Genomic DNA, 144,179 nt, shown 5'->3' with positions numbered 1-144,179 from the left:
GCGCCATCTATTGAAAATTATTAGAACTATTTTTAATCTATTTTCTATGAATTCCTAGATCATTTTTAATTCCACCCCCACCAAACTCCCTTATTCACAATGCACCCCCACCAAACTCCCTTATTCACAATGGGAGCCTAAGGGCTACCCAATGACATAATCCCCTACCGAAGGTCAATGGTTAGTTTTAGGGAAAATCGGGGACATACAAACAAACACTCTCTTTTTATATATATAGATTAACATGTAAAGAATTGCAAATTAGTCATAACAGTGTCTTTTAACGCCAAAATTTTTCACTGGAAGCATCGATTTTATTGTCCCTACCATGTACAACACAACGAATAGTAGTTTAGCCACTGACACCCTGTACACATACGGTATATTACCCATACGATATTCTTTACTTGAAGAGAAAGCATTGATTCAATATACACCTATAAATACACCTATCATAACCTATAGATAGATATATTCGTGTTAAATGAACGGGACCATTGTATGTACGTAACGTATAACGTGTAGTATTTAATATAACGCTCTCATAACCTTTATCATCAAGCCTTCTACATGAAAATACGATTTTAATTTATATATACATCAACGATTTATATGTATTCAATTTAATATTTCATAATAATAAATAATCGTCTTTCGTCATAACAACACAATTTTATTATTTACACATTCAGGGACATGTTGTTATTCTGGATGAATTGACCCTTCACGTCTTTGATTGTGAGGCTGAAAGATTTAATTAGGAGCATCGTTATTAAAATTTCAATGAGATAATTTTTATTTAAATTCGATACGAGATAGTTCATTTTGCAATTGGAGATGGTTAAAAATGGTTATAATAACGAATGTACGTGCGTCTATTATGGATCATTTTTTGTAAATGAAATACAAATCAACAGCTTAAGTAAAAAAATCAATTAAAACAAGTGAAAACAAACAGTTGATTGAGTTAATTGTTGAAATACCATGTATAGACAGTTTTGATGACGAAATCGTTTGTTTTTTGACGTCACGTAAACAAAGAAAGATTTCCACTCTTAAATAGCCACACACACATAACTGATATTCCCATATTAATACATACTACAAAATTTTCACCTTAATAGCGCCCTCGTGTGTAAATGGTTATGTTTACAAGAAAATGTTTCAAACAAAAGTTGTTTATTTTTTTATAAGGAACATTTTATACATTTAAACATTTGTTCTATCTCTAACGGTTTACAAGATGGGTTCTACGGACCCAAGACCCAATTGACCTATGTTGCTCATTTACGAACTCGACCTCACTTTTTACGTCTTAAGCTCACTATAAAAATTTCAGCTTGATATCTCTTTTCGTTTTTGAGTAATCGTGATGACAGACGGGCAGACGACACACGACAGACGACAGACAGACAGACATACGGAAATGGATTAATTAGGTGATTCTATGAACACCTAAACCAAAATTTTGTTCGTAGCATCAATATTTTTAAGCGTTACAAACTTGGGACTAAACTTAATATACTATGCATATTTCATATACATGGTATAAAAAATCAAAAGGATTCATTACAATTCTCGAAATTGTTAAAATTCTAAATCTAGACCAGCTCAAATCCTCCTAATAATGGGTCCTGATTGTTAAGTCGCTATGTAAACTGATGGACTTGTTTTTTTTCTTTTCTGTTTTATGTAACGCAGTCTGGTTTTTTGATTTTTTTAAGTTAACTTTCCTTGGCAACCCGTGTGGTGAGCTGTTATAAGAACTTTTCCCAGGAAAAATAACTACAGGGGAACCTGGTTAAGTTAGACATCAAGGGTCCTGAAATTTTATCTCACTTATAGAGGTATTCCATTTACCCAGTGTCTCAGATATGCAGATATATAAATAAATATCTGTCTGATTTACAGAGGGTTCCATTAATAGAGGTCAGAATATAAGTTATTTCAGTTATAGAGGTGCGATTATTAAATTTAATAACGAATTATCAATATCATTGCCGCTACAAAAAATGTAAATACCGAGCTTTCGCGTGAAATCTTGTGCCTTTTCTTTAATCATCGGTCCACTTGCCGTAACGGTTCACTTAAAACTCACTCGATGTCTCTGTTATAGAGATAACTTTGACGATAAAATCGAAATAACGAATCCCAGATATCGAGGTTTGCTTCCACAGGGGTAATTCAGTGCCAAAGTGTTGGGACCTAAGTATAGTTTCAGTTATGGAGGTTTCTCATTTAATCAGGTCCCACTTAATCAAGTTTGACTGTATTTCTTTTTAATGAAAACCAACAAAGGATACAAAAAACGGCTTTACCGTCTTAGCAATTCGTGAAATTAATAAACTTATTCGAACGTTTACAATTATCAGGTTTTGAAAGTGGTCATCTTAGGCACTTTAAATATAGTTTTGGTAAAGATTTGATTATGAATTTTGAAGATGCAACCAAAGAAAATTGATTTTATTTGAAAATTATCAAAATGAATAAATAATTTATAAAAATTTCTGAACGGAGATAAAACCGTTCGAAGTATTTTGTGTTAACCACAGAATGTTAAAAAAATTATAACATTTCGACGAAAATCAGAAGAATCTGCCTATTTCAATAAATGTTGCAATTTTTATTTTCCAAAAATGTGTAAGCCGAAATTGTTTTGAGAAAATTCTATAAAAATAACAAATGTTTCATATTTTTAAACAATTACAAAACTCAATACAATGGCATGCAGATATGAAACGGTGAGGTAAAGGGGATGAGCGATCTAGGCAAGAGGAGTTGAGGGATAAGGGGAAATATGTTATATTAAAGGTAACGATATAAAATATACAAACATTATTATGTATTATATGAAACTAATTCAATGCACTCTTGTTAGCCTTTGAAATGCACTGATCTGAAAATATATATAAATATTATTGATGCAAAAGCCTCCCTTTAAAATAAAATTCTCAACGCAAGGGCTGCGTAAACTAAGCGAATTCTCTCTTTAGGTTTTTGGAAAAAAAAATTATCAACCTATTTTTTTTTTAATACTTTAAAGTACTTTTGCCATCACATGACTAGTCAAGTTAGAAACTAATTTATATTCATTGAATTTAAATCTAAGTTATAAATAAAATTATGAATAAAAATAATATTTGTATCACGTAAATGTTTTTTAATGATTTAAAAATATCGTACGAGATAAAATTTATACGTTAATTTGACTACTTTGTGACGTTTAAACGTCAAAAACCACATTTTTTTTATGTTTTATTTTTGGAAAGCGCCGTAAAGTAAAGTTTTTTTTTTTTGCATAAACCGAATCTGAACCAAAAAGCATTATTGTGAGTTCTTCCATAAGGTACTGTGTTCAAAATCACAAGTTAAAAATGAAATAACTCACAATTTTGCCTTAACTAGAGGCCCTTAAACAGTGTTTATTGTGATCAAGGAGCTTTGAACTATCATTTGCCGCAAAAAAATTAACATACACCGTACTTGCTCAAACAGCAGAACTACTTTTAAAAGAATTAGTCCATTAAGGTACCTGAGATAAATAAAGACCAGAGGGTAATAAGGTTCATATTTTGAATTTTCGGGGTAAAACAATGTCTTCACAGTTCACTCTTTACACACACATGCGCTTATCTTGTCAGTGACAAACGAGGTCATGGAGGTTATAAAAGAGGAGAACGATCGCTACGTGTTAAAGGATTAGCCTGGCTGTCTCTGAAAATTTGTAGAATTTATAGTTCATTTTTGAGCCACCAGCGGCGCTGTCGTCGGTAAGTAGTATCTGCGAAGTTAGCTGTTTATGAGTACAAGTAGATGAAGTTAGTTGCATAATGTTCAAATTGAATGATATTATTTACACGTATATTAAACGTTGATGGATCATTTGAAATTAGCGCACAACAGCCCGCTTTTAATGAGACAACTTAGCGATCCCAGTGCCTCATTTATTTTGTCCATATTTTGGGGACAATATTTTCTATTGCGATCGTTCTCCTTCTTTACAACCTCCATGAACGAGGTTTTGTTGAATCAATAGGTTAGCTAAGAAATGGTAAGTTTGTTTCTTTTATTCATTTAAAAAAAAGGTTTGTGCTTTATTTAATGTCAATTTTTATATTTATATAATTAAACATTTGTGATTCATATTGGCTGTTAAAAAAGGTAAGTTTTTGTCATTAAATTTACCAAATTCAAAGATTTTTGTTTTTGTGTCAGAATTATTCGGGCAAAATTTTTTATAACAAAGCAAAGTTTAAATATTCTATAATGTTTACGATAAAAAAAAATTAAGGGTAATTTTCCTCCGTTTCTTTTAAGCCTAAGACAAGGATAAATTAAGATAGCTTAAGGCAAAAGTCAAAATAGTAGAAAGCAGTTTTCCAGTGAAACTTTGCAGCGTATAATTCCAGAATTACGTAACGTGGAAAGAAAAGCAAACATAGTTAAGAAAAAAAGTGGCTCAGAACCAGAAGAAATTAAAATAATTGGGTTTTAAGACGAATATGGCAAAAACATATTTTTTTAATTATTACCAAATTTTTTGCATCTAAATAGTCTTTTAAATCAATTTTGAGCATTACAATCTCTTCATTATCCTATGTGCCCAAGGCCTGCAAAAAGATAAATATGACACTAACTACTAAAGCAATAGCTCTATTTTCTTAAAAAGGAAATTCACTAATACTATACTATTATGATCCCAATATGTTCCCCTATCACCCCACTTAACATTCATGTGATCATCATCATATAAACGCAATGAATATATCAAAATGAGTGTGTACTCATTCATAGGTATATTACGAACATATTTTACAATTTTTTTTAAATAAACTTCATATATATTGTTGAAAATAAATAAATTGTCATTTACGTCATATAACAACATGCATGCCATTGATGTAACAGGTCGAAAATGTAACAGATCAACAAAGAACTACCATTAATTTCACTGCTTTTATATCTTTATGCTTTGACGAAACGTCATAAAGGAAGAATTAATTGCGAATTACAATAATCACAAACTTAAAATTATTTGACGTCTATGTTCTCATTAAGCATTTCTTTAAAAAAAAAATTGACACGTACACATAAAGATTCGCCACCCCTGTTGTAGACGTTTTGTTGTAATTTAAACAAAAAAGCAACCCTAATAGCTCAGATGGTAAAAGCGTAAGCGTTTGCGGTATACCTAGGGTAGCGAGTTCAATTCCCGCCGTTGTGCATTTCCATGAAGGAGGTGCACTCAGCATCTCAAAATAATTGAGAATCCGATAAATAGAATTATCAGCGGAGGGTGGTGAAACACATGTATGGTATCACAATGAGCCCTATAGCCTAAGTTCTTCGTGGAAAGCTAATATAACCTAACCTAACCTAACTGAACCTAGTCTTACCTAGATAAAAAGTGCAAAATATCGTAAAAAATCTTCTATAAAACTTGTTTTGACTTGAATCGTACTCAAAAATATTTTAATTAAATCTAAGGGACGGCAAATTTTATTTGATCGCACCCTATCTTGTGCAAAATTCTTGGAAAAGGATAAAAGTTGGTTATTTCATGAGAGGTATAAGTTATTAAAATCTTATCTTTAAATAGCGTATCCCGTTCGAAATAACTTTCATTGAAAATATTTATCGAATACTCTTATCCAGATTTTTTTCGGATTTCAAAGTCATTTTGCCCCAAATAGGGCAAACCACGAATTTTTGGCCTAGAGAGTGGCAAATTAAAAATTTTTAACAACAATATTTCATAAATACAACAGTATTTTGGCAAATAATTAGTCAACTAAGTCAAAGGCAAGTTCAGGTTGAGGGAGGCCTAACCTACCCTCTCCGGTGCACCCAGTTGAGGCACTCAAATCACTAACTTGCAGTATAACACATGTTTCCAAAGAGATATTAGATTAATCAGGTGAAAACAAACAATTGACCGAGTTAATTGTTGAAATACCGTGTATAAACAGTATTGATTACGAAAGAATGTTTCAAACAAAAAATTTTTTATAAGGAACATTTTTTACGTTTAAACTTTTGTTCTATCCATAACAGTTTACAAGATGGGCTCTACGGACCCGAGACCCAATTGACCTATGTTGCTTATTTACAATCTCAACCTCACTTTTTACGTCCTGTGTCCACAGACAGACAAACAGACGGACAACCGGAAATGGACTCTATAGGTGATTTTATAACACCTATACCAAAATTTTGCTCGTAGCATCAATATTTTTAAGTGTTACAAACTTAGGACTAAACTTAGTATACGATAATAAATTTCCTATATATTTAGCATAAAAATGACGTAGCAGCTATTTATTATCGATCGAACTATAAAAAATAAAATATCTTTATATTTTTTAATAACAGGTTATCATCCAAGATTCCAAAAAAAAAAAATAAAACCATGTTTACTTTCAAATCAATGTTGACATGTTTATAAAACTTCTACAAATAAGGAAGTTTACGGAATTGATTATTTTCAATAAATAAAAAACATTATTTTTTCATTCTTATATTTGTGTTCAATCGACCAAATTGACTGACACAACAATCAATTTACTAATCAAAACAGATCATCGCTAAGCCTAACATATTTAATATGAAATTGACTGAAAATAGGTTGTTGTTTACTTTTTGGAATAGAATGAACATCTGTATTTGTAATTACGAAAAAAAAAATCCGAAATGTTTAAGAGAATAATTACAGTTTGAGAGTATTTTTTAATTGCGCACTTGAAACGGGTAATCAGCTGCCAAAGGAAATAAGTGAACAATTTAAATCTGAAATGAAATGATTTTTTTTTTTACTGTAAAAACCTCTTTCAATAATAATTGATGACCTGGATGGATGGAATGAGAGCATAAGTTGATGCAAGGTGCATTTTGAGAAAAACGCTAAGAAAGATTTAAAAAAATATTTAGTTTGATTGAATTTTTGTTTCTCAAAGATATCATCAGCATATAACTAATTCATCACCATCCATAGGCGTCGCGAAGGGGGGGGGGGCAGGAAGGGTCAGCTGCTCCCTCTAGAGATTTCCAAAAATTTCAAAGTCTATTCATTTAATTAAAAAAGGATTTTAAAAGTTTCAAAATTTCATTTCAATCTTTCATTGCCATTGATCAAATCGCATTTCAGGTAAATTAATGATAAAATATCAGATTATCAATATCATTGCTGTTACAAAAATTATGAATATAAAGCCTTTGAGCGAAATCTTGTGCCTTTTCTTTAATCATCCGTTCACTTACCGGAACGTTTTTCTTACGAAGTTGCTTGAACCATGTTAGCAATCACTGTTCAAGTTCAGGATATTCTGATAAACACAGGGCCGGATTAATCCTCAACGGGGCCCTAGGCAACCATCAACTTGGGGGCCCTTTTTTCACGTCCGTTCCCTTCTTTTTTCGATTAAAAAATACAAACTTAATCTGACTCAATGCAAAGTATACCTAATATCTCGAATCGCTCTTGTCGCGTTGTAGCTCTTTCAGCAGCTTTGATTTTTTTTTTAATTGCGAAAAGGATCGTTCGGCAGAACAATTTGTGATCATTAATGTTAAAAAAATCCGAAGAGCTATTTCTGTGTTAGGAAATACATCGGCTAATTGATCTTCCATTAGAATCTTATACAAATGACTATAAGTTTTGTCAAAGTAGTCGGAAATGTCCTTTTTAGGAACTTTGTCTAGTTCGTCGGTCGTCGCCTTTTGAATGCGGCCAATTGAGTTTTATTTATTTGAGTAAAATTTATTTTCAGTTCTGATTATATTTCCTTTCACTCTCTAGAATTTTATGTTTGTAAGAAAATTTTAGAAGGCTTTTTCATTTTTTGGGGGCCCCCTAAAATAGGGGGCCCCAGGCAACTGCCTATTCTGCCTACTTGTTAATCCGGCCCTGGATAAACATATACGTTTTAGTTCTTCTTATGATGAGTTTTCCTTATTTTACTATCATATTCGTATGATAGTAAAGCAAAACTAAAACTCAAAACTAAAACTGAAGGTCATTGAGGCTGAAAATTAGTTAAGTGCGTAATTTGCGGGTAGAATAAGACTAAGTAATAATAATGGGGTTTAACCTCCGTTTCTCTGACATATACGCCTATAACAGAGGCCACCCACATCATTATTTGTTAATCTTTATTTATTTACAAACATATTACCAGTTACATTTTTGATGTGGGTGGAGTCGGTTACTTCGTTCTTATTCAAGCGACGACAATGTGACCAATTCTGCACCCCCATTAATTATAAATTGTTCACACTTTCGCTGCCTGGATTCGAACCCGCAACCTAAGTCTAAATGAACAAACAGTCAAAGGCAAACGCCTTAGACCGCTCGGACATTTAGGCTCTATAAGAATAAGTAAGTAAACAAACAAAACGATTGCCAAATCAACACTGTCTATACATGGTATATCAACAACTAACTCAGTCAATTGTTTGTTTTCACTTATTGGAAAAAAAAATGGATTCCTGTCAAATTACTGTAGCATGAATTAAAGCATTCGCAATATTTTCTCTTGACCAAATCAAACAAAAACTAGATTATTTATTCGTGTATTGATAAATAAATAAAAATTTTGCGGTATATTCTTGTGGTCAAAAAATAAAAATAAAATAATTCATACAACAGAGGAATTTTTTCGGTAGGTCAATAACAATTTTTATATTATTATTTAACATACAAAAGTTGTAACATGTTCAACTACATGGTATTATTACACAATATTAAATTTGAAAATAATAGAATTATGAAGTACGGTTCAATGCATTACATGATTTTGGATTTGTATGATTTTTTTTTTTTTTTTTTTTTTAAATTTTTCATACACACACAAAACTTCTGTAATCAGATTTACGCTTATTAGTTCATTAATACTTAGGTATTATGCCAAGCAAAAATGTATTGAAATATTATTTTATTAGAAATGCATTGATTTGGAAATAAGTGTCTTAAAAATACCGGACATAGGGTCTTATAATTTTTTTTTTAACATTTCTTCTCTTGTACAATTTCCATATTTTTTTTTTTTTTTTGCAGCTGTATTTATATTATTTAGTGTTTCGTGAAATTTTTGCAAAAATGTTATCCAAAAAAATATTTTTTGTGACCTAATTAATCAGAACCGTCAGGGCTGTCTTTAGATATTCAACGCCCACGGGGTATCTTCTCTTGTACAATTTCTCTTCTCTTGTGCAATTTCCATTTTTTTTTCTTGCAGCTATATTTATATTTTTTAGTGTTTCGTGAAATTTTTGCCAAAATTTGATTTTAAAAAAAAATTTTTTGTGACCTAATTAATCAGAACCGTCAGGGCTGTCTTTAGATATCCAACGCCCATGAAATAGCAACAATAATGTACCTTTTTTCTACCAAAGTAGTTATCCTGCAAAGATAAATACAACCGGGGGCCGATTTGGTGACTCTTTCACTAAAAATAATCCTTTTAAGGGCCGTTTTTAACCTTTTGGAGGCTATGAGAACATAAAGATCACGGGTCCAACTTCATATAAAAAAATTATGCTTTTTATTTAAAATTGTCTTAGTACATTTTTAAAGAAAATTGAAGATATTATGACTTGTGGGGGGTGCTATCCGAACAACCTTAAATAACATAATGAACAAAAACATTTAACACTTTTCCAACCCACCATCTGTTTTCCCTCATACTTGATAAAATAATGATTAATACATTAAAAGTAAGTAAAGAGGTAAAACACAGGAAAAATAAAATCAGATATAGATATTGGGTAATAGAAAAACGTGTTTAAAGACTTATTTTCACTGAGTGAAAATTCATCCAGATCAAAAGATTACTTTCGTATTTGTCGTGTGATGTTATCAGTGCCCATTATGTTATATTACACTATATGGGCTACCAGTTGTTACTAGTAGCGGACTGATGAAATAGAGAAACGTACTATCTGATATCTGTACGAAAATCTTGCCATCTAGGCGCTACTGTGATGTGTATTATGAAACAACGAAACAAGGAAACTCTCACTTCAAGCCCTCTTTTTGCATTTTGTGCAAATTACATACATATACATATAGATATAGTATATACCATATTACAAAAAAGCAACTTTTTTTTAATGTGCCTGTGATAATATGCTCTTAGAAAAAAGAGCTGATATGTATTTCAATAGAAATTTGATTGTTAAAATACTCACATTACCGTCGTAAAGTTCTTTAAGGTAGACCCGACAAAATCCGTAAATCCGTAGATTAAAAGTTAACAACAACAATAAGTAATAATAATAAATAAGTGGATAAACAAATTAAAAACAAGTGAAAACAAACAATTAACTGAGTTAATTGTTGAAATACCATGCATAGTCAGTGTTGGTTTCTTTATCACATTACACATACAAACATGTGACACAAACATAACTGATAATCAAGCCATAGTACATATATAAATGACTTTATAGGTTTCTGCATTACCGACCGACATTTAGTGTATAGTTTGTACACATATTATAAAATTTCCGCCTAATTGACGCCCTCACGGGTAGACAGTGATGTTTACGAAAAAATGTTTCAAACAAAAGTTGTTTAATTTTTGATAAGGAACATTTTTTACATTTAAACTTTTGTTCTATCTCTAACGGTTTACAAGATGGGTCCTACGGACCCAAGACCCAATTGACCTATGATGCTCATTTACGAACTTGACCTCACTTTTTACGCCCTGAGTACGCTGTAAAAATTTCATCTCGATATCTTTTTTCGTTTTTGAGTTATCGTGTCCACAGACGGACGGACGGACAACCGGAAATGGACTAATTAGGTGATTTTATGAACACCTATGACAAAATTTTTTTCCTAGCATCATTATTTTTAAGCGTTACAAACTTGGGACTAAACTTAATATACATATTATGTATATTTCATATACATGGTATAAAAATTCATTGAGTTGAAAAAATTGCATTCGTGTCTAGAACTCGAATAGCCTAATTGGTAAGGCGCTTGACATGAATCCAAGAAGGCAGGGTTCGAGTCCTGGTTCGAGTGTATTTTTTTCAATTCTCTTTAATTAAATTCGTCATTGTTTAAGACATGCTCCTGAACATAAAAGTGCAGGAGGGTAACCCGGTAGGATATTGTTAAATATAATTTTTTATCAACAAATAAGTAATTTTGACCAAATCGCTTTGAAAATTGGGGTCAAATTGAGGTTGGGAAAATTATATCGTATAATTGGGGTCAAAATTAACAAATTTTCTCTAAGCCTTCCAGTTTTCGAGTAACAAATTCTATGACTAATTTTGACATTTAGGGGCTGGAAGACGATATAACAGTTATAACAGTTATTTTGTTAGTTACTAACAAAATTTGGTTTAGTTTTTATACACTGTACATATGTAATACATATCATGCTATACTAAGTTTAGTCCCAAGTTTGTAACGCTTAAAAATATTGATACTATGAACAAAATTTTGATATAGGTGTTCATAAAATCACTTTACTAATCCTTTTTCGGTTGCCTGTCTGTCCGTCTGTCAATACAACAACTCAAATATGAAAAGATATATTAAGCTTAAACTTTTATAGCGTGCGTTCAAGACATAAAAAGTGAGGTTGAGTTCGTAAGTCAGCAACTTGGGTCAAGGTTTTAGGTTCGTAGCCCCCCCCCCCTTGTACACCGTTAGAGATAGAATAAAAGTTTAAAAAAATAAACAACTTTTGTCAGAAATATTTTTTCGTAGACATCATTGTTTACCTGTGAGAGTGCAAATTAGGACAAAACGATGATGTTCATTTTCTCCAAAACTATAAAAGATTGGGAGTTGAAAATTTACAGGTAGCTTTAACTAGTGGTCTTGTGAAAGATTCTTAAAATACCAAATACCGCACCTGACATTCACCTTTTTCTATACAGGGTATTTCAACAATTAACTCAGTAAATTGTTTCTTTTCTTACTATTTAATTCTTGTATGATATTCTTGAACTTTTTTTTATTTGCCAATATCTAATAATAAAGTTTCTGCAAAAAAAATTATCCAATTAACGTCGATTTTTTGCCTATAAAAAAACGGAAAAGACCCCTTAAAGGAATGCAGAATTTTGTATTTTTTAGGTACAGATTATATACTCTTGAAACAATTTTAAATTGAAAACATCATACTTTCAGTATACCGTAGACGGAGGTTAAAAAGACTAGTAAAACAACAAATAACAAAAATGCGCATGCTTAAAGTATACAATTTTCATTTAGTGAAAATATTTTTTTAAATATATAGACAACCTCTGATACAGCAACAATTCCATTAAGCTAACACCACCTTTTATTTTATTTGCAAGCTATACTATGTAATTTTACAAATAGGAGCTTTGATGGTGATTGTAACTTTATGGAGGTGTATGTTATCAAAACGGTAAATTAAACGATACATTTAGCATTCCGTAAATTTTAAACGGGAACCAAAATTATTTACAGAATTATGAGATAGGTAACTTTTAAGGTACAGTGGAACTTAGATAAGTGGGACCAGGATAAGTGAAAAACCTCCATAACTGAAACTCATGCTGAGGTCCATTGACATTTTTATGACAACACATTGACATTGAATTACTTCTGTTAGTGGGACGAAAAAACCTCTATATATGGGATTCGTTCTTTAAATTTTATTACCTCTATAACTTAGACTGCAAGTGAATTTTATTTGCATTAACCTCTATAATTGAGAACTGAGATAACATCGTTTCTTATTCTACCCGCAAATTCCGCAAGTAACTAATTTTTAGCCTCAAATTTTAGTTTTGATTTACTATCATACGAATGTTTATGAGGAAAACTTGAACAGCTAACATGGGTCAAGCATCTTCGTAAAAAAAAAAAAAAAAAAAAAAAAAAAAAAAACCTTCCGGTAAGTGGACCGATGACTAAAGAAAAGGCATAATCGAATAGACCATGATGTAAATATCGTATGCATAATTGTAAGTAAACAACAACAATAAGTAATAAAAAGGCACAAGGTTTCGCTTCGAAAGATTTAAAGAAAGAAACGGTACAATTTCCAAAGCAATTTGTGGAGAAAGTACCGCTGTTGAGTTAACAAATGGATTGAAGACATGCCAGTTCTTTTGTGCAATTATTCTGTTGATGATATTTTTAACGCAGACGAAGCGGGTTATATTTTTTGAATGTCTACCTGATAAAACTTTCACCTTTAAAGGTGAGTCTTGTCGTGGCGGAAAACTTAATAAAGAGCACGTTAGAATAGTTCTGGATGCTAACATGTCAGAAACTGAAAATTTGCCTATATTATTATTCGGAAAATCTAAAACTCCAAGATGTTTGAAAGATGTTAAAACTTTGCCTGTGAATTTCCAAAATAATTAAAAAGCATGGATGTCATCTTTTGATTCCTAATAAAGATTAAAAATAATTATTTTATACGTTATTTTACTTAATAATCGCACCTCTATGGAACTCTCTTGATATGAGAAACATATTTCTTTATACCTGGATATGTAAGACACTTCGTGAGTGTATACATGAACACAGCCGATCAGTCTCATCACTTGAAGTTGTACACATCCGATACAGCGCGCATCACACACAGTACATTTCTTCTTTGTTTTATACATAAGAACGTCTATAAAAACTCTTCTTACTTCATATATTTTAAATGGCTAACGAAATGGTTGCCAAACTGTATAATAGTATTCAGAGAACTATATTCAGAGAACTAGATAACGCATTCTCACTTAAATATTAGTGATCAAAAAGTTCTAAAAAACGGTCTTTTCGAACCATTACGGAGTTAGTTAATGGTTTTATTTTTAATGAAAAACAATGATTCAAAAAAAAAAAAAATTCTATACAAAAAAAATTTATTTTTTTTTCGTTTTAAATTTATGCAAAATATCCAGTACACTTTTGTGTGGGTGTCTAGAATTCAGAGGGAGTAGGAATCAGCCACAAGTCTCTTCCGTTTATGTATGATAATACACAATGTTACATCTCAAAGCTACTAACAATAGAGTTGCACTCGTGTATGATATATACAATACAACTCTGGAGTTTTCAATGGAGGGCAGGGGCGTTACAGGAATTTATTTATTTTTTAATTCGGGAATCAAAATTTTACAACAGTAAAATAAATAATTGCAATAGAGTATTGCAGATATTGCGATAATATTGTACTAAAAAATAAAAAATAATTATTATTACGACGACACTTTTACGTTACTACTTTTAAAAGCTTGAGACGCTTAATTTAAATTATCAAGGATGCGCACGGATACGCTTCAAGATATTACTCATAGAAATAATTATTATCCACTTTCTAGTACCTGCTATAAAACCATAGTCTCAAGTTTGTAACGCTTAGAAATATTGATGATACGAACAAAACTTTGGTGTAGATGTTCATAAAATGCCCTGATTAATCCATTTCCATTTGTCCGTCTGTCTGTAAACACGATAACTCAAAAACAAAAAGAGATATGAAGTTGAAATTTTTATAGCGTGCTTAGGACGTAAAATTGAAGTCAAGTTCGTAAATGAGCAACATAGGTCAATTAGGTCTTGGGTCCGTAGGACCCATCTTGTAAACCGTTAGAGATAGAACAAAAGTTTAAATTTAAAAAATATTCCTTATAAAATAATAATAAAATAATCAATTTTTGTTTGAAACATTTTTTCGTAAATATCACTGTTTACCTGTGAGGGCGCAAATTAGGCGTAAATTGTATAGTATGTAATTATGGGAATATCAGTTATTATGTGTGACATCAATGTATAGTGTAATGTGATGGAGTCATCGACACTGTCTTTGCATGGCATTTCAACAATTAATTCAGTCAATTGTTTGTTTTATATTAAATTTCGAAACATTCTCACACTTACATCTCGGATGGCGTCAATGACATTTAATTTCAGATCATCTATAATTTGGGTATCATTAGCAATTCCTTCTAAAATGTCCAAGTCAACAGACGTTCAATCACAAGATCTAGGTAATTAATTAACGCTTGCTTTACGGAAAATGATTCAATTAGAAAACTTTATAAATTCCGTTGATTTTCTCGTATAAAAAAATAAACTTAGGGAGCCGTCACTGAATTATGGTATATTCGAAAAATATGTTTTTCATTTTTTACTTTTTTTATGTTGGTATATACATTTTCGTACCAACATTTTAACAAATTAATATGTGTATGAAATACATACATGTATGTTAAAAACAGTGACATCGAAACACATAGAATATATCTATTTTAACATAGATCATACAAAGGTAAAATTATTTCTATAAGAATACAACTAGGTTCAATAAAATATGAATCATCGTTATTAAACCACTTAATGTTTTCATATTAGTCTCCAGTTTAAGATTTTCCACATCGGTAGCAAAAAAACCATCATTTTAGTAAAAAGGATGTTCTATAATTTTTCTATAATTGAGAAGAGCTGAGAAAAAAAGAAAATAATGTTCTTCACCAAATTTGGATCTGAGGACTAATTTACGAGATAATAAATAAACTTACTCTTATAAATTAATAAAAAATATATTCATTAAAATAAAATTCATAAAAGAAAACACTACTTAAACAGAGGATGTGTTTTAGCATAATGTGAAGGAGTGACCTAAATACAAAATTAGTACAAAAAAAAAAACTCTAAAACAAGATCTTATATATCGTATCAACTTACAACTGCAACACAATATACATAGTGTGGTTTGCCTATGAGTTCACGGTCCGTTTCGTTCAACTACATGCTTATGGTATGTGATATGTAGACGATAGGTTGCGTACAAAACTTAATTTACAAAGAAAGGGAATGTAATAAAACTTGGTTTTGATGGGTTAGTTTTTATAATAATACAAGTAGTAAAATAGAATTCTTTTTGTAACAATTTTGGATTTAGGTCACTCCTTCACACTATGATAAAACACATCCTCTGTTTAAATAGTGTTTTCTTGGATTAATTTAATTTTGATGAAAATATTTTTTATTAATTTATAAGAGTAGGTTAATTGTCTTGTAAATAAGGCCTCAGATCCAAATTTGGTAAGCCATATTTTCTTCTTTTTTCTCTCATCTCATTCAGGAAGCGAAAGTTCTGCAGTCAAGTATAGAACACTCTGTATGTAGAAAGAAGAAGGTAGTTTTGGTTGTGTTTTTCCCATTTTCAGGAAGTTTCGACGTATATCTTAATATTTTACAAAGTATTCTGTTAATTTGACTTTATTACACGTAAATAATTCTATGATTATGATAGTTTTAGGAGTGTTTTTCCTTTTTCGGAGAGTTCTCATTTTTTGCGTACCTACTTCTAGAGATTTCAACCAAATTCACTTTTCTGCCCGCACAGTGAGAAGTCTTCAAGTGAAGTGAAAAAAAAATTTACTCATCATCCCATTTATAAATCACAAACGATTTAAAATTTCATTATATTTCAACTTCAAACGATATTTTAACTTCATAAACTACCTTAAACTACCAAAATTAACACGTATAAATCAAAATATCTCAAAATTTAACTTTTATTTGTAAAAAATAGCGCAATTCAATAAATATGAAATAAACTATAATTATTCAATATACATGAAATAATTATGAAATATTGATTGCATTGAAAGAGATCATAGTTCTAGAACGCATACAAACTCTCATACTTATATATTTGAATAACAACAAATATTCAACAGAAATAGTTTTGAAACCTCTACAAAAGCTTCGAACTCTTGAATTGAAATTGTGATGGGTGTTCTGTTATTCACAAGGTGTACGATAATAAATCTATACCGTGTATTCGAAAAGTAGTGGAACAAACAATATGCAAAATTAACAGTTCTGTATATTAGCCCAGTCAACAAGTTCAAATTGGTGAAATATAGAAACTGTCGTAAAAATACGTGTAATAGCTCGTTGTATCCGGAATGATGTTTAGAAAAATATGCTAGAAAAATTCTAAATTCTAAATTAGATAAAATTATATTGAAATATTGCGTGAGTAAAATGCTCATAGCGCTAGTGCTAGCGTGAGCGAAAATTATCAAAATAACCCGTCTATCAGCCGGTTTGCCTTAAGTCCAATGTTAAATATGCTTACTTTTGAAGTCAATTATTTATTTAAATAATCTGATAACCCCTCCTATCCCCTGTCAAATTTTCAGAATTCATTTAAACGTTTTTAGATTACTCATAAAAAAAAAAATTGAAACCCTGCTCGTACTTCTTCAAAAGCAGCGAAACAATTTTTTTTTTATTTGCAACGGAATTTCTAAATTAACATAATCAATACAAAATTTAAACAATAAGCAATTACAAATTTATTGGATATAAAATCAATAAGCTACCTAATTAATATTCAAAAATATTAACTAATTGAGTGGATAATTATTTTAAATATGTATATTAATTTGGCAAACTGTCAAGCCTGAACTAAATATGAAACGTAAAGGGTTTTACTTTATCAAAAAAAACAAACAATTGACTGAGTTAATTGTTGAAATACCATGTAAAGACAGTTTCGATGACGTAATCGTGTGTTTTTTGACGTCACGTAAATACCTGGCCGAGGTGGCAATCCTAATAAGTATATAAGATATAAAAATGCATTACTTTCGAATCTCTGTATATCGTCAAAACGTACAAGTGTACTGGACTATAAACATTTTCTATATAAATTTTCATACATAATAACATTTCAATTACTTATTTATTAAAATTACATTTTGTATCTAGATATTATATTATTTGTATTATTATATCTGTATCCAGACACTAGAGATACAACATGTAAACATAAACATGCATAGACCATCAATTACTTTATTGTAGAACATACCACATGAAATACTTGAAATCGAACTAGTGAGTAGTGTACAGGTATTTTCATTACATATATAGTTGAAGTACTATCAATAAAGTACTCCCCACACCAACACCAACCACCCACTTTTGAACGCCCCCCATAAAAAAATACCACACTATGAATGTTTTCATTAAAATTATTATTTAGGTATCATAAAACTGATAATTTTAATACTTCAAAATACAATTATTAAATATTAAAAGAAGTTTGAGTTGTGGAAAATGTAAACAAAAATTTAATCGGTCAAAAATAATTTACAAAATTTCGAATAAATATTTTTTGAAACAGAAAGGAGGATGGTTCATATTTTTTAAGAAATCCCTATATTTAGTTTGTTCCTAGCTGCTTACATCTGTGGTGACATCTTTTAATGTCAAATAAATATAATGAAAATAAAAAGGATATTGGTTTGAGTCTAGGCTAAACAAACGCTTGAAGCAAAAAGTATTATTTTTTATATTATTTGGGTAGATACTTGACCAAAATCCATTTTAAATGTAGAATAAAAAACAATTTTTAAATTTTCCATAAAAATGATTTATATGCGTCATTTGTTTCGATATCACAGTCTCGTCATAACTTCTTTTACACTTCATGAATTGTTTTTTACTTAAAAAAAAAAAAATTATTCTAAATGTGAAGTTTTCAAAAAATCAATAAAAATTAAGAAACATGTCCGGTTTTTACCTAACTGAAATAGTTTCAGCAATTTTGCTTGCTATTTCAAAAGCGGATCACATTCGGTTTTTGTCTTTTTTCTTTTTTAAAAAAAAAAAAAAAAAAAAGTTTAAATAATTATATTTTGCAATAGATTTTAGGATATGAATGTCTCGCCTGTGAAAATTATAATTGATCTTATCTTATTATTAACCATATTTAAAATTACTAAATAAAATAAAATAAACTAACCCTAGTATTTGGGCTTTGGTATTTTGTTTTTTAACTTTCTCAGGAGATATCGCAATAATTTTGCTACCTACTTGAACAGGCTGTAGGAAACATGTTTTCAATTACTTTCAATTGATTGAAAAAACAAAAGACTGCCTGATACGCAGTACAAAGTACGCAACGATCGAGAGGACTATACCTCCCCCAGATAGGCGCAATTTTCCTGCTTCCCTCTTCGCTCTAGTTTTACGTCCTCAATATATATGTTCTTGATTGTTTTTAGTATAAATATAGTTAAAACTCACTGCTTACAAGAGAGGGCAGCATAATATAGATGAAAATTTACGCGGTAATATTTGAAAAAAAAGATTATCGGTAAATTATGTTGAGTTTACTGCATTATCGTGCCTCGAGAGAATCCATTGGAATGGTGGTATCTGTGTACGTTGGTTTTCTATAAATTTCAAATACAAAATAATCATCTAATCTGGTTAATTTCAAATCCAAAAAGTTTAAGGACTTGTTTTTTTTCATTCTCCAAAGTGAATTTTAATTTGGGATCAAATGATTTTACATGGTCCAGAATATTCATTTGTTGATCCAATCCGACGCGTATCTAAATTTTCAGAATTTCTATGAACACACATAGGGAAACACGATGGCACATGAACGCCCTTAAGACTTTCATAATCTTAATGAGTATTTCAAAGAAATTTAGGGATAGATAACAGAAAAAATAAAAAAGGATAAGAATAATAAATAGGGAAAAGGTGAAAGTTTTTGAAATAAAACGTTTAGAATAAAAATTAAATACATTGAGTGTTTACTTTTTTTTAATATTTCAGAACACTTTATAAATTTTTCATAAACCTTTGTATACATAACACTAAATCTCACTAATTTTCACAAAATGGTACAGTATTTGTTTTAACTACATCGTATTAGAAACATTTTACTGTTCAATAAGCGAACCATACATTTTTTAAGTACTAAGTCTTATAATAAAAAAATAATAATAATAATAATAAACATGAGCATATTTCAATATGAAGTATCCCGAAATTCTAAGGAACTTTCTGCTTAAAATTTCATCCACTAGGTATATCACTCTGCGATTGTTTTGGGACACTTTGTATAGAGTGTGCCATTTTTTATGTCGACATGTAAACTTTGAATAAATTTGAAATTTGTCAATCGATTAAGTTGATTAGACATGTTTTTGAAAAGTCAATTCAGTACAATTTCAACCATGAACCATGTTTCACACGGAAACAATGCGCCGAAATAGTGACGCTGTACATTGATCGAAATACATCGTGGAAAATATGGTGGCCAATTGTCACCGTCTACACTATTCGTCGTTTGGTGTCAAATTTTGTTGAACACGGGACAGAAAGAGATAGTTAACATGCCGTTCATCAACGATCAAGGTGATCCAATGTAAAGCGACGCCATGCCACACTCTAAATCAAACAAGTTTCTGCAACGAAAATTCCCTGGACGTCTGATTTCAATAAAAGGCGATATTGACTGGCAACCCAAATCTACAGATTTGACCCATTCGTCCTTCTTTTTGTGGGGTTATTTGAAAAGCAAAATATACGCCAGAAAGTCTCAGACCGTTGACGAGTTCAAGACAAACATTCATGCCGAAATCATCGCTGTACCACCCAAGATACCAATCCAAATAAATTGGAAATGTATTCAAAAACCAACCCAAATAAATTGCAAAGGTCCAAATTGAATAAAAATACCTCATATACAGAAATCGGTTGTTGTTTTTTTCGGATTTATTTATATTATATTTATATACCGACATAAAAGATGGCACACCCGTTATAAACAACCTCTAACGTAAATCTCAAAAAATATTTTTACGGTTTTTCCACTTCAGAAATTTACCTACATTTATTTATATATATATATCAATTTGATCCACCAATCCACCAGAATGCCACCAATTGACAAAAGCCACTTGGTGGCATTCTGGTGGAAATGCTTTGGAATACATTAAAAAAGATGTTTAAAATAATTATTAACTAACTAACTTAATTGAGAAGATCCAATAATAAATAAAAATTAATTTAATTCATGGGGTTTATTCTGATGAAAATGCTTTGGAACACATTAAAAAAATATGTTTAATTATTAATTAATTAATTTAATTGAGAATACCCGATAATAAATATGAATTAATTGAATTAATGGAGTGTCCCGAAACAAAAGAGGATATTCATCTCATTTTTTTTAAATAGATTTTTAACTTCTATTCTATTCTCTTAATGCGATTGTTTTGTAACATCCTATATAGACGATTTTAGCACAGCTTTATGGTTAAAAAAAAAAATTATACATACAGGTTTACACGATTCCTCATTTAAAAAAAGAATAGCTAAAATTGATATTTACGTTATCTATAGAGATTTATCCATGGGTGTACTCAGCTTTTATCCTAAACAGGGATTTTTTATCTAGGCAAGGGCAATTAATGGCAAATCAGAATTCATCCATTCAACAACATTTTGGCATAAACACATGCTTAATCACATAAATAAATGATAAATCCAAGTCCAGAAGAGGACGCCTCCTCTGAACGCTCATGATTTTAACTGATTCTAACTAGAATCAAGATAAAGTGGAAAGTGGCTAGATTTGACCTTACAGTGAGATGAGAGAAATTGTTACAATTTCTGAAGGACTTAAAAATATATTTAAAAAAACAATAATTTGGTTTCTTCAAATGTGAAAAGATAAATTTAAAAAATTCTAAGAGATTAGATAGACCGCTCAAACCAAGGGGGTTTAACCTATTCCCAGTCAAGGAACCCACTACTGGATAAATCCTTTAAATTTTCTTCTGATCATTTTCCTCAAAATTGAAACTATGCTTAAAATCATTTATTTAGGATAAATAATAAATGCAGGACCGCATACAGCGACCTATGGCTGAGACAATATTGTCTTGGAAAAAATATATAAAATAAAAACACTCGAAATACAATTAATTATTAAGGGTTGTACTAAAATAAATGTAATTATTAATATAAAATGAAAAACGTACGTCATTTTCCTTAAAATAAAAAAATTCTTCATTTTCCTTAAAATCAAGCTTTTTTGCGTATTTCTACTGACGTCATGAAACTTTTCCGTAACGTTAAATAACGGTGAAAGGTAAATCAAAAGTTTGAAATTAGAAGAAAGTGAGTGAAATTTCGAATTTTCACTCTCTTAAAGAAAAGAGCTAGGGTTTTTTTTATCAAAATGTATGTGTGAAAAAACTAGGTAGGCGCAGTTTTAAAAAATATTAATTTATAAGTTAAATCTTTCTTCCGATTGGACCCAACGCTTATTCATAGTGTCATATTTTTTTAGGGCACTCTGTAATTATGTGTGAAACTTGAAAGACTTTTCAGACGTCAAAAATTTTTGGCGAAAATAACGTAGATTTTCTTTAGGCAGTTTTTTTTTGACTAACAAGAATATTTTAAATAAAAAAATGAAAAATACTGAACACGTTAATCATCAGATTTTGGGCTAGAATTTTTCGATGATGATGTCGAACGTTTTTTCGTATTCTTTTGTCGATATGATTCTGGTAACGTTGTTTCACGATTATTACGTTGTTGTTTCGACGAATAACTATCACTTTGTTGCTGTTGGTTCGGTGTGGGTGAAGAGGACGAATGTGGCGTATATTGTAAGGAACGTTGATTCTTTTGTTTTTTCATACTTTTTGCAATCACACGTTTTTGATGATCCAATTGTGGGAACAAATCTTGTGATTTTTCTAACGCTTGCCGGGCAGCATTCATTTCCGCTTGTTGGATACTGTGACCTGTCGCTTTGGCTAATCGTTGTCCACGAAAGTATACGGCTACAGTATAAACACGTGTATTCGTGGGACCTTTGCACTCGATTACCCTGTTTTAAAATAACAATAATTAATCGCAAAAATCCACCTTTATCGACAATTTTTAGGCTTTGGATACCTCTGCAGCCACTCTAAATTGAGGTAGAGTAATATTTGTATGTACCTTATCTGCTTCCCCTTCCTTTTTTACGTCGAATTTTTTTGCATTTACAAAGGCTTTACGCTAAACAACCCCTCTAAATTCAGTTGAGAGGGTTGAAAAACTGTAAATTGAAATGGTTGAAAAGAAGTGACTTTTAGGGCCTCTTTTTTATCCTGAATACTATATTTTTCATGGTTTTAAGGTTTTTTGCACCTCTACAGTCCTTCCAAATTGAGGTAGGAAGAATAAAAATTTATATGTAGGTTAAATGTGTCAAGTAAGTGGCACTTTTTGGAGGCGTTAGCTTACTAATCATCCTTCCCTTTTTCTAGGCCTTCCGTACTTCCATAGCCCCTCTAAATTGAGATGAGACAATTAAACAAATGTTTTGAATTGGGATAGTATCAAAGGAGTGCCTTTTAGGGCCTCCTTTTTATCCTGAATACCATTTTTTTTTTTTTTTTTGGTTGTTTTAAGTCTTTACGTTCCTCTACTGTCCATCGAAATTGAGGTAAAAGGATACAAATTTATAAGTAAGTTAAATTACGTTTCAAGGAAGTACCTTTTGGAGGTGTTAGCTTCCCAGCTCTTTCAAATTGAATTAGAGAATTGAAAAATTGTTTGTAAATTGAGTTCATTTTAACGAAGTGCCTTACATTTTTGTCTTTGAAATTGTCTTTCACCTTTAAAGTGTAAAACACAGATGTTTGTGGGAAAACCCATGAACCGATTTCGAATTACTTTTAAACTTTAGAACACAGATAAATTGACAGATAAATGAATTTTTGGAAATAGGTGTTTTTCGATGAATTTATATATTTAAAAATTAACTTACTTATAAATTGGAATATCAGGTTCTCCGCCTTCCATGGTACGCAATGTTAAACAACACTGTTGAAGTTTCGATTTTGGATCGTTCCAATCTTGATTCATAATAAAATTTTGTAAGCGTGGAAATAGAGTCACATTACAAAAGGTCGTACAATAATCCAGATCCTATTCGAACATTTTTTGTTTTAATTTAAAAAAATTTGTGATTCTAACAAAAAATACTGTACCTTATCAACATATAAAGCACCAAGGACCGCTTCCAAAAGATCAGCCCGATCTTTGGTCTTGAGTTCAGCTTTGGGATTATTATACATGGCATAACTGGATAAATTTAAATCGTCGCTAACTACTGCTTGAGTACGATTATTGACTAAGGAACTACGTAGAAGCTAGAAAGAAAATTTTATTTGGATGTTATCATGGAAATACGAATATAATGCCGGGTTTACACAGTGTCTTAGAGCCTCCATGCAAGAAGAACATAAGCTTCTGTTGGGTGAGGTGATGTGAGAAAGTGATTTGACAATGCTGTCCTACTCTTCTTTGACAGCAACTCGCATGATACGTTTACATAATATTATAAGCTGTGTTACAGCTACCGTCAAAGCTGACTGGCACGCTAGCTCGCATAGTGTAAACCCAGCATAAGAAGACGGAATAAGGGCGAATCAAATTTTCAAATGAGCTTTTAAAAGTAAAAGCTAATTGCGAAATGCATAAAAGCTAATTCCGAACTAACCGTAAAACGAGCTAGCCTGAGTGGAAACCGCTCTTTTGACAAACGTCAATAACCTTTTAAGAAGTATTCGCTTTAATCTAAATGTATGAGATTATGAATTATGTTTTTCTTCTCACAAACTTGAATTTTGAACTATTTTTTCCCAACATCCTGTAGTATCCTAACAGTAATATTTTTATATCCGATTTTTTTAGATACTTACAGATAAATGCCCTTCATGATGTTCTGGAAAATGTTTATACAGATATTCCGACGAAATTAATTGTAAAACCGTATCACCTAAAAACTCCAAACGTTGATTGGAACCTAGCGTTAAATTTGTAAAACCAATACTTCGATCGGTAAATGCACGAGCCAATAATCGAATATGTGTAAATTCCACCCCAATTGATTTCTCAAATTTTTGTAAATTTTGCAAAACTTTTACATTAGCAATATGTCGTCGATCACCATTCTTTTCCTGTTCTTGTAACGGATGTGGAGGCAATTCTTGCCATGTTTTTAATAGTTCATTTGAATCTTGAAACAGCGTTTCTCCAAATACTTTATCAGGTACATTTATACCACCATCCAAAAATAAGGCACCCATTAAAGCTTCAAAACAATTCGCCATTGCATGACGTAATTCTAGGTCGTGACATAGATCTGACCCATGTGCGTATAGCATGTACTGATCTAGTTGCAAAGTTCTGGCAAGAACTGCCAAATGTTGATTTTGTACTAAGGCCGCACGATATGTAGCTAAACCACCTTCCTCGAGTTCAGGGAACATAAAAAACAAATGAATTGACGTTAAAAATTCGACAACAGCATCGCCAAGAAATTCTAAACGCTCATTATGTGAAATATTCGATTCCGTTTCATCCTTTTTCCCAAAGCGCGACATAATATTAATCAACGTATTGATACCACGTTTTCGAGTATTCATGTAATGTATTCGTCGGTCCCCGTACTCTGGTTGACGAATACCACAATTTGTTAAGGAATTACGTGCATGGTCTGGATTTGTGCCGAAATTCTCACGATATGATGGATGCGTTAAAGCGAGTTGAAGTAGAAAACGATTCTTAAATTTGTATCCAATATTACTTTCGAGAACGTCTAACGAATGATGAAATCGTAAATGGCATACCAGAACTGGAATTAACATAGCATGCTGGAAAATAAAATTTAATGTTATTCAAACTTTGTTGTTGTTCCATAAGGTAGAAAAAAACCACTCAAGTGTAAGTTGTGTTGCGCAATTAGTGTTCCGTACCACTACAGAGTATCTAATTTTGGCGGATAATAAAATTCTCACTTATTCGCTTAGAAAATGCACTAACAGTAAATGTAAAACGTTATATGTTGGCTTTTTGGATAATAGCGGATTTGTTGGAGTAGTGTCAGGTCTCGATGGGGCCAAATATAAAAAAAGCTAGCCAAAAGTTGAAGTATTGTAAACGACCTCAAATGCATTACGGGGCAAAATTCAGAGCAGCTGATTACGAATCCATTAGTTAAGAATTAGAAGAATGTGGGACTCAATATGGTGGACATATCCTCACCAATTAATCTTAAGCTTCAGTAATAATAATACAGCAGATGGGTCCCTAACACCTACACCTACAAGAAGTTATCCTCTATGCCCTTCTTGAGAACAATCTGTCACCTTAAAAAGAGACGTATCCGGGTAAGAGTTATTACAGAAAACCCATAGCTTTTCCGCCGGGATTTCTCTCAGGATTTATGGATCCAAGGTTTCGGACCCAAAAATTCTAAATCTAACGCCCTGTAGGTTTCTGCAGATGCAAATAACATAGACATTTCATCGTCCTCCATACAGGTTCTACAAGTGGGATCATCAGAGATCGCTAGGTTACAAAGGTGATAGTTCAATTGACAGTGTTGTATCAAGAGTCACAGCGCCCTTCTCAACTGTGTTCAAGTAAGTTTCAGTAAACACAATTTGGATTGTCAATTTTCAAGATTGTAAGGCCTTTAAAATTACTAATTATTTTTTTATCATAACATTTTTAACAAATATAAAAATGAGTACATTCCCTTTTCAAAAGCTTGTATTGAAAATTCACCACCCATCCTTGGCATGTCATGCCTAAATTTACAATACTACAATTTTGATACGGAACACTAGTAAACAGAAAGTTAGCCACTGGCGCCGGCTTCATGAAGGTTGAATTTGTTCTAGATCCTTAAATATTGAAAACTTCGTCGCGTCGTTTTAATAAATTTAAACAAAAAATTAATCACTGCCGCCGATTTGATGAAGATTATAAATCCCCCAAAAATTGAAGATCTGAAATTCTTGAATAAACTCGTTCATCCGGCGCCAATGAAAACACAAGAAAGAAAACGAAAAAAGCGAAAATTTTTTGTCTTTGTTGAAACTCATCGATGTGAATCAACTAACACATAAGACCTGAATTCGTCCAATAACTCAATGAATAGAGCCATTTTGGATGTCAAGCTCATGAAGATATCGGATTCGAATCCAGATAAATGTGTTAATTTTCATTTTAACGGTTTTCTTTACCTGAACAATGTCGCACATAATACCCGTTCGATGAAAACCTTGGGCACTCACTGCAACCGTAACGTCACGTTTTAATTTACTTGCAGTACGCATATCCTGTAATCTGGCTTCTTTCGCACTTAATTTTCGTTTATCTTCAAACGATGGTTTTGGCATGTTTGCTAATAAATGGCGAAATTTTACATAATCACGCCAAGCTCGTTGATATCTAATCCAAAAAAAATCGGTTATTAAATTGAATTTATCACTTTTCTTTTTATGGAGTTTACTCTTTAAGAATCGATTTTCATATAAGGCGGCCCGGTATGACAAAAATTTGAGGAATAAAAATCTAATGATCGAATGTCTTTGTTACGTTTTTTGTGCGCAACCTATCGTGCGCACTTTTTAGTAATGTGTGTGTATACGTATAACATACAAAGCATTTATTGTCCGAAACTGATGGACACAGTACATAGTATAGTTGTTACCCAACGATACAGAACATCTACATAGCTACTTAGCCAACGTACACTCACTGTCAAAAAAAGTGCCACAGTTAAAACATTCTAAGCGTACTCATCATATGTTATGTTATAATAGTAACACTTAGAATGTTTTAAAACGAGCATTTTTTGTGACATTGAGTATACATCGTTTTTTCGGGTTACCATACGTATGTAAATAGAACTACATAGTACATATAACAGACAAAGCATCTATGGTTTGAAACTAACAGCACAATATTCAACACTTAAAGAGCAAACTCTAATCGTGCGTCGGAGCTGACACACATAATTATTTATTATCTACGGTGATTTTGATAAAAAGTCACCTTAAATCATGAAAAAATATGAATATTTATTCTTACTCTGGATTTCCAGCATAACTAAGCTGCGGTGGTCGGATACCAAAATGTACAATTTCTGGATAAACGTATTTCCCTTCAGTTTGTTGATTCATGTTACGATCTAACTGATCGACACGCACCGAACATGGTTTTTTACCGGGATATGTAACGACCATACCTTTAATTTCATCAGCAAAATTTTGCCATTCATATTGTGTTTTTGCAACCATTTCTGGTAGAAACGAATCTTCGATCAATAGATATGAATTCTTTAGCAAATATCGTAAAACTTCGCACATCGATAAAATTTCTTTACCATCTGAAAAAGAAACAAATCATTTTCTTTCAAAACGATTGCGTAGGTTTTCTCTCATGCTCATTTTAAAACTTTTTTTTCGAAAATTCACAAGGAATAACATGGCGGTAACAATGACTTCAAATTTTTGTTTAAATTTCATACCTTCGATATCTCGTACAAATCTGGGCATAAAATGAAACTGTGAACATCCATTTTCATCACCTGCAGCTTTTAAATTAAAATCTACCAATTCTAGAATCTCTCGAAACAAATAATCATCTACAAAACAATACAAACATATTGCAACCGAATAGAAATTAAGTGCAGATGTAAATATAGTAAAACCCCGATAAATCAAACCTCTACTTATGCTTATTTACTTGTTGCTTATAAAATGAGACTTCTACAACTTAGCTTCTTGAGCAAACAATCGAATAATTAAAGTATTAGCTTTTGGTTTAAAACACCTTTTCCTTTATCAGCCTTTAAACCTATTTACTTCAAACCTAGTTAAAAATTCAAACTTTTCTTTTAAACTTATCGAAGTTTGACTGAAATTCAAACTTTTCTTTTGAACTTATCGAAGTTTTACTGTAATTCAAAAGAACTTACGAAACAAATCCAATTCACGAATACAAAAATTTTCTGAAGCCTTTTCTTCGACGTACAGGATCGTATATTCGATATTAAATCGAATTACTTTACAAGTGGGTAACTTCTCCAACGGAAAATGTGACAACATCGAAAAACCCTCAAAAATAAATTCATGATCGTCATGTCGAATAATTGTTGGTGTTTTCGTGAGAAAATTCGTCGGTGGTGATATTGTTATACGATAATGGTACAATCTATCAGCGTTATTCGTATTTACGTCACATTTGGCTAATGTTTTCTCACCAGCGTAAATACCATGCCGTATACCTGATTTTCGAGCTTTTAGGGAACATCGGCATAATGGACCATCATTCATTTCACCAGGATCATTGTACCACATTTCTAGATGTAATCGATCAGGATGACGTTGTTTTCGAACTAACTCTTCCATGGTACAATCTTCTTCGTCGGTCATATCTTCTGAACTACTATCTGAAGAACTGCATTTCTCGGCTAAAATTTACAAACAAACCTCAAAGATTACAAATGCATTGAAACTGGGTGTTCAAAATTTTCTACAGGCAGGGGGGCGATCGAATTGTTCATAAGAAATTGCCTGACTTTTCCTTGGCCGTTTTTTATATATTATATTTGAAAAAAGTTCTATTCGAAAAATAAAGAAAAAATAAAAACGGCAAACCATTTGAAATTGGTTTATGTACTCACATTTATGCTTGCACAGTCTCGTACGAGTTTTTCTTGGTGGTAATTCATATTTGGGCTTAGTGCTACGGACACGTTGAGCACGATCCACTAGTTCATGTTTAAATTTGTCACACAAGTCCAACAAACTATTTGTTGCTCGAACAATCTTTGCATTGTCGATTTTTCGTGTATAATATTTTTCTGCTGGCGTTGAACGTATTATCTCTTTTTCATCCTCTTGGGTCATCCAATCACGTAATCGACTTGTCATTTCATCACTTGTATTGCAATAGTTACGCCGCCATTTTTCTAACAATTGATCACGTTCACTTTCGACTTTCCGGGAGGGTCGCGAACGGGACGGAGATCTTGATCGTGACCTGGATCTGTATTTACGACGACTGCGAACAAATTTAGTTTAAGTACAAAGTGTGGTAAATGAATTTATATAGGGCAAAATTTATTTCAAAATCGGACCAAAACATTCATTTTCGTAGCATTTAAGGTTGAACGGTCACTACCGCCATGCTCATTAATTACTTATTATCGAAACTAGTTACTTTGCTTGAATTGAAATGTCAGCAAAACATTTGCAATATGCAATATAACCCGCATCTCTCTTACATTTATAGAAGAAAAGAGGTAGTTTTGGGGATGCTTTTGTAATTTTCGAGGGATTGCGTTATAGGTAATGAAATATTTCAAAGTATGCTGTTAATGTGACTTTATTTTGGGTCGGTTGATGAAAATCTCATCTTTCTAGCATGCATTGAACTTAAAAATGTAATTTTGATTGTTTTTTTGATTTTCCGGAGAAGTTACGATGTAGCTAATGAAATATTTCGAAGTATTATGTTAATTTGGCTCTATTTTGGGTCAGTTGGTGAAAACATCATCTTTTTAGCATTTATAGAACAAAAAAAGTTTGAAGTTTTTCGATTTTCAGACTAAATCTTTCTAGCATGTTTAGAAGTCCCTTAGAATTTGTATACATGAGTGAGCTTCACTTGTACTTACAGGGTGTACTTGAACCGGCTTTGAAATAGTGCCGTATGAAACTACAACCTATTTTTGAATGGAGTCGTATTTTTTTGGAAAATTTATCAAATTGAATTACCTTGAACTATCCCTTGATCTAGATCGATCACGTCTGTAAGGATAATTCGACGACGATCGATAATATTTATCACGTGGTGGACTTCGACCTCTTGACGATGATTTATATGAATCATCTCTACGCGACGATTCATATTTACGTGACTCATTACGAATCGGTGATTTGGTTTTATGATCGTCACTTTTCGAATATTTGCTCGGTAGTACTGCACCAGGTGTTGGTGTATATCCATAATAGTTAGTCGAAGAATTTGGAATATATGGAATCACACTGGTATTATAATTCACAGGTGTAAAATTGGGTGGAGGTTTTGTAAGATCGGGTAATAGAACAGGTTGGCTCGAAGCGGGCGGCAAAGCAGCATATTGTGGGATTTGGGGATTGGTACTGGAGGCACTTTGTGAATAATATGGATTTACATTGCTAGTATAATATCCGGGTATATTTGGTGGGGGATGATTGAATGGGGTATATGATATACCTGGGGTTTCATGGTAGTTATAGACAAAGGAATTGGTTGCAGATGCGTCATGTACTTTGTAGTCAGTTTTAACTTCATTGGCTCCTGTTGTTGTTACTGGATTGGCAGAATATGATGTACTTTGATTGTAGTAATTCATTGGTGCTTGGGAATTTTGGATCTGAAATATAAATTCATTTAATTTGATTCAAAGTTTAACGATATAATAACGCAAGTTTAATCAATTTTATTGTTGAACAGACACGACAATAGTTAGGGTATTTGTGGTTGAAGAGAGATATCTATATGAACAGAATTGTAAACAATACTTCATGCACTATATATTGTATGAGAAATAGTTGCGTGGTACATTAGAGTTCAAAATAATACATTATTTGAAGACAAGCATGTATACTAGCATCGTGCATATAGGTAACTCTTCATTGTTCTTCAGTTAATACTAAAACTACTATTACTGATTTTAATATTGAAATTGGTGAGATATTATAACGCAAAGTTAATCAATTTTATGGTTGAACAGAAACGACAATATTCCAGTATTTATTTTGAATTTAGGAATTTTTCTGTATCATAATAATTATGTGTTACGACCATAAAAAAATGTATACATTTTTTGGGACATTTTGTAGATGGTAAAATGTGTTTGTATAAAACCGGCTCGTTGATTTTTTTTTTAAATTTAGAGTTATTGATTTCATAACTGAATATATCAGACATTTTGTTCTAATAATTATTAATATTTAATCTAATGTACAATCATTAATATAAAAAAAAAAATGAAATTTGATAGTTCAAAAATAAGCAAGCCTAAAGTTTTATGTGCAAGTTGGTACATTGAGGTTAAATATAATAATATTTGTAGAAACATACAAAAATTAATCTGTTAATATTGAAATATAAAAGTTAGACTTACATATATTAAAATAAAATTAGCAAAATAAAAATTATTTCAGCAAAATCATTTGTAAAATTATTCAGTTTTTTTTGAGTATCAATACAAAAAAAAGTGACACTTCACAAAATACCAACATTTAGAAATCAAATTCAAATACACTGTAGGCGAACGAGTCATAGACTTATACATAAAGTGATCAAACATAGACATTGCTTTATCAAACATAGACATTGACTTATACATGTGTACGAATAAAATTCAGTTTATAACGTAAATTTGACACAAAAAAATTCGAAAATAGAGTTCATTCGTCGCTTTAAAATAACGTCGGAAATCGCTCTGCGATATCATTTTTCTCAGAAACTATACTCACTTAATAATTAAATAAACACGATTTTTGAAATTTTTGGGGCAATTATTAGCTTATAAACTGAGTTTTATTAAATTCTGAAACAAAACTTTTCTAAGAATTTGAAGTAGCGGCGAGAAACATACATACCTCTCTTCAGCTTCATCAGAATATCCTATAGATATAACTTCTCTGAAAATATATTTAATAGAATACAAAAAATAAATTAAAAAAAAAAAAACCCGACTGTGTTAAATACAAATTGAAAAAAAAAATTCAGTTGTTTACATAGCGACTTTAATAGCCTAGGCCCTAGGCCCATTATTGGGATGATTTGAGCCGGTCTAAATTTAAATGGATCCCAACTGTTAAAGTCGCTAGTTATGTAAACTACTGGACTTGTTTTTTCTTTTAATTTGTCTTTTTTACAATATGGCGCCAGGCTGTCGTTATATTGAATTTTCATCACTACCATGTCTTTAATGGCACTCGTGAGATTATGACAAATCGATTGATATAAAAAACATCAATATCGGTCCACGCGTTTGGTCTCTAATGTGCCACAAAAGAAAATACATGAACTGATTAACATAGACTGCAGTCGGGTCGGGTTGGGAGTCAGGTAAACATAAATGAAACAACAAGTGAGTTTGATCGATTTCAGTATATAATTTATTCAAAACGTTCAAATTTATACATTTGTTTATTGAAAGAAAATCATAAATAATTAAATCAAAAACATTTTTCTATGCATAATATCTGTTTTAAAGCGACTTTATACCAAGAAACACTTTCTAATTTATCTTCTGACTTCCTGTAACTTTGAGGTAGCAACCCTATAATAAGGTCATTTCTCCAGATCGCCTTCTCGCCCTTTTATGTTTCATGTTTCGATAAAAAGCATTTAATGAGGGGCAACGAAGAATTATTTTATTAATGGAGCTCTATATTAACTTACGACTTTTTTTTTTGGTATAAAGTTTCTTTATCAAACAAATTGCCGCAAATTTTTGTTTTAAAATATTTTTTATAACAAACGACAAATCTTTTGTATTTTATGTAAATAACAATGAACCAATTAAATTTAACTAAAACTATTTCACACCAATTGAGAAAACTGAGAAAATCCGTTAAAAATATTTGAATGTTTTTTTCACAAAGGTTATAAATCTGATGATAGTTTTATATCTAACCTTCGTACAGTTATTATGGAAAATTATGTGAAAAAACTGTTGTTAACTCATTTGAGGGACACTAAAGTGTTAAATTTAACTCTTAATGGCTACAGGTGTAGTCGAATAATATGTGTTTTACAATTTTGAACTTATTGTTATTAAAACATTTATTATCAAATTTTTGATTACATCTGAGAGAAATATTAACAAATAGTAAAATATTAACAATTTTTATACAATATTCAACCTTTTATTTACACTTTAATAAAAATATTTAAATGCATCATTCTAATACAGTACGACACCATTTAAGGGTTAAATTTAAAATATATTTTGACAGATAATTTATACTAGTGTTTTATTTAATTCATTGAATTTTATAGACATTTGTTTCTTCGAAAACATCTAAATAAACTCGTTAAAAACATTTCATTAATATTTTTAAAGAGATTGATTATATTAAAAATAATAATAATAAAATTTTGTATATTTGTTTTTCGTCCCTCATCTCATATGAGTTGTTCGCTCAATAGATGGCAGTATTGCAGTAATACTTTATTAATGTATACCGATCATAGACCATTATTTACATAGACTGGGTGTCAAACGAGTCTAAGCGTGCCAATTTCTGAGATAATTACTTAGGTTAAATCCATCATGGCGGCTGTGTAGAAATGTCAAAAGAAGTGTTGTTGTCATACTTGTCATTGTAGATTCGTAAGAAAAAATGTAAAGTGATACGTGATAAATATCTTCTTAAGTCAAAAAGCGAAAAAGTTTAGTGAAATCACGATGTTTTATGTAAAAAATTTTGTAATATTAAAATTTTACATTCAATTTGTTTCTGTTTTGTTTTTTTTTTTTTTTTTTATAAATGTCCCTACATTCAATATTATTTTTTTGATAAATGCCCCTATATTCTTTTAATAAATGTCCCTAGCTGACCCAAGCAATTACCTCAGATGTGGACACACCTCTCACTGTACGGAAAGATAAGCGATGCATAGTCTATGTACTATAATGTCAATGATACCGATCAACTGATAATTTTGAATCGTTTCGAATGAATATGCGCACGCATTAATGATCAATAAATTATTAAATTATTTAAAGAAAAGACGGTATTAACGGTTTAGGTCCAGAGTCAGGCGTAGTATTTGACAGTCATTTCAGAATAACATGAAAATTTTAGAGGATGTTGCCAAGGTTAGGCCTAAAACCTTTTCCTCTACCATAATCAAAGACTTCTCTTTTATTTATAAATTTTTAATTTTGCGACTTCAAAAAAAATTAGTATTCATTGAGTACGATATTTAAAAAGGAAGATAGATAAAAAATGCAAAAATTATTTTGTCGGATATTCAAAAAAAGCAGGATTTACGGCCCTCGATAAAACGATTTATGTTTTTTCGCCCTCAATAAATAATTTCTGAGAGAGAAATGACTGGTTACGAAAATTTTTTGTAGAGGGAAAACCTAAACAACTGCTCCCTAAATTCCCAACGCCTAGCCCTAAACTGACTATTTTAACGTAAAGTTTTGCAGTATTGGTGCAAGATAGATATCAAACATTTTTTTTTTTTTTTTTACATTTATAGAATTTGAACATAAAAACAATTAATAATAGCAGTGTTCTTTTGTGTGGCGTCAAATTATCGAAATCGTCAGAGTTTGCGCAATGAATATTTTCCAATATTTGTTCATCATATGCCAATTTGATTTAAAAGAGTGTTCCATTTTCTTTATTCTCATTGCGCAAACTCTGGTGACAAGTTAACGATTTTGACAATTTGGCGCGACTTAAAAGAACACTTATGGATTTATTTTTCAAGGGATAGAAGTGAAAAATCAACTTTTTATTCCAAATACATTGAGAAAAAGGATAAGTGATAATTTATTTGAATATATATTTCTTTTTTTTACCTGGACGGGGAACGATTCAATATATTTGGGGGCACAATTTAAGGCGAATTCAATCCTAATACATATTTATTAAATGATTGAAATATATTTAGTATCTTATTTAGGGGGCCCAACAATTTTTGTTTATTTATATGTATGGGCTCAGAATACGTTCATTCTCAATGATCTGAACGAGTTTGATCCATTTATAATTCTGAACTTTTATGTGTACGTAGTGATAAAAGTATCCATTGTTTTCTAATCGGAAATCTTCACTCGGTGATACAAAAAGAGTAATTTCGAAAAGCCTCTCTCGCTAAAACCATCGTCGAAATGGATGTATATAAAAACACACGTAGCCTGAAGTTATGAGTTATTATTTTTCTAGTTGCTTATGGTGGTTCACAAAGATCACACTGAAGCAATTCATCAACACGCTTGCGCAAATTACATATCAAAATAAATGACATTTGCGCATAGTCATTGGACACTTAGATCAGAAAATTGAGCTACTGAGCTTAGAACTGTAAATGGAACAAACTCAAACATTTTCCACTAATGATTCCCTTATTTAATCATAAAATTTTAAGGTACCAAGTTAAATGAAATAAGGCTACTTTTCAAGTAGCTTATTTTGAATCGTAAATATTTTGACAATTAATAAAATTTAAGAACACATTTCGTGTTTAATCACTTTACTTGTCTTTTAAGAAACGGAAAAACAAGCACTCTTTTATAATTCATATAGTTCAAAATGGCGTAATGGAGTAGCGGATTTAAGCGGTTATCAAAATAGAAATTGTCTCCTAAGTTTAACTTGTATTCTAGCAATATGTCGTTCATTTTTCTTCGAAGAAGTATTACGATCACCAAATTAGCTCCTAGTGACATTTTTCTTTGGAGAATAATTATTCCAGAGAGATAAAATTTACAAACCGCTCTTTTAACGTCTATCGGATAAAACTCTCTTTTTATTGTCCTAATAACTTAATAACCGTTTTTGAAAACAATTAAGATTTTATCAGATAATTCGCTGAATCATTACAAATTTTTTATAAACCAGTCCATTATTTCCCCGGACCATTTTTAATTAAATCCGCCACTCGTCGGTATTCTTAATAATGCCATTTTGAGCTGTGAATTTTATTTAAATAACTTTAAATAAAATAATATAATTTCGTTTACAATCAACAGAAAATGAGTAAATTTTTTATGAGATTATTGTGGAAAAACTTATTAAACAAGTTATTGCCTCGATTCTGTTATTGAAAACTCACATGTTACGAACATATACCAGGAATAGTGCTGAAAATTTTGAAATGAGCAAATTTTGTATGCAAGTTTTCAATTTTTCTAGCGGAATTCATAAGCTTTAAAAACAAATTACTTTTAATTTTTTTTTTATACAAAATTTATTTAAACTCTTATAATGACAATGATTTATCTAATTTTAAAATAACGAGCTAGGTTTTTATTTAGTTGGCAGAACTGTTTTACCTTTTTTTTTGGTGTTAAATTTAATGCCCATGTAGCAAGGGCGTGAAACTCCTATACCGATTTATAAGCGCCCGTGATTGAATTTACGGCGCCTATATTGGCGGGGTCGTATCATCGGTGGTTGCGTACTTTGTACTGCGCATCAGACGGCTTTCTCTCAAACGAGCAAGATTATTTTCAATTGATTGATAATAAGAGACAAAAAATTGATAACAAAAGACAGGATAATGCACAGTGCGCAGAACTAGACCTCGCCCAGATGGGCCACTTTTTTCCTGCTGCCCTCTCCACTCGAGTTTCACGACCTTGTTATATGGGTTCGTGGTGAGAGTATTTGTATCTGACAGAATACCAGACAAATTTAACCTTCATTCTACCCTCAATAAAACACATACTTTTTATTTAACTTTTCCGGAAAATGGATGAACATTGAAAAATAAAAACTGTACATTATAAAAGGGAAATTTTTCGTTGAAAAACTTTGCTCCAGTGTTATTTTTCGGAAAAATTAATAGTTTGGAGAAATTCATAACTTTCTGATATGTGTTGTTTTTGACGCAAGGGTAGATTAGAGATTAATGGTATATCGGATCCTAAAACTGCAAAGAGACATACTTTGTTGAATTTCATCATTTGCATCTCTCTGCTTTGCTCATGTGATAGATTCTGGGACACCTCTAATTCAATATAAATTTCGCAAAAAAGAAACTTTATTCTCATTCACCTCAAAAAATTATCCTAATTTCTAATGTGAATCTAGAATAGTTCAATCGAAAATATATTCCTTCAACTTTTTGAAAATAGCTCAAAAGTTATTATCATCCCCTACCGCTTTTTATCAATGGTGGAAATGGCGGACAAAGTTCAAAGTTCAAAAGTTCAATTTTTTTGATAATTTTATTTGGACCAAATTCTGTTAAAATTGAAGTGTTGAATTTCTATTTACTATTACAACAGTTCGTGTCTTAGGGTATATTTGAGTAGCGCACTTCTCTTTGCTTAAATTAAGCTCCAGCTGAATCCAAATGATCAAGGATAACAAAGTTATCGAAGCAAAAATTATCACCATTATTTTTTTTGCGAAGTGTATTTATATTTATTACAAGTCTGGTACATTTCAGAGATTCAAATACTGACTCAATAAATTTCTTTATAAAATTGTTGATAACAATTTGTTCTTTATTTATTTATTTATTTTATTTTTTTTTTTGTTAAATATTTTTATTATTATTTTTTTTTTATAAAAGTTAATTAATAGCGAATATTCGATATCACAGAAAATTCATTACAAGGCTTAAGAAAAACTCAACATGAATGATTAGTGAATAAAAAGCCTTGTTATGAAAACGAATAAAATACTTAATAGCATATTTAAAGAATTTTCTATACGATTTCCTTTCCCACATAATTCAATTTCACTTTCCTGAAAAATTTCAAACAATATTTTTTAAAATATAAGTATTTTTTGTAAGTTTAAGCCACAGAAAATTCGCTAAGAGTACACTGAAAAAAATTCTTAATACCAACCGAAAGATGGCGAATGGTGCCACGAATGTCATACAACTACCGTACGTGGTTGAGTGGTGAAGTTGACACAAACGCATGAGGTGATTCTATGAAAGTAATATACTGTCTAAAAAATTTCAAATATTGTTGTTTTGAAATGCATAAACATAAATTTAAATAATATTTTTTTTATTGATTCTACCACTTATAAATACTATAACAAAATAGTGATGTGATTGTCACAACTACACGAGCAGGTTAAAAAAAAGTTTTATACCTACTAATAGGTTTATTTACCATTCTACCACTTATAAATACTATAACAAAATAGTGATGTGATTGTCACAACTACACGAGCAGGTTAAAAAAAAAGGTTTATACCTGCTAATAGGTTTATTTAAAAAAAAAATAGATTTCTTCAAGTCGGATTTGAACCAGCAACATATGGATTACCATTGATTTTAGTGTCTTAGGTCTGAAGCTTAACCAACTCCGCTATCGATGCTTGTTTCATATTCTTTTTCACACCAAAAAGTATGATAATTATTATAAAAATGATCATTGTTTATTTCAAACTCTCTGTCAACTGGTAACAACAATCTTCATGATGGTTGCTCAATCACATATGGACTAGACATGATAGACATGCGATCACAATAACCAAATACTCTATTTAAAGCAAACGCAAAGAAATTTTCTTTTAATTCATCGATTCGCTTTATTTACACGATTATATATTCCAACTAAGTACAATTTTATTTTCCATCAATAAAATGCATGACTTTAAACTAAAATAAATTTCTTTCATAGAAGTAATGATTTTGTTTATTTAACTTCAGTGTTTTTGTATCAATGAATTCGATAAGGTTGTCATTATTTTAATTTTTTTCAGTGTACGCAGCTCCTACATGTATAAAAAATCTTGTATACTTACATTCATATGCGAACTAATACAACTACTTGGTCTTCGTCTCGAAAGTTCGGGACTACGAACTTTGAAACATGACAACGTATCTGATCCATTATATTTATATTCTTGCGGAAGTGTAATAATCGGTCCAACATTTTCATCACGTTTACATAACGCATCAACAACCAATAGAATCATGTTGCTGTTCGAAATTTGTTCGACAACAAATGGCCGTGGTGATTCTTCCCCACTAGAACAGAAGAAGTTCGAAAAGAATAACAGAAACTTAGACAAAATTATGCACATTATCCGGGCTAATCTGTGCATAATCTTTTCTCGTTTCTGTTATTCTTTATGTAAGTTCGAAGGTTCGGGGGTTTTTTCAACTTTTTTACTTTTACCTTTATGTTGTTAATCAAGCCGGATAATAAAATTTGTTTGTATTGTGGCTCACTTAACAAATAACAGACAGATATTATTATCCGAATTATGGTAAAAGGTATCCGTTTGCATTCTGGCTCCGTACACAAACAAATACTGTAAGCCATTATGAAAAGGTATCTGCTTGTACTCCAGGCTCAACAAAACAGATATTGAAAATAAAGAAATTGAAAAAAAAAATTAATGTGACAATATTTTTGGCTTACGATTTTTCGAACTTACCCCTTACAGTGTGACGGCTGTCCAAATGGATACGGTGCTTTTTTATCTTTTGGAAATCGCATTTCGTATAATGTCACATCCATATCGCATGGCTTTGGACGTGTTTGATTGATTCGCGCTGAATCTATGTCGAATTCTTTTTCATTGATTTTCACTGGTGGTTGATCAGCGGACACGGTTGGATCTGGTTCGAATGCTTCGTACGCTGAACTTATGTCCTCTGATGCATAGCTAAATGCATTTATTGTATTCGAAAATATGAATGTGGTTTGCGCAAACATCCATATTGTGTAACTGATTGCCCATTGCATGATATGTTTAAAAAACATTAAAGGCTGTTCGAATCAAACAAATAATTATTAAATTTTGTATTTTTATACCCTGTATATATGTAATATACAACATGTTCTGTTATTGACTGTAGAAACCTAGCTTCCGAAAATAAGCTAATCAAGAGCAACAAAAAAACTCTTTTCCAAATTTGGATCTGAGGCCTAATTTGGGAGATACGGATAAGGCAAAAATTGATACATTTGTTCATTCACTGTCTATCATTCGATAACCAGTAGCCAATGATCTTAACGGGTATCATCTATAATTCTATACGGCATATAGATTATGTCATCTTGTTCATTGAATCTTAAGAAACTTCGCATTGCGCTGCACTAGCGCTGCTGAATGCCTCCAGGCAAAGACACGAACTATTCTTTACGTTGAGGCTCACGAATTTTAATTAATATTGCTTTGCAGGCATATTGCTTTAACAATTAAGCTAGAGAGACATTTCAGTGAGGCATCAATTTTTTTAAACGGGGGAATGATTATAGGGATATTTACGTACAGTTGGTATATGTGATGCTGGATTTGTAACTTCCGGCTGTTCAAAACAGACCGCTTGATAATCAACAATTTGCACTTTACGGTAGACATGTTCTTGGATTAATAATTCCATGATGAAACCATCAACTTCACCAAAGAAGCGTCCCGTATGCGCCATATTCTCACTAACAATTATGTAACCATTATTGTCAAGAATATAGCAATCCAAATCAACGGACGTACATGTCTTCTGGCATGGTTTTATTCCACCACACTATAAAAATAAATTCATTTTACAGGGTGTAACAGTGAATGAGATATTATTGAAATACGTACACTTGAGGTAATATTTTTGAAAAGAGTATACAGAGCTGAATGTAAGAATTGGAAACCAACGACCGCAGCTGGTGCTCGAATTTTTTCACGACCATTTTCCGTTTTAACAATTGCGTGCGTTGCTGTTACTAAAGTGTCTTTTTTATCACCTGAACATTTAAAATTTAAATCTTGTACAAATGGGTTTAGATTTTATTGGGAGCAGTTCTTAAGGGTGCTAAGAATGGTGCAAAATTTTATTGTGGCGACCCAGGGACCATTCATAAAATACATCATTCAAAATTTCGTCTTTTTGTACCCCGTCTCCATAGTACTGTCACATTTGCTGAACCCCTCTCCAAATATAACGTCATACTTTCTAGACCCGCTTTCTATAAGCTTTCTTGGATCCTCCCTCCCGAATTGTCACACATCGTCACGCTAAAAAGCACCCCACATTCCGACTATTCGGTAGTCCGGCTGTTTGAGAAAGCCTTTGAATCTAACTTAACATAATCTAAGATTCATCATAAACTCCTCGAAACTTACCAACATCAAAAGGCACAGAATAAACAAAAGATCTGGGATTTATAAAATAGTGTTCAACTGCTCTCTTGTACCAGGTTTCATCGATAGCACGCTTATAAATTTCACTGAAATGTCTACAAAATAACAAACATATAAGAAAATATTAAAAATGAATTCCAAAATTTTCCGATTCATTTTCCTTACGGTTCGTTTGATGTACTCTGTCGAGGTGATGGAAAATCTTGCCATCGTGTAAGGCCACTATGCGTTGATACAAAAACAATTGTTAAACCATATCGTTGTATAAATTCATTTCTGTGGAATACAAAATCGGTAATGTTTTAGCAATTTTCACGATATATTTGATAGATAATAACCCCTCCACCCCGCTGGTACACAAGTGCTGCGATCTATCGTTGGAGATTGATCTTTTATTATCAGATTATCACAAGATCTATGAATTAAATAAAGTGAATTTTATTGTACGGCTGCCATTTTTTATCAATCTAAACATTTTTTAATATTTTTGCAAGCAGCATCTACTGTTTGCGAAGACGATGAATTTGCGCAGGCCTAAACAGACCACTTCAATATTGTTTTAAGTTCAAATTTCAGATCGATCTTTGTGTAAAAAGTAGTTCGACTCCGTTATCAAAGCGATAGATGGCTCCTTGTGTGCACAGATTATTGGAAAGAGTATTTTCCCGATTTTGGCTTAGAATTATTTTTCTTTTTCTTTTGCTAAAATATACTTACGAGACATCCGGTAGTATTTAAAATTATTATATTTAAAAGAAAAATTATTTATAATAATTATTTACAAAAAGGAATGAACTTCGATAAATCAAATGAAGAGAGCGAAAAATGGTCTGAATTTTCCTAATTTTTTCTTATAAAGATGAATGCTCGATATAATTTTGATTTATAGAAGTTCGAATAAGCATAAATTCAACTTTGTACGCAATATTTTATTTTTGAAGACACGCAACTGTACGCACTCAGAAACCTTTCCCCAAATCTTCGAATGCACATGATTTTTTAGTTGTTAGGTCAAAATTACCAAAATTAATACAACTAATAAAATTGGAGACAAAAATATAATCAATTTTTTTAAATAGGTTTGATTTTTTGAAAATTATTGGACGTCTAGTCTTTTGATTAGGTATTAAAAAGCAAGGCAATTAGGAACTAAGGCGTTCGCGGGTTTTAGTTGCAGGAATCGTTCAATGGGTTATTAAAGAAGAAAAAACCGCGGAGTGCTATTAAATGAGAGGGTCGAAACTGAAGGTAAGGGTGAAAACACCCCTTTTGGTTTTGTCCAAATATCTCGTAAACAAAGCAAACTTTCAAGTAAAATTTTTGTAGATTGGAGAATAAAATTTTACATCGGAATAGTATTTTTTTTTAATTTAAAAAATTAATTTCCTGCAGAAATAGTTGAAACAAACTTTTTTTGTGGATATTTGCTTTTTTGTCTGTATCTTGATTTTGAACAGAGGTATAGGGTATAAAAAAATTTTTTCGGGTCATAAACAAAAAAAAAATTACTTCAAATTAGATTCATATAGGGAAATTTCTACCCATAAACACAAAAATCGACATCATTCGATGATTTGGGAAAGGATTTTTTAGAAAGTATATGTATTGTATACATTGATTTTTAAGATACTTAAAGGGTTTTCTACGAAAGCAGTACAAATTACTTATTCTAATAAATCAAATTTTTGATATTGTTTGGATTAAGGACACAAAATATTGGTGAAACTAGCGCGTAAATATTTATATCTTGGGTTTATTATAAATCATTCTACCTAGGAAGTTAGTTACTTCAATTTCAACCTGGCGGATTGAGCAGTGTATATCCTAATGTTATTTTTAAAATTGGCAATACTGAATGCGTATGATTCGATTTCATAATTCGATTTGCCGACTATCATAATACGTAGTGAGATGAAATTTTTTCTAGAGAGGAGCAGCTGCCCTTATCTGCCCCCTTTGGTGACACCCATGACCCATACTTCACCTTTCTGCTTATCCAGTGACAAGTCTTCACATGAAGTGATAAAAAAAATTTAGTCCACATCAAAATTGGATAAAATTTGCGGGTAATAGAACAAAATCAATTATTTTTCTAATTTTTATGTCGGTGAGTTGTTTTTTACTCATTTTAGGGCGTAGGAAACCTCTCCTTTCCTAAACTTTCAAGTGTTGTCACCGTTTCTTAAAAGTTACGTTAGGACATGTCCTTTTAAATACCAAAGCTTATCCAGTCAGATTTAAATTGAAGTTTTGTGTAATTAACCTTTTAATTGATCGATATTTCTAGATTATAAAAAATTTGTGACGAAATTTTTAATTTGCTTCAGAAATACTTTACCTGGGCAATAATACCATCAACATGGCTATTGGGCTATCCATTGGTAAAAATTAAATTAAAATAAAGTGCGTTAAAAATAAATGATTGTTTTTTTTTTTTTTTATATAAGAAAATAATGTTTTTCCTAAGAAATAAAACCTTTGAAATTTCATGCCGCTAAACATAAAGAAAAGTGAAAAGTGTCTAAACAGATACAAAATTGACGCATACCTTTTATCTTCTTTCGGCGTGTCTGTAATATTATTGGAAAACCAAGATGTTATCTTGGCGTCCCAAACAAGTGATTGCATTAAATCCCTGTCACCTAAATGAAAATTTTGGTTATTAAGTACATCCTAAATGTATAGAAATTTATTCCCGAAGTACTTACAAAAATAAGAATCTTTTTCCACTTTTTCTGATTTTCCAGTGGTGGTGTTTGCTGAAATAAATAATTCGCTTAGTGCTTTTTAGGTTAAAGTTTTCATCCACTGTATCTATTTTGAATCAAAATTCGAATTTTTCGATTTATTTTGGTTTGATTTATCGAGGTCTAATGTTATCAACTTCAAGTAATAGTGGTCCCAGGTAATTAGACCGTATCGTAAACTGCACGCCGAAGAAAAAAAGTTATTGAGGCAGATCTAGTCTTTTAGCCTTTCCAGTGGCTTAATGGATACAAAAACTATAGACAATGGAGGGGTTATGAAAATTCTAGCCATCGAAGAATTCGAGTTATACTTTAATAGTGCTAAATGGGAAGGATATGTTCCAACCTCTTGTATCAAAACTTTACTTACTCATCTCCGGAGGAAAAGCAGTACGTTTTAACCATTTCCATGGTCCAGTATTCATTCGATCTAAAAAGTGTAGCAATTCTTGTTCAGGCGTTGAAAATTGTGGACGACGTTCTGGATCATATCGTAAATATTTACAATACGTCCTGGTAAAAATTATTTTTCCCCATTAGTTTTGATTTTGTGACCAAGATCGGATTTAAAACTGGCACATTAACTTACCAATCAGGATGAATGATCCAATTTTCCTTGAAAAATTCTGTGGCCATTTTACCTTGTGCACGCAACCGATGTATATCTTCTGAACTTGGTATTTGGACACGATATTGACCATAAGTTTCTGGTATGGCAATAACAAGTGAAAATGGTGTGTTTTTCATGCCATAATAATAATATTGTCGACGCATTTTTGACACACGTCTCTATAAAAATCGTTTGTTTTAACCTTGGTTAATAAATAATGTATGTGTGATTAGATATCAAGGGCGAATTTAGAGAATTGTGTACTTTCTTTTGGAAATCTAGTTTAGATTTCAACGCATCTCATAGATGTATAGACGTCCTTTCAATAATCCTCAATTTTTAAAAAATACAATCAAAAAGTAGATAAAATAGAACAAAAATTATTCCCCATGTTTCAGTGCCCCCTCAATTATTTCATGCTAGTGACAACTATGCCAAGATACGTCATATTCTGATCAGCCACTTGAAAAAAGTGAATCTAAAAAAAGGGATTTGGAGATTAAAAAGATGCAGAATATATAAATTCCGAGATATCGATGAAGAATCCATTTTCAGAATTTAATTTTAGAGAGTTTCAGGCAAATCTCAGAACGTTTCAGATTTTAATTTGGCCATATCTATTTGGCATTTCCAAATTCGCCCTTGTATTAGAAATATTTACCATATCATCGTAGTGGTATTTAACACTGAGTGTGATCCTGCCAATAGATTGGTTAATAACGGCGTCTCTTAACTGGAAAAAATAAAATCTTCATTTCTATTTTCAAATATTGAGTAATGTTTTGAGAGATAGCTGTCTGAAACAAGGCTAGATTTCACTTCGATTTCGCACCCGGATTTTTCTCCAAGTTGGAGTAAATCTTGAGTTTTTGCTCTGAGATGGGGCAAAGCAAAATATTTTGCCCTGCAATGGGGCAAATTTGAATTTTGGCTTTGCAGTGGAACAAATCAGAATATATTTGCTAGAAATTTTTTAAATTATACTATTAACCAGCCAAAAGTAATTCAGGTTCAGGAGCAATCACTCATAAATACTCCTGTCTGGCATATAGGTCTAACCCCTGTCATACATGGTACGCCCCTGTCTGGCATTAAAAGAAAATCGTAATCTATTCTCTCATTGAACAAACAGTTATCTCTCAGTGTCTAAATATAACATACTTCTAATAGCATTGGATCAAAATTTCTCGGTTCCCGATTATCGTCAATCAGTTCAACTTCAGCCATGTCAACACTGTTATATGAAGGTTTCAAAATACCCTGAAACTGGTTTTCAACAAAAAAAATTAAACTTTCTACTGCCCATAATCGTATATGTTCTACAATCTCTCACATACCACTGGACGTAAATCGGGATGAATTAAGATGAAACCATTATTTGTTACAATAAAAGCGTAACCATTAACACCCAGCTGAAAACATAAACAATTTTTTTTTAAATAAATTTTGAATAATATTAAGTTTAGTTTCGCCCGAAATACTTACAATATGCGGCATCATAAGCCTTTGAATATCTTGAATAGGAATATCGGTACCGGCAACTCCCAATAAATTTGCAACCCGTGTCTATATTACCAGAAATTATACAGAAAATAAATTAATAATATTTTTATAATAGATAATTTTTACGAAAATATTTTAAACTACCATTATTTTTTGTAAATTAAAAGAACATACACGAAAATTAAGTCTACTATTATCCTATTCAATTTACGTATCATTTCATAATAGATTTACGACAATATCCAAACCATATCGATATAAAATCACAGCTCTTTTCGATGAAATCTTCAAAATGAGGATTACCTGCATTTTCATTCGTTTATTATAAGTATTATCAACCTTTTAAAAAAGATATTAGGAAATCTGTTCAGCAGACTTTCACCTGGTGGTAGAAAAGAGTACTATTTTAAGATACAGACATGTTTATTTTCGCGTTTAAAGGCAATTTTAAAATAAGATTGAACATTTCTATACAAGAAATAGGGTATTCTACTATTTTTCAAAAAGTACCTCAAAATGTTGATTTTGCTAATAAAAGCCATCAAAAATTTATTTCGGAAAAATACACACGCTTTCTTGCCAAAAACTTAAATTAAATTTTAAACCTTTCTTAAACTGTCAAAAACGCGGGCATCCAATTTGATAACGTAATATCGGTATCATTAAACGAAATAACACAAATAAGTTTGAAAGATATATTCATAGACAACTAATTATAATAAATATAAATTATCTATGGATATATTATTATCTATGGATATATTATACCAAGTTGTCAACACTGAACTAATTGATGGTCTATGGCTCATACCGATATGACATCACAGCAAGGCTAGCCCGAGTTTTAGGTCACGTGATATACAGTTTAAAAAATAACGATTTTTAATTTTGCCTTTATGACTCGAAATCAGAATATTTAAGTATACATTTTTACATATATTTTAACTTTTTTCAAATTTCATAATTTATTTTTGACTAACGATAATACCCTATTGTTCAATAAAAATGACATTGTCGTAAATTTATTTTGGAAATCATACAAAAATGACTAAAACCTAGAAACGTCTATTAACAAAATTACATCATACTCAAATAATTAAAGTGTAGAAAAACATATTTTACGGGGGGAAAAAATTATTTTGTTTCGAATTATTTAAAATATATATGTATATTATATGTAATGTATATGTCACCGTAAAAGCTTAAAACATTGTGTTCTTAAGATTTTTAGATATTTATCAATCTCGAAATATTTAAGAATCAATAATTTTTACTCTTTAAAAAGTAGGACATTGATACTCTCTTGGTAGAGCACTGTCGATTGAACTGACACTTTCATAACTTGGAGATATCAGACGATCCACTTATTTGTAGGGTCTTATTTGTAGGGTCTGATGAAGAAACCTCCGTACATGTTATTTGCACCTGCAGAAATCTGCAAGGGTATCGTTTAGAATGTTTGGGTCCGAAATCTTGGATCCATCAATTATGGAAGCAATTTTGAAGAAGAAGGTCTGAGCTTCCTAGCGCGGTTTCTAGCTTTGACATACTCCTATAGCATAATCTGCTTAAAATAGCACCTCTTACTCGGAAACGGAAATTTTTCACCTCCGGATAACAGGCTGAGAACAACCAGCAGAGAGCCCTTTAGACTAGGTGCAAGGAACTCATTTGCGGTACCTTTCTTATCAGTATTAATTATTCTCATAAAAACGTGGCGCTCCTTTTAGGGCTTATGGGCCAGGTTCATAAATAACATTGACCGATCATCCGGAGATGTCATAATGTATTTGGACAGCTAGGATACAGTAAAAAGTTTAGCGTCAAGAGTGAAGGGCAGTGATCAGTTGTAGACAGGTACTTTCTTGAATTCGCGATGACAAAGATATGACTGGATTCCTCGTGATATGTGAAGGGAAACCCCCAGAGATCTAAAAGGAAACATAGGTGCGCACAAATTCGCGATTAACGTAGCCATAAGAGCTATCACAAGAAAATTTGCTGTTCGAACCAACCCCAAAAGATGAGGAATCACAAATCGGGGAATGGCGGTCGCTGTATCGACGCCCACAAATGGAAACCCGGAATAAAAAAAATTTAATGAAGATTAAAAAAGGCAATGTTTTTTGTAATAAGTATGAGGCAACAAAATGGCTATCAGGTCTTCGATTGAATAGTTGATTGCAGACCAAGCCCGCCCACTTAGACTTTGGGGATGATCGAGTGAGAATAAAAATTGATTTCTTAAGTATTTAAAATTTGTAGATATTACTCAAGATTGATAAGTTTTTAGTACCTATTGTTCAATCTGTGTGTTTCCCACAAAAATCAATGTAGGAGGGAAAGCACCACACCTAAAATACATTTTCAAATACTTCGTTGACCTCTCTAGAAAATCCAAATTTTTCCTGAATAATACACGTACGCCAATAAGTTCTTGATTTCCACCATCAAAACATAATAGCTTTTACAGCAACACTTTATAAATTAAATAAAAAAGCATAAAATATATTCTGAGTGAAAAAAAATTCTAACAGGTTTAAAAAAAAAACTTAGATATTCTTTTAAAAATTAACCATTATCCATTTGTATATAAATAAAATAAAATAAAACCAAAATCAAATTAAAACATAATGCACTAATCTAACTCTTAAAAAAGAAATGGAAAAAAAAAAGTAATGAAGTAGCGCCTCAATACACAAAATATGTTTATTACCAACATTTTAAAAATTATATAACTAAATTAATTACGAATAAATATTAAATATTGTTGATTCCTGTAGAATTCGAGATCACTAGTAATTTCTAAAAATAGTCATATTAAGAACAAGACTATAGCCTAAATAAACACTAGTTATTAACGGGACACATCTTCAAACTTCTTTAAAACTGCACAGCCTACTTGAAATATATATTACCTAAGTGGGAATTAATTCTGTTACAGTGTTAAGAATCTTCAAGCATCCACCTAATCAAATCTTGAAATACATATTTTGAAGCAAATCTTTTTGGTAAATTCATCTCTAATTCCAAAACGAAAACGTTTTCATATTTGCTAATTTCTCTACTAATTGGTTCGTGATAATTATGCAAGTGCGAGGAGAGTAAAGCTGTTACCCTCATAAGACTGGAGGGTAATATGACCTGTTCAATCTGCCAGTAGGCGGATTATATATTATTAAACCTCCTGGAAAAATGTTCTCATGAAGTCAAAATAAGATACCCAGGATTCGGCTCGATAGAAATGGAGGAATTCGAGGTTAAACAACTAAAGTGTAGGTCCGTCTTGTTATTCGTAAAGAAGGCGAGTAGTTTAACATTGGCCAAAGAGCTAGATGAAATAAATTTAGTAGGGTAGAGGGAATGGGTTAGCTTGGGGTCGGTAAAAACAGTCGAGAACGGCTTAATTGCCTAACTTCGATCCTTTCTTCACTTCTACCACTTTGGGCCTTCGAGGCGTCAAGATGGCTAAAGAAGATTATATATGAATGTTTTTTCGAGAAAATGAACCGTCAGGCTCTGAGTAATTAGGCTCCGAAAATGAATAGGCTTTCTCTAGCTTGAGGGGAGCCATCCAAAACAAAGAGTGCGATTCCCATAGAAAAATACAAGCCTGTCTTGATAATTAGAATTTCGTGGGAGACAAGTAAAATTTAAAAAATTTAAAAAAAAACACACGTACAATTTTTCGGGTACGGAACGCTAAACTCGCACTTGAAGCGTATCTAAGAACACTCTCCATAAAATTACCTTTTTCTTAGAGCCTTCTCCAAACTGAACCGATTTTGAGGATCATCGTTTATTTTTTAGTTGTGCCGGGAACGGAATCCTAAGCTCGCACTTGAAATTGCCTAGAACAATCCCTATTAAATTACCTTTCAAACGAAACAAATAAAATCGAAATCGGTTCATCCGTTTAGGCGCTACGATGCCACAGACAGGCACACAGACACACAGATAGGCAGGCAGACAGACACACATATCGGTCAAACTTATAACACCCCTTTTTTGATTTCGGGAGTTAAAAAATAATAGACTTAATTGTAGTTGGCCACAAAAAGCAAAATTAAGTCAGCTGAAACTGTACAAAAGTTCAATTGAGAAGAGTATTAGGTCGGTTGTTTGAACCTAGTCAATTAGGCTATCATTTATGGACAATCTCCGAAGGTCCTACATGTACAACTTGCAAAGAGCTCAATTTAGAGGGGCTGTGGAAGTGCGCAAAATCTTAAAATTACAAAAAAAAAGAAGATATTTCAACATATAGTAGGAGGAAGTGGTCCAGAAGTGGATACTTTCTAAAGGAAGTGCTTTTTAACACTAAGTGACCCTACACCCAAATTTTCAAGCTTAATTTGCAGGTAGTGTAAAAAAACCAAGAACTCCATAAACCATGACTAAAAACTATGTGAAGACAGCTAAACATCGAAACGCTCAATTAGTAGAAAAATGGCTTCGAAATAGAAATTATGACGAGAACTCTTAACACTGTAAAAAAATCACTAACTATTAAATAAAAAAATTTGACTAATTGGTATGAAATATAAAAATTATAAAACCTAACTAAGACGATATCTATATTTTTAGCAATTAAACTTAAAAATGAGAAATTGAAATACTTGAAACTGAAAACTACTACTTCAAATTAATTATTATAATTAAAAAATTATTGAATTAAGGTTCAAAGTACAATTTTCTGATATTCGGAATTAGTACTGAGTTTTACTGATTATATTTCTACGATGCGGTTATATTATTATATTATATTCTATATAATTATTAAAAAATAAATTGTTTCAACTGATTTCTGTACTGATTAGTGATCTGAAATACCTCTCTGGTAATTGTAACCCAATTTGCCTCATTTACGAGTATATTTTCAGTGATGTTCTGATGTAGATTTGGGGCGAAGAGAATATGCCACATTTCGCAAACAAAAAATTGATACAAATTACAAAATGTGTTTACGAAAACATATGATACTTACGCCGTTTATTTTCTCATCATCACTTACAGCTAATTCACGCCTATCGAATACTGGCATCGAAACTGATGTCATTAATTTATACGATTGCATGTCACCATGTTGATCATGTTTCTAAACAAATGTATCATTCAATTATGTAATACGCATGCGTTTTGATTATAAAATAAAGTGTTCTAAATCATGTGCGCATATCAATATAAGAAAGCCAACTTTATCATATACAGTCAAAATCTATCGTTAACAGCTTGATCCCACTTCTGAAAGCAGTGGCCACCTAAATTATTAGGGTTGCCACTAAAGCTTAAATTTTGTTCGTATAAACGATTTGTACAATTGCACTGTATATGACTTAAGCTCTTGCTTTTTAAGACAAAAGGTTATAAAAAATTTAATGATTAAAAAAAAAAATACCCGTTTTTGTTTCTCAACAAATCGCCGATCTTGTTCTTCTTTTGATTTAAAAAATTGTTTATTTTTTCGATAACTTTGTATGCTCTCTTTCTGTTCTTCACGTTCTTTGATTTCCCATAACCAATCTGTCATTTTTGGATCTGTCACATCTGCGTAAACCGGTGTCCATATTACAGGATGTTCAGATTTTGATAATACCATTGGACGTGCCATTACCGGTACATATTGTAACACTTGTTCCCGGACTTCCGCAAAAGTGCTTAGATGTACGTAATATCCTGAAAAAAGGGTGGTATGATTTCGATACTACCATATTACCTTAATTAAATATAATATTTTTCTGTCAATCAAGATAAAGACATGTACGAGAAGAGGAAAAATTAGTATTTCGATTCTCTATTTATCCGTGGGACAGTTTTTTGACTGACTTCATAAAATTTACTGAGTTATATCAACAGTTGAGTGCAATTTATTGAGAGAAACTATCGAAATGGAGAAAATAACATTTCTTTCGGAGAGTCCAGTAACCTTGAACTAAATAATCTGGATATCAAAAGATTCAAGTTAATATAGTTACCTTGATTCGCACATGCCATCCACTTGACTTCGCGAACATCCGCAACTTCACGTCCGATTAGATATGTGAAAACTCGTACTGGCATCGATGGTAACTCTTGCCAATTGTAATGTTCAAATATTTCCTTAAAATTATATGGTACACCATCGGTGATCAACATAATTGCCTGATTACAGCGTGCCCCTTCCTTTTCTCGTCGATAACTCAACAATAATTCGAATGATTTGATTAGTGCAGCCGTAAAATTTGCAATATTATTTGTTTCAATACTCTCCATTCCTATTTTCAATTCTCGAACATTCGCCAATGTTGCCTAGAATTTGAAAAGTTTTTGAAATTATTATACCTATATCTGTCCAAAATCACAGTCAGTTCTCGACATCGACCAGTAACTCGATCAAGTTACTTCGATCGTTTAAACTATTCTTAAATATCATATATCTACTTGAACAAGCAAATTACAATCAATTCTTAGATGACTTACTAGATCCAGTAACTTGACCAAGGGACTTCACCAATATAAACTAATACTAAACATCGTACTCACTTGTACAAGTAAACCTTCGAAGCATGGTACAATCTCTAACGTTTCATTAGCAAATGAAAATATGTTCACATAATCATTGTTGCCCAATGTATCCAAAATATTATTAACAACATGTCGTGCAATTTCTTTTCGTAATCCAGTCATCGAACCAGAATTATCGACAAGAATTACAACATCCTTGGGTGAAGTAGCTGCTTCAATGTACCACGATCGTGTTCGGCAATCAAATAAGTCGACTGGTTCTTGTTTCCATTCCATCGCTGAAATTTTAAAAATATTAAGTCGCTGTCGGTGCAATATTCCAAACTACCTTTCCCATCAATACTCAACTCTCCCCCTCTTTTTTATCAAAGGATGACTTACCTGGAAATTGTCGCATAAATCCTGTCGAACTTCCAAAATATTGCCATGAAAGTGAGGGATCTGCATCATAGTTACTTTTAAAAATTGAATCTAAATTTTCCGACCATTTGATTGCCTTGATAACTTCTTGAGCTACAACAACAATATTTAAATTAATAAATTTATGTTAGAAATTATTGTATGTTTAGAAACGTACATCGATCGTAAACATTCGTTGGTACATGGACAGCACTATGGGAAACATTCACCGAAAGATTATAGAAATGTTCGTTGGGTGTTAATTTCATTTCTCGATAACCTTCTCCGACCGTGTCATTTTCTGGTGGTGGCACTAAATTTTTCGCATTAAAATATGCATAACCTGACGGCACATTTTCATTTTGTTCGGTTATTGCCGCACTTTCAGCAGAATCCATAATTCGCTACAAACAAAAAAATTAAATAAAAATACGTCATGTTTGGTCCTATACCCTATATATGAAATATATCAAAGTATATAAAGTTTCGTTCCTTGTAACGCTTAGAAATATTGATGCTAGAAAGAAAATTTTGATATATTTGCACTCTGCGCGAGTTTCGTTTCCATGACAACGTTTAATTATAGAATTGTATGGATGCATATATAATTGTATGGATTGCATTTATGACTTACATTGAAAATTTAATATTATTGTCTCACAAATTTAAATAAATAATTATGATAATTTACATTTGAAAAATAATATTTGTGCAATTTGATTTCTGATTTTTACAATTTTTAATGCATTAAGTTTAATTAATTAGTGTTTTTCAATAAATTTAATTTGACATTTTCTATAACATTGAAATGTAAAGAATTGCAAATTAGTCATAACAGCCTCCTTTATCGCCAAAATTTTTCACTGGAAGCGCTGGCATCGATTATATTGTCCCCACCATGACTACGCATCAACGAATAGGTATTCGTAAAAAGAAGAAGAAAGAAGAAAAGAGATATCGAGCTGAAATTTTTATATCGTGCTCAAGACCCAAGAAAGGAGTTTAAGTTCATTTGGTCTTGAATCCATAGGACCCATCTTGTAAACCATAAGAGATAGAACAAAAAGTTAAGATAGAAAAAAGTTTAAATGTGAAAAAAGGTTTCTTATAAAAAATTAAACTTTTGTTTGAAACATTTTTTCGTAAATAACTTTGTTTTTACCAGAGAGTCCAAATAAGGGAAAAAATTTAGTTTCGTTTTTCGCAAGAACTATAAAAGATTGTGAGTTGTAAATTTGTAGGTAGCTTCATTGATTATTATTATATACTAAACATATTCGATAATTTTAAGAAGCTTAAAAGGGTAACTTTTGGAAGAAAATTTTTTGTTAAAAAATTCGTGGGTGCTTTGAACCATTTTTGTGAATTTCTAGCAGCTGTCCCTACCGGCCCCCGTTTGGCGACGACCATGCTACTCATCCAATATGATATCTCAAAAACTACTCATCCAATCGTTAAATGATTTCGATTTTGGTATTTTTCCGAAATTCCGAAACCAAAATTTTTCGGTAATTTTCTCGATTTTTTTAAAGGAATAAGCTCTTAAAATTTTTCTAGCTCTAAGAAATAATAAAAAAAAACGGAAAATTTAGGAGAGAAGAATACAAGAAAGAAAAATTGAACGTTTTTCGATTGTTTTTACTTTATCGTAAACAAAAAAATGAATTAAAATCCAAATTTTAATATTAAATAATTATTAATTAATTTTTAACCCCCCTTAAAAAAGACCTTAATTTTTTTAAGAAGAAAATTTGTTAATTTTAACGCACTTTTGTACATTACTCTGAATGTATAATCACCAAATATATGCAACATATTTAAATTCATGTACTACAAATTGCCTATACATATAAACATAAACAATTAATCAATAATATAATAATTATTTACCTTTATTGCACTAATTTTTAAATCCATCATTAAATTAATTTCTTTGGCAATATCTTGAACAATAGCCGAACCATCACGTTCAACAAGCGTAGCTAATTTATAACTCTAAAAGGAACAAAAAACTATCATTAAGTAAAATATTAATAGTATTTAAAAATTAATTTAATTAAATTAACCTCTTCAACTTGTTTCATTCGAGTAACATATTCTCCAAAATTGAATAATTCTCCACCTAACTTTTGCGCCCATGTTGATACTCTATAAAAATATATTAAAATAGGATAAGGGAAAATTTCTACACTTTTAGGTTTAAACAAATTTTTATACTTACACAGATACGTTAATTGTACCCACATTTGGATTAAAATTTGCACGAACAATTAAGGAGCACAAGAAAAATAATCCAAATAAGTAACCATTACGGAGCATTGCACTTTTCCAAACAATTTATTTTACAATTTCGTTCTATTCACAGAAAAAAAAATGTTCTTTTTACAATATTTTCTATTAATAATAACTCGAAGTATTGTTGCAATTCTTTTTTTGCCTGAGAAAATTCTAGTGCTAATTTTTATTCAAAGGTTAGGTCACCTTTATCAAATATACCATATCATATTATAGAAGAAAATACGATAATAAAATAGCGCATGGATATTTTCATTTTAGTCCTGGAAAATCGATAATATGTTATTTTCAAAGCGCAATGCATCGTTTGAGCAGAGCACCGTTGTTAGTGGAAACCTGATATTTCTAGCTATTTCCATGGAATTGGTAATAGGTTTTCATTTTAGGAATTTTTTGATTGGTTCGTTGGGAATTGGAGAAAATATTTAATGAAAATTATCATTTTATTAAAAATATTGAAATTACAGGGTGAAACATCTTTATTTTCTATTACAGAAAAATATTCGAATATTTTTTAGTATAAATTATCGAAAAATTAACTATTTTATATACTTTTTTTAATTTTCTGTATCCGATTCTTAAGGAATAAACTCCAAAAATAACGTTCGGAAACTTATTTTTTCACGGACAATGGTCCGATCTTGACCATATACAAAACTCAATCGAAAATATTTTCAAATTTTTGAAAATGTAGCACAAGAATTATTATCATCCCTACCACTTTAGAGTGTTGAAAGAGTGGGGGGAAAAAAAGGATACATGTACTTATATGAACGCTCGTAAGAGAGTTATACTTCTTCGGTAATAACGAATATAATAATTTATAAATCATGTAAACAAATGATACATACTCCCGTTAGCCTATCTATTTTGTTAGATGTGAGATCTATTGTGTTATCATAGATGACATTAAATCTGCCATTTATCTATCTTTGTCTATTGTGAGTGACATTTCGTAAAAAAAATGTTACGACTGTGAAAAATTATTTTCTTTTTAGTTTAATGTTTTAGTTAGAATTAAAAAGATTGTAATCGAGTCACGGAAAAAATTTTAGGACTCCCTCTTCCCTCAAAAATTGGTGTTTTATGTTTCAAAACCGGTAGAATTTGAAAATGAAAATAATTGCTGTCCGGCGTATGCCAACTTAGTTTCCAGGAGTTTTCATCGAAATTGCAGGAGATAGGAACATTCTAGGAATTTTCTTGCGACTCCCTAGTTTTTTCTCTAAGCAACACACCTACCTACTAAACTACTCCCTCCCCCCGACTGCGAGACGTATTTTATGAATATATAGAACAAATTTCTGAATAAGAGGTAATTTTTCAAAATTTTCTAGATTTCTTAAGGGATTTTCTGGAATTTCCATAGACCGTGAAACGACTACACTACCATATAGGCCATGTAGCTCTACAAACGGTTCCAAACAATCCCATTGGGCTTTATCAAATCATAAATTTTCTTAATAACCAACGGTTTCCTCATACTGGAGAAAAACCGCGGGTCGCCATGTGTATAAATAAACAATCCCATCAAACACATTGTACACTAAACATTATGTTCGTCCCGAACAGGCATGCGTCCTCGTAATGAAGTCCTGTTATATAATATAAATCTCTATTTATACAAACTTTTTTTAACAAAAAAAAAAAAAAAAATGTTTTTATACATTACCCATAAACAGATTTATAAATATTATTTCCACAAAATTTATTGAAGTAAGTCTTGTAACACGTAATAAAATTAATTAATTTAAATATTTCGGATAATTCAATTATTTAATCATAAACTAACATACATTGTAATAAAAAAACTAGTGAAAACAAACAATTGACTGACTTAGTTGTTGAAATACCATGTATAGACAGTGTTGGTTACGGAATAGTTTGTTTTTTCACGTCATGTAAGTAAAGTGAGATAGGCAGCCATACATACATGTCACACACACATGACTAATATTTCCATATAATACGAAATGGACTGGATGTTTTCGAAAAAATGTTTCAAACAAAAGTTGTTTATTTTTTTATAAGGGACAGTTCTTAAATTTAAACTTTTGTAAAGGTTAAACTATCTCCAACGGTTTACAAGATGGGTCCTACGAACCCAAGACCCAGCCGACCTATGTTGCTCATTTACCAACTCTGCTTCTTGAGCACGCTGAGCTTTTTAGGTCTTAAGCACGCTGTAAAAATTTCAACTTGATATCTTTTTTCATTTTTAAGTTATCGTGTTGTCAGACGGACAGACAGACAATCGAAAATGAACTAATTAGGTGATTTTATGAACAGCTATACCAAAATTTTGTTCATAGCCTCAATATTTTTAAGCGTTACAAACTTGGGACTAAACTTAGTATACCTTGATATATTTCATATACAGGGTATAATAAATGAAAATAAACAACTGACTACTAAGTTAATTGTTAATAATACCGTGTATACACAGTGTTGAATATCAAACTTTGCATTTTTTTAAAATTAAATAAATTAAAAATTTCGAAATTTTTTCTATTCAATCCACTTAATAGTATCTGATGGGTTTTGCATGAAATTATAATTAATAGACTCACTATTTGAAGTTACCTACAAATTTTCAATCTTCCATTTTGTATAGTTTATGAGAAAATAAAAAATTAAGTGCTGACTTAACAAAAAAATATTCCAACAAAAGTTGTTTATTTTTACATGAGGGATATTTTTTACTCTAAAACTTTTGCTCTATCTCTTACGGTTTACAAATTTCCCAATTGACCTATGTTGCTGATTTACGGACTCAAAATCACTTTCTACGTCCTGAGCAGGTAAAAATTTCAGCTTGTTATCTTTTTTTCGTTTTTGAGTTATCGCGTTCACAGGCGGACAGACGAACAGACAAACGAAAATGGACTAATTAGATGATTTTATGAACACCTATACTAAAATTTTGTTCGTACCACCAATATTTCTAATCGTTATTAATTTGGGACTAAACTTAGTATATCTTGATATATCCATTATCATATTTTTGATTATCATTTTGAAAAGCGAAGGAAGATTTCTGACGTTCGTATGTTTCATTAACAATGATGTCAATCAAAGATATGAGTGTCCGAACTTCTATAATTTTTTTTCTTCAAAACCATGGAGGTTAGAGAGAAGGAGAACGATCGCTACGTGCTAAAGCATTAGCGCACCTGTCCCTGAAAATTTGTAGAATTTATAGTTCATTTTTCAGCCACCAGCCGCACTGTCATCGGTAAGTAGTATCTGCGAAGTTAGCTATTTATGAGTACAAGTAGATGAAGTTAGTACCAATCAAATTAATAAAGTAGTATAGATAAATTTATAAAGTAGAATAGATAATTTATAATTTATTCATTAGTAAATAATAATAATAATTAATAATAATTTCATTATTTGCTTTTTGTTTTCCTTTGAATGATATTATATACACGTATATTAAACGTTGATAGATCATTTGAAATTAGCGCACAACAGCCCGCTTCTAATGAGACAACTTAGCGATCCCAGCGCCTCACTTATTTTGTCCATATTTTGGGGACAATATTTTCTATAGCGATCGTTCTCCTTCTTTATAACCTTCATGCTTCAAAACGATTACATAAAATTTCTTAATATTATGCTTCAACATATCATAAACGAGAGAAGTAAGAACTATTAACTATGAAATTTATAAGATTTAAAGTAGTTCGGCCGTGACATGAATAGTCAAGTTAGCAACTAATTTATATTCATTGAATTTAAATCTACGTTATGAATAAAAATAATATTTGTATCACGTAAATGTTTTTTAATGCTTTAAATATATTGTTAAAGATAAAATTTATACGTCAATTTGACTAGTTTTTCTTTTTGAAAAACGCTGTAAGGGAATTTTTTTGCATAAACAGAATCTGTGATTTATTTTCTTTATGATGACAACTTTTTTGGAGCTCAATCATCGATTAATTTTTGTACAATTAACATTATTGTGAGTTCTTCCATAAGGAACTGTGTTAACAATCACAATTTTAAAATGAAATAATTCACAATTTTGCATAGCAAGAGGCGTGCGTTTGTGTTTATTGTGATCAAAGGACTTTGAATTATCATTTACCGCAAAAAAAAATAACATTCACCGTACTTTCAACATACCATTAATGAGAGAAGTTGTAAAAGGTCTCTTACGACTCTTGGATGTTTCAGCATGTCTTTTGAGGGTCAGGCTTTCAGTTTTTCTTGGAAAAAATGGCTTTAGTGAAACAATTCGACTATGTTTGGAGATAGGGTGTTTATTGTATCCCAACTTTAAGTCCCTTTAATATTATCGAATAGTGTCAGTATGAAATGAGGCATTATTTAGGCAACACTTCAAAGTCACCTATCAATTTGTAAGCTATTATTCCCTTTAATGTTGTTATAGCCGAGGTTGTGTTGTTTAATGTTATAACTGAGGTTTTTATATGAATTTCCAACTATGCTTTTTTCTTAAATCCACCACTGAAAACAAATCACATACCTTTGTTACATACAATGTTTTTATATGGACGTAAAAATGTACATGCATTTGCTGCATATATGTAATTAAATTGACCTCTTAATTACATTAATTATTTAATAATATTTACTCATTAATTAATTAAAAGGTTTTCATAATCAACAAAAGAATTGTTTGTTTTTTCTGCAAAAATTTTATCGATTCTGTTAAACAAATAAAAGAAACCTGTGAAGTTGGCACTGTAAAATTTTACTTAACGTATCACGTAAAATGTATACTGGCGTTAAACTTAATTTAAAGTTGTACAAATTTCATCAAAATCGGTTCAGTAGTTTAGAGTCTAAATGTGACACTATGATGTGTAAACAATCGTACATTTATTATTGTAATTTTTGTGAGGGAACAAACTTACATTTTACAGGTTTATTAATTTACAAATACACTGTACAAAATTGTGGTCAGGACGTCATATATTTTGTAAACATCTCCTTTGTATCTCTTCTCCAACAAGTTCATACTCCGATTCGCATTTGTCCGATTTTCGGGTGCTGTGCCGTGACCATCACCTTTTTGAGGGCTGGATCTGCGTTTGCGTTACTAACTTGGGACTAAAATTAGTATACCTTGATATATATTTCATATAAATAGGGTATAAAAATCGTTAACATAAGTAGGTTTAAATATACTGGGTCTAATTGTGTATTCAAGTCACTGATTTATGAATTAGGGACAAATTCATCAATTTACTTTATGTGCTAGAGAGATTATGAGCTAATAAAATTCATCTCTTAATTTGAATCATTACTTGACATACTTTAAAGAATTTCATCTCAAAGTATTGTCCATAAAATTATTGTACCCCGTATATATAAAAAATATATCAAGGTATACTGATTTTAGTCCCAAGGTTGTACCCTTTGAAAAAGCCGAAAACATTATGGAAATGCTTTTGGTTCGGAATTTGATCACTCAGTTTATCACAGAAATCGAGTTAATTTAACGATCGGGCGAGTAGTTTTGGAGCAAAATGATATTTCATATCGATTTCTGCGGCGTTATCTACAAAAGTACCCTCCCGATCGTTAAATGAACACGATTTTTGTGTTTTTTTTGGTCAAATTTATCTTACAAGACCCCTTTTCTTAAGACCCCTTAAGAAAATCCCGAAAAATCGGGTATATTTTGTTATTTTTATTTCCATAAAACTCAGTTTATAAGGTAATTATGACCCAAAAAATAAAAAAATTGGATTCATTTAACGATCGGACGAGTAGTTTCGGAGTAAAATGATATTTCATATCGATTTCCGACGTTCTTATCAAAACTACTCACCCGATCGTTAAATAAAAACGATTTTTATATTTTTTGGGTCAAATTTAACTTATAAATTAAATTTTATCAAATTCCGAAACATAAAAATTTTCATGATTTTTTCGATTTTTCGAAGTACAATAGGTATTCACTCCCTTTAAGAAAATTTCAAAAAATCAAGTAATTTTTTTTTCTGATTTCTATACAACTCAGTATATAAGTAAGGTAATTTAGACACAAAAAGCACAAAAATTGGGTTCCTTTAACGATTGTGTGATTATTTTCTATAAAATCACTCGAAATTCTACATGAAGAAAACGATAGGCTTAATTTTATGATATTTTTTTGTTACCATTTTCCCTTATACTAAATCAGATCAGGTCTCTACATACAAGGAATCTTTAGGAGTGCGGAGTAATTGAAGAACTCTATTGATACCCCAATAGGCACCTCTTAGCTAATTGCAATTTGGAGGAACACTGCATAAATGAGCAAACCTCTAAAAACGTCGAAAAATGCGGTTTTTTATCTCCAAACTGAACCGATTTTCTTAAATCGAAAAATAATAAATAGCTAAGAACGCTCTCGATCAAGTCATCTTTGAAATAAAAGTAAAAAAACTAAATTATGTTCATCCGTTCAAGAGCTACGATGCCGCAGACAGACACGCAGATACACACGTTAAACTTACAACACCTCTGATTACATCTTACCTTTTTCCAAACTTCTTACCTTTACCTAGAACCTTTTGATCTGATAAGAGCATAAAACCACCAGACGTAATTCATTTGACAGCGACGTAAAATACCCCTGAAAATCCTTAAAATCCGAATAAAAAATCTGCGTATTACATTTGAATAAAATATTTTTTAATTTCATATTTTTAAATACAATTAAAAATGACATTTACTTAAAAAAAAAAAAATAAAATACAACTTTTTTTTAATTATATTTTCAGTAGTAAAAATTAATAAATTCGTTTATTTATTTATTTAATGCAATTGAGCGTGTTCAGCAGATAAAAAGCATGATCGCGGTCTCCGTAAATTTGGCACCCAATTTTTTTTTGTGGTAAGAAAGAGATAGATAACGTATGGGGGTGCTAAATTTACAGAGAAGGGCTTTATGAGACCAAGTGTTTTCTGCTGAACACACCCATTTATTCATTTCTCATGATTAATAAATGTTATGTCTAATAAGCTTCCTGAAAGAGAGTTTCACCACAATGAAAATTTTCGTAGAGGAAAAAGTTCTTAGACAGAATCTTTAATATTTTCAAATTTCCAATCTGGTCCTATTTTTTTAAATAATAAATTTCATAACAATTTATTAAACAGAGACAAATTACTAGTTACTGGCATAAGAGAAAAATTACAAGAGGTTTTTCTTTTTTTTCGTATAGTGATTATTTTTCTGAACAAACTTTTATTCGATAATTATTCCAAAATCTGAAATAATTCAAACGTTTCGATGTAATTTATATGTCATCATCAGAGAAACAAATTTTGGCAAAGTACAAAATTTTCAATTTTTTCAAAATAAAAAATATTTTTGTATTTTTTGACCAGTTTTAAGTAAAAAAGTACTCTTGTGATATTTTTATCTAGACGCTTAGTTTTCGAAATAAAAATTCTTAAAAAATTAAAAATACAATATTCGATTTAAAAAAAAAAGTGTTTTTTTTTTTTTTCAATCTCTGAGGGAATTTGCTTAACTAACGCAGCTCCTGCGCTACGAATTTTTTAATTAATTTAATTACAAAAAACTTAATTTAATTACTACTTTTCACGAAATTAAAATTTTGAAATAAATTTTTTGGGGTTATAATATTGTAATGAATTGATCGTAAAATGTCAACATAAACATTTCAGTGTTGTCAGAACTAAAATCTCAAATTTTTCATCAATTTAAAATTCTCCCGACTTCCTGGAACTTTGAGGTGGCAGTCCTGTAATAAGTAGTCTGACAAGTAATTTATGTCAACTCAGTTACCATTTTTGATAACGACTGGATTAGGCTTAATGTACGGAATATCTCATCCTGAAATATTGCACATTTGTCATTTGGATTAAAAATGGCGACCATACCTTCCTCTTTTCAATATAAATACTGTTGATCTCCATTTTATTTTATCTTCGGACTTATTGTTACGCATAGTTTAGGAAAAATTTTTGGATTTTGAAATATTTACAATAATTTTATTTGACAGAAAAAAAAATCACTAGAATTATTGAATCCAAAATAATTTTTATACATACTGTTTCGTTTTCTGTTATGTAAAAAAAAATATTATGTAATAATATAAAAATTAACGTTTAAAAAATATATAATGTATATTGTTGATAGATATTTTTAAATAACTGCGTTTGTAATTATATAATAACATTGCACAGTTGTGTAATTGCATAAGATGTCCCCTAAAATCGAAATTCAAGAAGACATCCCATATATAGAGTGTCCTATTTTAAATGAACAAGCGATTTTGCCTTGATGATTTGGTAAATAGTTTACGAAATTGCGCCTTGAAATTGAAATCGGAAAAAAACGAGTTATCGAATTAGCAATCAGTCTTTGAAATATCGATTTCCATTTAAGAAATTGAAAGGATCCCGGACACAAAGCATTGATTTTTGGATTCGGTTAAAATTTTTGAAAACTATGCATTAAGGTAGTTTAGAACATTCTGATCAAAAATTCTTATGGACTCAACCCTCAAAAACCCTTCTCTTCAGAGCTACGACCCTTCAAAGGTTATGCTTACCATAACCTTCATTCATAACCGGAAGGACCGTAGCTTGGAAGGGAAGAGTGAAATGACACAAATATTGCAAGAAATTTTCTTAAGATTGTATCCCTGGCAAGATCAAAGTCTGATTCGTTTAAAATGGAACACTCTAATTAAAAGAAAATTCACATAGATTATAGTATTCGACCGAATTTCCAATCGAAATTTTATATAAACTAACGATTAAATTATTTTCACAGTTAAAATTTTTCGATCGAGCACTATAATTTAAAAAATTTGGAGCATGAACGTAATTCCATACTCGAAAAATTTTTTTACACAGCGTGTAATCGCATTTCAGGTTCATAAAGAATATGGTAGTTGAATTTTTATCCCCACCACAAGATGGGAATCGGATTGTTTTTAGAGAATTCTCTGAATTTTCCATGATTATAAACCCAAAAACGGAGATTTCGTGGTTAAAATTAACGATGAAAAATCAGATTTTCAGAATTCAATTCTGGGAATTCAGAATCATTTTCCCTGATCTATATTTAAAAATTTCAAGAATCTCAAAATTTTCTGAAATACCCAGATTTTCCAAGGTCGATTACCATCCTGTCATGAAAATTACGTGCGTTTACATTCTGTGCGAAGTGAAACTTCTTTATTTTGAATATGAATTATTAAAATCGTACAAAATTTAAAAAAAAAAATGAGGTTTCAATTGGCAATTATTAATAATAATATTAATTTAAAAAATATTTATAAAATAAAAATCGTAAATGCATTAAAATCAAAATTTTTGAAATTAACGTATTCTAAATCTTTTGGTCTAGGATCAAGCATAATATTTGAGGGTAATTTCAGAACGGTTGGAAATTTTGCTGTTAAAGACAAATTTTCCGCGTCTCCTCAAAAACAAATTCTCGACTATGAAAATTTTCGTAGAGGAAAAGGTTGAAACGATCTTAACAATTATTTCTCACATATTTTTAGCCTTTCAAAAATTGACGTTCAAATATTATGCCTTCCCTAAGTCATATTTGTGTGACGTATTATTAAGTTCCACCAATGAGAATTACGATAACAGACGTCATTTTAGAGACGAAAATTTTAACAAATGTTTCGAATTCTCATTAGGGAAATTTCTATATTTCATGGTTTAAACAGACACATCATATTTTCCTCAAAAATGACGAGTTAAAATGGCGGATCTGTCGTATAAGTTCGACTACAAGTAAATCTAGAATCTTCAACTATAAGTAAATATTTGAGTTTTTCCTACTTAAAAACAAAATCACAAAATTAACCACACATATATTGTGAATTGTGACCTTAGAATTGTAAACATTATTTCTAGACCGTCAGCATATGGGAGATTTTTCTTCTTCGAGGATAAATAAAAACCCGGCCACCATGACAAGCTAGAAGACCAAAGAATCGCGTGGAGGGTGCCCCAACTCGAACCTTTGATGTTTCACATTGTCACAACCGAGCTTTTAAGTTTTTTAAGACGATTTTTAATGAAAGAGTCATCAGGAGCAAAAAGACAAAATTGTATAAAAAGGGCATGACAAAGGGACATTAGGTTCGGCTCCCCTAAGTTAATTTACGAAGACTAAAAAAAGACAGGAAGAAATGCGGCGTTCTCATATGATTAAGACGGCCATGGCTGCATCTCACGGTCTATTTTTTCATCGAAAATTTGTTTCTTAAGTAGGTTTTGACATTTCTTACAAAATAGGTTATATAACACAATATTAACAAAAAAAAATTAATAATAATACAACAATTAACAATTCAAAAAAAACAAAAGAATTAATAATTAGTTTTTCATTTTTTTCGATTATATTATAACTGGAGGGAGGGGGATTGGGTTGGGGGATACATATTTATTTCTATGGGAATTCATGAGAGGTATTTCATATTTTTCAATTGTGATTATCATGGTTTTATTCGTCTGTTAAATTTGATAAATGCGATTATTCCACACTATCCCGATTTCAAATCTATTCAAAATTTTGCTAATTTCCAAAATCAGTTAAAACCTTCCGAAGTCGATAAAAATATTAACCATTACATTTTGATTCTAAAAATTTTACTAAATCATTTTAAAACGGTAATTTTAACTTCATTTTCGAGATATTTCGAACATTTTCGATATCACAGATGAACCAAAATATTTGAAAAGGAGTACATCAACATATTTATCACTAAAACCATAAAATAGTGACTCCATTTTCATGTCCATTTTCTCAATTCTACGTAAGTGAAGTATATCAGTCTTTAGTAGAATTCGTTTTCCATTTTTCAAGTCTTGAATCATAATCAGGCCCGTGCGCAAGGGAAGGGCTTTGGGGGTCAAAACCCCTTCCACTGAGAATCTATTCACATAAAATTTGAACTAACAATATAGTCTTGTAAATGCACTCATTTTTGAATCGCATTCCCACTGATGAATCAGTTATCCATGCAAATTTTAACCTCGGTACATTATTTTACTTCTTTGAGTCGAGTACTTCAAACAGAAAAGCTGGAACTTGACGAGGTTATCGAACTAGCTGATGCTGCGAAACATATTTTGATTGAAAGAATAGGAAACGTTTTCTCTTTCTCAATAAAATGAAAAATTTTGATGAAAACTCTTGTTCGACTTTTTGAACTAGAATATTCAATTTTGCACGATGATTCCCATAACATCTTGGTCGACGGAGTTCAACTTTGGCGAAAACGGATTGCCGGGCGGGGTGCCAAAAATTCACTCGAAGCACTCGATATTTGCAATAACGATGAATTTAGATAATCCTCCTTTGGATAATTTCTGCGCACGGGCCTGATCATAATGAATCATTCCAAATAGTCGTTCACATTGGTCACAACTGATATATTTTTCAGAGAAAATGGGGCATCGTGATTTGTCCTCATTTTATGATCTACATGGAACAATTGATGTACTCAAATCTTTAAAATTACAACTTCAATGAATGAAATTTATTTCCATAAAGTTAGCCAACGGTTTTCATCAAGTCATACATGTATGACCCGCAAGATCTCATGCGACTGACTACGTCCATGACTTTGTTTGACTACAAAGAAATTTTATAAAAACTTAACATAAAAATTAAGTAAGTACTCTAAACAGAAAAAAATCATGTCCATTGTCTGTGTTTTGATAAAATTTTTCTCAAAAATATTTCTAGGTAAGTAGTTTGAAAAAAATCACATATATTCGCCATTTTTTCCCCTAAAATAATTATTATACAAAAAAAGAAGTTTTAAAAATATATAAATACAAAAATTACGAATAAGTTTATTGGATAAAGGACCCTCGTCGATATATCATCTTAGAAATCGAAGATAAAATTTCCCAAATTTTTTTGACATATGTTGTAATTCAGACCAGAACCACCTTTTTGTATATAATTTCCAATCTCTCGAGTTGTACGGGGGGTACTTTTGGCCACGATAGGGTTTCAATCGAATTGTATCGTATTTATATATTTTTTTAAAACAATATTTGTTTCTAATTATGCTTACAATTGTGTAATTAAAATAGGTGTTTAATTGAATAATTAAAATAAAAAACTTTATAGACTAGTTTTTAAAAGTAATAACAAAGATTAGAATATTACAATATTTTTTGAAATATTATTTCATGTATTTATTTTTATTTTCAAGGAAGAGGGAGGAATTCGGGTTTACATTATATTTTAATGTAAATGCGAAATGCGTATTTCTTTTTTGTAAATAAATATTTTTACTGACAAGGTACAATATTATCGGTTTTAATCACGTTATATCCTACTTGTTAGTGATTGTTTTGTGTTTTGTAGAGTATATCGGAAGTACTTGAAAAAAATGTAGAGCAAATTCAATGTATAATATTGTTAAAAGTTTTGGATTTTCATAATTTGATATTTTTCAGTTCATAAATCCCTAAAGTAAAGAGAATTTCAATTCTAAAGATTCATTGTTTTTTAATCATTATCTCTGACTAATTGAAAAATTTTTTTCGACCCCTGAAACGGCTGGATCATGCCGAAAAGTAAGAAAAACCTCGTAAATTTTGATCTTATTTTAGTTTTTGTCGATTTTAACCTGGAAAGACTGGGTTTTCATCAATTTATATATATTTATTTTTAAAGAAGGTTAAATTTTCAACAATTTGAGATCCAGCCGGTTTTTATGGGACCGATAGTTTCGGAGACACAGCTTTTAAAGTTTGTCTATTTTTTAAAGTTATACGATTTTTCGCAAAATTTCATCTTGTAAACCGTTAGAGATAGAACAAAAGTATAATGTAAGAAATGTTCCTTATAAAAAAATAAACAACTTTTGCCCGTGAAGGTGCAAACTAGGACAACCTGGAAAAAACAAAAAGTTTCGAAATTTTCGAAAACCAGTGATGTTTACGAAAATATGTTCCAAGCCAAAGTTGTTTATTTTTGTATAAGGAGCATTTTTTGCATCTAAACTTTTTTCCTTCTCTTACGGTTTACAAGATGAAATTTTGCGTAAAATCGTAAAACTTGACAAAACAGACAAACTTTAAAATGCTGTATCTTCAAAACTGTCGGTCCTATAAAAACTGGCTTGATCTTATTGTTACAAATTTAACGTGCTTTAAAATAAATACTACAATTTTTTATGAAAAACGAGTCCGCCCGAGTCAAAATCAGCAAAAACTGAAAAACGATCAAAATTTTCGAGACTTTTCTTATATTTCGACATGATCTGGTCGTTTGTCGGGGTCGAAAACTTAGATTTAACATTGCTTCTATATTGCAAAACAACCAATAAAAGTACCTAATTTGATGCAAGGCTCACCCTTTTTTCATGTATAATTTGACTGAATCAAAATAATACAAAACGTTTTCTTTTTTTTTGCACATTTTTCCTCCCGATATAATTCGACTAATCAAATTGCCCTCAAATTAAACAGCCTTAAATTTGAAAAGTCGATTATTTATTGTCAATATTTCTTTTAAATAAATTTTCGGATATAACGTTAGAGCTGAGCAAAACTTAATCTTTAAAAAAAAATCTAAGCTCATAGTATTTAGAAAATGTGTCGCAATATGAACCAAATTTGACTTTTTTTACCTGAGTTGTATCAAGAGTATTTTTCGCTTAATTTTTAAGCAGTTTTAAGCACTTATGTGATGTGAATTATTGTGGCTCGTGAGATCGTCGCGATATTCTTATAAATCTTTCAAACATGACTGAAATATCTTCATGTTCGAAAGACCTTACGGTTTATATGAAGAGGGAAGTGGCAGTGTGTGTGATGTATTTTAAAGTCTTATAAAAAACCTGAGTTGGATTTGATCCAAAAGTCTTTTTATTATACGTATAAATGAAAAGTGGCAGTTTTTCTGTTATAAAAGTCATGAGTTCATATCCAGGCATTTTTAAAAAGCGTATCTATGAGATTAGATTTTTTTGCTGTATTTAAAAAAAACAAAAAAAATTGCACTACTGAAAAAAAGTTATTATGGCCTGTTTGTTTGGCTGCGCTTAATCGATAAAACCGCTTGCAAATATTGCCATTGTGATTTTATGCAATTGAACGCAGTCAAGAATTATTACGTTTTAAACAATTAACTTGGAAGAATTAGTGTACTACATATTTTGAAGACTATTTTTAATTGAGCTTTGAATATTTTGTTCAAATTATCCGTTGGAAGTTTAGTTTACACATTACGCAGCTAAAACAACTGTTATTTTTGTCTTTTTTATGACAGCTTCTCGATAAAAGGATCTGAGGGAGAGCGATGTCACATAAAGTCGTTTGGCGGAAGACGATAGCGCGATGACTAATATAATCGGTCCAAACTCATTACTCGGGGGGTTTTTAGGGTCGCTAAGCACGAATATCGCGACAGAATTAATTTCTGAGGTACCTGGTGCCAGATTCTGTCATGATTTTCAGCAACCCCAAAACCTCCCGAGTAACTAGTTTGGATTGATTATATAACGAATATCCCGAAACTCCAGCAGACGACGGATATGCCGTTTACCCTGAGTACCAAGTACCTCAGAGACCAATTCTGATGATATTCGTGTCCAGCGACCCCAAAAACCCCCGAATAACAAGTTTGGAAACGTTTTCATCACTATTAACCGAATTGTGAATTTAGTACATTTACGGTTAATTTAAAATGCATATGATTTAAGCAAATTGCATATTTTTAATTTCTGGTAAATCAATTTAGGTCACAAAATTTCTTGACGCTCTAACAAATCGAATGCCGAAAACTGCATTCAAATCCGACTTACTGTTCAAATTTTTCGAACTTTGACCGTTTTTTAGTGTTCAGTTTCTGCGACTATAGGGGTCAAATCATACTTTGATGGGACATGAATTGAATATTTCTACTGTTGAGTAGAATTTCGTTTCGTATTCTCAATATCGAATGAAATGACCCCAAACAAATTGAGACGAAAAATAGCTAAGTCTTGATTTTAATTTTTGATTAAAATCAAGTTTAATATTTATTTCATGTTTAATACTCAAACGAGAAAAAATCGGAATAATAACATTTGACGCGATTGTGAGATAAACTTTTTTCAAAAATTCAAAATTTTCATTGTAATGACATCTGTGTCATTTTAGAGTTTTTATTCGCGGACGTAGATTTATTTTAGCCAAAAATTAAACTTGAATGCAACTAGCTCGCAATGTATAAACCAAACTTTATAAAATTTTCATTATTAATTTCGTATAAATTTCTTTAAAAAATTCGATAATTTGAAAATTTTGCTTAAAATGTTATCTCTAAAGAAAGATAAACTAAAAACGGGGCCGCCTCTATGGCTACCAGAGAATAATGAATCAAAATTGAACCTAAGACGGCCCTGACACTAAATATGAGTTTTTTTACACGCACACAAAATAAATTTAAAAAAAGAAAAAAAAAACATTTATTTTAAAATTGGTAACACACCGTTGGTGTACAATGACAAGCAAAATATAATCTCAAAAAATGAATTTTCCTACGCCAAAATTTTCTTACAATTTAAATATATAAAAAGAAATTAATTCTATATATATTCATTGCAAAACGTCCGTGCGATTTTCTTTTTTATACTAAAAAAAATAAAAATAGACGAAATCAGATTTTCAGTGATACCGCCTCTCGTGTGAAGTAATGGAACTAAACGAAATCGCCTTTCAATTAATTTTATCAAGTGTATCTTGTTTTAATAGGTTTTGAGTTTGAAAATTTTAGAAACTTGCTGAATATTTAGTACTAATACAATAACATGCCAAATTTACTGTGGAAAATTAGGAAATTAAAATTTAAATATTAGTTTTCCACAATTGACTTGAAAGCTGAATGTATTAAACGAAAAAGGATTCAAAATGAAGTTGTAGAAGATTTGATTTTGCACATTTTCATTTTTTAAACAACTTTCTAGATTACAAATTTTTACTTTTTACGAAAAGTTTGAAAAGTGTACATAATGTTTAAATGAAAGTGTACATAATCATGTCAACTACAACTTTTGTTTGAAATATTTTTTCATTTAACGGCGCATAGCTTTCATGTTATTAATAGAAACCTATTTTTTAAAATTTTCTATTTCCCCCTTTATTGCACATCCTTTCAACTACCTATAATCAAATTTTCAGCGAGACCCTAAATTTTTTTAGCTCTGTACAATAAAGACGTTTTCATTTAGTTTCATTATATGACCACAATGGCGCTACAATCTTACAAATATTTCGCCTATATTTTTTTTTTTTAATTTTATAAACAAAATTACAGTTTAATAAAAAAACAATTATTAATTACGTTGTGCGCCAAAATTTTTATATAACATGGCACCAAAATAAACGATTTAATATTTTTTATTTCTAGTAAAATAATATGGATTTTAAAAATAGAAAAAAAACATTTCTAACTTTTCTAAGTTTAATAAAATTTTTATAATAAGTCTAATATAGAATTAAAAAATCTTATATACTAACGATAATCTTCCATCAAACTGTGACAAGACAATCGCGTTTGGAAAACGTACGTTTTTCATTGAAAATTAAGTTTTCCAAATGCGTTTGTTTTGTTACATGTCTGTATTATATTTATATAAAACTAGTTAAAACCTCTTTTTTGAAGATTTCGAGTTAATATAGAGTTGTAAATTTCAAGTCAAGATCGGGAAATAATTCGGCTCAAATTAATGGCGTCCAATGTCAGGCTGATTTACGTAAAATTGACTACACAGGCTGCCCCTATATTTATCGCATTCGGAAAGAAAGAAGTACCATTAACGAGACAAAGCTTCGTTAGTTATCGTTTTTAATTTTGAGAATTTTTCGATAAACAGTATCAGTACTCTCTGAATGCGATACTTACGGAACACCCAATAGTACACGATGATTTACTAATTTGAATTTGTCCCCAAGCAGTAGAGGGAGGGGCACGGCCGAGCATGAGATTGGCCTCATTTGAATTTATAATTAAAGTTTAGTTTACTATAAGAAATCAAAGATTTGGACTAAAGAGGAACATCCGTTTGCCGAAGAGACCCATTTTCAAATTTTTTTCATTCGATAAACCTTTTGCGCTCGCATAATTTTGCCCACATAGTTCTCTTTTTTTGCTGGAAATCATTTATTTCATACGAAAATACTTTTATATCATTCGAAAACATTGAAAAAAGAAGATTGGCAGTTAGCACAAACATGCAGTGCTGGATTTACGTTTAAGTTCGTGAGGCCCGGATCTAGAGCGGAAAAATTTATAAGTTTAGGTTATTTGTACGAGAAAGGCACCACGTTGCTTTACGAAGGCTAAAAGAATAAGGAGGGAAGTCAAATGTATTGAGCAAAAGGTCGCAACTTTGATTTACAAAGTCTAAGTAAAACACCAGTTCCTAATATGGTTAAGACAGGCCTGTATTTCGTTAACAAGAGGCCGCCATCAAATCCGCGACTACAAACATATGGGCCATGGGGATTTTTGACCGATCCATGCATAATGATCTAAACTTTCACCCCCCAGTAACCGACGGTCAGTCCAAATTAACCGCATACAGTTACTTTTTATGGTTTGATCTGATAGCTATCGTGTATAAGGATCATGCAAAGACCCCGAATCAGCTAAAGGCTAATATACAACAAGTCCTTGTCGAAATTTCGTCGCTAAGTGTCAGAGATTGAACAGAAATGTTAATAATTCAAGTACTTAACTTTCAAGAATACGTAAAAGTAAACTTTAAGAGTATATATTTCGAATAAGACCTCTCTCACTCTCGTCCGAGCCCCTCCCGCTAACCAGGGGAAAATTCAAATAAGTAATTCATCGTGTACCTTTTTACTACACGTGTTTTTGGAATTATGGTCATGTAAAAATGAGATGAATTATTCCCAAGAAAACATAAACGTATAAAAGAGGTTTTACTGTATTCAATTAGAAAAATGAATTCACTCCTATTAATATTAATAACTAATGTATTATATTCGATGTACCTAGAATTATATAGAAATTAAAAAAAAAAAATTGTTCTAGTAAAAATATTTATTTTTAATCAGTCTTATATGTATTTTCTTTTAGTGATGTGTGTGAATGGAAAATTTTTTGTGTTCTTTCCACAAAAATTTTCACAGTTCGTAGCAAAAAATCGGCGATTTTTCCATTTTTTTTTTGTTTGTTCTTGTTATTAAAATAGATTTTTTTTCTTAGTAAGGGCGGAAAATTTATTTGGAGATTCATATAAAAAATTTGTTTTTGTACTAGAAATTTTGTGTTTTTTTTATATAAAAAATTATCCAAAAATATGATTTTTGGGGAAGTAAATAGTATTTTAGAAATCGCTACATATCTTGCTTGCTACGAACTCTTCGAGATAATTCGTTTTGCATTGGATATAAAATATTGTTATATATTTTGCAAGGCATTGCACTCACACGAATGCTAATTAATCGAAATTTGTTGATCTTCAATCGTTGAGGACGATTTTGACTGTCAAACATTACGATCGACATTATTTGATCGTTGTGAATCGCGATCATTTTGATCTTCATCATGTGCAAAATTTACACTGCCTGCCTTGTACCAAACAATAATGTCTACGAAAAATGCGCATAGTAATAGAGCACCAGTTATACCTGAAAATTTAGAAAATTTTTCATCAAATTTTTATAATTTTGGATGTTAAAGTTCAAACCCGTCAGCACTCGCGTTATGAGCATTTTACTCACGCTCGATTTAAAACATAAATTACTTTTATTTTTTAAATGGTTGTGGTTAAATCTTTTTCATAAAATTTCATTTATTTTTGAATTATTAATTTTTCAGATTTTTTCAATCTGCCTACAGTTTTTATATGTTATACAGGGTGTTCTATAATTGACTGCAGAACTTAAGTTTCCTGAATAAGCTGAGAAAAAAGAGAAGAAAATGTTCTTTACCAAATTTGGATTTGAGGCCTTATTTACGGGATAATTAACATACTTAATAAACTTCACATGCAATCATCAAAGAAATCCAAATTTGTATTTTAGGGACCAATATTATTGTAGAAAATCGTTTTTATACAAATCGTAGACAATAAAAATGTGCTCGATTTTTTAAATTTTCTTAAGGGTGAAATTTTTTAATAAATTTCGTATATGATAATTTTGGCGCAAAAAATAAAAAAATTAGGTTTATTTTTCGATTGGATAAGTAGATTTTGAGGTATCGACTAAAATTTGGAAGCGATCTAATTGCCAAATGAGCTTATCCATTTTTTGAAATTTTTTAAAGAATTATTTCGTTGAAAAAATCGAGAAAATTTCATTCTTAGTATGATTATTAGTTCCCTTACTTTTAACTGCCCCGATTTACCCTCTCTGGATCTGCGCTTGACATTCCTCTTATTATTAAACGATTAATCTTGCTATACATAATTTAACAGCTTGTTACTTCTAAGATCTTAAGAAACCTATAATAAACCCGGCTCCGAAATATTTTCGGAGTTTAGAAAATATTTCCGACTACAATTCCCAAATAGTCAGGGATCCATTTTCCATTAAGATTCTGAGGTGTTGACGGGGAACACAAGTGTTAAATAAGAAAATAGTTGAAAATCTTACCGTGATAAAACATTCGGAATATATCAGCATCATAGAGCCAACATGCACCTTTTTCGCCACACGCCATTTCCCACACTAAGCACGCTGAATCAACCACAGCACCATAAATAATCGGACATGGTACATTTCCAAATAATCCAATAGCAAATTGTATTAAACCTAAGGCCATTGCTTTGTCACGCGGATCCACACATCGTAATATCAATAAAATACTACCAACTTCACTTGTCGAATGTATAAAAACGAAAAACGAGAACAGAATTATATATATCCAAAAATTACTACACTCAAAATCGCAATAACCAATTTTCGCAGCTCCGAAATACGTTGTGGAAGTTCCATGATTAGTATCAAAACTATGATGTTCCGTTGCATTCGCCATACATAAACAGTCGAAGAATTCCGTTATTTTACCATCGACAAACGTAATATTCCGACATCCAGCATGGCATGCCGAGAAATATGTTTTATTATCTTCACCACAAATCGGACTAAATTTTTCACGATCACACGCACAATTTGGTTCACATGTTGGTTCAAATATTGTCACACCCCCATCCCGTTGCAGTCCCGCAAAATCATCCATGGGACAACCAATAAACATTAATATACCCATACCGATTGCGTATGTAACCGCTGTAAAAGCAATCCAAGCAGCCACAAATCGTGCATTCGGTTTTCTTCGTAGAATATAAAAACCGCTGATAACAATTCCAACACCCATAACCAAAATTCCACCAACGCCAGATATTAAATTCGCTGTGTGTGCGGGTAAACGAAATTGAGATTCTAAGTATTTTGGTAAAAATGTGTAAATTCCCGCAATTGGAAGAATATGAAGTACACTACTCGCTGTTCGAAACATTAGAATATCGTTTTTGAGCAATCGTTTGATAGCTTTGGGGAAATCTCGTAGACTAGGATTCCTATTTACCTGATCTTGAACTTTGTGGATAATTCTTGGTGCCATCGATTCAACTTGTCCAATTCGTTTCTTTTTTAATCGTTTTGGAAATGAAAACATCGCAATTGATGCTAACATCAATAAACCAGAAACTAGGACTAATCCTAACCACCACGCGCCAACCCATCTTGGATCAGTTTGACTAATTTGAGGATCAATTGATAAATCCGCATATAATCGAGTACACAGCGATCCTAACATAAATCCAAGTGCTGGACCCAATATTCTTACTCCGATTGTAATCGCAAAATATAACGGTGATTCTCTGCTAGCCACATTATCGTCAATATACGGTATCCCCAAAGTGTATACGGCTGTTTGACCCATTCCAACGCCTAACAACGATATAAAAAAGATGGCCAGAACAATTGTAGTCACTTTCGATTGAATTTGATGTTCTGTTAAGAAATCATCTTCACAATTTTGACGATTTTGTGGAATATTACGTAACGTATCGTTTAAATACGGATGCGTAAAGTAAATATCGGTTTGATTAAACGATTGTGGATTATTTGGTCGACATATATTTGGAGCTTTTGAATCAGATGTGTTTGTTACGTTTGAATATGGACTAGGAACCGTGGATGCAACCCCACTAAATAAAATATCATTGGCGTGAATTAATTGTTTCTTGTAGATAAAATGAGGTAGTGAACATGTGAAAGTTGAGAAGGCGAATAAAACCATTCCCCATGCAATCCATTTGGGACGATGCCCATGTCCACCGTAATATGTGAGTAACAACGACGAACCAATTTGTCCAATTTCCGTGGCACTCATAATTAAACCAGTTGTTTTCGATTGAATTTGGAACAGTTTCTCGATAGTGGTGATAACACTTACGAAATATGTATAATACATTCCTTGTAAGACCCAAGTGATACAAAATACAACCAAAAATGCTTGTTTCGATGCAAAAACTTGTAACCATTCAGGTCGGAATGGACCCAAACCGCATATGGTATCAGAATCATCTTCTAATTGAAGTTCTTTGGAATCAACTGGCCAATCAGGTGATGTACCGTCTGGATCCGGTTTTCGACAATTATTCAAATCATCCGCGCATATACTGGTTAAGGATATCTGTTCTTCGGTGATAATTCGCTCTCCATAATTATTTGGAGTTTTCGAATCACCAGTTGTGGTTCGATGACGTGTTAACGACGTTGTATCATTGTTATTTTTTATTAACGATGTATTATTCTTTTCTTCGGCTGTAAATGGCGTCCACGGTCCAATTTCCGAATTTTTCGTATCCATTTTATTCCCGTTCATCGTGCACTGAATTATTTTTTGCACAAAATTTTTCTAGTAATTTAATTCTTTTTTTTTTTCAAATTTGATTTTATTACTAACGTCAATGTAGGCCGTGCCTCGTTATCTGAAAAATTAAAAATAAATTTTTATTAGTATTTTTCTTTCAAGAAAAATTGTATGATATCTAATCTTGGATTAAAATGGATTTAAAAAAATCATGTAAAAACCATGCAAGAGAAGTGCATTTGAAGGTAAGCTATTTTTAAACCCAGATTTGATAAATTCAAGGACAAATTTAGAGACAGATTTCAATATCATCAAAGTTTATTTAATATCCAGGGGCGGCGGAAGATTTGGTGAGATGGAGACTCTCTACTTCAGGCATTATGTCATAATTTTTTACCTCGAATTGAGCTGAAAACTATTTTAGTGTTTATATAAGGATGAATTTTTGTTGACTTCGAGTTGAGACTTACTTAGTTATTGAAATAAATACCACGATACTCAAAATAAATTTATTTCGAGTATCGTGGTATTTATTTCAATAACTATATTTTAGTGTTGACTTACATGAGGGTAAATTTACGAAAGAACTAGAAAACCTATCGAAAACTTTTCATTTTTCTTACTTGACCATTCGTAAATCTTATATTAGAAAATTGCTACATTTCCTACAAAATTTATCGAAAAATGAATAGGGACAGTTCCGCAAACTAAGGAATTTTCGGCGTCTTAACTAAAATATCATGAAAAATGAGTTTCTACATATTTTTACCCGATTGAACAACGCAAAGGAGTGGTAATGTGTTTATCAGTCTATGTCTGTTCCTAAGTGGCACACTAGAGGCCAAACGCATCGGCCGATTTTGATTATTCTTACGTCAATCGATTTGTCTTAATCTTTCGAGTGCTACTGAAGATATGGCAGAAATGAAAAGTCAATATGGGGACCACGAGACGCCATATTGTGAAAAATAATGTATGTGCGTTCCTATGTTTCACACTAGAGGACAAACATGTGGGTCGATTTTGACGATTCTTACGTCAATCAATTTGTCTTAACCTCGCCAATGCTACTGAAGATATAGCAATAATGAAAATTTAATATGGCGACCACCAGACGTCATATTGTGAAAAAGAAACCAATGAAATTCGATGAACTATGTCAAGTGGGGTATCATTGAATAGCTATTAAATAGAAAAATCTATTAACGTAATAATCATTAAAACCGTTTCACGCATTTGGTCTCTAGAGCGACCTCAAAGGACCAAACATACATACATAGGCTGAAAATGAAAGTCGACAAGCTATGGTAAGTGGGGTATCGTTGAATTGGTATTTGAAAATCCTAGCTAAAAGGGTAAAATAAATAAAATTGTTTAAAAAATCAAAAAACCCGGCTGAGTTAAATATAAACTGGAAATAATAAAACAAGTCCAGTAGTTTACATAGCGACTTTAACAGTCGGAACTCATTATTGGGAAGATTCGAGCCGGCGTAGATTTTAATGGGTCCCGACTATTAAAGTCGCTATGTAATCTTCTGGATTTGTTTCTTATTTTACAAAAAGAATGTCGAGCCGAAACCAGACTCATTTTCTTCCTTAGTTTGTAGAACAAGACATATCCGATTATTATCTCATTTACAGGAAAAAGTTTAATTGAATACAATGGAAACAAGTTAAGAGAGAAGTATTTAAATTTGGTGCTTAGTTTTTTTTTATTTAAATTTTATATGACGTCAAAGAAAAATGTCATTTTATTTTTTTGTCAAAATGATGAATGATTTTATTTATAAGTAATAAAACACGGGTGTAGCAACAGGGGGTATATTGGATTCTTATGTACCTTCTGATGTTGAAAATTTATTCAGATTGAATTTTATAATTATGAACTTTTATACCATGTATATATGAAATATATTAAGGTATACTAAGTTTAGTTCCAAGTTTAAAAAAATTGATGCTACGAATAAAATTTTGGTATAGGTGTCCAAAAAATCACCTAAATACTCCATTTTCGGTTGTCCGTCCGCCTGTCTGTCTGTGGACGCGATAACTCAAAAACAACCAATTAGCAACAGAGATCCATTGGTTCTTGGGTTCGTAGGACCCATATTTTAAACCGTTAGAGATACAAAAGTTGGAAATAGAGAACCGTTAGAGATAGAACTAATGTAAAAAATGTTTCTAATAAGAAAATAAACAACTTTTGTTTGAAACATTTTTTCGTAAACTTCACTCTTTATCCGTGAGAGCTCTTTATCAGTTATGTGTGTGTGTGACATGTGACATGTCTGGCTATCTTTCTTTACTTATATGACGTAACAAAACAAACGATTGCTTAATCAGCACTGTCTATACATGGTATTTTAACAATTAACTCAGTCAATTGTTTTTATTATGAATTTTTTGTATCGGTTAACTAAGAAATTGCAAATAATTCAAAAAAAAAAAATTTTCTGGGCTGATTAAAGTCCACAAATCACAAAAATTTGATTAATTTGATTAGCAGGCTAATATTTTCTAAGAAATTTCCTGAAATCGATTCGAAAAATCGTTTTTCGAATGGAATTTTAGATAATATCTCGGAAACGATATATTCAATCACCAACTGAACTCGATTTTTGCATTTTTTTGATAAAAATTACCTTATCCAAAATTTTGTCTATTGCGCATTATCATAAAAATGGTGTACGATTTTACCCACTTATATAAAGCCGTAATTTGTACGGGGCCTTTGAAACAAAAAAAAAAAGACTACGTCTATGCCAATATAAATTATTTAAATAAATGTATTTTTCAATTTTTATATTTAAACAAGGATTTCTGGTTTCATATGAAAAAGGACTTATGTTTAAAATAAATTTGTTAGTCTAATTAGTAAAGTATTGTCCGAGTCAAAAATGAATTATTTTTAGATTTTCAGATAAAACACAGTAAATTTATTATTTGACATTAATTTTTTTTGGAAACAACCTATTAATTTAAAAAAAAAAAAATCAACAATGATTGATTTTATACCTGAATTTATGCATTTGAATGGAGTATCACAAGTGGTGAAGATAGGAAAGGGGGGGGGCTAAAACATTCTCTTTTAGCATATTAAGGTAGAATGTCCGTAAACGTCTATTCCTCTGTCCCTCTTTTTAAAAAATTTAAGCTCGCTTCCTCTTTTGGTTTTTGAGTTATCAAGTTCGCAGACAGACAGGTGAAGAGACAAAAAAAAGCAAGTGAAAAAAACAATTGACTGAGTTAATTGTTGAAATACCATGTATAGACAGTGTTGATTACTCTGTAACATTACACATACATACATGTCACGCACATATAACTGATATACCCGTTAAACACATACTATAAAATTTGCGCTTTCACGGGTAAACATTGATGTTTACGAAAAAATGTTTCAAACAAAAGTTGTTTATTTTTTTATAAGAAACATTTTTACACTTAAATTTTTGTTCTATTTCTACCGGTTTACAAGATGGTTAATACGGACCCAAGACCCAATTGACCTATGTTGCTCATTTACGAATTCGACCTCACTTTTTACGTCCTGATGTGCTGTAAAAATTTCAACTTGATATCTTTTTTCGTTTTTGAGTTATCATGATGACAGACGGATAGACGACAGACAGACAACTGGAAATGGACTAATTAGGTGATTTTATGAACAACTATACCAACATTTTTTTCATAGCATCAATATTTTTAAGCGTTACAAACTTGGGACTAAACTTAGTATACCTTGCATATTACATATATGCATGGTATAAAAACGAAAAGGACTAATTAGATGATTTTATGAACAAATACCAAAATATTGTTTCTATCATTAATATACCTAAGCTATTCAAAATTTTGAACTAAATTTAATATACTCTTGATCAACTACATAAATTCAAGGTATAATTGTGAATTTTGATTATCTCTATTTCGAAATATCTTTAAGAAAATATTTGTTTAAAAATGTCACTTTTTGTAAAAATTTTTATTTTATTGTTATCAAGAACCAGCAGAGCCCGATCTAGCTATTTAGCCGCTCCGGGCAAAAAAAATATTTGCCGCCTTCACTCTCATACCATAAACAGGAATGGCTATTTTAAATTTTGAAACTCGATAACTAAATTTTTAATGTCTGCGTAAAATATGCGCCTACAAACCAAACATTTTTCGGTGTGCTTGAAGCATTTTTATCGATTAAAGTATTATTCAGTATTCAACAATGAATTACCAGAACATACCGTTTGACAATTCAATACTGTACAAATTAGTGAATATTTCAAAGTAATTAAAACTCTAATTAAATAATTCAGTAACTTAATATTAATTTTAATTTCAAAATTTCAAAAAAGTTGGTGTATACCTAAAGCACTATTTAAACATATATTAGGCGAAATTTGTCGGTCTATAACTATATAAGTCTGTGAATATTGCAGTAAATCACAATCATAGAGGTATTACTCTATGATCACAATACATTAAAATTGGATCACAATAAATGCATAATAGATGGCAGTAACATTTTTTTTTTAATGAATAATAATAAATCAATGATAATTTGATTTAGAATGGCGGGACTAAAACTTTAATTTTAAATAGTTAAGTAAAAATATAATTTGAAATAAATTTAAAGTCAAATGAATAACAATTTAAATACACGCTACTAACAAGTTTGAACTAAGTAGTCTGAACTGTAACTTATACTTAACTATAAGTAAATATTAAAAACGTTTAATATTAATTTAAATTTAATATGAGACAATAAATGACATTTTTTTTATAAATATGTCTTTCGTAACATTTTATACAGAGTGTACCACCCCATCCCCCTAAAACTATTGCATATTAGAAGAGCAAAACAATAGGTTATATCTCAAAATAGGACGATCTTGGACCATAAAGTCGGATGTTAAAAATTGTTATCATTCAGTCTAGAGTGAAAATAGATCGGGAAAATGTATGGGTCGGAGGATTCAGGACAGAAGTAAAACTCATACTTTATATCGAAACAAAATTTATATAAATTATAAATATTTATGATTGATTATGTAGAATGGCAGTAAATTACCATCTGTGAATGGGAAATAAAAGTATTGCTAATATTAGGCAATGAGAAGAAGAAAAGGAGAGCGGAGTTTCAAGTTTCGTAACATTCCAATGTCAAGTCGTCACTTATTTTTAGCGTTCCACTCTCTGTATTTGTTTTTTGATTGGTGCGCGTAAAGAAGTTTCACTTCAAAACTCTGTATCAACCACTGAACAAAAAAATTCTTAATACCAACCGATATGAGGTGGTGTAACCTCATCGCGAGAGGAAATATGGCGAATGGGGCCATGAATGTGATACAACTACCGTATGGGGTTGAATGGTGAAGTTAACACAAGCGCATTAGTTGTTTGTATGAAAGTAATATACTGTCTAACAAATTTCAAATAATTTTGTTTTGAAATTCAACATTTTAAACAATCTTTTTTTGATGAGTTCTACCACTTATAAAGATTATAACAAAATAGTGATGTGATTGGCACAACCGCATGAGCAGATTTATTACGTTTATTAAAAAAAAATTAAACTTCTTCGAGTCGGACTTGAACCAGCGACCTATGGATTACTATTGATTATAGTGCCTTAAGTCGACCGCTGTACCAACTGGGCTTTCGATGGTTGTTATGTATTATAAAAATGATCAATGAGTTTATTTCAAGCTCTCTGTAAATTAGTAACAATAATCTTCATGCAGTCGACACAACCTCACACAAGCTAGACCTGGCAGCTACGTGTTCGTGGTAAACAAATCCTATATTTAAAGGAAACGCAAAGAAATTTTACTTTAAATCGTCTATTCGCTTTATTTACACGATTATATTTTCCAACTAAGTACAATTTTATTTTCCATCAATAAAATGCATGACTTTAAACTAAAATCAATCTCTTTCATAGAAATAATGATTTTGTTTACTTAACTTCAGTGATTTTGTATCAATGAATTCATATTTTAAAAACAATCCCATTCTATTGTAAATACAAATATTTAGCTGTACTTGTTTCATGCAATCATTAGGAAATTTTTTGAAAGTATTTTTACTTTATTTCAATATGAAACGACCAACTTCGGGATGAGGTTGTTATTATTATTTTTTTCAGTGCATTTTTTCTAATACGCGTGTTTTAAGGACACCCTATACTATTATTATTTTATTATTAAATACTTAGAATTTGTACATAATCAAACGCTTTATACATCTCTGGTCGTCTAGTATTCTTTTTCTTAATGACAATTCATTTATCTTCATTTAATAAAATAAATAACTTATTTATTTGATTTTATCAAAATGCGATCATGTTTTGTTTTTGTACAGGATGATACAGAGTCATTCGCATAGGCGTACCCAACTTTTGGCTCAAAAATGGACAAACCCATTCGTCGTTATAAGCGATGTCGCTATAATCGATTTCGCTATAATCGATTTTGACTCTATTTGTATAGTATAATTTAATACAAAAATAATGTCTTATGAATTTTTGTCTCATTTTGAATACAAACTTAACTAATAAATAAAAACGCAAGATAAAAATAAATTTTTATAAATTCGGTATTGTGTGTCGTTTATAATTGGTTGACATCTAATAGTCCAGAAGCTGACATGCATTGTTATTCAAAAATCTTAACCGTATGGTGGTTGATAGTTGATGATAAGACAATATTTTAGTTTCCAATAAACTTGACTAGGAAATCCGATGTTTTCGGGATATTGGATCATGCGGATGCTGGCAGGGGTTATAGTTTTGAAAACAATCAATTTTTTCGAATGTCATACTATCTGTTGCTATCTGTGGCTACAGATGTAGCAGAATAATAAGTGTATAATATTTTTGTACTTATTATTCAAATTTTTGCCCCATCGCGTAGTTAAAGGTTCATTTAATACACCGTCCCCCATCATTAAGGTAGTATTCTGGTCTAGAAATTTGAAAAAATCGACTTTCTTTTTGTGCATATTTTTAAAGGTTAGACCCTTAAGAATATTTTTTTTATTTAAACGGATTTTTCAAAATTCGAATCATTTTCGGAGATACAGCGGATTTTCTGATAACGAAGTTAGAATTGATTGCTCTGTACTGCGAGCTTCTGTTGTTTCAAAAAAAGGCAAAACAGCTCGGTAAGCAGAAATTAATTACTTTGCAAGACATTGCATATGAAGTAGAAGAAAGCTCAAAGTATGAATCTGGAATCGCCGATTAATCCAAAGTGAGTAATATTATGAACCGAGTTACTCTGCCGTAATTGTCTCTCAAACTTAAAACGCGTTTTTTTTGAAACTACATTTTTCGTGGAGGTTGACATGATATCATAAATATCGTCTCCATAGTCTGAATCTCGGATTTTAAAAACTTTTAATTTTCAAAAAGGTCAAAAAAAGGGGTTAAAATGAATTTGTTTTTTCATTTCGACGCCTTTTTGTAATTTCTTTTCCCGAGATTCAGAGGACAACTTTTTAATTTTTTTTTTATTCAGATCACTACAAGGGCTAGAATTGTGTCAACCAGGGTGCCGTGCTTTTTTTTTGTAGCCCCCACTTCAACCTGTAATTCAAAGAATTTTTAATTTTTATAAATTTTCATTTTGTATTTTTAAAATGTCAATAAATATCATAATATGAAAAAATGGCTACATAAATATTTCTAATTTCTAATAACCTTTGTATGAAGAAATGCCTACAATTGAGGCTTCTAAACTAGAAAGCCCCCTTAAGCCCATTAGGAGCTTAGGCAAAAAATTTTAATATCTCGAAAACGCTATATTTCCTAGCCAAATGTATACAGGAAACAATCTTGTCTTATCACCGATTATCAACCCATTTCTTACATAAACACGAATGCCTGCTCCTAGACTATAATTGCATATTTTTGGTGAACATATCCCATGCTGAACCATAAATAACGAACAGGATTTGTGAGTATGTTCACGGCATGGTAAGGTGCAAGAAATTAAAAACGTCATGAGTGTATCTGTGTATGTGTTGTGCATGAAATGAACTCAAAAAAAATGTAGTATGCACGCCACACGACGTCTATATATGGATTGTTCTACAAACTAAGAAGAAAATGAGTCTAAATTCGCTCGGCTTTTTTTATCTGCAAACGCAACGCAAAGGAATGGTAATATGTTTATCAGTCTATGTCTTTTCCTATGTGGCACACTAGATTTCAAACGCGTTGGTCTATTTTGATGACTTGCGAGTGCTACTGAAGATATGGCAGTAATAAAAATTCAATATGGCGACCACCAAACGCCATATTGTGAAAAAGAAAACAATGAAAGTTGGTGAACTATGTCAAGTTGGATATCATTGAATAGCTATTAAATAGACAAATCGATTATCGTAATAATCATTAAAATTGGTTCACGCGTTTGGTCCCTAGAGCTTTGGATCAAACATACATACATAGGCTGAAAATGAAAGTGGGCAAACGATGGAAAGTGGGGTATCGTTGAATAGGTATTTGAAATTCCTTACTTAAAAGGGTAAACTAAAAACTTCGTTACTATCTGGAGAATGAAAAACTGTACGGCTATGGCACATAAAAATAGAGGGAGAAACTAAATTTTATTAGGGATGTATTAGCACGGTAGTGAGGACAAAAATGAGCACAGTAGTGGGAACTTACACATTTGTAAATTCCTATTTACAAATAGTCTTGAATTTTCAATTATTAAAGAAACACTATGGACTCCAATCCGACAAACAATTCGTTTGGATTTTTTCTCCTGTGTATGGAGGTATTAAAAATATTGCAACTGCACCAAATAAACTTGTTTATTCTTTTTGAAGACGTTCGCCTTGAAATTCATACGAGGTGGGTTGTTTTTTTTTTAAATTTTTAAAGTTCATTCACAAAAAAATTAAAACGTATTCCTCATAATTTTTTGAAAAATTTTTTTCATATTGTCTGTTTTCTGTCTAATCAGTGTCGGTTCATTGAATTTTTAGGCTGTAAGTTAATTGGGCACTTTTTTCGGTAATCAAATGTTAATGATTAAAGTAGTTCGGCTGTTTGAGCATGTACGGTGTATGTTCATTTTTTTTTTTTTTTTGTGGCAAATGATAATTAAAAATCCCTTGATCACAACAAAAACAGTTTTGAAGCCTCTTGCAAACAAAAAACAAAATTGTGAATTATTACATTTTAAAATTGTGATTTATAGCACAGTACCTTATGGACTCACAATAATATTAATTGTACAAAAATAAATCGGTGATTGAGTTTCAAAAAAGTTTTCATCATGAAGAAAATTTATCTCAGGTTCTGTTTATACAAAAAATTCATTACCTTACGGCGATTTCCAAAAAGAAAACAACATAAAACTTTGGTTTTTGGCGTCAAAAAAAAAAAACTAGTCAAATTGACGTATATATTTTATCTTTTACGATATATTTAAAGCATTAAAAAACATTTACGTGATACAAATATTATTTTTATTCATAATTTAATTCATAACTTAGATTTAATAAATTGAATGAATATAAATTAGTTGCTAACTTGACTAGCCATGTGACGGCCGAACTACTTTAAATATTGATAATTATTGATTTTTTAAGATCATATTTACCTTTCATTAGATACCGTTTTTCAGAGGCGGCGATTTATATAGATTGAGTGGGTAAAATATTCGAAAAATTTCGAGTTGGTATTTTACTTCGGAAATTCTATTTACATAATTTTTTTTTAATTATAAATACAGGGTGCTTTTTATAGTTCACATTCGCTTTAAACTTGAAAAAGAAGTTTTATCAAAAAAAATGCTTCAAGCAAAAAATGTTGGGTCTATAGGCGCACATCTTACACTGACATACAAAAACAAAATAGCTACATCGCCATAAGTCTTTGTTGAACGATTAATTTGATCACGTGGAAGCCATCCATCGATAAATATAATAGATGGCTTTAATGGTTCACTTAAAACAACGAGGGATCATTTTGTAACACTTTCCCCTACATGGTTTTCAGGGAAAAATAAATACTGTTAACAAAAAAAAAAAATAAATAATGAATTTTTTTTTGTAATTAAATACATAAAAACTGATAATTTTTTTAAGATAAGACGCTTTTAAAAGCGATACCTTTTTGTATTTACATACTTACATCATTTTTAACAAAAAAAATAATATAAAAAACGTCTCTCTTAAAATAAATTATTGCTCTACACAATAATTCTTAAGTTATGTTAAATAAAAAGAATTTCTGTAAAATTTTAGTTGAATCAAATTTTTAGACATATACGAAATTATAAACTTATGCACTGTAAGAGAGAGGTAGCTACACGTTTTGGATAGAGTTGAATTTATGCATATTAATGGTGTATTATTCCATTTTTTGACAGGGGATGTAGCTCAGTGGTAGAGCGTTCGCTTTGCATGTGAAAGGCCCGGGGTTCGATCCCCCGTATCTCCACATTTATATTTTCTTTATTTTTTTCGCTTGCTTCTTATATAAATGAACTATTAATATCTGAGAAATTGACTAATCATTTTTATTTGATCTTTATGTCGTAGGTAAATTGTTTTGGATAGAGTTAAATTCAAGGAGATTAATGGTCTATTGTTAAAAAAAAAAATTTAACGATAACATCGATAAGCGAACGGGTTCTTAATTTGAAGACAGTTCGAGAGAATAATGTCTTCCATATAAGATTATATTATTCAAAAGGGGATGTAGCTCAGTGGTAGAGCGTTCGCTTTGCATGTGAAAGGCCCGGGGTTCGATCCCCCGCATCTCCAAACTTTTATTTTTTAGTATTTTTTTCGTTTTATTCTCATATAACTATTAATTTCTGAGAAATTGATTAAACCTATTTCTTTATGTCATAGGTAATAGAGAGGAGGGGGAGGGTATTAACAATGGCCTTATTAAATGTCCAAGATTTAAAAATATTATTTCCTATACCATGGCCCCCAATAAATGCATATGAAGAAGCAAATAATTGAAAAATTATTTCAATTATTATGTAATAGTTCAAGCGCGGATCCAGGCAAACAAATTACTCAGATCGTGGAGTAGTACAAGGCCTTAAAACCCATGAAAAAAAAAGTATTTTCTTGACATTACCTCAACATGCCTTTCAATTTTCAAACCCCCTCGCCAATTTGGAAAGACTGTACAGATGCATAAAGCCTTAAAAGCGTCGAAATCACCCCTCCCCCTTCCCCATTTAAAATATTGATGCATAGGGGCATGATATAAGATCATGCCCCTATGCAGCTAACTCAGCTTTATTTCATAAATTAAAAGGAACGGTTTTTTTCTTCGTTTTTTTACCAAACATCTCCAAAATCCCTTAACTCGTCTTCTAGTGGTTATAAAAGGGACTTATAACGTACTCTCTCCGTTGGTAAAGTGCATAAGTTTCCATGAAAAATAACTAAAGAATAAGTTTCCAGGAAAAAGACTAAAAACGTAAGAACATGAAATATACATTATTATGTATTAAAGATGTATTTAAAGGCGCAAAATTTTTGTATAGGTAGACTTTTACTCAAAGAATATGTGGTTAAAATTTCAACTTAGGTATCCATAAAAATTTTAAAAAAATCATTGAAAATCGAAATAAAATACATTGCTCTTATGGAGAAATTTCAAAAAAATGACATATTTTTTTTAAATAATTTTCACTTGGAACGAATGAAAACAAATTTAAAAAAAAAAAACTTTTTAATAGAAAGTAAATGTATTATCAATGACATAAAACTAAGTATAATGAATGTACAGCAGAGTAGATTTAGGGTTGAAATTATTTTTATCTTATTTTCAACTTTGGTGATGAATTTTATTATAACGACATGACTGTAGACAAAACATAAGCATAAAATTTTTCGATACCTGCCATGGTTTTCGAAATATCGAAAGCTAAATAATTAAACAAAATTTTCAATATTTTTTAAATGACATCAAATATCGTAAAAATTGTATTCTTACTTTTCGTCTTATATCGTCCAGTTATAATATAGTTAACTATCAAAATTGAAAAAATGTATTTTTTAAATTTGTGCCCCACATTAATTTCCCTCTAAAAAGTTAACAACAGATGGCATGACATTCGAAAAAATTGATACTTAAGGATGTATGAGCATGGTAGTGGGGGCACAAATTTAAAAATAGATATTTTCAATTTTGATGATAAATTTATATTATTACTTGACGATATAAGACGAAAAGTAAGAATAAAATTTTACGATATCTGGCTTAATTTTCAAAATATCGAAAATTGAAAATTTTGTTTAATTATTTAGCTTTCGATATTTCGAAAACCAAGACACATATCGAAAAATTGTATTCTTATTTTTCGTCTACATTCAGGAAGTTATAACAAAATTCATCATCAAAGTTGAAAATAAGATAAAAATAATTTCAACCCTTAATCTACCCTGCTCTTACATCCCTTATATGGACGGTGACACTTAGTTTTTTTCTTTTCTAATTCATTGCTAATATGTTTACTTTCTATTAAAAAGTTTTTTTTTAATTTGTTTTCATTCATTCCAAATGAAAATTATCAAAAACTTCCAAAATATGTCGTTTTTTGAGATTCCTCCATAAGAGCCAATGTATTTTATATCGATTTTTAATGACTTTTTTCTTAAAAATTTGCACGGTTACCTAAGCTGAAATTTTAACCACATATTCTTTGAGTAAAAGACTACCTACAAACAAATTTTGAGCTTTTAAATCAAACATTGTTGTCATGCTCATACATCCTTAAAAAGAGTATTGATAACAAAACCCACATTATAAAATGCAAAGCGTTCCCACAAAAAAAATCCTGGATCCGCGCTTGGTGTTTAAAAAGAAACTGTAAGTGGAATGATTAATATAGACAAGTGAATCATTTAATTCTTCACCGCACGCCTGGAGAAGAAAACGAAACATCAAACATACATTATAGATTAAAATGACCTGTTTTAGTCAAAGTCATACAGCTCTAATAGACAATTTATTATTACTTAAACAAACATTATATACTTGTGGACAAGTAAACCGAGTTACTATTCAAAACAAATGTTTGAACCTTCGAAAATGAATTGTTTTCATGTCAAAATCGGTTATAATGACATCTCTTATAACAGGGAATCAGTTATTATAGAGTATATCTTTCTACTGTAAGAAATGAAGCATTTAAGGTTTCAATTCTATGGAAAAATATGACTTTTTATGGGGCCCGATTCAAAATGTTCATATGAGTGTGTGGAACAAAGTCATATTGATTAGAAATTCTGCTTGTACTTGAAAACTCAATAAATTGTAGAAAGCAGTCATTGAATCTTATATTTCGGGTTATTTTTTGTCAAGTAGCTTTTTTTCCTAAAATGTTTCAGTTTTTCCTGAAAACAATGGATAAAACGCCGTTTTCTAAAAATTAAACCTAGCTAGATCGATTTTTTACCCCAAAAAACGCCTGCATACTAATTTTCATGAAAATCGTTGATGCCGTTTCCGAGATTGCTGATATATCTAATATATATACAAGAATTGCTCGTTTAAATATATAAGATTTTATCAGAATGCAATTAGGTTGAAGACTGAAAGTCAATGTGGTTTTATTTTGGAATAAACTAAAAAAAAATTAAAAATTTTGCTTATTGATTCTGACTGTCTATATGCTATCTTATAAGTCTATAGGCTATAGATAAGTTGACAATAATTTTAAACATTTTTTTGGAGATAAAGTTTTAAATACCCATATAGTGTACCTTCGATCAAATAACATAATGTGCCATTGATACATAATAGGAATGCACTAAATCTTACAAATAAATTCTTGTTTTTAATGCTCGGAGTCATTATTTTTGATGTGACAATCACATTCTAACTCGATCAATGCTTTCGGCTCAAAGTTAATTAGTGAAGGGAACAGTGTAAGTTAGTATAAAAGTGTAAACGCAGGGAAGTTTCTCAGTATGTAATTTTAACTTCCTCTACGATTAAATATATTGTTAGCGAAGAATATGTTAAAGGAAACTGCGGATAAAAGCTAAAATTTTATAATTAAACTCAACATGCAAACAAACAAAATTAAATAAAATAATTCGAAATTAAATCCGGTGTACCTGATGAGATAATTATATCGAAAATTTTTATATACATACAATCAAAATAGGTTCAAACGATACTGCTTTTAACGAAAAATTGACAAGGTCCTGATTGAATCAAAAAGTGAACACACCGTTTATAACATTATCATCATTCAAGTAGCGCCGTAAGGTGAACATTCACCGTACTTACTCAAACAGCCGAACTATTTTAATCATTAACATTTGATTACCGAAAAAACTTTTATTTTGACCCTTATGAACATTAATCAGGACAAACTGGGTTATAGACCCAGGTTCAAATTAAAGTTGCCAGTAAACGGTCGTGAAAAGACAAGCAAGAATACCAAAAAGTGAGGCTGAAATATCCCAGTTTCACCATTTGATGTTCCAGCTTGTCTTTTGACGACAGTGTTTTCAATTTTCTTCGGAAATTAATCACTTTTAGTGAGAATTACCAAATTATCCCCCATTGAAATTTTCCTCTGAAAGAAACCGCCCTCTTTTGATCTTATAATATTCTAGCTTATGTTTTGACGACCAAGCTTTCATTTTCTTTTAATAATTTTTTTAGTGAAATAGATTTTTTGTTGTTTTAGCTTGTCTTTCGATAATAGAGCATTCATTTTTTCTAAAGAAAGATGTTTTTCACTGAAAAATTCACCAAATTAGCTCCTAGTGATATGTATTTCTGGAAGACAATTATCGATGATATCGAAAAAAAAAAGTTAAAACTATCCCAATTATAAAAGACTAAAGATGGCACAGCATATTTAAATACACTTATAATAAAGTAGGCATCTTCTGCCTTTTCATTCAATGAAAAAATCAGTTGAGTCTAACAGATATGGTTTATATTTTTTTTACTTGTGGCGTTGACATCTTAGCGTTAAAATCGAATATTTAACCTAGTTTGACTGTATAATTCATTTATTCGTTTTCAATGCCCACAAGTGTACCAATCTTTATATGATGAACTCAAATTAAACAATTCGAAAAGTGTTTTACTTTAAATCGATTGAAGACAATTTGTTTTTGTTATACAAAAAAAAAAAACACTTTCTCTCAACAATTTAGTGCAAATGGGAAAGTAATAAAAAAAAAATTGGTTCTTATCTAAACACTACACAACAAATACATACACAAAAGTACCAAGTTCGAACGAAATCGATTTGAAATGAGATGACCTCAATTTGTTTACAACACCGGCATACTTTACAAATCATTATTATATTTTTGAGTTGGTAAAAATAATTTACAATATAGTCAAAATCGGTTATAATGACAGTGAAGTAACTTTACAGCATGGTCATTATATCCGATAGCATATTTATATGTACAATTTTATCTTAATTGAATAATTATCTTATACAGAACTAATAATAATATATCTAAACGAGCAATTCTTGTACATATCACCAATCTCGAAAACGGCTCCAACGATTTCATGAAAGTTAGTATGCAGGGGGTTTTTAAGCTGAAAAATCGATTTAGCTAGGTTTTATTTTTAGAAAACGTCGTTTAATCCGTGGTTTTCAGGAAAAACTGAAACATTGACTGCAAAATATGAATTCTCCTGACATCTATTGGCGACGAAATAAAGTTCATTACCGAGACATTCAAAATGATATTTTGTGGAGACATTCTTCAATGGTTCTTATATTAGTAATAAAATTTGTGCCTTTTTAACTCAAAAAATACCGAATAAAATTCAGTCATCCAGGTACTGACTATTTTAAAAGAAAAACGAAAGTCTGCTCGTCAAAAAAACAAGCTGGTGAAAAAAAGAGTCAGATTGAAGCGTTTAGAGTTTTCTATTGCATGCATCATAGTTTTCTGTTAAGGTAGTACGAGCGTCAAGGAAATTTTAGACTAAGAGTTGAAATTATGTTTACCCTATTTTCAACTTTCATCATGAATTTTGTTATAACTTCATGAATATAGACGAAAAATAAGAATAATCAGATGTCAAAAAATCAGATGATACAATATTTTAACATTTTGACAGTTAGCGGTTAAGACGTAATCTTACAATGATGTTTCACGCTAAAAAATACAAGTTACGGCCAGCATTAAATTTAAAAAATGAGCGACAAAACAGTTAATTAATATCGAAAGTCGACATCTCGAGAAATACATACTAAAAGTAATTCCCAAACCTAATTTTTAGAGAACACATGGTAATAATAACTAAATCACTTCAGCCATATTGGCTATTGAATATGATTATCAATTGTGGGTTTTTCAGTGCCAAAAAATAATTCGTGAAGCACAAATAAAAAAGAGAATAAAAAGCTAAACTATGAATGTAACGCTACATAAGTTTTTAATCAGATGGCAGCACGGCTTAAATTGACCACGTGACCTAATTTGACGCTCAAATTCAACGTCAAGCGTCAACAAAAAAAATACACCTTTAACGTTTCATAAATTTTTATAAAACTACAGTCATTTTTGTTATTTGATTTTTTAATGGTTAATTTAGTTGTTTTTAAATTGAACTAAGTTTCCTAAATGGTACCAACACAAAGTTCCTGAAAACGTTACTAACCACACAAATTTTGTTTATAAATAGAGTTTTTTGTTTATTTTATTGTGCAATTTTAATCAAATAAAATTTTAATCAATTTTAAACAATTAAATTTATTATTAACTGTGTATTTTTTATTTACTTGATTTTATTATCAATTAGTAAATGTTTTATTTTGGAGATCAATAAGTTCTTAATCTAAAAAAATCTTAACCTAAATTTCGATTAAAAAAAATTCAATAAAAAATGTAAAACAGCTTGACATTTCTTTTTCAAATACAAAAATTTCACTTTTTATGAATGTTAGTTACTTTCAATCTAAACCATCACATGTTTGCGATTTTAATGTTTTGTTATTTAAAACATAAAATTTGGAATATGCCCAGTTACAATTGAAAAAGGAATAAATAATTGCCCCCAAGCAGACGTATCCTATGGCCCCCTCTAGTAAAACCGCTCTTTTTCACCTAAAAATTTAAAACCTTTTTTAAATTCATGTTCACCTATCTTTAATATATTCATCAATTTTTAATCTATTGGACATTATAACTAGGAGGAAAAATGCAAGCTTGGTTGTCAAAAAAAGCTCGAATATCAAAAGGTTTTAATTTTTCTTCGGTCAAGAGTGAGTTTTAGTAAAACAGTAATCAAATTAGCTCCTAGTGAAATTTCACCCTGGAGGACTTATTCCAGAGAATTAAAATGTACATAATGTGGGAGGAAAAATGCAAGCTTGGTTGTCAAAAAAAAAGCTGGAATATCAAAAGTTTTTAATTTTTCTTCGATCAAGAGTGAGTTTAAGTAAAACAATTATCAAATCAGCTCCCAGTGATATTTCGCCCTGGAGGACTTATTCCAGAGAAATAAAATGTACATAACGCTAAGTGTACTATCGAATATAACGATCATACTTTCACGGTTGATAAATTTACAATTCGAATATTTATCAAATTATTTCAAAAAAGAAGGTTAATTTTTACCCTGAAAACAGTTTTTTTATGTCGATTAGTCGAAATTAGCAAAGTTATAAAATATAAATTGATCAGAATTTGCAGAAAATTACTGATCTGGCCCTTAAAAGTCATAGCCAACCTAAATATTTTAACCTAAATTTCGATAAAAAAAAACCTAATAAAAATGAAATAGCTTGACATTTCTTTTTCAAATACTAAAAATTTCACTTTTTATAAATGTTACTTTCAATCAAAACTCGACTCTACAATCAAGTCTGCCATACACCTTTTAACAGTGGATATTGAACTTATTTAGAGAGTAAAAATTCATTATAATGTGGGTCATTATAATAAAATTCACTACAAAATAAAAAAAACTCGACATCATATACAAATGGAACAAACATTAAAAACTTGCATGAAATTAGGTACAGAAAAAAAACTATAATTTGTGTATTGATTGAAAATGAAAAAAAAAAAAAAAAAAAAAACAGCTGACAATGATTCGGAAAAATTATATGTTGTGTGTGCTTACCTTGGCAACGAAAGCGAAAATTTTTTTTTCTATAAAAATTTCGTAAACATAATCACAACTATTAAAACAAAAATTGACACTACATAGACATTTGTAAAATTTTTAACAAGTCCATCATAGATAATTGTACCGAATTGTGGACCTAAATTTTCACTACACTGTGCACATTCCTTTGAAAACATAGAAACGAAATTTTTTCCAGTGGTTTATAATCCAACAAAAAAAAAAATTTTTTCAACGTATGGTTTTTTTGGTTTGGGTTGTTCTTTTAATTTTTTATTTATTTATTTTTTTTTTGAATGTTGTTTGTATTATGTCGTTTTAAAATAACACATCGCTTCTTGCGCCCGCAATGTTTGATATGAGACGTATGTGTGTAGTGTGTTTATTTACACACTTTTGTGTTATGTGTATATATCATGAATTCATATTATAAAAAGGACAGACTTAGACAGCCTCTTCAATTTTTCATTCACAATCTTACCTTAGACCATATACTCTGCTGTGACGCATGTATTAGGAGACAGCATAGTTGGGGGAACGGACAGCTAAATCGATCGCAGCGCTATTTTATATATCTTATTTGCAATCAATCATTCGTTTTATGTAAAAAATGACTAGGGCTGTCACCTCGGCACTGACTTTCTACTTTTCGTACAGTGGGAACCATGGAGGTTATAAAGAAGGAGAACGATCGCAATAGAAAATATTGTCCCCAATATATGGACAAAATAAGTGAGGCGCTGGGATCGCTAAGTTGTCTCATTAAAAGCGGGCTGTTGTGCGCTAATTTCAAATGATCTATCAACGTTTAATATACGTGTATATAATATCATTCAAATGAAATTATTATTAATTATTATTATTATTTACTAATGAATAAATTATAAATTATCTATTCTACTTTATAAATTTGAATGGTACTAACTTCATCTACTTGTACTCATAAACAGCTAACTTCGCAGATACTACTTACCGACGACAGCGCGGCTGGTGGCTGAAAAATGAACTATAAATTCTTCAAATTTTCAGGGACAGGCGCGCTAATGCTTTAGCACGTAGCGATCGTTCTCCTTCTTTATAACCTCCATGGTGGGAACCGTGCCAACCTGTGAGGTAATTGCTTAGGTCAGCTAGGGATATTTATTTAAAAAAATACATTTATCAAAAAAATATAGGGACATTTATCAAAAACACATACATTTAATGTCAAATTTTCATATCACAAAACATTGTGATTAAACTGAAATTTTTCGCTTTTTGACTTAAAAAAAATACTTATCACGTATCAGTTTATATCTTTTTTACGAATCTACAATGGACCTAAACAATTATCTCAGATGTTGGCACGCTTAAAGTTTGACACTCAGTCTATCAAGTCAAGTCATTTTTGCTTTTTCGACCCTGACTACGCGGTGGCCTAGCAAAACTCTCTAAGCCGGGTGAGGTCCGAGCAGGTGGCAACCCTACAAATGATTAATTTTCAATTGTTTACATGTAAATGGTATAGTGAATGTTAAAATAAAATTAATGAAAAAATAACAATTCATTAAATTTGTTGCATTAGAAATTGTGAAAATAAGAGACGAAATTGCATAAAATAATATCTTTTAAATGTAAATTAAAATAATTACTTATTTAAACTTGTTGGAAAATAGTATTTAATTTGCAATGTAAACCATCTTTACAAATCATAGACTTATATGTCCATCCATACAATTATATTAATAAAATAGTGTATCGTTACTATGGAAACATCTGAAAATAGATTACTGGGGAAGTTGACACTACCAAAAGGCACTATCTTAACATTAATTTAATTCACATACAAATTTTTAACCTTCTGACTAAATTTAGAAAAAAACTTGATATTTTAGTATAAAATAAGGGCTGAGAAGTTGACAATCCTAAAAAATACTTCATGAAAACTAACTCAATTAACACACAAAGTTTCAAAACTTAATTTGTAAGGGCTGTAAAGGTACGCAAAGCCTTTAAAACTACGAAACAACATGCTGTATAAAAAATGGGAAATTCTTTAGAAACTTTCCAAACAGAGCAATTCTGGATAAGAAATTATTATTTGACTAGGGTTGTCCCATCTTCCAACTTTCTGGTTTATTTCCCGACTTCTGGAACTTTGAGCTGACAATCCCATTTTTTTTACTTTTAAGTACAATAAAACCTTTTACTTTAAAAAGTATTTTTTGTTACGTAGTTAGAAGTTAATGGACGCCGAATATCTTAAGGTAGTATAAGCACTAAGGCAATTTTAGATTTAGGATTGAAATTATTTGTACCTTATTTTCAACTTTCATGATAAATTTTGTTATAAATTCATGAATGTGGACGAAAAATATGAAAATTTTTTGATATCTGCCTTGATTTCTAAATATCGAAAGCTAAATAATTAAACAAGATTTTCAATTCTCGACCTTATATTGTCAAGTTATAATCAAGTTTTAAAATATGTGTCCCCACTATCGTGCTCATACATCTTTAATTATTCGAGCACAACGGTTTTTTTTTGTTTACAATAATTTATTAAAGTTTTAACTTTAATTTAAATAGTTTTCTTTTAATTTCCACCGACTAATTTTGGAGAAATCTATAAAAACATACCACCCATCTACCGTTTTACCATAAAACCAATGGTAAATATGCCTACTTTTGAAGTTATCTAGTTATTTAACTAATTTGGCAACCCCCTCTAAGATTTTCAGAATTGAGTCCAACTTCATATAAAAACAAGTGAAACCAAACAAATGACTGAATCATTTGTTGAAATACCATGCATAGACAGTGTTGATTACTCTATCACATTACACATACATACATGTCACGCATACATAACTGATATCCCCATATAATACATACTATACAATTTACGCCTAATTTGCGCCCTAGCGGGTAAACAATGGTGTTTACGAAAAAATGTATCAAACAAAAGTTGGTTATTTTTTTATAAGGAATATTATTTACATTTAAACTTTTAAACAATTGACTTATGTTGCTCATTTACGAACTCGACCTCACATTTTACGTGCTAAGCCCGCTAAATTTCAGCTTGATATCTCTTTTCGTTTTTGAGTTATCGTGATGACAGACAGACAGACAACCGAAAATGGACTAATTAGGTGATTTTATGAATATTTTCAATATTTTTAAGCGTTACAAACTTGGGACTAAACTTAATATTCTATAATATATTTCACATATTCATGGTATAAAAATCAAGCTTTTTATTTAAAATTGCCATGGTGCTCGTATATCCTTAAGACGGACCTGATTATAAATTGCTATTTACATACCTGTTAAAAAGATTTTTGTATGATTACGTCATTTCTAATCAATATTTATACTGATTTTTTCATCGATCACCACTAGTGATGCAACGCTATCGAACAAAATATAAACATTTATTTATTTAAAAAAAAAATTATATATTCAAATTTCAAGTCTTGACATCAATTTTGAATTTATTTTTATTTATAAAAAATTTATTTGTACACAAATCTAGAAATTGTTTTTATAAATTCATATTTAATCATTTTTCCAATATTTTTTTTATCCTGCATATTATGTAATTAATATATATGAAGGTATATTAAGTTCAGCAAACCTTTTACTGCAAGGCTTACCAGGTTATAGCCCTAGAACTTCAGCCTATTTAGAATTGACAGGCAAAACATTTTTAAATAGATCTCGTAATTTTATATGAATTTCAATATTTCATGTATAATTTTAAAAGCGCAATATTACCAATTTTCTCCCCAACCTTTTTGAAGGGGATTTAAAAAACTATATGTTATCTCTGTTAAGTCAAAACTACAACCGTTTTCGAAATATTGTACTCCAAAATTTAAAAAAAAAAAATATTTTTTGCTTGATAATCCTAAGCAGTTCAAACCTTAGAATTAGATAACTACACTTTTCGAATTATCTATTACTCCAGGCCTTAGAAAAACATTCTACGGACTCTAAGGGGGTTAAGTCGAAATGTCGATCACTTCTTATGTTTTTTTACTCAGAGAATTGATTTTTGAGGGCTTTCAACGTCTGCTTCCTCAATTCACTTTGGTTTAAGGATGTTGATGAAGCCTCCAAAATGAAGGTGGGGGTAAAACAACGTTCGTCTAAATGTAGGCAGTGTCATAAAGTGCTAAGCCAAAAAAAAAATTTTATTTTTGGGGGTGATGTCTTGAACATTTCGGGGAAAAATTTTTCTGGGAACTTTTGACTTCGAGTCGAAACTATTAAAAATCGATTTTATACGTCAAAAAAATATAGAAAATGATCTAATTCTCGAGTCAACAACTTCATGGCTTCAGAACCCTGGATAGCGGCTGCAGTATTAGTAACGGGCGACGAATATTTTAAGATGATATTGTTTGATGGGAATATATTTTGGTCTGTCAAAATATCAAAATTTTCACTTTTTGCAATGTTTGAACATTAACAGCATATGAATTTCAACACCTCTGTTAAATAAAAATAAATAAAATAGAATTATTGGAGATGCGGGGGATCGAACCCCGGGCCTTTCACATGCAAAGCGAACGCTCTACCACTGAGCTACATCCCCTTTTATAAATCAATTAAATATTTGAAAACTTGTTGCCTTTCTAACAACTTTCCAATTTCTTTCATGGATTTAGTACTACTTGAATAGCTTTAGATAGCAGTATATTCCATTTTTAATAATAATTAAAATATTTAATCTTTAAACATGTATACAGTAATAATGGTTTTATATAAATCCTATGAAAGTTGGGGGTTTACATTATCAAAGTTTTGGTAGCATTCAAGGGGCTTCTTCAAAATAACAATTTGAATTTTTTTCTTCAAAATTCACTTTTGTACGGATGCATACATTAACTATCTCTAATTAACTACAGGGAAAAATATACGCTTTTTTCGGGCGCCCCTAAAAAAATGAACGCGCATTGTTATTTTAAACAAGCCCAAATGTTAGTAACAGAATATAAAACATATTCAAAACTTTATTCAGAAGCTGGTCTGGTGACATTTACCATTTGTAATCAATAAAAAATAAGAATTCCTCGTGTGTTACATGGTCTAAGATTCATTTATAATCTTTCTTTGTTTCACTCACAACACTTTCCATATCAAAATTGCATTTAAAATGAAGTCAGTATATATAAAACTATTATACTGACTAGACAGATAAACAAAGATGGATGTAAACAGTAGTTCTATCTCACTTTACTGTGTGATATTCATTAAAAGCTACAGTGCTATGTGTATGTGTGTCTTTACGTTTGTTTTTTTTCTGGGTCTCAGTGTAGTACATTGAGCGTAAGTAGAAAATGAAGGTACTATTAGAAGTGTAAAGACTTAATGATGCTATCCTTCTCTACTTTACACTTAGCGTAAATAGTGTGTACACTATAATACAAAAAGGACATATTTTATATCCCATACACCATACTGAACATACAGTCAAAATTATCTGTAACGACAGCAAAGGAACCCATCTATTACAATCGTTATACCTCATAGTTTCCATTTCCAAGAAAAAGCGAAAGCTGGAACAAAGAGGAGTCAGATTGTGACGCCTCACTTTCACAGAGAAATGTAACTAAGAGGTAATGTGGTAATTTCTGTTTGGTTAAAAATCATTCTTTTCCAAGGAAAAATGAATGACCAGTCGTCAGAGTACAAGTTGGAACACCGAAGATTTGAGATTAGCCCTCTTCCAAAGAGAAATGGCGCTAGGAGTTAAATTGGTGAATAAAATTCATCTTTCACTAAAAAACATCCTTCTTCGAGCAAAAATGAAAATACCAGTTTGTATTTATCGTCAATAGACAAACTGGAACATCAGAGGCTCAGTGAAATGTCATTAGGATTTAATTTAGTGACTTTTTCACTGTAAATGGTCTTTCGAGGAAAATGGAAGAGCGATCGGCAAAACACAAGCTGGAACATCAAAAATTTGCACACGAGCCTCCTCCCCTTCTAAAGAGAAATGTCATTAGGAACTAATTTGTGACTCTTTCACTAAAAATCATCTGTATTTGGAAATAATACCCGATCGTTGAATAGACAAGCTGGACCATGAAAGGTTTGAATTGGGGCGATGTCACTAGGAGGTCATTTGTGACTCATTTACTAACGATTATCCGTCATCGAAAAAAAGCCTGATTTTCAAAAGCCTAGCTAGTATCCCAAAAACTCGAGTAAAGGCACCCCCTTCCAGAGGGAAATGTCACTAGAAGCTTATTTGAGACTCACTTTGTTCGTTTTGTTCCCCCTCCACAACCCCACCTTCGTAATGTGCCGGGCGAGAGACCTGACCGAGGTACCAATCCTAAATGTTGGTCGTTATAAATATCGGATTTTTTCAAATCCTGATATAATACTATAAGTTTCTATATTTGGATTCAGTCAGGACCTTTACAATTCGTCGTTACAACTGGTTTTGACTGTACAAACCAACTCACTAACATTTGAACAAAACAAATCAAAAATAGATACCACAGTACACTAAAATATATATTATTCATCAAAATCAATCAACTTAATCATTTGACACGCATTTGTTTGATCTGTGTGTGTTTGTGTGTTGGAGCGTGTGTGTATGTGCGCGGCGATGCACGATACCTTACCAATAACCATTAAATTATGTATCTTCACTTTTCATAATGAAGAAGTTGTTCAAACATTTCCACTTTCGCTTTCAAAATATAACAATTTAGTTTTGTTTGATAGTTTTTTTTTTTTTTTTTTGGAGGCACTGTTTTAGGGTTATCACACACCATTTTCAAATGTACTTCCAAGGTTTCACCTCTATCTACACATACTGTGTATGAAGTGTTGTAAATAAATTCAAGAAATTGATTTCCTTTTGTGATAGACATAATCCCCTTTTAGAATTGTTTTTTACCACTAATTATACGATCAATTTAAACATCCGAAGGTACAAAAATTCGCACCTGGCTAAAAATTGGTAGGATTGATCAAAACACCATTATAAATGAAAGTCCTCATCGATTCTAGATGTGGGAAAAAATTTACGCTGAGTCAAAGGTCACAAAAACGGGTTTTTCCGTAAAAAGTATTGAGACATTCTTTTAGTTAATTATCTGATCTACAATTTTCGTCTGATCTAATCCCTATATATTATAAATGTGAAAGTAAGGATGTTTGTTTGTTTGTTTGCTACACTTTCACGCAAACTGTACTACCGAACGGATTTGAATGAAACTGTACAACAATATAGTTCATACATCTTAATAACACATGAGCTGTAATTTATAAAGACTTTAAAAATGCTCCATCTATGATCATCATTTTGAACTATAAATTAAAGATTTCTGTAAAAATTTAAAATAGTAGATGTCAAACAACCCATGACCATCTTTTCTGATCTACTATGCACATATAAACAATCCTTGCGAGTGTTATGGAAGGAGGATGAATGATTAAGATGAAGGTGAAGGTGAAGGCTAATAAGCGATGATTTATACTTTTAAGTCCAGTGAAGCGGGCGGATATCACGCTAGTTTTATGATAAAACTTTCATATACATACTTGACTGTAACGGATATACTACCATAACAATTATTAACATAGAGGTTGTATGTGATGCCTCAAATCATATCTTTTTGACTATTAAGAAAAACAAATGAAATTCATAACAGTGATAATGCTCATGCGCTAATTGATGAGGTTTTTTTTAAACGTTCATCATAACAATTAGAACAAAATGATAAATGATTTTAAATAATTTATCTTTAAAGAAATTTTATTCAATTACTTGATGAACTTTTCAACCTTTTTGTGTACAATTAAAAAATTATTTCTGTATAAAAATTTGTTTTTTATATTTTTAGTGTAGGGCTGAATAATTATAATTAAACAATTCGGATCTGATTTATTGTATAGTGTGTTTGAAGCGGATCAACCTTTTCGAGAACGAAACAGATGACTAACAAAGCGGAATGTACCTGGTAAAATTATTCCGTGTACAGTCGAAATTGGTTACAGTGATATCCCATGGAATTGGCATGGTCTTGACTGAATCCAAATGTAACTTCAAACATATCGTCTATAATTACATCGGATAAAGCGAAATATCAGTTAAAAAACATCACTGTTTACCCGTGAGGGCGTAAATTAGGCGTAAATTGTATAGTACGTATTATATGGGAATATCAATTATGTATGTGTGACATGGATGTATGTGTAATGTGATAGAGTAATCAACGCTGTCTATGCATGGTATTTCAACAATTATTTCAGTCAATTGTCTGTTTTCATTTGTTTATAATTTTAATTTAACGCTTAAATAGGTCAATATTTTTTAATATATTGATCGTCTGATGATCTGAAACAATATAAGCCAGTCACCTGGCAGTTAAAATGGAGCGCGTTTCGAAAAAAATTGCAAATGGCTGAAGATATTTTTGTAAGGGATAATTTTGTGCGCTGGTCACGAATTTTTGGGTCATTTTGCTTCTCGAGGTGAAGAAAAAAGATATGTCCATTTTTAAGCGCGAAATTTGAATTGAACATGGATATTTCGGTTTTCTTGTTTCTAAGTTTAAACAGAGGGGTCAGACCAAAAAAATTTTCAGACAAAAGTTGTAGTACATGCGCACAATTTTCCGCCAACTAAAGAGCATTTAAAGATCCTGGGACCTAGATATGTCCATTTTAACCGCTTTTTTCCCATGATTTTTTTTCGAGTAGGAGGTTGACTCTAAAAAAAAAAATGTATACCGACAAAGATAGCTGCTTTTTGCTATTTATGCAGCTTTTTTTTTGAATAGCGTCACTTCCGGCGCCAAAATCAACCATTTCCGGATAATCTTAAATTTGAGTTTTTAGGCAAAAAAATGCAGTTATTTAAAAAAATCAAAATAGTTCCTGTAGATTGCGGTCAGTATAACCTAAAAATACTATCCATTGTAAGTTTGGTTAATACCCCGAATAATAAAATAGAATTATTTTATCTTTTTCGAGGTTAGAATAGTTTTGATGCAAGAAATTTAATTTATGGACAGCTTCTTTAATATTCTGTATACACAATTATCACATGAACATCGGAATCGGTGTTACTCAGTTCAACACTATTGTACTCAAATCAAAATTTATGAATTTTTTGATTGTGTGTATTTTGCGAAAAAAAAAATTTTTTTCAAATAAAATTTATGTCACAAATATATAAAAATATGACTTTCTTTTTTTTTTATTAGAGGTTTATATACACATAATATTCGTGAACTGGCCCGGATTAAGTTTGTAAAGGGATATCTTATATATTTTGGTAAATAAGTGGGGATGCTTAAGTAGGTTTATTAAAACTTGATATTCATTTTCGGAAGTGTTGTAAATGAGAATTAAAAATACGGTAACAATATAATCATTTCAAAAATAAGGTAACAGCTACAGTAAAACCTCAATATATCGATTCGTTTCATTTCTCAATTTAACTCATCAGAACTCACGTCAATCGTTGGATAATCTTTATTTGCGTGATGAGCGATTTGCTCACGCGTTATGCACATGCGTTAAATATTGCGCGAGTTTAATATTCACTAACTTTGTAAATCATAACCTCTATTTAATTGTATATAAATTTATTTTTTAATGCACTAACTAATTAAAAACTAATTTGATAACGTGACTATAAAACGATGTTTGAAAGTGAAAATATTAGAGCAGGGAAATAATCGAAACAATTAAATTCATTTTGACTAATTTCACCGTCTTTCTATCACAAGTTTTTTTTTTTTTTTTAAATTTACTGAGTACGACTTACCTATATTAAACTAACGAAAGTACATAAACAGCGTCGAAAATTTTTGAAGGTAAAATTTTTTTGCTTACAGTGCTTACACCCGTTATTAGAAAAGAGATAAAATTATATGAAGACTACCAAATATTTGCCGTCCTTTACACTCATACCATATACAGGGTAGCTTTTTAAGTTGACATATGCTTCAAACTCGATAAATAAATTTAATCGAGGAAAATGCTTCGAGCGAAAAATTTTAATTTCAAAGCACACATCCTATACCGGTATCGAATTCGATCTAAGTTTTTAGGTTCAATTCAAACCTCACTCTAGTTCATAACTGACAAACATTAGATGAACGCTTTAAATTAGAAAGTTGTTCTTTATAAACACGCAAACATTTTTTGTTTTGAAATTTTTTTTGTAAACTGGAAAAAAAGTTTCGGACTACAGGGGATTTGTGACAGTACTCTATAGTCCGACAAATTCGATAATTCGACACCATCTTGCAAAACGTTTGTCGGATTACCGCGGGTCAACTTTATTAGATAAAATGTTGATATAAGTTTCCGATTTTCGGTTTATAAAGAAACATTAGTAACATACTGCTTGTGAGAGGAATAATTAGAGTTCTCTTATGTACATATTATAAAACTACATGAAGTTAAGAAAACTTTAGTAGCATTGACATTTTATTCAGCAAACAATGATCCATAGTTTTCCATAAAATTATTTACATGGAGCTTGCATATACAAAAAAATTTCATTAAAATCGATCAAGCCGTTTGGGAGGAGTTGAAACACAAACACCGTGACATAAGTTTCAACCACATATACAATTTGAAAAATAAAAATGATTTGTGTTTTAAATCGAGCAGGAGCAAAATGCTCATAACGCGAGTGCTGACCCCCAATTATTACAGATAGCGTATTATTCTCGAATGGGAATCAGGCTTTCTATCAAACAGTAACCTAACCTTGAATAAGACTTGAAATTTTTCTCCCATTTTTTGTTGGTCCGCTATTGTCAAACCCAAGTTGTTTCTGTGTGAATTAACTTAGTTAAATTTCGAATGATAGTAAGAGGGAACCATTCAAACAAAATTTTCTTAAAAAAAAACTGGTTTTAACAAGTGAAAACAAACAATTGACTGAGTTAATTTTTGAAATACCGTGTATAGGCAGTGTTGATTACTCTATCACATTACACATACATTCATGTCACACATATATAACTGATATTCCCATATAATACATATTATACAATTTGCGAATAATTTGCGCTCTCACGGGTAAACAGTGATGTTTTCGAAAAAATGTTTCAAACAAAAGTTGTTTATTTTTTTATATGAAACATTTTTTACATTTAAACTTTTGTTCTTTCTCTAACGGTTTACAAGATGGGTCCTACGGACCCAAGACCCAATTGACCTATGTTCCTCATTTACGAACTTGACCTCACTTTTTACATCCTAAGCACGCTATAGCTTGATGAACCGAAAATGGACTAATTAGGTGATTTTATGAACACCTAAACCAAAATTTTGTTCATAGTATCAATATTTTTAAGTGTTACAAACTTGGGACTAAACATAGTATACCTTGGTATATTTCATAGAAATTAAAAAAATTTATATAAAAGTCAATAATCGCAAGATTGAGAGGCAAAATTGTATAAATTTATTTACAGGAAAATTTGTATTTACGTTGGAAAAACCTGAAAGTCGCGATCACCTTATTCTAATTCTGACGACAGTAGAATAAGGTGAGTGCTAACGGGTTAAGTGAAAAAAATTGAAAATTTTAAAGGAGAAAGTCCCTCCTAAATTGAATTAAAAATTTGACGCATGGCATATGGTGGGATAGAATTAACTAAATCCATGTCTGTATAATGTGTATTGTTAGAATAGAATTTGTGTAGTTAAAACACGATATTATAAAGTTAGTTAATTGCTTCATAGTAATAGCATTATAACAACATATATTGCATATTAGATTAACTTAATTTGTTAATATTCAATTATTTCATGTTCTTATTTATTTATACATTTTAACTATACAATTATACCGGATGCCATCCCATCAATCGATCATCACTTAAAATAGTCATTTCATTGTATATGTAAGTCAACCCGTATGCTTTTTTTTATTGTATTACCACGCATTTTTTTTACAGAGTAATTCAATTTTGATACTCTTAAAGTGCATCACTAAAAAAAGAAACACAGAGAGTGTATCGGTAAAAAAATGTTCGCCCCTTTTCTTCTTCCCATTTACAGATAGCCCTCGTGATCAAAACAATAGTTAAATATCATTAGTCGACCTTAGTAGCTCAGTTGGTTAAAGGGTAGCGGATTCGATTCCAGCCGTCACAAAAAAAATAAATTTAATTTATGGTTGTGATGGACTGGTGTAATACAGTGGAACTCGGATAAGTGGGACCTGGTTAAGTGAGCACTTTGGCACTGAATTACCTCTATTAGTGGGACGAAACAACCTCTATATCTGGGATTCGTTTTTTCGATTTTATCGTCATAGTTACCTCTATAACTGAGACAGCGAGTGAATTTTATATACATTAACCTCTGTAACTGAGATAACATTGTTTTATTTGTTTACTTACTTATGTTTATTCTACCCGCTACTTCCGAACTTGATTAATTTTGAGCCTCAAGGTTTAGCTTTTCTTTACTGTCATAAGAATGTTTATTTGAAAAATGCCGAAACGAAGGCTCAAATCGTAATCAGTGCGTGAAAAACTGAAGTTAATATCTGTTTATGAAAGTGCGAAGACAGGTGATCAGAGATAATTCAGAATAAAGATAAAATTCAATCACAATGTTCTGAAGGGCAAGGAAAACTAAAACGTGTACGTTTATCAGAATATCCTGAACTTGTACAAAAGATTGTTGCCCATCTCTTTTCAGCAAAAAGTTTTATATGTAATCTCTATTGTGATAACGGTCAATGACATCACTAAACCAAATCATCCTCTTTGTTTAATTCCATCTAGTGAGAATTCTTTATACCTGGATATCTCAGGCACGGGTAAATGGAAAACTTCTATAAGTGATACAAATTTGCAGGCCCCTTGATGTCTCACTTAACCAGATCCCGCTGTATATACATGAAGGAGATAAATGAAATTATCAGCGGAAAGGTGATAAAACACAATTGGTCCTATGATCTAAGTGTGTTTCTCGTACAATTCACAGATGGCCCTCGTGAACTAAAATTTGACAATAATTCCATTTCTCATTCACAGGTGGCGTTCGTATTCTAAATGAAGGAAATATTAAATTTAAAAAAAAAAAAAATTACATACAGAATTAATTTATATACAAAATTTATTACAATTTATTTTCATTCTACATAAAATCAATTATAAATATTTATAATTTATACAATTATTGTTTCAATATAAAGCGAGTGAAGTATCACTTCTGTCCTGAATCCTCGAACCCAGTCCGTTTCTTTTCGTCCCAAAAAGTAGAAAAATAAGGAATGATTGATTATTCACCAACTGACTTTCATCTGTTGGTTGGTACAAAACAAAAATTTTCGCTAAAAAAAAAATACCTAAGCTCTTTTACCCTACCCTAATCTTTTAATTGGCGTCAACTTCAAAGCGTGATTGCTCACAATGACATTATTGATTAGAGTCAGTACTTATTAATTATTTTTTACTTTTTTGTGCATTTTTTTAGAGCTGACTCTATTTTTTGCAAAAAACTTTTTACTTTTTATTTCCAATTGTTAACTTGAATAATTTTTCGTGCACTCTCTGTACTTAAAAATGGAATTTTTCCTTTAATATATTAATATTTATAAATAGTTAGAGTTTATCCGAATATTAATTGTAACTGTTTTTTTTATACTGAATTGAATGATTCAAAAAAAAAAATGTTTTGAAAGAGGTCAGTTTTTACATTTATTTATTTTACGTTCTAAAACTATTCAAGTTTTATTTTAATCGCTACGATTTAATTATTACACCTATTTTAACTAAGGTATTTTTACTCATAATCTAAAATCATTTTCCGGTTCCGGAACGATCCGCACGACCTTCTGAACGCGGTTTTTATCTCAACATTGTTTTCTTTGGTGACGTTTTCTTGAATATCTCTGCTTTTATTGATCGAATCACCCTTTTTTATGATCATAAGTTGCATCTTTTTCCAGAATTGCAACTCAATTCCTTCATTTTTCGAAAAGTTATGAGAGACAATTGAAAATATGAGGTTGCTGCGGTTTTCTTGAAGTTTTGAGGTTATTTTGCTATGTTTAGGGCTCGATAGCAAGCAAGGTCGGTGCAGAAATTCTTAACAAACAATTCTTTTTTTTTCGTTTCAATCCGAACAATAGAAGCAGAGATATTCAATAAAACGTCACCAAAGAAATCAATGTTGAGATAAAAACCGGGTGCAGAAGGTCATGTGGATTGTTTCGGAACCGAAAAACTCTTTTTCTGTAGTTTTTACAACGAAAGAAACCTACGAATACTACGAAATTTGCCTCCATATGGGCATTTTATTTAAATCGTTTTCAAATATTAGACGATCTGGGGAAAAACCAAACCAAGAATTTTCTTTTGAAATTACAAGTCAGATTTCAAATACATTAGCTGATGTACTTTTTTCATATTCTGTTCGAGCATATGATTCAAATTTTATTCCGTGATTTATTGCTTTTTTGTAATAGGTTGTGCGATGAAAATAATTTAGAGGCCTTGCTTTCCCAATTTGGCTTTTGATTTTTTCGATACGTAAATAATTCATAGCATCGGGAGCCTACGGTTCTATCTCTAACGGTTTACAAGATGGGTCCTACGAACCCAAGACTCAATTGACCTATGTTGCTCATTTACGAACTTGACCTCACTTTTTACGTCTTAAGCGCACTATAAAAATTTCAGCTTGATATCTCTTTTCGTTTTTGAGTAATCGTGATGACAGACGGACAGACGACAGACAGACAGACATACGGAAATGGACTAATTAGGTGATTCTATGAACACCTAAACCAAAATTTTTTTCGTAGCATCAATATTTTTAAGCGTTACAAACTTGGAACTAAACTTAATATACTATATATATTTCATATATATGATATAAATACAGCTTTTTATATGGTGGTATATGAATAAGTGCTTTTGAAAATGTTTTACCAGTTACATAAAAAACTTTTATCAATATTCCTCAAGTTTTAAGCTTGAAAATCATACAAAGATTAAGAACTGTGCATAAAACTGAAAAACTTTTTTTGGTAAAAAAACTGACTTTGATAGTTAATTTCAAATAAAACGTTCAGAAAATCGATATGAATTTTTCACAAACGATGCACGTGTAAAAGGATTATTAATTGATAGATAAAATTTCAATTTTCTTGATCATTTGTTTGGTATCGAAATACCTTAAACTTAACGAGTACAAAATAAAAATACATAAGCTCTATGCTTGCAACTTTAACTGAGCCCATCTTTACAACTTCATGCAGATAACATAACCTTACCACAGTTTTAACGATCTTAAATCGTAATTATTTTTATGAGGCTCACCTCGACGCTTTGAAGTTTGTAAATAATAAGAAAGTAATTCATATTGTTCATTATTTTCAAGATGGTTACAGTTAAAAATATTTTCTCCTTCGATAAAATTTCGATGTTTCGGTGTAGAATCCAAATGATTCTTACAAGAACATTGTGCTTAATTTTGTAGAAGTATTTGATGAATAATTCAATATTTATAGTTAAAATACTAAAAAAGATTAATTTTTACACGATATTGTTTACATGGGTTGTTCCGTACTAATTAGTACGAATTATTATTATGCTCTCTTTGTTTTAGATTTTCAAAATCTTGTCTCCTCTCATTTGTACTATGTTGTGAAATAGAGTTTAAATAGCTCATATTTACACGTGAGTTGTATGGTTGCTGAGCTGCCGTCAATGGAAGTTGAAGCAGAAATCCAGAATTTCATCGTGAAGCAGAACATGTTTTAAGCAATTTTTGGAAAAGCCCTGTTATTTATAATAGGGCGCAGAAGTTTAATCAAAAAATATTATAAATATGTTTTAGCAACTGAACAAAATAATAACTTTGGTTACTGTTTTGTTCGGTTGTTAAATTAATAATTATCAACAGAAGTTATACAAGTGTATCCATTAATGGCAACAGTAAACAAAAATCAAAGTTTATTTTTCTATAGTACATATAATTTCATAACAACTAATATTTTTCTTCTAATTATCCCGATTGGAAAACCGGCTGCGTTAATATTTTTAGCATGAAACTCCTCGGCCTGTATTATTTAAGCCTTAAAATAAATCTTAGAACCAACCAATTGACTGAGTTAATTGTTAAAATACCATGTATAGACAGTGTTTGTGACTTACTTTACGTCATATAAATTAAGTAAGCAGGGCTGCCAGTAAAGCCAACTTATTTTATACCACTCGGTCACTGAAATTATACAGAATCAAATCTCATTATACAAAGCGACAAAATTGTTAAAAAATAGTCTGTAAACAGTTCCAGTATCAAGTGGCGCTGGGTTAAAAGTCACTTTTACGTTTATTTGTAATGCTAACGAATATTACTCAGAGAGCGCCAATTTCGATTAGAACAGTTTTCGAAAGAGCGACAAGCGCATCACGCCATCTACGATTAAGAAATGTTCGGATACATAAAATAACCATATTATACACTTTTTGTATCCGATTATACAATCTGGCAGCCCTGAAAGTAAGATAGCCAGACATACATATATGTTACACATGTATAACTGATATTTCCATATAATTCATACTATATGATTTGCGCTCTCACGGGTAAATAGTGGTGTTAACGAAAACATGTTTCAAATAAAAATTCTGCAAATTTTATTGGAGTTGCCCGATTACTTAAATACATTTTACTTTAAAAGTAGAAAAAAACTTAATAAATTGTTGAAAACATATCAAAAATTTAGATTTTGATGTAAATTGCCTTAATGTCCAATCAACCTTAATAAAAAGTATCTAATAATAAGATTTAACTAGCTCGACCCGTGTGGAAGTGCGCTCCCGCAGTTACCGTAACCCGTTGTTACCCTGTACCCGTGACTAAAAACAACACAACAAATTTCGTATAAGTGATGAAAAAAGTAAAAAATCCTTAAATTAATATTAGGAGATTAATTTTATATGTCTAGACTTCTAGAGTATTAGGAGAGGATCTGTAATAACTAACATGTTTGCCTAATAAACTTATTATTTAAATTTATAATATTTTTTCGTTCTTATTATTTATCTACCGTGTTTATTCCTAAGCGGTACATTTTTAGACGGTGAGTATATTTTTCATCAAATCTAGACACAATAAGCTTGAAAATGAGGAGTAAATCATGGAATTTGATAATCGAATAAAGAAGACAAGGGTAGGACAGTAAATTATTGCTAGAGTAATAATTTATAAGATGGGAGGGAGATATTTTGGGTTCAAAATCATTAAAACATACAAATCTTTTACAATTATAAATAAATTTTTATTTAAGTCCTATTGTACAAAAACATTAAATCGATATTTTACCTCCGTATACAAGACTACACCAAAGTAGACTGTTTTTTAAAGAAAGAGGTTTTTTTGTATACATCAATTTTTTTTTATTTGGAAAATTTACAATTAATTAAAAAATACAGTTTTTGAGGGATGGAAAATTTAGTATTAAAATATATATATATATATATTTGAAAAAACGATCAACATATTGTTATAACTGGGTATAAGCGTTTGGGTAAATTGAGCGCTTGATTAATTTACTGAACCATCCTCAGGTAGCCAACACCCCTGACCATTGACAATTAGTTATGTATGGAATGCCATGAACATGGAAATTATTCTGTAAATTAACCGAGCACTCAGTTTGGCTAAACAAACCCAAAGTAATACATAAATTGTTCGATCCATCCACACATATCATAGACGTACATTAAATGTAGACTGGCATACAGGGTGTCCATAACTATTGCATTCGAAGTGCACAATAGTGTAGAGGATAAAATCCTAAGAAGACCTTCCTTAACTGTAGTTTAACTGTACAGAGAGTGTCAAAAAACCCTGGCTAAGTACTTTTTATTAAATGCATATGTAAAAGAAAAAGAAAAATACGGAACCCTTTTTTAGCAGCAATAGTAATACACATTCGGTCAAAATTTAAGTCTGTTGACGTTAAAGTCCGTTCGGCTGTTTTCAAATATCTTCAAATGGTTCATGGAGTAGTGGCCGGGGATGGACCAAACCATTTTCGGTATCACAACGGACTTTTTGCTCGACGTTTGTCCCATCTCAAGACTCAAATCTAAGCTAACTATTGCGGTTTATTAGATACAGTCCGTTGACAGACAGCACTAGTTGAAAATAAATGTTCCGAAATATTAATTGTAACAATTTGGAAGGTTTTGGATTCCATTGGACAACGTTATCAGCTGTGTTTGAACCAAAATGACTGATATTGTATACATTTTTTGACACACTCTGTATTAAATTAGCGATCTAATTTATTAGCAGTCTGTGACATATGACATATGTCGATAGATTAAAGCACAAGTATATTGAAAGTATAAATTCATGGTGAATATGTCAATGCCTAAAATCGTAAGCAATCGTAGTAAGTGGAAATTAAAACACGCAAACTCTCGCTTTGTGCAGCGCGTTTTAGTTTCCAAAAATTCAAATCTTTGTAAAATTTATAACTAATTACAATTTTCAATGATTCAATCAATTTATAACTAATTAAAATTCAAATAATTCATTGGAGATTATTTTTAATTTTTACATTTACTATTTTGTTGATTCTTTTTATCCGACTACGCGACGCAAAGAATGTGGTAATGTGTTTATCTGTCTATATTTTTGTGTTACCTTGTAGCACACTAGAGACAAAACGCGTGGCCCGATTTTAATTATTCTTATGTCAATCGAATTGTCGATATCTTGAGAGGGTTACATTCTCATTAAAATTCCATGCGTTTAGTCTTGCCACAAACAACCAAAAATCATTCATCAATTCTATTTGTAAAATTTTTAACTAATTAGAATTTTCAATGTACAATTTTTAATGAATCACTTTAAAAAAGAACGCAGCCCAAATAATTTTTGGGTACTTGAATTTTCCACCACATTTTTTTATAATCGTTCTCATTTTGTAAACATCAAAAACACTTTTAAATCGTCAACGTAAGTAAATTGATTATCGAAATATGGTGATCGCAACTTTCAGGTTTTTCCTACGTAAATACAAATTTTCCTGCACACAAATTTATACAATTTTGCTCTCTTCAGGTGTGTTATATTGCGATCATTGACTTTTATATAAATTTTTTTAAATTTCATAATACTTTTGAAAACCAGTTATTTTTCCAGGAAAATTTTGTTTGAATGGTTCCCTTTTACACTATAATTCGAAATTTAATTAAGTTAATTCACATGGAAACGTCTTGGGTTTAAAAATTATTTTTTTTAAGATCTTCAGAAATTGTAAGAATTTTTTTCATCACGAGAGTAAAGGTGTAAGCTAAAAATTTAATTTTGGAAATTCTCGGACCTGTTCGTGTACTTTCGTACACGTACTCAATAAATTAAATAATGAAATTAGTTTAAAATGAATTTAATTATCTAGGTTATTTCCCTGTGGAATAAAAAACGCTCAAACTGTCGCTTTTTGTAGCGCGTTTTATTTTCCAATAATCCAAATTTTATTATTGTAAAATTTTTAACTAATTACAATTTTCAGTGAATGTACAATTGTTAATGAATCATTTTAAAAAAGAACGCAGCCCAAATAATTTTTGGGTACTTGAATTTTCAACCGCTTTTTTTTTATACTCGATCTCATTTTTTTTAAAAGTTAAATCGTCAACGTAAGTAAATCATCATTGATTATTAGAGTAAGGTGATCGCGACTTTCAGGTTTTTCCAACGTAAATACAAATTTTCCTGCACATAAATTTATGCAAGGCTAATGTACTTTCATCTTAGTTTTACGTCTTAAGGTGTGTTTTCTTGCGATCATTGACTTTTATATAATTTTTTCTTTTATTTCATCTCACTTTTGAAAACTGGTTTTCCAGAAAAATTGTGTTTGAATGATTCCCTCTTATTATAATTCGAAATTTAATTAATTCACATGGAAACGATTTGGGTTTAAAAATACCAAACCAACAAAGAAAATGAGGGAAAAATTTCAACTGTTATTTAAGTTTGATCATCATTTGATAGAAAATCTCTGCTCTAATATTTTCACTCTCAATCATCATAATAAAAATCATCACAATAAAAAAAAATTGCGTAATCAAACTCTTTTCATTTAGCTAGTCCGTTTAAAAATTTTATATAAAATTATGTAGAAGTTATCATTTTTAATTAGCGATCTAGTTTATTAGCAGTCTGTGACATATGACATATGTCGATGGATTAAACCAAAAGTATATTGAAAGAGTAAATTCATGGTGAATATGTCAATATCTAAAATCGTAAACTCGTGTAGTAAGTGGATGCAATTTTCAATAAATGTACAATTTTTAATGAATCAATTTAACCCCTTAACTACCGACACTGTTTCTCTAGGAAGCTACTAGTGGTACTTCAGTGTACCGACTATTTGAATTCTCTGTAAAACTTATTAACAATATTTATTTCTAGATATTTTGGTGGTACTTTAAAGTTTAATGTATTCTTATACGGATTATGATTCAAAAACTTGAAAAAACTTGCAATAACAGCATGTTTACACTAATTGAGACTCAGTTCTTGTCAAAGGTTATAATTGCGTATTTTAGTGTAAATTATCGAACAAAATTCAGGTATAATTTTGAATTTTTAATTAAATATGTGGATTTTTATTAATAATTAATGTGTTTTGAATGTGCCTGTATAAAATAGTTTTATTTTATTAAATTGTTCATCTTTAAATATCAAAAAATATAAACTGGACTCGTAAGTACCATTAAGTAAGTACAATGCTTTTGTAAGCATTGTTATGATATTATTTTGAAACAATAAAATAGTATTTGAAATAAATCGATTTTAGTACAGTAATTGAAAATGTGTTCGAGAAATAGAGCTATGACTGATGATGAGTTAATAAGAATACTTGAAGAAGATATTCCATTCGATTTATCTGAACAAACCGATGAAGAGGATGATTTTGAACAGGAGGAGGATAATAATACTGATCACTTTACGGATGTTTTTGAAAGAAATTTAGATAACATGTTTAATGAAGACGAAGAATTAGATATTGAAATGGGACCTGCGGTACCATCTACATTACAAGATATTACAAATATTTTACATGAATGCAGGACTTGGAAAAAAATTGAAGAAGATAAGAATATTGGTCCTTATTATTTGCCAGAAGGTATACGGTAACCATCATAATATTTTAGTATGTATTGAAATTCTGTTCTCTTGCAGGTGTAAATTTAGACGAAATTTCCGATTGTGAGACACCCACTGATTTTTTTATAAAGGTAATGGGTCCTGCAATAAAACACATAACTTTCCAATCGAATTTATATGCCACCCAAAAAAATAAAAACTTAAAACTTACCGAAGATGAACTTTTATCGTTCTTTGCATTGAATTTTTTTATGGGGTATCACCAATTACCTTCCATTAAAAATTATTGGTCAACCGATAAAGATTATGACGTTCCGTTTGTAAGGAATATTATGACACGGACGCGATTTGAAACGATACTTTCCAATATTCATATCAACGACAATACATTTATAACAAATAGTAATGATAAACTATACAAAGTAAGGCCTTTGATAGACATTTTGAACGAACAATTTAAGCATTATTACTATGGTTCAAGAGAGCTGGCTGTAGATGAAGCCATGATCCTTTTCAAAGGAAGATCCACGATTAAACAATATAATCCAATGAAACCTGTGAAAAGAGGTTATAAGTTATGGATCTTGGCGGATAAATGTGGATTCGTAAAGAAATTCGATGTATATCAAGGGAAAACCGGTCAAGTTGACAAAAAATTTGAAAATTACAATTTAGGTGAACGCGTTGTGTTAGAAATGACTGAAGAGCATTGGGGGAAACAAAAAATTATTTATTTCGATAATTTCTTCACATCGTTACGATTGTTGGAAAAATTGAAAGTTGAAGGAACTTTCGCCTGCGGCACTATACGACAAAATAGAAAAGGTATTCCTCCTACCATTAATGATAAGCACATGAAAAGAGGCGATTTCGATCACAAGACAAGTAACACAGGCATTACATTCTGTAAATGGATGGATAATCGACCAGTTCTCTTGGCCTCAAATTATAATGGTAGTAAAGAAACTACAGTAGAAAGAAGAGATAAAAAAGGGGAAAAACATCCAATAAAGTGTCCCGAAGTAATATGCGATTATGGAAAATTTATGGGTGGTGTCGATCGAGCCGATCATCTACGCAGTTTATATAATTTAGACAGAAGATCTAAGAAATGGTGGCACCGTTTACTTTTTGGAATGATAGAAATTTCTTTGATAAATGCATATATAATTTATTGCCAAGCTCGAACTAAAATGAGCGTGTTGGAGTTTCGTAGAGCTGTCACAAATGGACTAGCAGTAAAAGGTGCTACTTTACCTTCTACATCAAGATTGTCAAATTCACGCATCAGCTATGGTAATCGTCCGCAAAAGAGAAAATATAATTATTCGGTATCTCAAGACTTACGACTAAGTAATAGAGGTGCTCATTGGGCACGATTTGGGAATCAAAGAGGAAGGTGTGAACAGTGCCGCTGTTATGGAATACAATCAAGACCTTTTTCAAAGTGCTCAGCTTGTGGAATTTTTTTATGCTGTAACAAGGAAAAAAATTGTTTCCTTCATTACCACCAGGATTAATTTATTTATTGGTAATTATTTCGATTGTTAAAGATTATAATAAGAAAATATTAAATTATTTTTGAAATTTAAATAATTTGAGTTTTATTGTTGTATGAATCCCTTAGTGGTACCTTGAAGTACCCAAATTTTATCTCCGGTTTGGTAAATAATTTTTGAATTTTTTAAAGAAATCCGTATTCGTAAACTATTCGAGATATCAAAACATCAAGCAGCACCAAAAAATTTCCATTATTTCACATGCTGGGGTTTCAGAGGTAGTAAAAATCAGGACTGATAAGTACCACTAGTAGCTAAAGGGTTAAAAAAGAACGCAGTCCAAATAATTTTTGGGTACGTGAATATAAGTCGTACTCAGTAAATTAAAAAACTTGTGATATAAATTTAGTGAAATAAGTTAAAATTAATTTAATAAATTAGATTATTTCTCTGCTCTGATATTTTCACTCTTAAACATTATTCAATAATCACGTAATTAAATTATTTTTAATTGGCTAGTGTATTAAAAAAAATTTCTTTATATAAAATTATGTCGGGTTTGACGCATTTGTAAAACGCGTGAGCAAATCTTTCATCACTGAAATATAAAAAACGTATTTCGATATCTTTAGTCTGGATGGCGAACGAATTGGTCTTATGCATTTCCCCGACTATTCCACGATTATGACAAAAATCCCCTGTTTTTGAATAAATATGCGAAAAATAAATAAATAATTTATCTCAAATTATGATAAAATTTATGAAAAATCAAAATTTTGCGATTAAAATTGATTTATAATTAGATAATTTAAATTACTATTCCATGATTATGGCAAAAATTCCCTATTTTTGAATAAATATGAGAAAAATATAGAAATAATCTGTGTCAAATTATGATAAAATTTACGAAAAATCAAAATTTTGAGATTAAAATTGATATTTATTTAGATAAATTAAATTACTTAATTGGATTGATTAATTGAATTAAATTACTTAAAAGCCTTTAAAGTCCAAATTCAAAAAGGATCTTTACCCTTTTCTTGATTGAAACTTAAATTCGCTGGTATTTTTAGAATTTCCCTGATATTTCCACGTTTTAATGGTTAATCGCCATTCTGTAGTAAACCATTTTCACTAGAACGTAAAAATGATTTCGAGTTCGTGAATGGATAAAATTCGTTATTTTAGGTCAAGAAAATTCGAAAATAATGAACGATTTATCTAATAATTCACGAGATATTTGAATTAAACTTAATTATAGGATAAATTCGGCAAAAAAAGATACAATATAAAAATAAGGCTCACTTTGGATAATGCGAAACGCGACGTTAGACAGAGGCGATTGTAGAAAATCGTTAATGCAGCCGTATGTTCGGCCCCAAATTGAATTGAATCACCTTTTTATTTTGCTGACCAACTTACTACAATTTCATACCGATTTAAACCGAAGTACAATTTGACCTTACGTGTGACAAACAAAATTTTGTTTTAAAAAATAATATAATTCCAAAAAACGAAATAAAAAATGAAAAAATATTTTTTAAGGGGGAAGGGGGATTACTATTTCTTTAAAAATACAATTGAAAATACTCGACTAATACTAAAAAGGGGAGGTAAGTCAATTAAATTATTTTCAATCATGGTTACTTCCACTTTCTGGTATAGTAGACGGTGTAGAGGGTACAACAGCAGCTTGTGGGGATGGAGGTGTTAGCGTTGATGATGTGTTATCACCAGGTCCGTTTGATCCAGGTCCACCAGTTGTTGGATTTGGTGATGCGTTTGTGGTTGGTGGCATGGTTATACTGTTAGTACCGGGAGCGTTAGTCGTTGGTGGTTGTTGCATCCATTGGTGACCTTGTTGTTCGGCTGCTATCCGTTGATGTGCCTGTTGCCGTGCTCGAAATTCGGCTGCTTTTAATTGTTCTAAGTGGAATTGTTGTCTTTCGGTAATTAATTGTTGTCTTTGGTATTCAAGACCTGCAAATAAAATCGTTTAATTATCTTTAATAATTAATTGCCTTAGTTTTTAGATTATTTAAAATAATTAACAGAGTGTCCAGCGATTTAGCTCAAAAAAATTCAGAGGATTTAGGAATAGGTTCCTTAAATGGATATTTTTAGAGATCGTTTTTTATTCGACTTTCTAGCTCCAAAATTGACCGGGATACGAATGATTTAAGTATAGCGGATGTAGAGCCTAAATGGCCGAGCGGTTTAAAGCGTTTGTCTTTGGCTGTTTGTCCATTTACACTTAGGTTGCGGGTTCGAATCCAGGCAGCGGCAGTGTGAACAAGTATGATTAATGAGGGCAGTAGAATTGATCACATTGTCGTCGCTTGGATAAGAACAAAGCTACCGACTCCACCCACATCAAAATGTAATTGTAAATATGTTTGTAATTATTTAAATAAAGATTAACAAATAATGATGTGGGTGGCCTCTGTTATAGGCGTATATGCCAGAGAAACGGAGGTTAAACCCCATTATTATTATGTATAGCGGATGTAAGTCAGTCACTACTCTATTAATTCATTTTAAAATATTTAATTTTAAATAAAAATTAACTTTACCAGAAAAGTTTCAAAATTCCCTGACTTTTCAACAAATTATGTATTTCCTATCATTTCCAGATTTTCCGGGATCGCTAGATACCCTGATTTTAAGACCCTTGAAAGTCACGAAAATCTAGTTCATTTGACTAGACAAATATTTAGCTTTTTATATGAAATTTCGGACGATTACCCAAAAACTACGCATCCAATCACCGCATGAACTCGATGTTTGTATTTTCCGGGTCAACTTTACCTTATCTATTGAAATTTGAGACAAAATATTGTTGTCTCCTTTGAAAAAATCGTATTGTTTCGAAAATTAACAGAACTCACGACAGTTTATAATAGTTATTAGGCATTAAAAAATAGAAAAATCGGTTCATTTGATGTTTAGGAGAGTAATTTCTAAATATTCGGTTGAAATCGCATATCCTACAGCGAGTTTAACCGATATCTTAAAAACTATAGAAATCAGAAACCTCTGATTTGAAAAAACCGTATTGTTTCGAAAATCAATAGAACTGAGGCGGTTTAAAATGGTTATTTGGCATGAAAAAAATACAAAAAACGATTCATTTGACGTTTAGATTAGTATTTTCTGAAATACCCCTTGAAATCGCAATTTTAATCGATATCGTGAAAACTATTGGAATCAGAGGTTTCTGATTTCTCTAATAATTACCGGTCAATCATGTTCCCTGGTAATTCCCGTTTGTGACAACTGAATCGAGAAATCAGGGTCTACAAAACTCTAATTTAAATAAAAAGAAACATACCTTCACGTTCTCGTTCCATAGTTGTTTCTAATTCCTCAAAATGCCTCAATTTAATTTCTAATTTCTTCATTTGAGTTTCAACTAATAAAGCCACCAACGATTTGATTTTACGTTCTTCGACCGCAGCTAAATGTTTGGCTTTAACAGCTGCAGCGGCTAATGCTGCGGCGGCCGCACTTTGCATTTGTCCATCCTTAAGTACTTTATCCATTTCTGTTACTTTCTTATCCGCTGTCTCCTTCTTGGCTGTACCATCTTCCATTTTGACGGTTGCCAAACTATCATCAGTTTTAGCATCTTCTGGTTTCTTTTCTTCACTTTTTGGTTTCGTAGGTTCATCAATTTCCATTGGAGTAGATTTATCTTTATCGCTATTTTCCTTGTTTTTATCTTCTTCTTCTGGTTCTGGCGGTTCGGTACCGGCAATACCACTAGTTTCTAATCCGGCGGCTGGATCAAATTTACCATCGGTTGTGGAAGCTTCTACATTTTTTAAATGAGCGTCCATCAAAACAGCTGGAACTTCATCTTTAATATTTGCAAATTCTTCCATAGCGGATTTTGCTGCACAGGCAGCTACACGAGGATCCACAATAGATGCTAGGAATGCTACCGTAGACATAATCGGATTACCAGCCTTACTAAACGGAATTGGTTGATACGCTAATGGACCAAGAGCTCCATCGGATTCAAAATCTTCCAAATAGGGATCTTCAATCGGTAAACGTAAGAAATGTAAAATACATTCATCTTGTGTCCTCGATCCAACATGTTCGCATACTTTATTCCAATCATCCTTATACATTTCCAAACCTTCGAGTAAAAGTAAAGTTTCTTGCTCCGTCCAATCTCTCGCCGATGAGGCTGCAGTTCGATTACGCATTGCAGCTGGTTTTTTCGTATATTGATCTAATTTCAAACCGAATTGTGTTGTGGGTTCAACTTCTGGTTTCTTTGCCGGTTCCTTATCCAAATCTAACAACGATTTCGCCGCACTAGGTTGAACAGTTTTCATTGGATTGACCTGTTGTAGTCCAGATGGCATATCGGCTAAAACGTGGAAATGAGACGTAGGAGGTGGTCCCATCAAAGTAGGACGTGAATCTGTATCAACTTGATAATTAATTAAACCCCATTGTTCAAGAAATGCATGTACCCGCATTATTGCGCACACATCTCCAGCTAAATTTCGTCGACAGCATGTCGATGTAATATATTCAGTTGGATTTAATCGATACGTATCGATTATAAAATTTCGATATGCAAGATAAATTTCCGGTGTTTTAGATTTATTCTTTCCGTTAAAGAATTCTGGAAGTGCACGCTTTTCGACGGTATGAATCGCGTTGTAATCAAACCAGGCTGTGTATGACGGGATTATAATATGATGCATTTGTTCAGTGGCGTTATCTTCTTGACCTTCATCTTTAATGGTTGGTGCTTCTTGGGTACTTGATTCACTAACCTTTCCAGTTTGAGAATTTTCGCATTTCTCTTCAATTTCTTCGATATCGGTGACCATACCACCTTTTAACGGTTGAAGTTCGTGATCTTTCTTGTTGACACCAGGTGTAGTTTTTGCTGGAACATTTACTTCAACGATATTTGGTTCAGATACTGGTTCTTCCATGTCTTTTGTCAGATCTTCAGATTCCATATCTTCTCCTCGATGTTTCTTAGCAGCACTTCCACTGCTGTTACTACTATTCGAATTACTATTACCCCCACTGACACTGCTACTCGTGATACCTCCACCACCAACAGCTGGACTTCGTCCACTTTTTCGTTTACCAGGTTTCGGTGGCGGTGATGGCGATTTCTTTCGTTTATGCTTTTTCTTACTTTTATCATCAATACTAGGATTCATTAAATCCTCGACTGACAGCCGTAGTTTGTGGACCTTTTTAACACCATTTTCATCAACTTCGTAATCTTCTTCGGTCATCCACTCGTTATATTGATCTGATTCAATAACCCAAGATGCAGTTAAACGCCATGGACCAGTATGTGTCGGAGGAGTTTCTGGAGCATCTATTGGAACTGTATCTGCTGGTACCCATGTGTCATGTGAATCGGGGAAATAGTACCAATGAAGAAGTACCATTTTATCTCGACGTAAACTAGGTCTACCATATTCTTCGTCTAATGGATCTACACTTGGATGTAGAATATGGGTAGCATCTTCATCGTTATCTGCTAGAGTACAGCCACGACGTTTGATTATTTCACGGATTTTATTTGCTGTACTTTTCTCAACATCGGATCGTATGTAGACGCAAGGCAAAGTGATTAATTTGTTGTGAATTAGTGTGCGCTCAACATTTAAAAACATTTCTACGAGTTTTTCCATTCGTGATGGATTCTAAAATAGAATAAATTTCGTTTCGTTTTAATTTCTATTTTAAATCAGTTATGCCTAACCAAATTGTTAAATCATAGCTTTATAAAAACATAAAAAACAAAAACATATTTTTTAACGATGTTAAAAAGTCCCTTAGCAGACCTTTCTGTGAAAGTAACAAAATTCCTTGAATTTTATTCTCGATTAAATTGAAGGATGTACGAGCAACAAAGCAATTTAAAATAAAAAGCTTGATTTTTTTTTATATTAAGTTGGATTAAGTCTAAATCAATTCTGATTTTAAGAGGGGTGGCTCGATTATTTAAATAAATAAATGACTTCAAAAGTAAGCATATTTAACATTGGTTTTATGGAAAAACGGTAAATGGATGATATGTTTTCATAGATTTCTCCAAAACTAGTCGGTGGAAATTATATAAAAAAAAGACTATTTAAAACCTTAATAAAAAAAAAACACGTTGTGCCCGACTAATTAAGGATGTATGAGCACGGTAGTGGGGATACAAATATAAACTTATTAAATTTGCACTTTAGTGATTTTTCTTAAAAATGCCGGGTATATAGAAAAATTAACAGTTTTTCTTTAATAAACGGAAATTACAACTGTGTACAAAAAATGTTATGAATCGCGAAAAATAAATATTTCAAAATTTGAGGTTATAGGGTTAATTTTTAAAGCTAAAGTTAATTTTTATTTTTCATTAAATTACCTCCATTTATTTTGGAATCGTTTGGGAGGGGGGCTATGGGGGATTTGAGAATTATAATTTGGGAATAATTAGTTTTCCTGTAATTCATAGGACTTTTCATTTTAAAATCATGATTTACAATCGTTTCAGACTAAATGATTTATAATAAATGTGACACAATGAATAACAAACATATTCTTCTATCTTAGTACAACTTATTGCTGTCAGTCCGCAAAACGTATAATTAATTAATTACATTTATTTTTTAGTTTATTTCATAGAATATTATACTTTGAGAACGCCATTGCCTTGTGTGTTGATGTGTCCTTGTCTAATCTATATGTCATTGGCTAGATATTGTTTAAATTCTACGAAATCTCTAAGCATCATATAATTTTGACAATGACACAATGGAATCAGCTGATTCCATTAATAATTATATAAAGGCAATATTCAAATGTTACTTCATTTAGAATAATTTATTATTTAATTTATGAAAATTTTAAGTTTTATTTTTCATTCAAACTATTTTTATTCAATTGGAAATAGTTTTGGAAGATTTAGGAACATAAATTTATTATTTAGAACTGATTAATTTTCGTGTAATTATTACGTTTTCAGCATTTAGGACAGTGTAATTAATTAATTACACTTTTATTTAGTTGGGTTTTTGGTTATGTTAATCAAATGTAATTCTCGAATAAATTACCGTGAGTCTCCAAGTGAATTACTATCAAATAACGTACAAATGGCGAAAATTTTAATTTCTGATCTGCTCTTGGCCCTAATTATTAATGCAAAAATACTATAAGAAAATGCGACATTTTCGTTAATTAAAGAAAAACTATTTATTTTTCACCATACCACATAAAAAATGCTTTAATTTGATATTTTCCTAATTTTCTAATACCATTTTTAATAAAAGACGCTAAAAAACATATTTACCATAAATTTTTTTGGAAATCTATGACCAAAAACACATATTTCGAGTCCTGGTTCGAGTGTATTTTTTTCAATTCTCTTTAATTAAGATTACTAGACAAGATATTTGTCAATATTTAGTTTACGCTGTATGCATCAGATTAAAAATCATTAATTATAATCCATGATGACCATGAGAGACCATGATGTAAATAAATATCGTATGCATGATTAAAAGTAAACAAAAACAAAAAGTAATACATATTTAATTTTTTTTTTTTTTTTAATGAAGGAATGTTTTTTCAAGACCTATCTAGGAAATATATTTAGAGAAATCTAAGAAACGTTGGGTGGAACATTTATAAAACACTTTTTTTTTAAATATATACGATTAGAAAAATATACTAAATCCAAAAACGGAGAAATATATCAAAATTGAAATAACTCAAGCGAAAAGCCGGTTTATTTTTTAAGGAATAATTATTTCATTTTGTAAGGGAGTTATTTCGGGACAGTAATGATTAACATCGTTATGTTTTTATTTTTTAAAAAAACATTTCAAAAACAAATAAAAACAAAATGAAACAACAAAAAATTAATGCGACACTTTACCTTACCAACCTGGAAATCGAAACGTCTCCATCCCTGTTCGCTTTTAAAACGAAAAACTGTTGCTAAAATATGACAAAGTGCTCCACCAGGTTTAAAATCTATAAAACATCGTACGGGTAAACGAATCAATGCTGGTTTTGTGGCATTTTTACCAAAATTATCCTCTTGAAATTGTATCAATTGTACAACCAACGCTGATAAACTTTTATTCGTTGGTGGATCATTTTGTACATACTACGGAAAAATAATTAAAAAAATTAAATTACTTAAAAATTTTCAACCGGCATCAGAGAAATGCTTTGCAAGTCGTACCTTTTTACATGTTTTCATTAACCATTGACGGACACTGTCAAATGCTGCTATCGTTTCAGGTGATTCATAAAATTTTGTGTTCGGTCCGCCATCCTTTTTAGGACCTAAAGTCATCATTTTGTATGAATTTTATGGTGAAAACTTTATTTTTAAATGTTTTAAATCACAATACACAACACCACTTCACTTGCCATTAAAATTATTTTATTTGAGGCTACTGGATAATGACACATGCGTACTATATACAAACATAAATAGTTTATATATTTTAAAGGCGCGTATTTTTAAAAATGAAAATATTAGAATCTTGAATTTAAAATTACATTTTAAATTTAATTTGATTTGATATTTAAATGTTTAAATTATTTATGCGTTAACTGTGTCATAATTTTTGTATTTCCTAAATTATTAAGGTGGTTGGTGCTGCAGAAGAGTTTAAGGATATATAAGTTTGATTTTTTGCCATGTTGTTCTTTGTTGTTTAATACATAAAATACCACAAAGAGCTAATTTTACCAGTTAGTTTACGAGATATCAGAATTTGGTGTGAACGCCACGTAACCTCTGTATATATATAATGTATAAACTATTAAAATAAGAAAATGACTCGGATCAAAAATATTCGATTTCAGAAATCCTTTCTCAATTTTCACTAGGTTTTGGACGTTTTTATTGAGGGCATGTTATATATCAAAATGGAGGTATTAAAAAGGCGAATAGAAACAAAATTCGTTCTTGAAAAATATGTTAACACACATTTATCCATCAAATTGCATGAAATGGATCCGATGTATTCGCGCCTCTAGAGTTGCCACCTTTCCAGATTTGATCGGGAGACTCCATAAATCGTGTAGTCAATACCTCCCGAATCCCGATATCAATATAAATCCTTCAGAATTCAGTAAATAAAAACGTTTTTTGATTGTTTGTTCAAGTTTGTTCTTATTCAAGTAAATAATTGAGTTCTAAGCACCTGTTATTGTCAATTATATTTGACGGATGGTTATTTAAATTTTGAATTACAGGAAAAGTGGGTCTACAAAACATCAAAAATATCGATCCTGACTTTCCAGAACTTTGAGGTGGCAACCTTACACCCCTCGTATGGGATTATGGACGATATCTCAAAAATTATACATCCAATTATCAAACTTGCGTTTTGTATTTTTTGGGTCAAAATTACCTTATGTGTTGAATTTTATCGAAATTGGAGACAAAAATTTTGCTGATTTTTTTTAAATTTTCTTAACCACTTAAAAAATATCGAAAAATTAAAATATAATAAAACATAAAAATATCAGAGTGTTTAAAAAGTAAAATTTAAGGACATTTCAAGGATTTCCAGGACTAAAAATAATGTTTTTAAAGGCATTTCGATACGAAAAACAAGAAAATGATCCCCAAAATTTGAAATTTGATTATAATCAATTAATCATTCTTTTAGACGTCTTCTGTGAAAAAATTCATATCGAGTCTCTGAATGGCTCAAGAAAAATTAACTGTCAACCCTGGCGGAAAAAATATTTGAAAAAAGAATAAGTCTTAATAATTCTTAGGAAACTCAGAAAAAATCTTAGAAACTTTAAAAAAGTATTAAGAACTCTGAATAACTCTGAATTAGACTAGTCCGAAAACGTTGAGAAATTCAAAGTTCCTAAGACTTTTTCAGAATTTCTTATTCTTTCTTCAAATATTTTTTCCACCAGGGAAAGTCAGTGTTTTTACCAAAAACAAGTGAAAACAAACAATTGACTGAGTTAATTATTGAAATACCATGTATGGACAGTGTTCATTACTCTGTCACATAACACATACCTACAAACATGTCACACATATATAACTGATATAGCCATAACATATATACTATACAATTTGCTCATAATTTGCGCTTTCACTGGTAAACAGTGATGTTTACGAAAAAATGATTGGAACAAAAGTTGTTTTATTTTTTTATAAGGAACTTTTTTTACATTTAATGTTTTGTTTTATCTCTAACGGTTTACAAGATGGGCCCTACGGACCCAAGATCCAATTGACATATGTTGCTCATTTACGAACTTGGCCTCAATTTTTACGTCCTCAGCACGCTATAAAAATTTCAGCTTGATATCCTTTTTCGTTTTTGAGTAATCGTGATGACAGACGGACAGACGACAGACAGACAGATAGACATACAACCGGAAATGGACTAATTAGATGATTCTATGAACACCTATACAAAAATTTTTTTCGTAGCATCAATAGTTTTAAGCGTTACAAATTTGGGACTAAACTTCATATACTATGTATATTTCATATATACATGGTATAAAAAGGGAAGGAACATTTCTCATAAAGCGTACAGAGAATCGATATGAATTTTTCACAAAAGACGTATAAGAGGATGATTAATTTGATAAATAAAATTTCATGTCATTCGGATCATTTTCATTTTTTCGGTATCGATATATCTTAAATACTTCTGCTAAAATTAGGTACATTTCACCATTCCTATTTTCGAATTTCTACTCCTAAGAAAAGAAGTGACAATTCTTTTTGTTTGGCTAAAATTCACAATATTTGAAGCATCTAAAGGTATCTCTAACATTATTATCCTTTATTGGTTCTAAGATTCATTTTAAGGTTTAAATAGTACAACAGGCTGAGGAGTCTCATGATAAAAATATTAACGCACCCGATTTTCCAATTGGGATAATTAGGAGAGAAATATTAGTTGTTATGAAAATATATGTACTAAAAAAAAAATACACTTTGATTTTTGTTTACTGTTAATATTCTGTTCAATTAATAAAACATTTATATAATATTTTTTGATTTAATTTCTGCGCCCTATTATAAATAACAGGGCTTTTCCAAAAATTTTGTCTAATTGCAAGACAAAACTTCCATTTCCATTAACGGCAACTGTATGATACAGCTCACGTATGAATATGAGCTATTTAAACTCTATTTCACAACATAGTACAAATGAGAGGAGACAAGATTTTGAAAATCTAAAACAAAGAGAGCATGATAATAATTCGTACTAATTAGTACGGGACAACCCATGTAAAAAAAATCGTGTAAAAAATAATCTTTTTTAACATTTTAACTATAAATATTGAATTATTCATCAAATACTTCTACAAAATTAAGCACAATATTCTTGTTAAGTTAAGTTATCGTAGGAGAAAATATTTTTAACTGTAACCATCGTGAAAATAATGAACAATATGAATTACTTTCTTATTATTTACAATCTTCAAAGCCTCGAGGTGAGCCTCATAAAAATAATTACGATTTAAGATCGTTAAAACTGCCGTAAGGTTATGTTATCTGCATGTAGTTGTAAAGATGGGCTCAGTTAAAGTTGCAAGCATAGAGCTTATGTATTTTTATTTTGTACTCGGTAAGTTTAAGGTATTTCGATACCAAAAAAATGATTAAGAAAATTGAAATTTTATCTATCAATTAATAATTCTTTTACACGTGCGTCGTTTGTGAAAAATTCATATCGATTCTCTGTGCAGTTTATGGGAAATTAACTATCAAAGTCACTGTTTTTACCAAAAAAAGTTTTTCATTTTTATGCACAGTTCTTAATTTTGGTATGATTTTAAAGCTTAAAACTTGGGGAATATTGATATAAGTATTGTATGTAAATGATAAAACATTTTTAAAAGCACTTATTGACTAAAAAACCAACATTTATTACGACTTCGTCATATCCCACCATGTAAAAAGGGCTGTTTTTAATGATTAATTTATCATAAACCTTACAGAAAATCGACTTGAAATTTATACAGAAGGCATATTACTAATTAATTGACACACAAAATTTCAGTTTTTTTCATAACACTTTCGTTTTGGTATCCAAACACCTTATAGACACTTTTTTTAATTAAAAAGAATGATTTATTTTAAGTTTAAACTTATATAGAAAAACATTTATTTTATTTTTTTAACTTTTCAGCTTTTTCGTTTATCAAACTTTAATTCTTGATCGTAGCTTTCTTGTATTCTTTTCTTCTTCACCTCAAGTTTATTCAGTTTCTCTACCCACTCTCGTTTTTGGTTTGCTTTTTCTTTGACAATCTTTGATTTAAAAAAAAATCCAATTCTGCTTTTCTATGTTTGTGAAAATTCAAAAAGGTTTTGATCGTGCCATTCCACGAACATTTAGATTTTCTACCAAAACTTCTATGTTGTATGAAAAACTACGCTCGGCATTTCCATAGAACATAATAAGAATCATTCAAACTTCCCAGTATAATAAATGATGTGTTTTATCCACTTTTCAGATTCTGTTTACTCAGTTTTTTTACTACCATTAAAAACGGCTCAACTAATTCTGCTGAAACCTCTTAAATACGCGTCGAATAAGCCCTGCGATCACGTGTCAAATAACACACACACGACCTATTGCGACCTTGAAACCGTGGAAATATGTAAAACTGGAGATTTTCAAAATCGGCCCATTACATTAGCTTCCTCTGGGAAATTAAAAATTAGCCTTCTCTCAAAATTTTCTGAATTAATTATCAAAATCCGGTAGATTTACCGTTTTACAGAAATCACAGTTTTGAGGATACGAAAAAAAATCACGAACATTTCTAAGTTTTCAAGGGCAGCTGAACGACATCCTGAAATATGTTTCGATTTTGTTTGAACCATGAAAATTCGTCGTTATAACCGATTTTACAAAAAACCAAATATATCAAGTTTGGGAATTTTTTGGTGTTACGACAAGAACTAGAAAACTAAATCTGATGTCATGGCAATCATAAAAAATAATAAAAAACCAAAAAAAATATTTTTATAAGTTTTATTTAACCGGATATAATATAGTTTTACAATAACATTAACAAATTTGTTTAATATACTTTGTTTTTTATACTATTTAGTTTAAAATTGGAGCTTTATTTTTAAAAATTAGTACAGCATTTGTTTTGGTTTTGCACCGATTGCATTTATTTTAAAAAAGAAAAACAAAAAAACGAAAAATTTAAAATGATAACGAAGAATTAGGAGATGGATGAGTCTTGAACGCGTTTGATTTGGATTCTTGTGTGCCATATTAAAATATTAACAATTAAAATTGATGAGTTTTTTTTGATAATACAATACTACATATCCATAATTATTTTTAGTGACTTAGTTCATTTTTCACATTTTTCTCAATAGATTTTCTTGATTTTCTTAGTTTTTTTTGTTAATTTATTTATATTAGGTAATACTTTTTTGTTTCTTAGGTATTGGCGTTTACTTGGTTAAGTTTAAACGTCTCATTTCTTTTATCAATTCTGTTCCCATCTGGGCTGGTGATTTGGTAACAACTACTCCTGCCTGAAAATATTAAAAGAAAATCGAAATTAGTTCAAGGATTTTTTCGTGGACACTACACAAGGATACTCAGCTCAAACGAAAGAGTTGACAAAATTTGTCAACGAATTTGCACTGGAGTGCATGCACGAAATAAATACGAGCACATACGAACGAAATACTACGTAAATGCGTCATATTGTAAAAATCAAACTCGCGTCTAACTCTTCTTCCTCTATCGCGGTTCAAAACAGTGCAAAAGGAACGCTACTGCCATCTTTTATTTGACAAATATTTGATTACATGGATTTGAGTGTCCTTGTGTAGTGTCCATGGATTTATTTAAAAAGGGGGTAATGAGTAAATTTTTTTTATCACTTCAGGTGAAGCATTCTCATTACAGGTACAGAAAAGTGAAGTTGGTTTTTGAAAATCTTTAGAAGTATGCAAAAGATGAACGTTTAAAACTACTAATTAAACAAAGAGGATGATACTTTAAAAGCAATGTCATTGTTGAGTATTATCATAGAGATAAATTACAAATACAACTGTTTTGCAAGAAAGAGACGGGCAACAATCTTTGAATGCTTATAACTTCTTCGCTTTAATAATAATAATAAAACAAAAGAGGGGTACCGCAAGTGCGTCCTCAGCACTTAGACCAAGAGTCCTCTGTGCCCTCCTTGAGAACGATCTCTCATCCGGAGACGAGACATCTCCGGGTAAAAAACGCTGTTAAAATCGGATGAAGGGTTAAAATGGAAACTAAAGGATTTTGTTTAGGCGAGGCGCCACGCAGAAAGCCCACAGCTTCTCCGTCGGCATCTCTCTCAAGATAGATGAATTGATCCAAGGTTTCGGACCTGAACATTCTGAATCTAACGCCCTGCAGATTTCTGCAGGTGCAAATAACATGTATGGACGTTTTGTCATCCTCCAACTTCTTCGCTTTAATTTAACTTTCAAACTTTGTTATGGTGAAGTTTACTTTTACATTTTTATGGTTAATATGGCAAATTCGATACAAGTCAATCGTTCGGCAATCGAAAGAAAATTGGAAGTTTTACTGGGGAAGAAAAACTAGAAATAGAGAAGAATGAAAAGAAGTGGAAAAAGCTTATGTGTCATGACCTTAGTAATGAATTCCTGCTGCTGAATAATTCGATGTCAGGCTGCCGAATTTATGGGAGAGAGGGGATAAAGATTCAACCACGAAGAATTTTGAAGCGATATGTCGGCAATAATCCAAGAAATTCGATAGGTGAATTTTTGTTTATTATCTGAGTAACCTTAATTCTTAAAACTCCAAACCCAGGTTAAAAACAGATTTACACTTTAAACGATAAATAAGGATAGCTTCACTCGGAGTATCGATAGAACTTTTATGGGAAGGGTTAAAATTTGCCCATTGAAGAGAGTTCACAGGAATGTTAAAACATTTTCTAATACAATCTTTAGACAACTGTTTCACTTAGAATTCAAAGTCTCACGAGTAGATTTGGGAAAGTAAGTGTATAAATAAGTGATTAATTACCTGTTCGAGAGCATTAATTTTATCTTGTGCACCACCTTTGCCCCCAGATATGATAGCTCCAGCATGACCCATCCGTCTACCTGGGGGTGCCGATAAACCAGCAATGAATGAAACAACTGGTTTACGTTTTGGACCAGAATTGTGTTGTAATAAGTATTCGGCAGCTTGTTCTTCGGCTACACCACCAATCTCTCCAATCAAAATAATACCATCCGTGGCTGGATCGTGCAAGAAACATTCTAAACAATCAATAAAATCGGTTCCATTGAAAGGATCTCCACCAATACCAACACATAATGTTTGTCCTAAGCCAACTTGTGTAGTTTGATGTACCGCTTCATAGGTTAAGGTTCCTGAACGGGATACAACACCAATACGACCACGGCAGTGAATATGTCCAGGCATGATACCAATCTTACATTGATCCGGTGCAATGATACCAGGACAATTGGGACCAAGTAATCTTGTTTTATTTTGTTGAAGTAAACGATTTTTCACTTTGACCATGTCTTGTTGAGGGATACCTTCTGTGATACAAACGACTAAGGGCACTTCAGCATCAATTGCTTCCATAATGGCTGCTGCAGCACCTGGAGGTGGTACATAGATGACGGTAGCATCGGCACCAGTTGCGGCACGAGCCTCTTTCACTGAATTAAATACGGGTTTGCCTAAATGTGTTTTACCCCCTTTGCCGGGTGATACACCTCCAACGATTTTTGTACCGTAATCTAATGCTTGTTGACTATGAAATGTGCCTTGTTTGCCGGTGAAACCTTGGCAAATCACTTTTGTGTCTCTAGTTAGCACTAAGTTTTTTCTTGTTTCTTCATAGATTGAGCTCATTAAACGAGACTTGTTTGTGAATGCGGGTCCAGCTATTCTAACTCCATCTAGAAAAATTGAAACAAAAAAAACTCGTATTAATATTTAGTGGGGAAAATTTTGATCCCCTTAATATTTTTAGGTCAGATTGGTATGAAATTGGAACAATAAACCAATAACTTGAACCATGGTGGCCACTGCTTTTCCAAAATAAAATTCCCTGATCAAATTATTACTGACTTAAAAAAACAAACGATTGCGTAGTCTATATATTGCACTGTCTATACATGATATTTCAACCATTAACTCAGTCAATATTTTGTTATCATTTGTTTAAACTAATTTGTATAGAATAACATTATGAACATTTTTTAGAACTTTGTTACGAAAGTTATAAAATTCCTTCCTGACATTTCCATTAACGTAGCCAAGATGGTTGAACCTACTTATACCAATCGAGAACCTTATTTAATTTCGGAGGAAAGCTCTGAAAAACCACAGAGCATTACAATGGGTAATCTAATTTCCAAAGGTTTTCTCAGAAACTATAAAAGATAGAATATTGCCAATTAGTATATGGCTTCGCGATGTTGCTTTTTAGTGCCTAATTTTATACAAATCCCATCTGGTAATATTAAGGGGTTGAAAAGCAGTGATTTTTCCAAGTTTAGTTTCCAGAGGTTATTTACGAAACTACAACCAAGAGAAGGTTGAAAATTTGTACCCAGCTTTAAAAATTCTAAGATTCTAAATTAACACGAACTACATCCGATAGTAAAAAGAGGCTAAATATTTAATTAATATAAAATCTTATCTTGAATTTCGATTCAGAAAACGGAGAGATTAAAAAAAATTGATTGATTTTCGAGCAATTACATTATTTGATAATAATCGCTTTTCACCGTTCGTGGATAGGAAAAATTTTATAATATTAATAAAAAATATTTAAATATTGAATTGATTCAGATGATTCATATTATTATTACTTTTGGGGACAAAAATTTCAGTTGGAACTGATAAGCTTGTTTGAATTTTGATATCTTTAAAATTAAGATACTGAAAATAAAAAGTCAATATCGTTTTTGGTTTTCTAACTATCAAAATCTAAAAGATTTTAGTCTAATTTTTTACGATTCGAAATAAAATTCATTTTTGCTTTTCAAGGCAAAATTTCCGCATCATTTTCTATATCCGGCTTAATAAATTCAAGTGTTAATTCGGCGCTAATTACAACTTAAATAATACATTGAATAATATTAAACTTTGTAGTTTGACCAAAAAATTTGCAAAAAAAACTTGACAAGATTATTCAAAAATTTGAAAAAAATAATCTTTTTTTCTTACTAAACAAAAACATACCATTTTTGTTTATAAAACTTTGATCCCTCTGATGAATGGGGTCAAATGTTCAAACTTCAATTAAGTATGTACAAAGAGCAATATTAAATCTTGTATGTCAAATTTTTTATAAAAAAAACTCAAAATTTTTGAATGAAAATAGTATAATTTTCAATGACATTCGGTCTAAAATAACATCTCGTATCGAATAACACAAGAAATATATGAAAATTTTCAAGTACAATTGAAGAACAAATTCATTTAGAAGGTTAAAAATCGTAAAATAAATATAAAAATATTGAAATAAATAAATAATTATGAATAATAACTATTTGAGAATAATACTTATATAATTATTACCTAAGAGCTTTGTAAAAATCCGTGTTGAAGCAGCCATTTTTGACAATATTTTTTAACACAATTAGTACCCTTTTTTTCTATTTTCTATCTGACAGTTGGTATCGTTTTTAATTGCACACTACTAGCTAGTACTTGCCAACTACCGCGCCGTTTGGCCGTATGTAGTGTCATGTACCACGGGAACAATGTATGATAATAGGATGACGGCACCAATAGATGGATACTTGAGTATATTTGGGCGTATTTATAGCCATTTGTAAGGTCTACGAAGAGGGGTGGGTGTGCCGTATGCGTTATAGATCAATTGTATAATCCCTAGAACACGATTTATGGGGTTTTGTGAATGCTTGATTTATAAATATGCATAATATATTAGTATATATAAATCGGATCTATATATCAATAATATAGCGGCCCTTTTTGCCCAAATGAGCTGAAATTTATGAAATTTGAGGTTTGTATATCAGGCTAAATAATATTGTACGAGTGGAAATATATATCAACAATTTCGAAAAGATCCTCAGGAGAAAAACCATTTTCTTTGGACGTTTTTATGGATTTTCCCATCTGTAGAGCTTTATAAAATTGAGCTATAAGGTAGATTACCAGTAGGTTCAATGAATGTCAAGAAAGAAATGGCTTTTGAGATTGTAAATTTCCCAGCTTCCTTCCTTTTTTTTATGTAGAAACATCTTGAATTTTCGCGGTTTTTAAGGCTTTGTAAACCACCACAGCACCTCCTAATTGAATTAGAAAGTTGAAAATTTTTATATGAGTTGAGTGAGTGTCATAGTAGTACCTTTTGAGTATAAATTAAAATATATTGTCTAAGTCAAAAATGATCTTTGGTTCTTAAGCCATTAGTTCTTCCTTGATTATGTGATAGGCATCGTATATGCGAATTGGGCCAAATGAGATAAGACAGTTGTTGGCCACAAAAAAAAAATTTTTAATCTATTTCTCTCTATCCAAATAATAAGTCAGCCACCCTAGATTATATCATCTTTTATCTAGAAATAAAATTATTTTAGTTCAAGGTATGTATAATAGATGGTGTCACTAGGACTATTTTATATTTTTGTACATAAATATTACCTGAGTTATGTTATTGCTATCTTCATTACTGACTCGGTATTATTTAATGGTTTGTACATTCGATAAAAACACGAGTAGACACGAACTGCATGAATTCGATAAAATGTAATTTTCGAGGCACGACAAATATTACTGAACTGAATATCGGTGGATTTTTCACTAGGGTTGTCATCTTAAAGTTCCAGGAATTCGAAGTTAAACAGAAAGTTGAGAGATATTAAAAGCAATCTAATTATATGAGCGAATCATAATAATGTGCGATATTTTTATTGTTTTGTATACTCAGTTTTTCTATCTAAAGACATTTTGATTGGTTAATTTTGGGTCAAAGCGATCTAAGAAGATAATTTTCATTTAATTTGGAAAAATTCGAAAAAATTAATTGCTCTTCTATTTAAAAATCTGTTTTAAAGCCAATCTGAACTTTGCAAAAATGATCCCACCTGTTAAAATGCGGTTAGAATTATCGTTTTCAAGATATTAGCTACTCGGTTCTGAAAAACAAAATTATAAGGATTGGAGACACAATTTTTTGCAAACCCTTTATCGAACGTTTAAGTAAATACGATTTTCGTTAATTTTGGATCAAAATGGCCCAAGAAAAATGTTTTTCACTGAAATTGGAAGAAAAAAAATATTTTCGATTTTTTCGAAGTTTTCCAAAGGGGTACCCCTTAAAAAATCGTAAATATTCGAACAAAATTATTTGTCTCCTATTTTGGATAAAAATCTGTTTTTAAGCTAATCTGAACTTTGCAAAAACGATCCCACTTGATAAAATGCGATTAGACCTATCGTTTTCAAAATATCAGTGTTTCGGTTCTAAAACCCCCTTAAAAAAATTGTTATAAATCGGCAAACATTTTTGATGCCCTGTATCGGTAAAATTTGGTACACATAATTACTTAGAATCAATAATTATAAAAAGTTTGCATCCATTTGATACTTGGATGTATAGTTTATGAGTTATCGATTAAAATCCCACACGAAGGGGTTTTCTTCAAAAAATTTTCGGGCAATATCTTAGAAAATATATTTTTAAGGATGTACGAGCACCAAGGCAATTTTAAATAAAAGCTTGATTTTTTTTATATGAAGTTGAACTAAGCATTCTATTTCGATTTCATTTAAGGGCATATAGAGCAGGCATGGGCCAGTTTTTTTAAGTCGAAGTCACCATTTTTATAACTTTATTGGGTGCCATAAAATTTATTGTGTGTCTCTTTATCCAAGTCCGCATTGCTCATAGTTGAGGAAGCGAGGCGGGTAAACGACTCGTCTAACTATCTCAGTTTCTCTTATATTTATGAGATAGGTAGAAAAAATATGTCGTCTCTCTGTCTTACTCGTATTTTTGGTTGTCAGAAGTATGAGTGTCTTCTCTAAGCCACGTTTACCCATGCCTGATATAGAGTCTTAGAACATTCTGTATATATCAACAATTAATTTTTCATGCAATTATATAACAGTATAAACATAAATGTTATATAAGTTGCCTAGCCAAAACAAAAATACTATTATAAATAACAATTATTTTTGCAATTAAATTTTCATTTTCAAATATTTATAATTATTACGTTTCTAAAACGCGAAAAAAAAACACAATAATTTTCTTTTAATCAAAGCACAATTGAATTGTGCACGGATGAATAGTTTTTCATTCCGTACACGAATAAATTTTCAATTAGTTGTTTCGCATTTGGGGGCTATTTTTAAACTGAATCGTGTCACATTTTATAATTTATTAATCAACATCGTAAATAAATTCGTTTACGTTTTCAATGAAATTGAAAAATAAAAATTGGGTTATTAGAAAAAAATAATTATGTGATCGTGATCGTTTTTTTAAGTCGAATTACTGTTCGAAAAAGTTTAGGATCCGTGTTTTAATCATAAACAAAAGTCACTTATTTGGAACGAAATTTTTGAATATTTTTGATTTTTTTGATGTGAATTTGATTAGTGCTTAGAAATTTGAAAAAACCAGATAGAAACGCATTTTCAAATTATGCAGTAAGTAGTTTTGATTGTTCTTACTTAACGGGGTATTTTTGCCTAGAAACCAAAGTATATACAAAAAATTTGGAAAACAAAAATTATAAATGTTAAGAGTTGGTAAAGTGGGGTTAAAAAGAAGAGTGTTTCGGGTTAGACAGCCGCACCCCTTCTGGTCATCTGAAACAATATAAAACCCCCGTGTGACGGCCTCCCCCCCTTGGTACTTAACTTGTCTCTTCTTTTGAAATAATAAAAACAGTTCAAATTCTCGAATAAACATTTCTTGAGGTGTCCCAGAGTGTTTCTTTGCAGGCTTCCATAATTATCGTTTGTAATTTTGTATCCATTCTTATAATTAGGGGATCGGATTAAATTTTTCTATCACTTCAGATGAAGAATTCTTACTTCACGAATAGAAAAGTGAAGTTGGTTTATAAAATTCTTTACTAAAATGCAAGATATGAACGCTTAAAATTCCTAGTTAAACAAAGAGAAAGATACTCAGTAGTTTTTAAATCAATTTTAATTTCACTTTCAAATATTGTCATGGTATCAAGTCCAGTTTTACATTTTTATGGGTAATAAGGCCAATTCGACATCTGCATAATCCTCTATTTGTGCAAGTATATAATATTTAAGAACATTTTTTGGCAAATTTTACATATTTGTGTAAAAAATTTGCCTATATTGAAAAACCTCTTGAATGAAAAAATTCTCTGTGTACACAAAATCTATGGGACTTGTTTAGGGTTTTCCTGGTATTTTGTGGTTAAATGAATTACGGTCCTTCAAAGGGCAAAAACTGAGCCAAGAAAGTCTTAGCATTTTTCCGCGTCGTTACTGCAGCAAAAGTATGGTTCATGTTAAAAACATTTGAAAATCTCTTTTCCCGGCCCTTTAAAAAGCCTTGGCTCTAAACAGAATATTTAAGGGCTTTACATACACATGCTTACAAAACATTTTTTCAGCGACAAAAATAGTTACTAAAACAAAAGTAACACTAATAACACAACGAAAGTATGTAAAAAACGAAAATCTAGAGTTTCAAGTTTTTGGAAAGCCGCAGCTTGGAAGGGTTTTTGGGGTTAAAGTCTATAAGACCAAAATTCAATAAATTGTGGCCGGGGTCCTTTGATTCAAATCTCAAGAAATTTTTATTCGAGCTCTAAACAGACAATCAAATCAATGAATTGAGTTTATCGAACTTTGAACTTTGTTACTGAAAATTTATTTAATTTCTGCGAAAACTCTCAATCGAGACACTGATGTATTTATTTAGGTCAAACGTATATGCAAATCCGATGACGATGCACTCATTTTGATAACGTACATCGTTACTGAGTGAACCTGTTGATTGACTCATCACGGTGTGCGAGCACGAACTAACTTTTCAAACGATTGTGGAAAGTGTTTTTATATTGTGAAAAGTGTTTTTTTTTTTTTTAGTGGAAATTAAAGTGATCTCGTAAACTACCTCTGAAAATTTTGTGTTTGTGAAAAGAACATTCCTGATTTATGAAAAATAAATTTTATATACAAGTTGTATTTTTGTAAGGTAAGAAAAAAGAACCTTTTATTTTACCTTTTCGGCAAAAGAGTATGTTCGAAAATTCGATTTTAATTTTTTTTAACGCAATATTTACGCTAATTGTGAACTGATTCTTTTAAATAATTCGTACATGCTTTCTAAACAGGTTTGTTTAAAAAAATTGTTATTTTTAAGTTTTAAAATATAGAATACAAAAAGTTAATCGAAAGATTGATGAAGTCGTAAAATAATGCGAAATCCTGCAAATTTTCGAAATTTGATCTATCGCGTGGGAATTAAATATAAAAATGGGCGTCACCAAGAGGAGGCAGGTAGGGGCAGCTACCCTCCTCTAGAGATTCACCAAAATGGTTCAAAGCATCCACTTGCTTTAAAAATAGTAATTTTCTACTGAATTCAAAATTTCAGTTATCGGGTGAATTTAGTTTGAAATTAGAATCAATTAAGCTACCTACAAATTGTCAACTAACCATTTATAGTTTTTGATAAAAAGGGAACTAAATTTTTGCCCTTATTTAGATTTTCACGGAAAAGCAAAGGTGTGTACGAAAAAATTTGTCAATCAAAAGTTGTTTATTTTTTTATATGAAACAAGTTTACATTTAAATCTTTGTTCTCCCTCTTGTGATTTATAAGATCCAATGGATCCATGTTGCCAATTGATGAATTCAACTCACTTTTTGGGTCCGGATCATGATATAAAAAAAATTCAGCTTGATATATTTTTTCGTTTTTAAGTTTTTGTGTTAACGGACAGACAAACGGAAATGGGCTAATTAGGTTAATTTTACGAAAACCTATATCAGAAAATTGTAGCAGCAATATTTCTAAGCGTTACAAACTTGGGGTTAAACTTAATATACTCTGATATATTTCATATTTCATATTAAGGGTATAAAAACTAAATAAAATCATTTTTGACGACAAGTTTTTAGGAAAAGGGCGCCTATGCGATTAACGGGGGAAAAAAGAATAGTACAAAAAGAAATTTTTAGGTTAGCTCACACAAAAACACAAAAAAAGTCCACGGTTCATTCCAGTATAAATCCGGATTCAATTCTCTGTGACCTCCCAAAATTTAACTCTAGACCCACGTCTATTTTCAAGTAAATGAATGGTAATAGGTCTAATTTTAAAATAAAAAAATATTTTCGCGATTTAATTCCTTTATTTTTACTTATACCTACAATTCATATTTCTTTTCCCCATTCTCCATAAAGCAACTTGGCCCCCTCTTTGCCATTGGCTGGCGATGCCATTAAATATAACATTTAAGTGACTGGCGTTTGGAAAGTTTTTTCGAGTCTTTAGAGAGACGTAGTTGCATCACTCCGCCCCCAAATTTTTCTAAGGAATCAGAAATAAATTGAAACCAAAAAACCTTTTGAAATACTTTTTTCATTATAATGACATAAACTAAAATCGTTTATTTTCCATCTTGAAACACTAAATTGTTTTAAATTTGAAAATACAGTTTTACACAATTTTTATGATACAGGAAATTAAAACACAGTGAAAAAGGAATTGGTTAGCATATTAAAAGGCTCTCCTCGATACCTATATATTGAAAAGCTTTGTTAAATACAGGGCTGGGTAAAAACCTTCACTATTTATTTGATCTAAACTCGTTGTAAAGTGTCTATTTTTTCAAATGCCATGCCGATGACAAAGCCGATGGAAAAGAGGGGAGCAAATTGCTTTATGGAGAATGGGAAAAATATGAATTGTAGGTATAAGTAAAAGTACAGGAGATAAAACGCAAAAATTTATTTCAATTTTAAAATGAGACCTATTTTACCATTAATTAAATTACAAACATATTTACAATTACATTTTGATGTGGATGGAGTCAGTTACTTTGTTCTTATCCAAGCGACGACAATGTGATCAATTCTACCGCCCTTATTAATCATACTTGTTCACACTGCCGCTGCCTGGATTCGAACCCGCAACCTAAGTCTAAATAGACGAACAGTCGAAGTCAAACGCCTTAGACCGTTCGGCCATTTAGGCTCTAATTTACCTGAAAACAGACGTGGATCTAGAGTTAAATTTTTGGGGGTCCCAGATACTTCAATCCGGATTTATACTGGTGAGAACCGTGGACTTTTTTTTGTGTTTCCGTGTGAAGGACTTACCTAAAAATTTCTTTTTTTCTATTTCTTTTCCCTTTTTCATCGTATGGGCGCTCTTTTCCTAAAAACTTGTTGTCAAAAATGATTTTATTTAGTTTTGTGCCCTATATTTGAAATATATCAGAGTATATTAATTTTAATCCCAAGTTTGTAACGCTTAGAAATATTGATGCTACAAACAAAATTTTGATATAGGTATTCATAAAATTATCCTAATTTTTCCATGTCCGTTTGTCTGCCTGTTAACATGCTAACTCAAAAGCAAAGAGATATAGAGCTGAATTTTTTTTATATCTTGCCCCGGACCAAAAAAGTGAGTTTGAGTTCGTAAATTGGCAACATGGATCCATTGGGTCTTATAAACCACAAGAGGGAGAATAAAAGTTTAAATGTAAAATGTTTCATATAAAAAAGGAAACTTTTGTTTGAAACATTTATTCGTAAGTAACTTTGTTTTCCCCTGAGAGTTTAAAGTGGGGCAAAAATTTAGCTCCCCTTTTCTTAAAAACTACAAAAGATGGTTAGTTGAAAATTTGTAGGTAGCTTGATTGATTCTAATTTTATACTAAGCTCATCTGATAGCTGAAATTTTGAATTCAGTGCTTTGAACCATTTTTGTAAATGTCCAGAGGAGGGGGGGCCTCCTTGGCGACGCATCTGTATAGATTAACTTTTTTTTTACTTTTTGGTTCGTTTTTTGGCAGGGCAGTCGTGTTTTTTAATTTCTTAGATTATTTTCATTTAATAATGTTGACTCAAGCTCGATTCCATCGTAAGGATTGGCAGGATGGGTTTGAAAATAGTTTTTTTTAATTTTTTTCGCTATTTTTTAAGGTACTACGAAAAGCTGTTTTTCTTTTTTAATTCATTTTTCGAGATATGAACGAGTTCTTAAACTTTTGCACAGCCCTGTACATATCTCTATATATATATATTGAAAACGTGAACTAGTGGTTTATTATAACATAGTCATCATTAATTCAACCAAACATACCGCACAGCCACACTTTGGTCCTGAACATAGCCAACTAACACGTATTTTAGTGTTGGGCTGATCAAAATTGATTCTCGAATTAATTCATTGAAATTAAATAATCGTATCGATTCATTGTATCTAGTTCTAAGAAATTTTCTAAAGTCTAGGGTTGTCACCTGCTTGGGCCTCACCCGGCAGTGGCGGGCTTAGAAGGTTTGTTCGGACGGTCAAGTTTTTGAAAATTTTGAAGGGCCACCGCGTGGTCAAGGTCCAAAAAGCAAAAATTAGCATTATGATTGCTAAATTGCCATCACTTTGATCTCAGCAACTAGAGTAGTGAGAATTAAAACGAGACAAATGTTTTGTTTCAGAATTTGACAAAACTCATTTCATAAAGCGCATTTGATCCCAAAAATCGAGTTCATTTGGCTATCAGGCGAGTATCTGAGAAAAACACAATTTGAATTATAAGAAAAAAAATCGGTTTTAAAAAAAATTCAAATGTTCGGTTAAAAAATCGAATTGTAACGATTTGCTTCGATTCAATTCGATTCGAATATTATTCGCACACGTCTAATACCTTTGTCAAATATAGTCAAAATCGGTTATAACGACGGATTGATTTCAACGATTAGTTGGTAAGGTTCAAACTAAATTCAAATATAAATACATATAAATCTGTCCTGTTGTCTTTCTATAATCAAATCTTGCAACTCAAATTTGATACA

At 30.9% G+C, this 144,179-nt stretch overlaps 6 protein-coding genes and 3 non-coding genes across 12 annotated transcripts; 3 read left to right on the top strand and 6 right to left on the bottom strand.

Moving 5' to 3' along the window:
• Positions 1–21,943: 21,943 nt before the first annotated feature.
• On the bottom strand, positions 21,944–31,853 carry LOC123302469 (ribonuclease 3). The gene is made up of 11 exons (XM_044885390.1): positions 31,797–31,853; positions 30,403–31,043; positions 29,307–29,686; positions 28,599–29,093; positions 28,149–28,265; positions 27,710–28,007; positions 26,860–27,067; positions 24,529–25,482; positions 23,815–23,976; positions 23,592–23,752; positions 21,944–22,664 (listed from the first exon to the last, which is right to left on the bottom strand). The coding sequence occupies exons 2-11, from the start codon at positions 31,020–31,022 to the stop codon at positions 22,259–22,261; spliced, it is 3,801 nt and encodes a 1,266-aa protein (XP_044741325.1). The 5' UTR covers positions 31,023–31,043; positions 31,797–31,853; the 3' UTR covers positions 21,944–22,258.
• Positions 31,854–38,016: 6,163 nt separating this feature from the next.
• Positions 38,017–55,599, bottom strand: LOC123302470 (voltage-dependent calcium channel subunit alpha-2/delta-3). 3 transcript variants are annotated; one of them, XM_044885391.1, is made up of 26 exons: positions 55,466–55,599; positions 55,311–55,392; positions 55,135–55,239; positions 53,423–53,648; positions 53,227–53,358; positions 52,864–53,123; positions 52,317–52,629; positions 51,740–52,017; positions 51,356–51,439; positions 51,175–51,231; positions 46,324–46,404; positions 46,176–46,250; positions 46,000–46,104; positions 45,500–45,571; positions 44,818–45,017; positions 44,599–44,741; positions 44,190–44,240; positions 44,030–44,123; positions 43,820–43,852; positions 41,647–41,757; positions 41,464–41,576; positions 40,936–41,084; positions 40,622–40,873; positions 39,781–40,115; positions 39,142–39,367; positions 38,017–38,124 (listed from the first exon to the last, which is right to left on the bottom strand). In XM_044885391.1, exons 1-26 carry the CDS (start codon positions 55,561–55,563, stop codon positions 38,020–38,022), a joined length of 3,780 nt encoding a protein of 1,259 aa, XP_044741326.1. In that variant the 5' UTR covers positions 55,564–55,599; the 3' UTR covers positions 38,017–38,019. The 3 variants fall into 3 exon arrangements, with proteins under 3 accessions (XP_044741326.1, XP_044741327.1, XP_044741328.1); XM_044885392.1 differs by lacking the exon at positions 51,175–51,231 and having other exon boundaries at positions 51,329–51,439; XM_044885393.1 differs by lacking the exon at positions 43,820–43,852.
• Positions 55,600–73,755: 18,156 nt separating this feature from the next.
• On the bottom strand, positions 73,756–95,717 carry LOC123302490 (solute carrier organic anion transporter family member 74D). The gene is made up of 3 exons (XM_044885433.1): positions 95,471–95,717; positions 75,139–77,483; positions 73,756–74,169 (listed from the first exon to the last, which is right to left on the bottom strand). Exons 2-3 carry the CDS (start codon positions 77,375–77,377, stop codon positions 74,027–74,029), a joined length of 2,382 nt encoding a protein of 793 aa, XP_044741368.1. The 5' UTR covers positions 77,378–77,483; positions 95,471–95,717; the 3' UTR covers positions 73,756–74,026.
• Trnaa-ugc lies at positions 87,749–87,820 on the top strand. Its single transcript has one exon. It is a non-coding gene; the product is annotated as a tRNA-Ala (tRNA).
• Positions 88,075–88,146, top strand: Trnaa-ugc. Its single transcript has one exon. It is a non-coding gene; the product is annotated as a tRNA-Ala (tRNA).
• Positions 95,718–99,983: 4,266 nt separating the features above from the next.
• Trnaa-ugc lies at positions 99,984–100,055 on the bottom strand. The gene has a single exon. It is a non-coding gene; the product is annotated as a tRNA-Ala (tRNA).
• A 16,239-nt stretch (positions 100,056–116,294) lies between these two features.
• LOC123303015 (piggyBac transposable element-derived protein 1-like) lies at positions 116,295–119,405 on the top strand. The gene is made up of 4 exons (XM_044886109.1): positions 116,295–116,633; positions 116,690–116,930; positions 117,096–118,013; positions 119,375–119,405. The coding sequence occupies exons 1-4, from the start codon at positions 116,318–116,320 to the stop codon at positions 119,403–119,405; spliced, it is 1,506 nt and encodes a 501-aa protein (XP_044742044.1). The 5' UTR covers positions 116,295–116,317.
• Positions 119,071–126,547, bottom strand: LOC123302478 (SWI/SNF complex subunit SMARCC2). Of its 2 annotated transcripts, none has more exons than XM_044885409.1 (4): positions 126,341–126,547; positions 126,029–126,262; positions 121,445–123,806; positions 119,071–120,093 (listed from the first exon to the last, which is right to left on the bottom strand). In XM_044885409.1, the coding sequence occupies exons 1-4, from the start codon at positions 126,455–126,457 to the stop codon at positions 119,747–119,749; spliced, it is 3,060 nt and encodes a 1,019-aa protein (XP_044741344.1). In that variant the 5' UTR covers positions 126,458–126,547; the 3' UTR covers positions 119,071–119,746. The 2 variants fall into 2 exon arrangements, with proteins under 2 accessions (XP_044741344.1, XP_044741345.1); XM_044885410.1 differs by having other exon boundaries at positions 126,038–126,262.
• A 4,949-nt stretch (positions 126,548–131,496) lies between these two features.
• LOC123302520 (succinate--CoA ligase [ADP/GDP-forming] subunit alpha, mitochondrial) lies at positions 131,497–135,854 on the bottom strand. Its single transcript, XM_044885491.1, has 3 exons — positions 135,699–135,854; positions 133,176–134,068; positions 131,497–131,665 (listed from the first exon to the last, which is right to left on the bottom strand). The coding sequence occupies exons 1-3, from the start codon at positions 135,733–135,735 to the stop codon at positions 131,582–131,584; spliced, it is 1,014 nt and encodes a 337-aa protein (XP_044741426.1). The 5' UTR covers positions 135,736–135,854; the 3' UTR covers positions 131,497–131,581.
• Positions 135,855–144,179: the final 8,325 nt, after the last annotated feature.

This window comes from Chrysoperla carnea, chromosome X, assembly GCF_905475395.1.
Source record: "Chrysoperla carnea chromosome X, inChrCarn1.1, whole genome shotgun sequence".
NCBI classification, from domain to species: domain Eukaryota; kingdom Metazoa; phylum Arthropoda; class Insecta; order Neuroptera; family Chrysopidae; genus Chrysoperla; species Chrysoperla carnea.
Note: the sequence above shows the minus strand (reverse complement) of the source record. Positions and strands in the feature narration are given on the sequence as shown.

Coding starts and splice junctions, on each gene's coding strand:
- LOC123302469 (XM_044885390.1), bottom strand. CDS start 31,022: ATGAATTACTACAATCAAAGTACATCATATTCTGCCAATCCAGTAACA. Junction 29,094..29,306: donor GAGACTGTGCAAGCATAAAT/GTGAGTACATAA, acceptor TGTAAATTTTAG/CCGAGAAATGCAGTTCTTCA. Junction 23,753..23,814: donor GTGCTTTATATGTTGATAAG/GTACAGTATTTT, acceptor ATGTTCGAATAG/GATCTGGATTATTGTACGAC.
- LOC123302470 (XM_044885391.1), bottom strand. CDS start 55,563: ATGCTCCGTAATGGTTACTTATTTGGATTATTTTTCTTGTGCTCCTTA. Junction 46,405..51,174: donor GGGTTACAATTACCAGAGAG/GTATTTCAGATC, acceptor CTGGTAATATAG/ACACGGGTTGCAAATTTATT. Junction 44,742..44,817: donor TGGATCATTCATCCTGATTG/GTAAGTTAATGT, acceptor AATTTTTACCAG/GACGTATTGTAAATATTTAC.
- LOC123302490 (XM_044885433.1), bottom strand. CDS start 77,377: ATGAACGGGAATAAAATGGATACGAAAAATTCGGAAATTGGACCGTGG. Junction 74,170..75,138: donor ATTCCGAATGTTTTATCACG/GTAAGATTTTCA, acceptor CTAAATTTTCAG/GTATAACTGGTGCTCTATTA.
- LOC123303015 (XM_044886109.1), top strand. CDS start 116,318: ATGTGTTCGAGAAATAGAGCTATGACTGATGATGAGTTAATAAGAATA. Junction 116,634..116,689: donor TCCTTATTATTTGCCAGAAG/GTATACGGTAAC, acceptor GTTCTCTTGCAG/GTGTAAATTTAGACGAAATT. Junction 116,931..117,095: donor GATAAAGATTATGACGTTCC/GTTTGTAAGGAA, acceptor CTATGGTTCAAG/AGAGCTGGCTGTAGATGAAG.
- LOC123302478 (XM_044885409.1), bottom strand. CDS start 126,457: ATGATGACTTTAGGTCCTAAAAAGGATGGCGGACCGAACACAAAATTT. Junction 123,807..126,028: donor TCGATTTCCAGGTTGGTAAG/GTAAAGTGTCGC, acceptor ATTCTATTTTAG/AATCCATCACGAATGGAAAA. Junction 120,094..121,444: donor TATGGAACGAGAACGTGAAG/GTATGTTTCTTT, acceptor TTTTATTTGCAG/GTCTTGAATACCAAAGACAA.
- LOC123302520 (XM_044885491.1), bottom strand. CDS start 135,735: ATGGCTGCTTCAACACGGATTTTTACAAAGCTCTTAG. Junction 134,069..135,698: donor GATTTTTACAAAGCTCTTAG/GTAATAATTATA, acceptor CAATTTTTCTAG/ATGGAGTTAGAATAGCTGGA. Junction 131,666..133,175: donor AAATTAATGCTCTCGAACAG/GTAATTAATCAC, acceptor TAATATTTTCAG/GCAGGAGTAGTTGTTACCAA.